General features: G+C 50.7%; 7 protein-coding genes across 9 annotated transcripts in view; 3 read left to right on the top strand and 4 right to left on the bottom strand.

Moving 5' to 3' along the window:
- Positions 1 to 1,865: 1,865 nt before the first annotated feature.
- SLC35D1 (solute carrier family 35 member D1) lies at positions 1,866 to 7,667 on the bottom strand (the record flags this gene model as incomplete). Its single annotated transcript, XM_079535357.1, has 12 exons — positions 1,866 to 1,974; positions 2,433 to 2,515; positions 3,016 to 3,094; positions 3,353 to 3,420; positions 5,264 to 5,356; positions 5,731 to 5,833; positions 6,260 to 6,328; positions 6,802 to 6,873; positions 6,985 to 7,052; positions 7,155 to 7,241; positions 7,319 to 7,352; positions 7,465 to 7,667. The coding sequence occupies 12 exons, from the start codon at positions 7,665 to 7,667 to the stop codon at positions 1,866 to 1,868; spliced, it is 1,068 nt and encodes a 355-aa protein (XP_079391483.1).
- Positions 7,668 to 10,622: 2,955 nt separating this feature from the next.
- On the top strand, positions 10,623 to 21,899 carry IL23R (interleukin 23 receptor; the record flags this gene model as incomplete). The annotated part of the gene is made up of 15 exons (XM_079536397.1): positions 10,623 to 10,676; positions 11,242 to 11,377; positions 11,708 to 12,001; positions 12,081 to 12,204; positions 12,852 to 13,006; positions 13,122 to 13,267; positions 13,972 to 14,119; positions 14,841 to 14,923; positions 15,128 to 15,326; positions 16,116 to 16,313; positions 16,955 to 17,038; positions 18,645 to 18,695; positions 19,673 to 19,769; positions 20,729 to 20,819; positions 21,273 to 21,899. The coding sequence occupies 15 exons, from the start codon at positions 10,623 to 10,625 to the stop codon at positions 21,897 to 21,899; spliced, it is 2,487 nt and encodes an 828-aa protein (XP_079392523.1).
- Positions 21,900 to 32,259: 10,360 nt separating this feature from the next.
- IL12RB2 (interleukin 12 receptor subunit beta 2) lies at positions 32,260 to 45,710 on the top strand (the record flags this gene model as incomplete). Its single annotated transcript, XM_079535272.1, has 15 exons — positions 32,260 to 32,317; positions 32,789 to 33,115; positions 33,480 to 33,594; positions 34,196 to 34,374; positions 34,606 to 34,742; positions 35,283 to 35,427; positions 38,091 to 38,170; positions 40,538 to 40,757; positions 41,249 to 41,449; positions 42,254 to 42,355; positions 42,442 to 42,597; positions 43,408 to 43,545; positions 43,900 to 43,984; positions 44,799 to 44,898; positions 45,201 to 45,710. 15 exons carry the CDS (start codon positions 32,260 to 32,262, stop codon positions 45,708 to 45,710), a joined length of 2,553 nt encoding a protein of 850 aa, XP_079391398.1.
- A 6,481-nt stretch (positions 45,711 to 52,191) lies between these two features.
- On the bottom strand, positions 52,192 to 68,352 carry SERBP1 (SERPINE1 mRNA binding protein 1; the record flags this gene model as incomplete). Of its 2 annotated transcripts, none has more annotated exons than XM_079535623.1 (9): positions 52,192 to 52,580; positions 53,724 to 53,762; positions 54,971 to 55,144; positions 60,516 to 60,693; positions 63,031 to 63,105; positions 63,676 to 63,771; positions 63,888 to 64,025; positions 65,046 to 65,202; positions 67,971 to 68,352. In XM_079535623.1, the coding sequence occupies 9 exons, from the start codon at positions 68,350 to 68,352 to the stop codon at positions 52,524 to 52,526; spliced, it is 1,296 nt and encodes a 431-aa protein (XP_079391749.1). In that variant the 3' UTR covers positions 52,192 to 52,523. The 2 variants fall into 2 exon arrangements, with proteins under 2 accessions (XP_079391749.1, XP_079391750.1); XM_079535624.1 differs by having other exon boundaries at positions 63,676 to 63,747.
- A 5,332-nt stretch (positions 68,353 to 73,684) lies between these two features.
- Positions 73,685 to 74,503, top strand: GADD45A (growth arrest and DNA damage inducible alpha; the record flags this gene model as incomplete). Its single annotated transcript, XM_079536033.1, has 4 exons — positions 73,685 to 73,728; positions 73,823 to 73,924; positions 74,022 to 74,235; positions 74,390 to 74,503. The coding sequence occupies 4 exons, from the start codon at positions 73,685 to 73,687 to the stop codon at positions 74,501 to 74,503; spliced, it is 474 nt and encodes a 157-aa protein (XP_079392159.1).
- Positions 74,504 to 78,919: 4,416 nt separating this feature from the next.
- On the bottom strand, positions 78,920 to 79,791 carry GNG12 (G protein subunit gamma 12; the record flags this gene model as incomplete). Its single annotated transcript, XM_079535752.1, has 2 exons — positions 78,920 to 79,045; positions 79,696 to 79,791. 2 exons carry the CDS (start codon positions 79,789 to 79,791, stop codon positions 78,920 to 78,922), a joined length of 222 nt encoding a protein of 73 aa, XP_079391878.1.
- Positions 79,792 to 107,663: 27,872 nt separating this feature from the next.
- Positions 107,664 to 121,896, bottom strand: part of WLS (Wnt ligand secretion mediator) — a gene marked incomplete at both ends in the record, with an annotated part of 22,601 nt that continues 8,368 nt past the window's right edge. The window contains 11 exons of one of the 2 annotated variants that reach the window (XM_079535323.1): positions 107,664 to 107,773; positions 108,377 to 108,530; positions 110,031 to 110,114; positions 111,713 to 111,856; positions 112,235 to 112,298; positions 112,649 to 112,746; positions 112,910 to 113,078; positions 113,433 to 113,569; positions 114,007 to 114,168; positions 115,280 to 115,404; positions 121,550 to 121,822. In XM_079535323.1, the coding sequence (XP_079391449.1) occupies positions 107,664 to 107,773; positions 108,377 to 108,530; positions 110,031 to 110,114; positions 111,713 to 111,856; positions 112,235 to 112,298; positions 112,649 to 112,746; positions 112,910 to 113,078; positions 113,433 to 113,569; positions 114,007 to 114,168; positions 115,280 to 115,404; positions 121,550 to 121,822 (1,520 nt within the window). The remainder of the gene's footprint in view (positions 107,774 to 108,376; positions 108,531 to 110,030; positions 110,115 to 111,712; positions 111,857 to 112,234; positions 112,299 to 112,648; positions 112,747 to 112,909; positions 113,079 to 113,432; positions 113,570 to 114,006; positions 114,169 to 115,279; positions 115,405 to 121,549; positions 121,823 to 121,896) is intronic. The other variant, XM_079535324.1, reaches the window with a different exon arrangement.

Raw genomic sequence — 121,896 nt, 5'->3', positions numbered from 1 at the left:
CATCCCCAATTCCTGCGCGGTGCCATCAGAGCTGGGGCCCAGTGATGGGCAGAGCCTTCCTGCAGCACGTGGGACATGACCTAGCACAGAACCACAGCATGGCCTGGGTTGCAAAGGAGCACAACGCTCATCAGTTCCAACCCCCTGCTGTGTGCAGGTCGCCAACCAGCAGCCCAGGCTGCCCAGAGCCACATCCAGCCTGGCCTTGAATGCCTGCAGGGATGGGGCATCCACAGCCTCCTTGGGCAGCCTGTGCCAGTGCCTCACCATCCTCTGGCTGAAAAACTTCCTCCTCATATCCAACCTAAACCTCCCTTGTCTCAGTTTAAACCATTCCCCCTTGTCCCATCACCATCCACCCTCACAAACAGCCGTTCCCCCTCCTGTTTATCCGCTCCCTTCAAGCACTGCAAGGCCACAACGAGGTCCCCACCTTCCCTTCCCTCAACTAAACAAGCCCAGTTCCCTCAACCTCTCTCCACAGAGGTGCTCCAGCTCTCTCCAGCTCTCCTGCTGGGTGGAAGCCTGCACAGCCCCAAAGCACACACGAGGCAGGAGGACGTTCATTGCTTTATTGGAAGCCAGTACAAAAATACTGAGGCACATTAAATCCTTTTATTTCTCCCCCTATTACTGACCTAGGCAGCCCGCCGTACATTCAAATAAGGTCATCTTTTAATCACTAAATTGCTCATTTTGTAAATAGATTCTGTATACAAAAACATTTTAGTAGATTAATAGCATAGAAAATACTGTGGTAGGAACTCTGCTTTCCCAGTGTATGCAATTCCATCCGGACCTGGCACCCAAGTGTGCACATTTACAAACAAAATAAGCTTTTAAAAAATATTTCAACTGTTTGGACAAGAAATCTAACCAGTAGATTCGACAATAAACAAGAAAAGCTCTCACCACAATAGACATCCTGACTGCAAATGCCTCAGCACAGCAACGTTACAAACGCAGGTGGAGGACGGTGACTTGCAGGGACTGAGGATCCGTCCCAGCGCTCAGATCTGCCCAGAGCTGCGTCCTCATCACCCTCCTGAGAGCAAAGCCCCGCTGTGCTGCAAAGCCTGAGCCTTCAGCCACAGCAGGGCTCTGCTCCGGAGCTGCTGTTATCCTGTCCCAGCCAGGGGACAGCAGGGCAGCACACGTGCCAGCAGCACGGCCAGGTTTTGTGCAGCTGCACGCAGCCCCAGAGAGGAGGTGCTGTGAAGCACACGGCTGCTTTAACGCCGCTCACGTCTCTTCCAGAAACAAAGCAAGGTGTACAAAAAACCTCACGTGGCTCTACTAAATTCTTCTCTTCCAAAAATTGTAAAGAAGTTTCGTTTAAAAAACAAAAACAAAAACAACAAAAGACAGTTAAAGGAGAGACCTAGAAAGAAGTGCTATGTAAGACAACTTGAGAAGTCAGCCCCCGCTGTTCAGTGCATTAAAACCCTGTTCTGTTAAAGCAAAGACAACAGCCTGCAGCAGCACGTGGTGACAGCCAGCACTGGGGACACCAACCTCTGCCCCAGGAGCACAGCCAGCCTGCAGGACTGGCACAGCCACCACCTCTGTGCTGTACAACTCCCAGGTGCCCCGGAGTTCCCTGCAGTTCAATCCCTTGCACCACCGACACGAGCCAAGCCTCGGTGTCATTTAACAGCCAGGAATCCCTCACAGTCAATCAGACTTAATCAGATTAATGCTTACGTGTGCAGTCATTCACCTTTCCCATAATTTTTTGAAGGCAGCAATCTGGATTGTGCAAATCAAAGGCCATCACCATCACTAGGCAGCAGACACTCCAACTCCTCTCTGCTCTGCCAGCGCTGGGCTCAGCAGAGCGCGCGTTCAGCAGCTCAAATCCGTGCTCACACGGAGCTTTTGCCCTTTATATCCATCTTGCTGCCCACCTCAGCCTGCTTGCTGAGCTGCTCCTCTGTGAAGGTGATGTAGGAATACACCAGGCTTCCTGCAATACTGCAAAACAGCCACAACATGTGTCGGGGGTGGGGATTTGTTTAACTCAACCCCAAGTGCACTCCTGAGCTGCTGCAGGGCATGCTTCCTCACCCTGCTGCAGGAAAGGAGGCACAGGGGATGTTCCCCAGCACAGAAACACCCCAGGGCAGAAAGACTTCTCCAAAAGCTGCACCCAGCTGTTCCTCCTGCCCAGCACAGCCCAAGAAGACACAAGAATCATGAAATAGTTTGGGTTGGAAGGGACCTTTGAGATCATTTAGTTCCAACCCCTGCTATAGGCTCTAGACCAGACTGCTCACAGCCCCAACCAGCCTGGCCTTTAACACCTCCAGGGATGGGGCATCCACAGCCTCCCTGAGCAGCCTGTTCCATCTCGCCACCCCACAGAAAAGAATTTCTTCCTAATATCCAGTCTACACCGACCCTTTTCCAGTTTAAAATCTCCATGTCCTTACCTGATATTTAGACCAATGAAGTTCATCCATGTAAAAATATAGTCTCCTCCAAAAAACATCCCAATATAGGTTATTAAAATATTCTGCAAAGAAACAAGAATGTGAGTTTTCACACGGCGACCACGCACTGCAGTTCTTAAAGCAGCGCAGGGAAGTCTGAAATACGCAAATGCTGGTAACCCTGGATTACAGGAGGCCAATTGAGAGCCTCTGGGAGACACAGCTTCATGGGGGCCTGGATTCTGAGCAGCCCCAGGTGCTCATAGGGGTGGCAGGGCTGCAGACCCCTGCTTGCAGGGCCAGCCCTGCGGCTGGGCAGCTCACACAGGGCAGAAAACCCAGAATAACACACAGGAGCAGCACAGAGCAGGGAATCCCACGGGATGATACTGGAGGAAGCTCAGCCTCCCAGCCAAACGCTCTCAGGGCAGCAGCCACGTGGCGTTGGAAAGCACAGCGCCGCTGGGCACAGCCCCAGCACTCTGCCAGCCCACGCACCAGCGGCTGCTTAATGCGTGCGACGAGCAATAATTGCTGCACTAATTACTGCAACGCTCGCCCCGAGAGCGGAACCGCCGCTTACCTTAATGCAGCCAACTATTGTAGTTGTAAGAGCAGAATTATACTGAGTGCAAAGAACTGTAGAGTACATCAAAATAAACCTGCGGGAAGAATGTCTGCGGTCAGACCCCGGGATGCACTGCACTCAGCTCCCAGCCCTCACCCCAACCCACACCCAATCACTCCCATCCACCACAGGAACAACGTTCATCTACCATAGGACCGGTGCTGCTGAAAGACAGCGGGATTAGAGAGTCCTCTTCCCAACCCAGAACGACCCAGACCCCCAGAAGGCAGTATTGGAGGGATGGAGGTGCCCCCCCTACAGCCCCATCGTTCTTCCAGCCCCACAGCCTTACCCCATCACGCAGGATAGGGTGAACTGCACAATGAACAGCATGTCTGCCCAGCCCTGGTACTCCATTGCCTGCAAGAAATAGAGGCTCAGAACACAGCAGCAAGACAAGAGCCAAACCTGACACGGGCTTACAGAGCACAGCAGCCCTCATCCCGCTGGATGTGAGCTCATGCAGAGTTAACACAAGTGTAGTGGGATGCTCAGTAATGCATCATCTCCCTCCTTCACCCCAGCCGACCCACCCAGCTCTCCCTGCAGCACTCCAAAAGCTACAAGGAACAGCTCACAGAGGGGTCTGCAATGTGCACAGCCCCCACTGCTGGGCCAGAGCCTGCAGCAAGGCCCAGCACCACTTGGCACAGATGGGTGCCCTCCATCACTTGCTGGACGCTGGGGCCAGGGGAGAGCAAGCCAGCTACAGCAGCAGAGGGATTGCAGCAGCAGTGGGGAGGTGTGGGCGTGCTGGGCGGGCTGGCAGGAGCCTGGTGCTGTTCAAGAAGTACAGAGCCCTCACCCAGGGAAGAGCAGCCTCAGCACCGGGGTGCGGTGGGGGCACAGGGATCTGAGGCTGTAGGGTCACCTCCTTAGGGATCCCCTACCTGACCTGGGTAAGAGACTGGGCACAGCTCTGGGGGCCCAGCTTGGAGACAGAGATGCCTCCAGGCTCAGCCACGCCAAGATTTGGAGATGAAGGCAGAAGCCTTCCCTTCACAGCAGGGCTGAAAGCAGCCCCTACAAAGGGATGGAGTGATCATGTCCCCTAAGCAATGCAGTGCCCTGTGACAGCATGCAGTGCCTTGTCCCCAGCTTGGCCCTGCTGCACTCTACCTCCTCCCATGCTCCACAGGGGCTTTGCCCACTTCAGGGGCTGCCTCCGCCCTGCAGGCTTTGTTTTTAATCCTTGTGGCTGCTGAGATTTCTTAATTACCACCCGCAGCACAGCATAAAGCTGCTCACAGCTGTCAGCACGCACATTTCTCCTCTCCTCAGGGCAGAAAGCCCTAACGCTGCTCCTGCTGAAGGCCTGCAGCCCATCTCCACATGCAGCAGGAAGCTGTACAGGCACCCAGCAGCCCCGAGCACCTCCACAGCCCAGCTGCAGCGTGCATGGCTGCACGGTCCCCAACAGCGTGGCTTTGTGAGCCCGGCGCCAGGAGCACAGCCGGGGAAAAGAAGTTTATTCAGGGAGGGGAAAAAAAAGCAGTAAGAGGAGATTCTGTGCAGCTGAACAGAGGCTGCACAGTGCCTCTGTCCATAAAGAAGTGCTTTATCCCGAGCCACAGCCCCACTCAGCGCTCCACGCTAACTGTTAGCTTAGTGGCTGGCACTGAGGCTCAGCCCCGTGGCAATGAGCTCCTGATGAGGAGCCATTAAGCCCCCCCCAAGTGGAACCAGACAATAATTAGGGCAGGAGTAACACAACAGCATGGGCATGCAGGGCTGCAGCAGAGCAAACCACGCAGGGGCAACAGCACTGCCCCAAAGCAACCCAAGGTGTGCTCTGCTGCAGCGACCGATGTTTGCAGAAACCCATTTAGACTAGTAACACTCAACTTCTTTGTTTTAAGTAATACTTGGTTTCACTTATTGCTCTCACACTTCCCCATTCCTCCAGCATTACAAAAATGCCCAAAATGCAGCACATCTGTGCATTTCAAGCCAAGCATTGCAGTTACTTTCTACTGGGCAGTTTCCCCTCTCTACCCCAAAGCGTGGCCCCAAAGCCCTCCGTGCTGCCACGTGGCACTGTGTGCAGGTTGGGGAGAGGGAGCTACTCCACGGTTTCACATTTGGAGCACTTGCTGCTCTATGCAAGAAGGCTGAGCTGCAGAGAAGTGCATTAGAGCAGTAACATGCTCCTCCAGATAATGCTTCGTCACTACCGAGTGTGCTTTTGGGGCAGGGCTCCTACCTTCTGCGCATCTCCAGTGAAGTAGGCAATGACCAGGGTGGGAAGGATCATGAACAGTGCATTGTAGTAAAGCAGGCCGTATTTCCCCAGCTCCTGGAAATAGGAAACAGCTGTGTGTAAGCAGGCTCCAGGCAGGAACAAACCCTCATTCATGTCACCGCTGAGGGCTGGGAGCTGAATGGGGCTCCAGGAGACCAAGAATCAGAGCCAGACACCATTCTGTGATCTGCCAGGTCTGCCTGAGGGGTTCTGTGCGAGGCAGCGTGCTGCCCATGAGCCCCTCATTCTCCCTCCCAAAAGCAGAGCATCACAGTGAGGCTTCAAGGACCAACACGGCAGTCAGGGACCGGGGGAGAGCCAACAGCATCTGAATGAGGGACAGGGTGGCACTGGGTGGGAGTGTGGGCACAGCAGAGGTGACAAGGCCACGGGCTGCCACTGAGCAGCACAAAGAGGGGCAGATTTACCTTGGAATCCAGCTTCTGCTTCACGTAGGCACCGTTTGCAGCTGTTAAGGCATCATTAATGAGGATAAAAATATATCCTTCCAGGTCGAACGCCAAGTCAGTGCTGGGGAGGGAAAACACAGTGAGAGCTCCCAGCCACGCCGAGCGCAGCGCTTAGGAGATTTATTCCAGCTCCTGTTTGTCGGTGAGCTGTCAGGAAAATTTAATCATGCAAAGAGGGACTGGAGTCTGGAAAACATTCCTTCCTCCTGCAGAGCATGTCTGGAGGGGAAAAGGTCCCCGCTCACCCTCTGTGCCGGGACACATGGATGTGTGCGCCAGGAGAAGCTTGGCAGCTCCTTGCAAGGAGAAAAGAGCCCCAGCTGTCTCCTTCGTGCCGTGAATGGCTCAGAGTGCACAGATAGGACTTCACACTGCAAGACCTCCAAATGCTGCACTTTACTGAGCGTGTGGCAGCTCTGCTGGCTGCACCGGGGCTCCGACAGGCACTGAGCAAAGTCACGACTTGTGAGGGAATGGGGAGGCTCACCTGGCAGCCACGAAGGCGCCGATGATCATCGCAAACACTGTCATCTGCACGCCCCAGGAGAACTTCTTCCTAAAAGGAGAGGAACAAGGGCACCTCGTCAGCTACAGGCACGCAGAGCCCCCATAGCAGGAAGGAAAGCAGCGGGGAGCAGCGGGGATGCAATGCATGCATTTAGGGAGCTCCGCAACCCTGCCCACAGCAGCAAGTGGTTCACAGCGGGCGCTGCTCTGGGTCTCTCCAGCCTCAGCACCTTTGGGGATGCAGCAGCAGGATGGGCATCGTGCCTCCCACCCCCCAGACTGCGCACAGCCCATGTGAAAGCTGCAAGCAGGGGCAGAGTGCAGGACCCCAACATGTGCCAGCCCTGTAGGCACGCTGGGAACAGGCAGCAGAACTGGAAACGTGTTGCTGCCCTGCATTGCTGCAGCCGTGCCAGGCTCCTGCTCTCACCCACACTCTCCTCCAGCCCAGCTCGGAGCCACGACCCCCAGCCCAGAAAACAGATCCCAACCCTCGAGCCCCAGAGCCCCAAGGAAACTCACTTGAGCAGAAGTCCTTCGGCAAACATGGTGAAGAGGATGGAGAACCTCCGCAGCACGGTGAACATGGGCAGGCTGTGGGGAAGGCTCAGCAGGGTGAGGCGCCCAGAACTCCCCTCCATCCCCCCCCACCCCCATCACCCCACGGGGGCACCCAGCCGCACCCCCAGCGCCCCACGTCCTTACTTCAGCTTCTTGGTGCTGAAGAGCCCCGTGATTTGGTTCCCGAAGTACAGGAGAGGTAGAGGAAAGGTCTGGAAAAGGAACGAACAGAGCGAGCCGAGAGTCAGAGCGCTGCACCCACGTTTCCTATCGAGATACGACCCGCGACAGCACGCGGCCAGCGGTCAGCTCACCCGACGCGGGACGTGCCGGTCGAGGTCGGGGAACTTGAGGAGCCGCAGCGCTTTGCCCGCACGCAGCACCGCCACCGTGGCCAGCATCTGCGAGAGAGCGGGGGGCGGTGAGGGGGGGTGGGGGGGCAGCGGGCGGGGGGGCGGCGAGGGGGCGCCACACTCACCTGGCCCAGCCCCACGCACAGCGAGGACGGGAACCTGCGGGCACAGAGCGGCGGTCAGCGCGGAGCCGCGAGCGCGCGGAGCCCCGCGGGGTCCCGAGCGCCGTCCCCCCCCCCCCATCCTAACTCCGCGGTCCCGCAGGCCGTACCCGTAGGTGGTGAGCACGCTCTTGTTGACGACGACGATGAGGAAGGAGCTGAGGCCGTAGAAGGCCGCGGCCAGAAGCTTGAGGCACAGCGACAGGCCCGGCGCCGCCATGCCCTGCTCCGCATCGCCGCGCGCGGGGGCTCCCGCGGGGGCTCCCCCCTCGGCCCCGACCGCCGGGCGTCTGCGCGCCAACTGCGACGACATGGCTGCGGGGGCGTGGCTACTGCCGGTGGGCGGGGCTACGGGAAGAGGCGTGGCTACTGCCGGTGTGGCGGGGCTTGGGGAAGGGGCGTGGCCACTGTCGGTGGGCGGGGCTAGCGGCAATGGACGGGGCCTGCGGGCAGCGTGGGAGCCGGAAGGGCGGGAATTGGGGCGGCGGTGCGCGCATTGCCGGGGGGGGCACTGGGATTGGAGGTGCGAGGGGCACTGCAAGAGGGTACGGGGTGCTGCATTGCACGGGGGGCCGAGGGGGCCTGGAAGCACGGTGGCGTTGCTGGGGGGAGTGGGTGTCTGCGCTTTGCAGTGCGGGATATGGGGGGCGTCGCGTGGTGGTGGCACCGCAAGTTGGCACGCATGGAAGTGCTCCCTGTGCTGCTCCTCCCTGCTGAAATAAAGGGAGCCCCGCTCTAGGGGTTTCCCCGGGGCTCAGGGCCCACTCGATGCCTGCCGGTGAGACTCGAGGGGGGAGGGGAGGGGGAAACCGCAGTGAAGCGGCTTGGAAGGGAAATTAAAATAAAAGTAGGTTACGGCAGAGCAGCGAAGCACGCGGGCCGGTGTTTCGTGCAAAGACAAAACAGCGAACGTGCCCGGCCCATGGCAGTACCTGCACCTCCCCCTCCGAACCCCCCGGCTGCTTCGTTCGGGGAAATCCCGCCCCAAAAGCGGCTGTTTGCCGGTACCTCCTTCCCGATGTCTGCACCCGGCCCCACCGCCAATTTTAGGTCAGTGGCACAGGGATAAGGGCCGGCTATGGCTCTCGGGGCTGCCGGCTGCGGTCAGAGCCAGCGGGACCAGCGGGACCAGCTGTCCGTGTCACCGCGTTGCCGCTCGCACAGCCACGTGCACCGCACCCACGTGTCACCACGTCAACCAGCTCCGCGGGGCTCTCAGCTCTGAGTTCACCAAAAGTAACAAAATCCGCCGATTTCACCCCAATAGGGCAGGCGAGGAAGTGGCTGTGAGATGCCATCGCCCATGTGTGGCGAGGGGATGGCAGCGAGGACCCTCCGTATTTCCCCTCCTGGGCAAATCTGGGGGCTCTGCCTGGGTGATGCCCAGCACTCAGACTGGAATATCTGGCGCTGGAGGGAGGGAATGAAGCTGGAGCAAAGGCATCAGAATGGGGTGCAGGGATGGGAAGAGGATGGGGAGAAATGTGCAGCAAGGTGGAAAAGCGTGCAGTGGCATGCTGTGCCATGCCGTGCCATGCTGTGCCATACAGTGCCATGCTGTGCCATACAGTGCCATGCAGTGCTGTGCTGTGCTGCACCATACTGTGGCATTCCTAGCGTTGAATGGGGAGGCTGGTGACCCTGCATGTGGCTGGGGGATTGGAGATTCATGATCCTTGAGGTCACTTCCAACCCTGGCCATTCTGTGATTCCATGCTGTGCCACGCCGTGCTGTGCTGTGCCATCAGGACTCCCTCTGCAGCAGCAGCAGCAGGGCTATTTCCACCTCTAGAACTCAGGCCACAGGGCACATAAAGCAGGAGATGAAAAGCCCCAGAGGGAAGGGCAGAGGGGTGGGAGAACACAGAGCTGCAGCTGCTCTGAGGGGAGGACGGAGTGTTGGGTTTGTCAGTGCGGAGAAGGGAAAGAAGTGAGATTTTATTCCAAAGGAAGGCAAGAGCCCCTGAAAATGTCACTGGATGATACAAGTACTTTTTCCTTCCATATTGCATGAAACACATCAGTAACAAGCCCAGATTCCCTCTGCAGCCCCGTGAGCTCGCTCCATGTCCAAAGGCATTGCAGCCTCTTGTTTGGCACTGCAGCAGGGCAGAGCTTTGCCCACCACTGCCCTTCACCTCCCAGCACCATGGCACAGATCCACCAGAGCCCCGATGAGAGGGCTGCCCTGCCTGGTAAACGATCTTCCATGACCTTTACTTGTGCTGCAGGGTGAGCCGAGCTGTGCGGTATTTCCTGTGGTTGCAGCATCTAAAGAGGTTAACACTGTCACTGAGGTTAACCCTTCCGCTGACGGGGTGGGGGTGGAGGGGATAAACTGGGGCAAACAGGGAGGGCGGCACCAGCAGCCCTTGCTCTGCTTCCCCTGGGTTTTCCAGCCCTGTGCACTGGGAAACAGCAGCAGAGGAATGGGCACGCACAGCCCCGCTCCTATGGGCTGTGTCACCGGAGGCTTTGGGGTTTAGTCACAGGACATAAAAGAGTTCCTTGGTGAAATCTGGGGTTCGGCAGCCCCCGCAGTGGTGGGGATGGCAGCGTGAGGTGTCTGTTGCAGAGCACAAAGTGAGACGAGCGTAACGAAATCATGGAGTTTGCCAGGAAAACATCATCCTGCAAGAGGGCAAGAAGCACACACGTGAGCCTGTTGCTTTAAGGGATGCTGGGTTTTCCCATGGACTGACTCAAAGTGGAAACTGTGCTTTCTCAGCACGCAATGTAGGTCAGTGCTGCTGGCAGTCGCTGCTGCTGCTCGCTGTGACCAGCAGTGAGGCTGCAATGGGTCCCCATCCCATCGCCGTGGGGCAGCAGCCCCACTCCTGTTGTCACCGCTCGGCTCCCGCGTGCTCCTGACCCCGGTAACCATCTGCAGGCTTGAGGGCTGAGATGGCTTCTTTCTGCTTTGCTCTTTGCTTTTCATCTATTCGGCAACAGGGTGCTGGGGGATTTGTAACAGAGATGGGATCAGAGAGACGTATCTGGAGACGAGACTGCTCTCGTGCCTTCTGGCTTTGGAGTTTGCCAGTGCTGTAAATTGGAATGAAAACGTGTGCATAAGAAATGCCCTGAGGAGCAGAGCTGTGACTTCACGCTGCAACTGGCTGCCGTGAGCATTTATTATTTGCTCAGAGTTCTTCCTAGACCACGAGTGTTGTTTCTTTTAATTTGCTCCAACTTGCAGGAGGTGTGCGGGCAGCTGGGAGGCCTTCAGAGCCCCTCCCTGGGTCAGTTTGGCGCCTGGCTGCTCCTTATGAATGCTTTCACTGTGCTTGAAGAAAATGAGGTCAGCGCACACATCCCAAAGGTAACAGGGGGAGAAATGCAAAGGCGTGAGCTGCATTTGGGAGGTTGTTTCGGGATGGACTGTGCTGCTTTGAAGCTTTTCGAAGCTCGGGGTGGATAATGCTGTTTTGAAGCTTTTACAGTGGATTCTGTGCCCCGTTCCCAAAAAGGAGCCCTTCATCACTGCCCCCAGGGCCAGCGGGTACAGTGGGATGGGAGAAGTGAGCCAGGTGGGAAGGAGGGTGAAGGGAGTGCAGGGAACTTCAGGGGAGCCTGGAGCCATGAGCTTGTGTCCTTGGAGAAGTAGGAAAGCCCCTGCTGGGTCTGAGGTTGGGGACATCAGGAGAGTTTGGTGTTCCCATCCCATGGCACCACAGCCATGTGGGTTTGGCTGTTTCCAGGGATGGAGGCTCCACAGCAGCCCACTCACAAGCCCCGGCACCTTTATGGCAAAATTATTTTTCCTTGAGTTTCAGTGGAATGTTGATCTCCATCCCAGCTGTGCAGCCATTGCTCCATCAGATCTCTTGCCACACTGGGCATGGGGGCTGGCTTCCCAGTGTCCCCGACTGCCCTCAGCACCCCAGGCTGGGTGCCTGGCAGCACTGATGCCTTTCCTCATCCCCAGGCAATGCCCCGCACAGGCAGCAGCCGCAGCCCAGGCCATGGCGGGAGGCGGAGAGGCTTTCGTGCTCCATATTCTGCTCTGCATCCTGGGCAGAGGTAAGTGGCCATCCAGCACGGCATGGCACAGCACGGCATGGCATAGCTGTGCCTTTTCCAGGAAAGCCAAATCGAGCTGATGTCATTTGAGCATGAGCTTTATCAGTGCTGCTGCAGAGCCCCAATCTGATAGCACGAGTCAGGGCGCTGCTGTAATCTCAGGGATCAGAGCTTTCAGTCTATGCGTTATTTCCCTGCAGTCATTCAAGCATTAGAGCAAAAGGTAAAACTGGTGAGGCTGTTTCCGAGCTGAGCAATGAGTCACCAGCTGCTTGCACGGGCTTTACCCTGCACTTGGGGGGCTGCACTGAAGCTGTGAGCGTTGCGCAGGTGCTGCCCAAATCAGGTGCCTGGGGCACGTGAGGATCGAGCCAGGCTCAGTGGTGCCAATGGGTTCCAACGTCTCCATCACCTGTGTCTCGGCGCTGGACTGCCCGTGGGCGAGCCTCTCCATCCTGCTCAACCTCACAGCCCCCGAGGGTCCCCCACGCCTTCTCAACAGCAGTGCGGCCCAGCTGCAGCTGCGTGGTTTCCGCCTGCCCTTCAGCATCATCACCTGCCTCGCCCGCTGCCCCAACAGCTACTGGAACGAGGTGATCTGCGGGACGGAGCTCTGGGCCGGCTGTGAGTACCGCTGTGGGGTTAGGGGTGATGGGGGAGCGGTGGGGCTGAAGGTGGGGATGCTGATGCTGCCTCTCTGCAGACCCCCCAGACCCCCCCGCCAACCTGAGCTGTGCCATCCCTGAGCGCTCGGGGAGCCTGGCATGCACATGGGACGCCGGGCAGCCGACACTGCTGCACACCAACTACAGCCTCCACCTGCGCAGGTAGGGGCACACAGGCACTGGGGAACCAGATCGTAGAATCACAGAACGGCCTGGGTTGAAAAGGACCCCAATGCTCATCAGTTCCAACCCCCTGCTGTGTGCAGGTCACCAACCAGCAGCCCAGGCTGCCCAAAGCCACATCCAGCCTGGCTTTGAAAGCCTGCAGGAATGGGGCATCCACAGCCTCCTTGGGCATCCAGCACTCAGGGCACAGCAACCCCATTCCCAGCATGAACCTAGGGGTGCCCAAGCACCTAAACAAAAATGCCATGAGGAAATAAGGACTGGTACACCAGTGGCCTTCCTGCCCTAGCCCTACACATGCTGTGCCACATGCAAGGCCAAGCCCCCACGGTGTGAGGCGACTGGGCTTTCATTGTCAACCCACTCTGCTATTCAATTACGTGCAGTCTGTGTGGGTTTTCTGATGAACCACCAAAGGAGCCCCTGGGGTGCAAACTCTGAACCCTGCAGCCTGAGCGAGCTGTGGGAACTCCCTTCCTGCAGCAGAAACATGAATGCCATGCAGCAGTGCCAGGAACCAAAGAAAATGATTTGCTAGCTCACTTGAAGAGTGAAAAACTGCAGCTCTGGAGATGACTGTTCCCCATGCAGGGCTCTGAGCGTGGCTGCTTTCTGCCCCACAGCACGCAGACGGCGCAGGAGGATGTGTTCCCCACGGATGCACCGGTGCCCTTGAGTGCACTGAATGGCAGCAGTCACTACCTGGTGTGGGTGCAGGCCAGCAATGCACTGGGCACGGCACGCTCAGCTCCTCAGCACCTCGACCTGCAGCAGCTCGGTACGCCACGGCACACACCGTGCCCTGCGCTGGGGCTGCAACCACGGGCATCTCCAGCATGCTGTGCCCACACGGTGCTGTGATACCCGTCTGATGGCTGCTGCTCTCCCTGCAGTGGTGCCCGCCGTGCCCCTGGCTGAGAGTGCAGAGACGACGGCGGGGTCACCTCCCACCACCACCATCCACTGGCGACAGCAGACGGAGCTGCAGGACGTGCGCTGCGAGGAGCGGCACAAGGCAGTGGGTGCTGCGGAGTGGCAGGTGAGATGGCACTGAGCCCCAAAGGCCCTGTTGTAGAGCCACGGGTTGGGGTCCCTGGGGAGCAGAGTGGGTAGAACATCCCTTCCATTAGCATTAACTCTGCTTCTTTAAGCAAAAAGCAGACATTGTCATATTTGTAAATCTTATCTAACTCTGCAAGGGCAAGGTGCAAAAAGGCCACTGGTGGTGCTCAGCAAACACCCTCTTAATCAATTCCCTCCTCATCAACACACACACAACTACACTTGGGCAAACTGCACCAAGATCCTTTTTGGAACCCTCCCTGGGGCTGGCAGATGGCTGACCCTCAGTCCCAGCACTCAGCAGAGCTGCCAAAATGGGGGACTGGCCCGGTGCCAGTGGGACAGAGCTCTGCGGTGTCCTGGGTTAAATGGGTTCAGTTGTCTTTCCCCTGACCTTAATGCATATGAATCAAAGAATCACAGAGTCATTAAGGCTGGAAAAGACCTCCAAGATCATTCCCACCATGAGCTCCAAAGTGGCGCAGGGAAACCTGAAAAAGCCCAACCGTTGTGCCAAGCATGGGCACGTGCTCACGCTCTCCGGCTGTGCTCACCCACTGCTTTCTCCTCAGCAGCAGACCCCCAGGCTGGGCTGCACTGTGGGTTTAGCAGCACCACGTGCTCAGTGGGCTGAGCGTCCCCAGGTGAGCGTGGTGGCCCTATTGCCTGTTTGCCCTGCAGGTGACAGCATGGGACAGTGCAGTGCAGCGTGGACACCAGCTTCAGAGTGCCACCAGCTACGTGTTCCAGGCACGGTGCCGGCTCAGCGCTGTGGGCAGCCCCTGGAGTGCTTGGGGTCTGCCCTTCATCTACAGCACACCTGAGGCTGGTAAGTGGTGGTAGGGCGTTGCAGGGCCACGCTGTGCTGTGTGCAGTGGTGGCTTGTCTGGCTCTTGAGGTCACTGCAGAAGTGCTGAGCTGTGCAGACTCCAAAAAAAGGGGGGATTTGGTGTATTTTTCCATCTTCGGCAGCTTGCTTTCCTCCAGTAAATTGGGAAGAAGGGGGCAGACTCTTCAGTAGGATGTGTCCTTGATAGGATAAGAGGAGATGGCTTCAAACTAAAAGAGAGGAGATTTAGATGGGATGTAAGGAGAATGTTCTTTACACTAAGGGAGGTGAGGCGGTGGCACAGGGTGCCCATAGAGGCAGGGTGCCCCAGCCCTGCAGACACCCAAGGTCAGGGATGGGGCTCTGAGCACCTATGGAGCTGTGGGTGTCCCTGCTCATTGCAGGGAGTGGGACCAAGTGGTTTTTAAAAGCCAACTCAGACGATTCTACAATGCTATGATTGGTCCCCCAGCCCCTTCAGGGCAGCCTTTCCCCTTTGAAGCTGGGCTATCAGCACCAGGATGGGACTGGGTGAAGCCAGCTGAGATATTCTGGCCGGCAGCAACAGGGCGAGGAGCCCAGGGCAGCTCTTATCCTTTCCCACACACCGTCACCACGGTGTGACACAGTCCGGCCCGGGGACTCAGGGCAGCCAGAAATGGGCACGCAGGCGATGCTCCGACGTGGGCATCTCAGGGCACGTCCCGGCTGTGTCCCGCAGCCCCCGCGGCAGCACCCGACGTGTGGCGGCGGCTGGGCCGGCAGTTCCCCAACGGCAGCCACGAGGTGACAGTCTTGATCAAGGTAAGGCCCTTTCGGGGCGGCTCTTGTTCTCTTTTAGCACGTTAGCTCCAAACACTATGGGGCAGTAGCAAGCAACGCTTCGCTCGCCGCAGCGACCGAATGACGGTGACGACGGCATCAGAGGGCGGGGACCCATCCCAATCCCATCCCCATCCCCACCACGATCCCCACTCCATCCCCCTCCCCACCTCTCGCCCCCCGCAGCCGCCCCGCGATGCTCGCACACCCATCCTGGGTTACGTCGTGTGGGCCGGAGCCTCGCGTCCCCTCTGCAACACGTCGAGCGCAGCCTGCAGCCTCCTCCTGCCTCCAGCACTGCTCGACCTCCGCGTCACCGCCTACAACGCCCGGGGGGCTTCGAGCCCCGCCCGTGTGCCGCTCCGCCGGGACCCCAGCCCGGAAGGTGGGACTTGGAGCTCGCCTGCTTCGGCCTTTTATCTGAATGGCGAGGGGAGAAACGTTATCGTGCACGCACGTGGGTTTAAAGCGAGAGCGGAGCCCGTCTGCCAAGGGAACGCAGTGTCCTCCAGACAAGGCCACAGTCCTTGGAGATGCCCCAGCAGCACAGCTCAGCGCTTCGCCTCCGAAAGCTGCAGCAATGAGTTTAAAAATAAGCTTGTCCTGCTGGCAGGGCACCATCCGTGCTCGCAGCTCCCAAAATAGCCAGAGTGTCCAGGCTGGGAGCAGGAGCTGCCAGGCATGAAGGGAGGAAAGGCTTCTGGGTGCCTCAGGCTCCCTGTGCCACACGTTGTGGTTTTCCCCATAGCCACGCTTTCCTATTTTTGAAAATGTCTCTTTTTGTGAGCAATGGGAGGGGAAAGTCCCATTCAAATGAAGGACAAACAGTGAGTGTGACTAAATAGATGCTTTGCTGTATAAACAAGGTGGAAAAAATTCTCTAATCTCCTCCTGATCAGAATCACACGGGTTTCCTGTAAATCTGTCAGGTAAAGCATTTCAGACGGAGGAGACATGACAAAACTGAACACATGCTTTTGTGTGGCATGCGTGTGTGTGTATATCTCAATATCAAATATAGAGACAGACAGACAGACGTAGATGGAGATATTAAATCACTGCTTCCAAGAACATCTCCCCCCCCTGCCCCCCAGCTCTTACCCCCTCCGGCACAGCAGCCCTCCAATCTCACTGCTCTCACTACAGGTCCCCATGCCACCTCCTCTCTTTGCAGCCTTCCCACCACCACTGGCTGTGGATGTGCAGCACAAGAACCAGAGCACCATATTGGTGGCCTGGCAGCCCCCCCGGCACAGCAGGACCCCCCCACTCTGGTTCATAGTGGAGTGGCTTTGTACAGCTCCATACAGCCACGAGGAAGAGTTCTTTTGGAAGAAAGTCCCAGGCCAGGACACCCACACCTACATCCAAGGTAAGATATCCAAGAGTCCTTTTTGCTGTTGGGTGCAGATTGTCAAGGTGTTGTAAAATCAATACTTCATTTGGAACTGAGCCCCTGCCCACTTGATTTTGGAGCATGGGAGCATTCAAGAGTGAAGTGATAGAAGACTTGAGGGCACCCAGTGGCATTTGGTCCCACAGGTGAAGGCCAGGAGGAAAAATAGAGGCAGAGAAAGAGAAGGAAGAGATGAGCGAGGTGGCAGGGAGTGAAAGTAGGGTAATCCCTGGAGCTTGTGAAAGCACAGAAATACAGATGTGCATTTATACAGAGAGAGAGAGGGCAAAACACTTGATGTAATGAGGCTGCAACTTCAGCTCATCTCCTCACCCTGTAATGGCCAGGGCTCATGGCCCTGCAATGGCCAACCTGCGAGCCCAGCAGCAGCGAGATCTCAGACCTGTCCCACCTGTCTCCTGGTTCCCACCTTCATTCTGGTGTTCGTTGGCTTCAGGGCACTTCCTAAACAGTTATCTGGCCAAGCCTTTGCTCTTTCATCTGTAAACCCCACACCTCCTCTCCTTTCACTGCTCTATCGGAAGCTCTTGAGCAAATCCACAGCTTTAAAAGCAGCTAATAGATACTACTTAAAGGCAACTATTGCTTCTTTCCAGAGGATGCAGCAGCAGGAAGCCACATCAGCGTGTCAGTGTATGCAGCCTACCCAGACGGAGTGAGCAAACCAAGCTCTGGCCAAGGTGAGCTCCGTGTGTAGAAGTTGCTGCCTGCTGTGGTGGAGCTGCAGAGCTCAGCTCGGTGGTATCCTCACAGTCTGCCACTTTTGTAGTTTTAGAAACAAGAGGTAAAAGCCTGCCGTGGACCAGAGAGAAAAGCAAGGTCTAGAAGGAAATCTTATGGCTGCAGAACACACTGCAGACTTTAACACACCTCTATGAAAGCCTTTTCTAGCTGATACTCCTTGCTATCATGCACAGATCTCTAACAGTGCACCTGAGAATTGCATCTTACTCTACAAAATACATCACTGGAGTCATTCTCCCTTTCTGGGACAGAGCAGATGAGGTTGCTGCTTTCCCTGTTTGGCAGTTGTTAAAGTAAAGACAAAACAAACCCAACTTTGACAGAGAACCGGCCAAGCTGCAGCCAGTCTTATCTCACCTGGAGCTGGATGTAGGCAGGCTTCAGTTCTGGAAAGTATTTAATATTAAATAGAGCATGGGCCAATTAAAAGAGACAGTAAGAACAATCTATTTCTCATCTCCAGCAATGTGTGTAGGCTGTGACTGTCCTCAGGAGCTGGACATCCTGATGGCCCTTTCCTAAGCCAGGACAAGCCATGCACAGCCCAAAAGCTGAGTGCAGAAGACACCTCCCAGCAGCCCCAGAGCTGTTTAAAAGCTGAATATGCGAGTGTGACACCGTCCTCCACAAGTGCTTCATTCCAGTGCTGCTGAGTTGTTGGCTCAGGCACTTTCCTTCCACAATTCCATATAACCAAGGGCTGCTTTGTAATGCGGAGCTGAGTGTGCTCTCCCTCTAAGCTGCTCTGGGTGAGGGAATTGAAGTACTTGCTAGGAAAAGCATTTGTCTCAAATCTACAAAATTAAAGACCTTTTCCATGATTTCTTGCCCCTGATTTTTGCTAGTGAATTGCGTTACAGCTTTGCTGAAACAGCTGCAACATTAGCCGGGTCAGCTCAGGTCAAAGCCCAGTGCCAACTTGGTGACATGAAATACAGTTGGACACCAGGGCTGACATTGCTGCATGCCTCTCTGGTACAGTACCATGTAGGCAGAGTTTGGAAGGGAGAACTGCACACAGATAGCTTTACAAAGCAGTGAAGGCTTTCCCTGTGGGTTTGTGCTGGTCTTTATGGAGCTGGTGCAAAGCAGAATTCAGATGGGTGTTTCTCCTCTGTGCCTGCATGGCTTTGCCAGGCCTGGACAAGCTCAGTGCATTGACCACCAGTCGTTGGTTCATTAAATCACTGTGAATTCCAAATGGTTTTCACTCCTTATCATCCAAATCAGTCCAAACTCACAGATCAGTGACTCTTGTAGAAGTTACCAGGTGGGTTCAAGCAGCCTATGAGCTCAGGACTTGGTGCTGGGTGTTCTGAATTGTCTCTGTCAGCTCCAAGACTGCAGATGAGGATGTTAGCTGGGTCCTTATCAAAGCCAGTCAGCCTAAGGACGATCAGCCTGTGGTTCTTGCAGAGGGGCATGATGTTTCTGGAAGCCATTTTTTCTAAATAATATGAATAAAATAAACAATAACTTCTACTTCATCCACTTTACTTCTGTAAATGAAGTGATGGGCATTTTTTCCTCTCTCTGCTGCAGTTTCTTCGGAGGACAGGATGTTGGACATCATTTACCAGGAGACTTCGCATGGTAAGAGCAGAGTATTTCAGCCTTGGTAAGCGAGAGTTTCTGCTTGAGCAGAAAAATTTTGGCCAGAGCAGCAAGTGTGGCATCTGGAGATTTAGGAAAGGAGAAAACTCCACATATTTTGGAGAGGTCAGAGCCAGAAAAGAGATTTTCACTTGACAGGAAAGTAAGCCACATAGTGAGAAAGCAGTGAGCAGAGTGAGCAGAACACGCATCATCCTGCAATTTAAGCTTTGTTTTCTTATGAGACATGTAATAAAATGTACATTCTGGAAAATTGGAGGTAAGAAAATAAGGAAAATAAAAGATCATAGAATCACAGAATGGCCTGGGTTGAAAAGGACCACAGTGCTCATCTAGTTTTAACCCCCTGTTATGTGCAGGGTCACCAACCAGCAGCCCAGGCTGCCCAGAGCCACATCCAGCCTATGAGAAGGAATGTTAGCAGACGCAGTAGCCTGACAGTGCCTGACTTGTGCCCTTACAATCTGAGCCAAAGACTTATTTAAACTTTTCCCATCTATTTTTCTAACTGCAGTTGTATTCTGCATGCGTTCTGGTAAAGGTTATGCTATGATCCGTTTCAATATTTAAAACAAAACAAAACCGACGTGAACTGAAAAATTCACTTGAGCATTTCTGGAAGGTACCTCTGCGTGGGAAATGGTTAAACACAATGACCACACTTCTTAGAATTACTTGCCTACAGCTCCCATCTGCACAGGAAAGGGCCCTCAGTGCTCAGCCTGGTGCTTCACTGCCTCCAGCTTTAAATGCAGGCGTTCTTCCTGCAGGCATCAGAACTGAGGGTAAACCTGTAGGGACAGCAACAGGAATGCGAGGAGTTGAGATCAGCGTGACTGATTGTGGATGCACAATTATTCACAAGGGAGGAATCAGACCACAAACGCCATCTTTAAGCTGCCTGATTAATTTTTTCCCTCTTTATCCTTTTTTTTTTTTTTTTTTTTTTTTTTCAGATGATGACATCAGGTTCTTCCTGGGAATGGGTGTCAGTGTGATCATATTATCTGTGGTTCTTGTCATTCTGATGTTGAAAAAATCAGCTAGGAAAAGGTATCACTTTTGTCACATTTTTTTCCTTATTTCCAACTCATGCTTTTCTTCCAGAATACTTTAAAGTTAACTACAGATCCTTTTCTCTGTGCTCTGCTCTCCCTGAGGGCAGCTGCACCCATTGATCACATTGCTGCAGAAAAGGATACCTGTGAATTCCACAGCATGGGAGAAAACAACTGAAAGAGCAAAAATGATTCCCCCATTGAAGCTAGGCTTAGGGACACATGATATATTGTTATTATACAGTGCATACAGAGGGAGTGAAAGAAGAGAGAGGAAAAACACAGCTCTCTTTATGTAAGTTTTGTACTAGAATTTGGTTCTGCTACTTTCAAATGAGCAGAGAATGCTGTCCCTTGCAGGGTCTGTTGGCTGCCCCTCACATCTGCACCCTGGTACTGGCAGAGACTGGGGAGTGTCACACAGTGTGACATTACCATAGAACCACAGCATGGCCTGGGTTGCAAAGGAGCACAACGCTCATCAGTTCCAACCCCCTGCTGTGTGCAGGTCGCCAACCAGCAGCCCAGGCTGCCCAGAGCCACATCCAGCCTGGCCTTGAATGCCTGCAGGGATGGGGCATCCACAGCCTCCTTGGGCAGCCTGTGAACAGTGCCTCACCACCCTCTGGCTGAAAAACTTCCTCCTCATATCCAACCTAAACCTCCCCTGTCTCAGTTTAAAGCCATTCCCCCTTGTCCTATCACTGTTATGCTGAGCACCCTCCGCCACTGCCACAAATGGAACCCAGAGCAGCAGGATGGAGAACTCAAATAGGAAAACATACCTGAACGAGGGTCTGTAAACCCAATGCTTCTGAGCCTTCCACAAAGGCCATGAGTGATCAACATGCTTGGAGTTCCCCCACCGCCCTGGGGACGATTTCATCCAGAATGGACAAGTGAGTGACAACAAAATAGACTAAGTCTTGTTTTCTCTCTCTTTTTTTGATGAAGAACTAAGGCAGCAGTGGCACTGGTCTTGCCAAAATGGCTGCTTGAAGATTTCCCCCACGTGGAAAACAGCAGGGTGATAAAGTCCTTCCAGGTAATTGCGCCACTGCATCCCAGCTTTTTTTCACTTACAAATACCCAGATGGAAAATCACTCTGTAAGTGTGAGAAATATGGACAAGAAAAGAGTTCAGCCCTAGGGGATGTAGAACTCAGAGAATCCTTTTCCTCCCATTTGCACGGGGCACCGGAGCCCAGCTTAGCTTGAACTTTAGACCTTGTCTCGATATAAATTTCATGCAGTAGAACCGAATCAAGCTGACCTCGAGGTGTCCATGTAAACACAGAGATGTGCAGCTCTTCTGTCTGTTCTCCACATCTCACTGTAATCTGCTTTGTGGTGGTGATTGGAGGAGAGAGGAGGAGAGGATGCTGAGATGAAGACCAAGAAGTCATTGTCCCATTTCCCCCTTGTGGTCCTCCCATGATATCACTCCTACTGGTAACATTTGCCTGTTTGTTAGTGCAGTCATCCTTTTCTTTTCTAGGAAAAGAGTGAATTCACAAGCAGCATTTTCAGTGGGCTGGTCCAGGATAACAGTGACCCCACAATTACAGAAATACAGGAGCTGTCAGGGCACAAGAGATACAAGAAGGTGGACATCAAAAAGGAACCCAGCAGCGTGGTCCCTGAGAACGTGGAGCACCCACAGAGCTCAGCACCCCCCCACAGCACGGCCACGGAGCAGGTCGGTGACTACAAACCCCAGATCTCTGATGCAAACACACTGGGATATGTAGCTGCCAACATCGGCCTAATACAGCCCTACACGCCGGCTCCAGAACCAGAGACAAGCATTTTCTTCAGAGACTACAGCAGCCCCTTCAGCTACCTGTGGGATGCTCAAGGAGCTGAAGGGCCCCAGATCTGCCTGCTGGATAAGATCAACCTGGTTTTAAACAACGACAGAAGCGGGCAAAACCACGCGTTCAGCTCTGCCCAGGAGGAACAAAATACACTTTTGGAAAACCAGTGGGAAAAAACACTGTACAGTGAAGGAGCTCAGGAACAAACCTTGGTTCCAGATGAGCTGGTTTCTTGCTTAAGGGCAACGAATGGAGGATCTGTGGATATACAGACCTGCTTTCCGCAGAGCATCGGGAGATTGTTTTGAGAGAAGCTGTGATTAAAAGCCCACAGACTTGTGACAATCCCATCGTGACACATATCTGCCTTTGGGATTTCAAACATCAGAGCCGAAACAAAACTCCAGATCTGAAACTCTCCCCCTTAACTGACCACAAATAGCTTTTGGATGCCTTGGCCAGTAAAACATCATTTTAATTTTACCTCATGTTTTTACAAACACAAGAATGTGAGCTTGGATTCAGTAGGAACTGAAATACAGAGCAGGTGATTCTTACAGGATTCATTCTGCTTCATTTATTAGCCTAAGGCACTCTCTTGTTAAATATACAGAACATGAAATACCTGGAGCTGATTGCCTTCAAGATGGATAAAACCATCCCTGAGGTATTCTGGCTGAAGTGTGTAAAATAGCTTGGGATCACCCCCAATGAAGAGACACTACAATGAGGACAATTTACACATCATGCAGCAGCCATGGATACCATACGAAATCTTTTCTGTTTGACAGAATAGCCCAATTTCATTTTCCTTTCCATTCAGTAAGAAAAAAATCCATCAGGTAAGAACAAACCTTCATCGTCTTGGCCTGCCAGCCCCGCTGAAAATCTCTGTCTCCATTTGTCACTGGGCAGATTCTTCATTTTGGATGAAGGATTCATCACCTCATGTCAGTTTGTCTGCGGTTTGGCTTTGCTGCACTGTACGAAGCAGAACATGGCAGAGAGAAATGGCATTTATTCAGTGCATATGAGGAAATTTGGATCTTCTGAGATGCAGAAAACAAAATATCAGAGTCTTCTTCCTGCTGAGTGGTCTTGCAAGCAGTTAAAAGTTTGCCCAGGATGTCAGAGGTAGCCTTGCAAGATGGCAAGCAGAAACACCCTGGGAATGTGAGAGGTTGGATTATTATCACTTCTTTGACTGATCACCCCAACCTTTTAAGGAAACACTTGAAATGCTCTGAAGGAATACGAGCATAGAAGGAGTTTACTATACCCTGTAAAGTGGCTGAGCATTCCATGAGCAATGCTCTCCCTATGGTTTGTTCTACTGGTCCTTCCCTCCTACCTCTTATCACAGCAAAGACTGTTTTTATGCCAGAGCTGTGTGCTCGGGGTGGGCAGGAGTTAGTGCCATGCAGGCAGCACTGTATGGGGCTCAGGGTGCAGCGAGGGGAGGGCATTGGTCCTGAAGCCTCCTCCATGCTGCTCAGAGCAGGACCTTGGGCACTGCAGCACTGCTAACAACAGGTAGCACAAAGGAGCCTCTGAACTGCGTGTCAATATGTGTGATTTCACTCACTGAGGAGTCTGTGCATCTCACCCAGCTCAGGGTGACGGAGCTGGCTGCGCACGTTGCAGGGAACACACGCAGGGGATGTATTTTGTAAGGCTGACATGAACAAAACGGTAAAAAAATAAAAGAAAAAAGGAAACAAGATCACCTGACTGCATTACCAAGCCAAAGGCTGTAAAACAGTCATAGCAAGACTCAGAATGTTTTTATAAGAATTACAAAGCTAATATAAATGCTACCCTACATGTAATTAGTTGTCTAGTATTACCCACTTGATGACTGTTGGCATCAAAACCTAGAGATTATAATTTTCCTTTTGAATGTTGCTAGGCAATGTGTGCTTTTCTCTAACAGCTATTGCACAAATCGATCAGTTTTGTCATTTAGTCCTGGACACCTTCAAGCCAAAATAGTTGTGTGCTATGGTTGCTTCCTCTTTGCAATCAAGAGCTCTGCCATCTGTCACTTACATTCACAGAGCAGCACGTCACCTAGAAAGATGGGATAGGTTTGTTCTTAAGAAGCAAGTAGCAAAACCGTTTCCAAGCCTGAAATGCTACTCTCACATGTAAGCCAGTCTAAAATTAGTGATTGCTGCCTGTGCAGGAAGGAAATTGTAAGAGAACAGCCACATACAATCAGCAGCCAGAATGTGAGGTGTGGAAGGTATTTTTTTCAATGTCCACATCCTGAGAGTTGAGCTGCTTGCGTTACCTGAGCTGCCACAACACGTGGGGTGTTTACTGCTGCGTGGAAATGCTCATCCTTCCATATACCAGCACTGAAAGCGTGGTCTTACCTTGCAGCTTGCTGGCTGAAGGCTGTCACGCTAGGAGAGATACCTGAGAGCATTTCAGTGCTCAAGGAGGAGGTCGGCTCCTTCCCTGCTGAACCCATCGCACGCGGTGGTTTGGGGCTGAAACCTTCACCCCTGTCTCACTGCACGCACATTAACAGCAGAGCTGCCTTCAGTTTCACCGGGACGGAAGGATTTGTCTCTTTGCACGGGTGAATGCTGCAGCCAAAAAATACGGGCAGCTTACCAGGAGAAAATGGAAGAAGGACAAAAAAATACACAGTACGGCTCCCCCTCTCCCTTGTAACCCATGTAGGTGGTGGTAACGGATTAGGTCTGGAGATGCCTGTGTTGCTCGCCTCTGGCAGCAAGAGCTTTGGGGCGTGAGGGCAGCTCTCATTTTGTCAGCAGCCCAGTGCCACGTCACGACCTCAGCTTCATGATCGACTTGTTAGATTTGCTCTTCTGTCTGCTTTTTATCTCTGCCTGCTTTGACCTTGCAAAGGCCTTTTCATCAGGCCTGGGCCTTCTTTCCACTAAGTGCAGAACTGAGTGGTAAAACCCAGCATCCTGAGTGCCAGGAACTGAAGTAGCTGTCGTGCAAGCACAACACCAAGATCCTCGTCACGGGAACCTTGAATACATGGATGGCTCAGCAGTCGTAATCAAATCGCAGTGACATTCTTAACACACTTATTTTAGCATCTCCAGATTCACCTCTTCCCCAAATATGACATGCTCTCTGGTTCTTGGTGTTTATGTTTTCAAAACCTTTTTCTAAGCTTGCTTACGTTGTTGGCAGCTGTATTGCGTGCCAGTGAGTTCCACAGGTTATTTACCAGTCTGACATTGAGTTGCATGGGTTCTTCACCATGACTGTAACATGGGCTCTGAGTACTTCGGAGGCACACAGAGGATCCATATGCCAACTAGTGTCCCCACACATGGACCATACACACCAACAAGCACCGATATATAACTGTCTCATATAACTATCACTGGTCCACGTGAGACTGCAGAGTCATCTAAACATAGCCTGGGTTGCAAAGGAACACAGCGCTCATCAGTTCCAACCCCCTGCTGTGTGCAGGTCACCAACCAGCAGCCCAGGCTGCCCAGAGCCACATCCAGCCTGGCCTTGAATGCCTGCAGGGATGGGGCATCCACAGCCTCCTTGGGCAGCCTGTGCCAGTGCCTCACCACCGTCTGAAAGAGCTCAGTGATGAGAATGTTACTTGTGCAATCCACATCAGTTGCCACTCACTTAAATGTAAAGTAATTAAATTTCAAGGCACTATAGTTCATGGCACACAGATGTACCACGGTGCTGTTTCTCACTGCTGCTCAAACTAACCTCAGTGAAAAGGATCTTTTCATATGGCAAAAGAGAATAAACGAAAAAAGGAATACGAAAATGAAAAGCAATCTTTTCAAAGCTTGAACAGGCTCTGACCACAGCAAAGCCATTCATTGCTAGCTCTTATCTCCAGCCCATCGTGTCAGCATAGAGTGTATCAAGTGTGAACTTCTACCAGCGTACACTGAGATGGAAGAGGTACTGACACTGCCCCTCTGGGCCTTGTTGCACACTGTTACCCCTCAGAAGGTGTGCTTGAAACAAAACGTACGGCAAGTTATGCATTAAATATGCAGAACTAGCTACAGTTTTGAATCATGTACGCTGCTGCACAGCCACCATACCACGCATTCTCCTGGAGAACACAGCATGCTGTCTGCAACTGAAGCACAAAGGAGATGACTGCTGCTCTCAGCTCAGCCACTGGCTGTGTGACTTTCAGCAAGTTAGATTGCCTCAGCTGCTCACTCACAAAATCTGGACAGCAATGATTACTATTTCTAATAAGACCTCTGGAGTCTAAACACGCCATGTGGCATCCAGTAGTTGGAACAGTACAAGAATACAAAGATAATGGAAATGTTCAGTGAGTAATCTTGTGCTGCTCATTGCATTCTGCACGTGCATTTGCTTGTCTACTCCATGCTGAAAGGTTTACAAACGTTTGTCTGTCTGTAAATTGTGAGAGATTTAGCTACAAATGTGCCGCAGGGACTAAAATTAGACTGTAAACTGGAGGTAAAGGTTCACATAGCTAAATAACAGCTGCAAACTGGGGATTTCTGGATGCAAAGACAGAAGACCAAAGCCCAGGTTGCAATCAGGACCTGCAAACAGCGCTATGAACAAATGCCCCAATCAGCAAAATCATTCTGAAAACAAGGCAGCTGAAAAAAGCCAGCAGGTAAAATAGTCATGCAATGACCGTATGAAGGTTCAATTAAAAATACTCTGTTTGAAGCGTCTCATCACTGCTATTCTTCAGGAGGATCCACTCCCTAAGAGGGAAGAGTAGTTTTTCAAAGGGTCGGAGGACTGAGCACAGCAGCAGAGACTGAAACTAAATGTGAATTTTGTAGAAGAGGATGTGAGAAGCGAGGCTGTGGTTTCACGTCTTCAATGGCTTCAGTGAATGTTAGCATCACAAAGTCAAATCCTTTAGAAATAATACTTGTAAAACAACGGGAGCAGCACTGTGATAAAAGATCAAAGCAAGCATTAAATACAGTGGATATAACACAAATTGTAGAAGCGATCTATCAAAGGAGATTTCAAGACTGATATTTACCAAAAAAGCCAAGTCCTTCCTTAAGAGAAGGGAATTAATCTTGCCACAAGAATATTGGAAACAGCAGCAACAAAACCCCATCATTCTTAACTTCATAGAAGATGCAGTATGACACTGCATCCCCCGTAGGATTCCCTAGAATTGCCCTGTTGGACTCATATCTCAGAGTGAATTCAGCCACACTTTGCTTGGTTTCAAGGAGGCAGAGCAGCTGTGCTTGCAGAACTAAGTAACCAATTTCATTCTGCTAGGCAAAGGCAAATGCAGGCTCACTGGTGTGAACAACAGCTGTAAACCCAGCACTTGGACTACCTGGAACACTGAAGAAACAGACACACAAGTCATCGTTACCCCACGGACTGCTGTAGCAGCTGCTTCAATATTACCCTGCACCGTGGGCAGCTGAAGCTCACTGAAGGTATGGTGGGCAGAAAGGCAGATGGGATGAAGGGAGCAAGCACAGGGCAGCTTCAGCCATGGTTTGACACGGCTCTCCTCAACCACAGTTAGGGTTTCCTCTTCTACTACGACGTGAGTCGTGGTCTTGCACAGTAAGTTGGATTGCTTTCCAGCCAGGCGTTTTCCTGCTTTGAATCACCAGCTCATACCAGCACAGGGGCCTCCATCACCAGGGTGGGAGCTGCACAAACTGCAGTGTTGCCAGAAAAGAGATCGCTGAATGGGGCCCTGAAGGAAACTTTTAGAAACGACTGCCTGGAGAAAAGCATTCAAACGAAAGGGCAAGGAAACCTATTGCTAACGTGGGAACCGGGAGGCCAGTGAGCAAAGCTGACCAAGAGGGTTAAAGAGAAAAGGAAAGGAAGGAGGCTGTGATGTGCACACAACTCGCTGAAATGTGGAGCCTGAAGGAGAGTGCTGCTTCTGATCTGTAGTCAGCTCAAACCATTACACTGACCATAATTACAATACCAATACTTGTGCTTCTCAAGCATTACCACTGCCTTGGTGTTGCCTCATGCACCATTGGATGTGCAGAAGCACACACAAAAAAAGCAGCCCTTACATGAAACCAACGCATGAGAAAAAGCAACCATTTACCTTTCATGACCCATCACTGATGGCAGTCACAGCAGATTCTGGGGGTCGGCTCCCATTGTCTCTCATGGTTTTTCAAGCATTCAGTAATTAACTCGCAGCCAGCCGTCCCTCCTCACTTATCATTTTGTTGCTGATGACTCAGTACCTTTCCTTCACAATTGCTCTTTCTCAAGGTTATTTCCAGATCTACAGCTCGACATAACCAGAGTGTGATGTCTGCATCTGCTGATTTCACTTTTGAGTTTGAATGCTGTGTTCTCTAGCAATAACTTTAACACAAGCCGGTGTCTGTTCTCTGACCCAGCTCCAGTCTTCTTCCCTCATCAGCTCTAACTTTCTCCAATTCTCATTAAAATATTTGGGAAAGAGGAGGCTTTTCAATATCTGGAACTTATTGCATTTTTAGATAGCTTTTTTTACCTTACAAACCCAGTGTAGGCACTGGCCAACTAAGCCCTTCTCAGCTCTCTGTTTTGCATTGCTTTGCTTTGCTTTGCTTTGCTTTGCGAGTCTCCTTTTACACATAACTTGATCCCAGGTAAATTATTTCATCTTTCATTTCCAGCAGTTGAGCAGAAATTGCCAATTGCATAAATTCACATTCCATTGTATCATTTATATCCGATTCCCTTCCCCCCAGCCTCCCCCAGCCACTGCTATATTCAGGAAAATCCATATTCTTTGCTCACACTTTTTCTCTAATCCCAGCGTTCATTGGATCATAAAAGTGAGTTGAAGCATGCAGCACCTTGACCTCAACACATTATTCACAACTTATGGTGACTCCTTTCAGATTTATACCTCTGGAAGCTTGGCAGCACCAGGCCTGTGACTCATATCCCACCTGTGAGAGAAGCCCTCCCTTCCCCTGTTTCTGTAATCACCACAATTTGTTTTAGGCAGTAAATATCTGATACAACAGTTTGTAATTCTCCCCCTGCCAGTAAGCTTGCACCCACCAGGTTGCCATATGTGTTGCACGTACAGCTCTGCTTTGGCACATTCTCATTTTGATCCTACAAACTTCTCCCTTGAGAACTGACTCAGTGGAAGAACAGCTCTGCTGCTCACCCCTGGCAGCTGTGGATCTCAGAAGGCAAAGAGCCTGGGCTCTAGGAGCTGACACTGCAACCATCAACAGTACTGTGTTAGAACCTTTTCCTTTGGCCTCTTCTGCCGTGGCCCTCTCTGCTTTCTACAAATACTCCACAGCCCGTGCTCACCATCACTGCCAAACATCACCTTATGTCAGACACTGATGGTGCTTTCCCAAGCTGCATTTTAGAACTGCAGACACCACCTCAGCTCAGAGAACTGATGACTCTGAACTTCCCTTGACATCACCTTCTGCCCCAAGAAGCCCTGGCAGTGCAGGGAGGTTGGTACAGAGCTCAGCACACGATATCTCCACTTGCAGCAGGGGCCGTGCCCTTTCAATCTTATTTTTGCAGTCAAGCACAAGGTTAAGCTTTTGGTGGTGCTTGCTCTTGCAGCACTGTGTCTTAATTCAGACTTGAGAGAGATGACACAGAGTTACTTTAGGCTCAGCTTTGTTCTCTTGCTTTGGAGGAATGCTCTGCACATGAAGACCTTCACAAGCAACAGCAAAGCAAATCAGATTGCGGAATTCAGTAACAGTTAAAATAATACTTGGCAAATCCTTAATGATTCTGTTAATTCTATGAAATACTCCATATAAAAGCCTCATAGAAAAGCAGAGGGTTTATGCAACACCTGGCATATCAACAACTGCTCCATGACAGCTCTTGGAAACACACACTCTGTTTCAACACAACTCAGCGAGAAAGAACTGTACGGAAAAGCAGATTTTGCTGCTGAACCTCAAGCAGAAACAAAAAAAGCAACTGCATTTCGTGGTGGGCAGTGGATTGGTGTTTCTCAGTTCAGTTCCTGCCATTGTGACACAGGGTTCTGATGGCTTGGGCCACCTGGGGGGCACCTTCCCTTCAGTGCATCACCCACCAGTTAAGACACAGCCCAAGCCTTGCTGGTGCCAGCCGAGCACAGTGTGTGGCTGCTGCTGCCAAACCTTCTGGAAATGGAAGCTAAAGGCACCCGGCGGGGCAAAGCAATGAATGAGGCCTTGATGAGAGATGTGATGCCATATAAACTTCTATTGGAGTCTTATTTTAAAATACACCGACCCTGGCTTTACAATGTGTGATTGGAAGGTATAAACGCAGCATGAGCCAAAAGAAGGTAGAGGGGAAATTAGACAGACATATAAAAGGAAACTGGTGATATTTGGAGCCTCGCAGGGCACAGACACATGCAGTGCACGGGATGGTGAGCTTTGTCAGCATTTCCTTCTGCCTATAAAAAAAGGGTGAATATTACGGTGTGATTCAGGAGCGGGGCACTGCGGCTCACACACGCGGCCGCGGCTCTGCAGAATATCTCCCTCTGCTCAACATTCAGCGCAGCAAAAGTCTGTCCTTAACCAAACGGCGGTCACCCACATCCAGCCGAGAGCAAAACGAGCAACAAGGAGCCTCCTTCATCAGGAATTCTCTCAGATACGGCGGCGGCCGTTAGCGGCGTGAGGAACAAGACTCCAGCCCCGCGTTCCCGTACACCGGCCGCTCCGGGCAGGGCTGCGCGATTCGGGCTCCCAGCACCGCGCCTGCGGGCTTCTGCGCTGCTGCTGCGCGGTTCCTTCTCGGGGGGAGCGGCGCGGCCGCTGGGGCCGCATGCACGTGTGGGACGCGCGGAGCTGAGCCCAGCGCCCCGGGGCGGGCAGCGATGCTCCGAGAGCCAAACCCCCGCGGGCGGGGCTCCTTTAACGGCCGCTTACCTCAGCCGGGCGGGACGACCCTCGGCCGGGCGCCGTTGCGCTGCCGGCGGCCCCGGTAAACGCGGCTCCCGATCTCGGTGCTCCCGACGGCCTCCGATAAACCCGTTTTTACTTGGGGGTGTAACGCGACGGCGCTGCGCGCTCCTCGTGGTGCCGGTAAGGCGGGCGCTTCCATAGCGATCCGCTGCTGTATGAGGGCTGCGTGAGGAGCTGCTGGGTTTCACTCAGGCGTCTGGGGCACGGCTTTGCTGGCAGCGAAGGAGAAGGATGTTTACCCAGTCAAAGTGGCAATTTCAGTTTATTGGAAAGCAGAGCGTTTATCTGAAGAAGCGCGGGGCTGCGATTGCTCATCCCGGCACTTACGACTCACCTACAGACTTGGCTGCTGTCAGCGTGTCGATGTGGAGCCGAGGCGCTGCAGCAAAACGTTTCCATCCGAAGAACTCGAGGATTTAAATGAAACGTTTGTATGAATCTGTAGGAAGTCCCTGCTCAGGTCAGTGGAAGAGAACCCGCGTCCTCAACAGCGGGAGCGCTGCGTCCTCCCATCTGCGCTGCGGACATCGGATCTGGCTCTGGATTCTCAGCAGGGTTTCCCTACGCTGCAGACCTGCTCCTTCTCTCCTCGCCGTTCATTGGTGTGTCCTTAACTCCATCTCCTTGGTGCTCTCCCAGCTGTTGGCTGCCCCATCCGAATGTGTGCCACAGCAGTCTGCCACGGGAGAGGGGAGAGAAATCCACCTGCAAAAGGTGAGGAAAGTGTCAGTGTTGGGCTCTAGGAAGCCTCAGACGTTTCCATCCTGTCTCTTACCCCTCCCTTCTTCTTCATTTCTTTCTTCATCTCTGCTCCCCAAAGAAACAGATCTTGTTCTGCGTTTGTTCTGTTTGCTTAGAGGTGACAGAGCTAAAAGGCAGATGGGACGAAGGGTGGTTAACAGGCTGGGGTGACACCCATGTGAGGTGGCTGGTTGGTTTCAGCAGCGTCAGAAACCCCGGGTAGGCAGCAGCAGTGGGCAGACAGCAGGCTGGGCATGCAGGCAGCCTGAGCTGTGTGCCCTGGGCTACACCAGCACCTCTGCAGGCTGCCTGGCTGGCAGGAGCACATTGGGGAGCTCATGCTGCAAAAGAGGTGCAGGACTTCAGGGCTGTTACAGCTGCTGGAATGCAGCAAGTGAAAAAGGCATCTTGGGGAGAAATAGCATGTGTTCTCCCTTGAGAAGAAAATGAAGAGGCTTGAGAATTGCTGCTTCTGTATACTGATTGTTCAAACGTCCTTGGTACGGCGTGTCCTTTCTGCTTCAGCTTCTGCTAAATTTTAGCTGTCACAAGGAGTTGAAGAAGTTTACTTTAAAATTGCAAGTGTGCAGTGCAGGAGGTCCAAAAGCAGAAATGAATGAGAAAAACCTTTGTCCTTTGCATGGGGGGGTAGTGAGGGTCTATTCTGGTTCTCTTTTGCAGCAAGGTTTTTGGTTCTGGGCTTGCAGAGCATCTTTGAGAGGGAAAGGAGGAAGTATGCCTCTCCTTGCAGCACCATGTCCAAGTGTCTGTGACTCTAAGCTGTGTGCCAGTCGGCAGGGAGAGCCAGTGTAACATCCAGCTGCTGCTTAGGATTGCATCTGGTGCCACAGCTCAGCAGTGTTAGCAAGGAGAGTTAATTAATCAATCAGAAAGGACTGATGAAGGAAGGATTTTGAATTTTCTGAAGTTCTGAAATGATTTCTTTCCCACTTTTTAGGAACTGGTAAATGGTGATCGTTTCTGTGTTGGGAGCAAAATGCAATTTGCATGGATTGTACCTGCCACAATTTGTTTGTTGATGTCCATCACAGCAGGTAAGATTTCGTTTTTATGTATAAAGCAATTAGCACTTAAAAGAAGCACTGGGTAATTAGTGTTTTCATTCAGACACACCAGTAAACATCTTTCTTATTAGAGAGAGCAAAATCTGAAGCTCAGTTAGGTTTACTTTCCTTAAGAGCCCGTTGGTGCACTGCTACCATTGAGTGTCTTCCCATTCTTCATGGCAACATTCATTAAAGAGCAGTGAAAAAAGCAGTTTAGATGAGTAGATTTTGCCCTGGGGGCTTTTTGGTGTGATCACTGGGAGTTAGGCTTTGGTTTCTGATCTCCATTTAAACCAATCAGTGAAGACTGGACAGCAATACATTGTGAGTTACAACTCAGAGACAAGAATCCTTATCCTTACGTGATAAACTTGGCACGACTGTCTTCCCAGAGGTAGCATGTTTTATGAGATAAGCAATATATCCATTTGAAAGGTTTGCTTTCCCGTTCTGTTGCAGAAGCATGCAGTAAAGGAAATGCGTCTGCCAGCAAACTTCCCCACGGTGTTGCAGAAATATGTGAAAAAGGAAACATGATCGCTAACACTGCTGCTCACGTCCAGCCTGGAACCAACATTACCCTCTCATGCCAGCTAAAGCAACTGAAATACAGCGAGCAGTGCAAGATTGCTCTTTTCTTTAACAGTTCTGAACTGACTAGCAATTATGGCACTTCAGTAAGCAACACATTTCCAGTCAATACGTATGGCAAACACATGTTTACCTGCAAAATAGATTGTGAATACAAGAAAAAACTCATTTGTGGAATTGATATAGAGTCTGGAAGTAAGGAGAGTTTCACTGTTCCTTGTTCTTTCGGGTGTTCTGGGGTGCCTCTGAAGCAGAGGTTAGGAGCTCAGAGGGGTGGCCTCTCCTAGAGAAGGTGCTGTGTTGTATTGCTTTGGTATCTGAAATGCTGCTGGCTGGAACCATGCAACACAACAGAGCCTTTCTCACCCTGAGTCCCAGCCCCCCATGGGGATGTGGGCATCTGGAGGGCTCTGTGTGATGTCTGTCTCGCTGCACTCGCTGTCTCTCACCTCTGACAAACCTCCCCTGCTGCTTTATATGTAGTGGCAACACTTGCATGTCAGCAGCTTGCTGCTCTCAACGTTTTAAAGGAAGAGACTGATCAGAATATCTGCTTAAGATCCTCCAGATCAGCCAAGAAATGTGTCGTGTATCCAGGATGGGACGGATGGCAACCTTACCTGCACCTGGGACAAAGGAAGGTTTACACACATGAACACTACGTACGTGATACAGTAAGTAACACGGGAAGTGGGTTCTTTAAAGCCTGTAATCACATCTTAGAGGGTCTTTATGTTAGTTTTAGGTTGTTTGTTACAGGTTTACCCTTTATCAACTCACACAAGAGCTGCTTTCTGAATACAAGGCTGCCATGATCACCAAAGACCTTTTCTGGTTACAGCTGTACGCTGCACAGCAGTAGTTTAGTTACTTCTGGGTTAAGCACACTAAGAGAATACGCCAATTCATGGCTCCTTCATTGTAAAAGGAAGTTTAATAGTAGAAGTAGCCTTAAATTGGCTGCTGTTTGCCCATCGTGGATCTTCTCTACATAGAGATGTTGTGATTAGCAATGCCAGCACCAGGAAACCTCAGTCCTGAGCCTCTCACTGTGTCTCACAGTTCAGCTAAGGAGATGGAGAGAGAACTTTCCCAAACTGTGTTATTTTTGCTTCCTCTTAAGGAACCAACAGTGCTGTAGCTCTCTCTGGTTTTGCTGAGCTTTCCCTGAAATAGACTGCAGGCCTCTGCAGCAAGCCTTGAGCAAGGAACAGACGGATTTATCTGCCACAGCGTACGAAAGGGTATTAACCAAGGGCTTTCCTTCTGTTCTAGGCTATCAGATGGGACTGACACCTCGTGCTTTTCAGAAGAAAGTCTGAGTAACAAGTTTGGCTGGCTGGTTCTGAGTACAAAGTTGAATTTTGAATCTACTTACAGACTTGTGGTTGTCGCCTCCAACAAGCTAGGAAGTGCTTTTTCTCAGCCACTTAAGTTCATGCTAATAGATGTAGGTAAGTGCCTTGCTTACCTTCTTTCAGTCAGCACTGGCTGTTTAGAGAAAGTGCAAACCGAGCACTCTGTCTTTGCTGTTCAAACCTGTCAGAGGAGGTATCCATCCATCCATCCACCCACCCACCCACCCACCCATCCATCTCAATCACCCGTTCTATTTACCTAGCCCTCCTTTACTTGCTGTGATGCACATCTGAGTGCTGCTTCTTTGTTTCTGTTTTTGCTGCCAGTGAAACCACATCCTCCAAACTTTTTAGTGGAATTTGAAAATTCTGCAACAAATTGCACCTTGTTCTGGCACAGTGAAGTCCGAGGGCAGCACTGCAGAGTGAGATACCGTCCAGTTAGCAGTTCCACCTGGAACATGGTAATCCTCTTCTGAAGAATAAATTGAACTATGATCCTTGGATGCTCCTTTAATATTGTTATTTCTCTCTCAGGTCTGCTCTGTAGCATCTTAATTAAGAAAAACTATTGCCCGCTCCTCTAAGCCTCTATTGCTGGTCTGATACTGCAGGTATCAGATAAGATACCTGATAAGATAACTGATAATGAAGGTGCAACACTTAGCATGAAAAAAAGAAGCACAAAACAACCTGCCATATATCAAGTATAAAGCACAACAAATCAGAGCTTATTTTGGCACACCACTACTAAAACGTGGTCATTTCTGCTCATTGTAGCTCAAGGCTTTGGGTGCACATTTTCCAAATGCTTGTGTCTTCTTTAATGCTGGTTGGAATCCTTAGTTTGTATTTTAAGAGCTAAAATGAAGGAACTGCTTGAAGTTGAGTAAAATGCATGAACATAGAACTCCTTATTAACTCCTATAATAACATATAGGAGTTAATATAAACTCCTGTTTCCCTGTGAGCTTAATGTTACATGTCCTTTATCTTCACTGAAGGTTGAAAATTCGGAGAGTGAAAAATGCAGCCTTCACGGTCTGGAGCCTCATACAGAGTATGAATTTCAAGTGAGCTGTAAAATTCATCCTGAGAGGGGACTGTGGAGTAACTGGAGTGCATTCCAATCCCAGACTCCAGAAGCAGGTAATATGATTTGTTATACCAAGCCTATGTAGCTAATGAATCCTAGAATGGCCTGGGTTGCAAAGGAGCACAACGCTCATCAGTTCCAAGCCCTGCTGTGTGCAGGTCACCAACCAGCAGCCCAGGCTGCCCAGAGCCACATCCAGCCTGGCCTTGGATGCCTGCAGGGATGGGGCATCCACAGCCTCCTTGGGCAGCCTGTGAACAGTGCCTCACCACCCTCTGGGGGAACTCAGAACACTGTTTGCTTTTGGCTCCTGGCTAGAATCTGTAAATCGAGAAACAAAGCCAGCAGGGAAGTAAACTTCTATAACAGAACAGGTCTTTTTCGTGAACAGAAAACAATCAGTTCACGTTTCTGATGAAGCAGGAATTTCAGGAGGTCATTGAGAAGTTCTGAAGGATGTATTCTTTCCACCTGATTGAAGGTTGGAGGAATTTTCTGTGCCTTGCACAGGGGGTTTGCAGCCTGTCACTCTACTGCACATCTGGAAAAGCCAGAGAAATCTGTGCTGCTTAACTGGGAAAAGGAAAACGTTTCGTATTGGTTTCTATCAAAGCATTTGCAGAATTACTGCAGCAATCCCACACAAAAGGCAGCACGGCTGGCAGGGACACTCAGTCACTGAGGAACATCACGTTTGGGACACACACCGGGTTCTTGAGCCTGCTGGACACTTTGCTGAGGAGCTGGGCCCAGAAAACTGCTTCTTCTGGTTCAGTTCAGTTACAGGTTGTGACAAAATGGTTTAAATCTGCTGATTCATCTTTTCCTGAGTAAAGAAAATGTTTTGTTTAGAGAATTGCCAGCTAGCTCTCTCCTCTAAACAGTGCAGTCACTGGAGATCTCTGCAGCCTTAATGGGTGAGGAGTTGGCATTTCACAGTGCTACCCCATCACAAATGAGAACATGAGAGCACAGCATTTCTGCTTGGTGGGACTGCACAGCAGAGTCCAGGGGATGCAGCACAGACACGAGCTCAGTTCTCCTCTTTTACACCAATTCTAACACCAGAAGCCTTCGGTCAGATGCAGGTCCTCATCTGCACACCCAACTCCTGCATGTTCTTATGGAAGAAGAAAGCTTCTCAAGAATCTCAGCACAGATGCGTTGCCTTCTTTGGCATCCCCTCCTTTCATCTCGTGGTTGGCTTTCATTGCTCTTTTCTTGTGAATTACTACAAGCTCTCCAGGCTCCTCCATCTATTACTCATGCTGTTTACCACTTCTGCCAGCAACAGTTTCTGTAAGAAGCATTGATTGATGCAAAAGGTGCGAACTTCTTCCCTCCCCCACCTTCCTCTCAACAGTTTTCTTAACCTTTTCAATGCACTCAGCGTTGCTATGGTGTCTGTGGTCATCACCCCTCTTTCCCCAGCCAGTGCTGCAGAATAAGACTCTCCTCAACGGCTCAGGGAATGTTTCTGATGAGGGAGGTGAGGCTGCAGATGATGAGCAAAACGTACATAATTCTTTCTCTTCTTCAAAATAGCTGAAGTTTTCACACTCCTTTGGCCTTCAGCGAATTCAAGACTGCACCTTTTACACTTAGAAGCTGGTTTTTTTCCCCATGTTTTCCAGGCCATAAAACTTGCTTTCTGCAAACACTTCAGTGACGTGAGCTTTTCTTTTCCACCTGATTTCTGTGGTTCATGTGTGAAAAGAGCCTTAAAATCTGGGCTGCTGTTCAACGGATACAATCTGTTTGTTTTCTTCCCTCCTGCTTTGAACTTGCCCCCTGCTCACACTGAGTGCATTCTGCTTGCATTTCTTCTGTGCATCCCATGGTTTCATAGAATCATAGAATCGAGGCTGGAAACGACCTGCGAGATCAAGGTTTGTTTTCTGTTGTTTTCTTTCTTTTTTTCTATTTCCACTCACTATTATAAGCAGGGCAAATAGTTCTTAACATTGCTGGCACTGAGGATTTTTTCTGTCTTTAAGAAATAGCAGACAGCCTCAGCCCCAGTCTAAATAGGGCTGTGCATCAGTTGCCTGCTGTTAGGTTATTAGAAACACTTCTTTGATTTTGATGAGTTGATTGTGCTCAAGGACCTCGAGGAGCCAAGCTTTGTCACACTGCCTTTCTTCGTATCTCTTTATCCAACTCTGAATTGTTGGAGCACGTTGTTTATTAGCTTTTGCAGTCAAAAACAGTAGGGTTCAGTGAGTATCATTTTAAACATCGAGGGATTTCAGGAAGCATCTTCCTTGCACCTTCATTCACCTCAACTTTTGTGCAAAGATGAGAGCTAATACTGTCCCTTTGATTTATAGGCTTTCTTGGAAGTCAGTGGTTCCTGAGTGCAGAATAAAGGCTCAGGCAGACCAGAACCCCTCTTACTGAGATGGTTTCTTCTTTGTGACTACGGCCATTGGGCAGTCAGCACTGCAGCTGAACTCCAGCTGTAATAGCAAATATAAGCTCAAAATACAAAACGATGCTTTTAGGACTACAGCACTTGCATGATTTCTGAGGTTCCAAATCACAGCATCACAGAATTGTAGGGGTTGGAAAGGACCTCCAGAGATCATTGAGTCCAACCCCCTGCCAAAGCAGTTCCCTACACCAGGTTGCACAGGTCGGCATTTTGTGGACTATTTGATGTCTTGTTTGCTTTGAAACACCGTCATTAATTCTGTTTCTTTTCTTTCCCAACCAGTGCCTACTGGGCTCTTAGATGTCTGGTACAAAAAGCAGGATATAGACTCTCAAATGCAGAACATTTCTCTTTTTTGGAAGGTAAGTTAAGGGAAACTTGGCATATGCAGAAATAATGAGCAGCTTTGGAGGGGGAACCATATGTAATGTGTTTGCAGGAAAGGACTTGAACCAGGGCACAGCAGTGCTTTGTCCAGAGCTATGTAATTACTCAGAATAACTCTACTACCCAAGACCTTCCTCATTTTCTACCTTATTGTACACAGTCAGAACACAAATCATTGGAGGAAAGGGGGATGCTGTGCCCCATGTGATCAGTAGGCAGCTTCACATGCGTGCCTTCGACTATGAACTCCTTTTAGAGGAGCTTCTGCTCTGAGATGAAGAGCAGGGTGATGAAGAACGGGGGAGATAGAGGAGCTGAGTCATTCTAACTGGCTCTCCCTTAAGGTAACCAAATTCTGTACAGCTTTTAAAAGGCTGGATATAGCCTGGGTAATTTCAGCTGCTCTGTCCACATTGGTGCTTTGCCCACGGTCAGCTGAATCCCTTGTTATACTGCAGAAGCAGACAGAAAACATGTCTCTGTACAGGTGTGAAGCAGGAGATGGGCACACACAGAATAGTTGGCCAATGATACAGCTGTAGATCTGAAACTGGACAAGCTCAGAGCAAGTGTTTCCATACAGAAAGGGCAGAGCTTTCAGAAAGCTGGTGAATGAGGCCCTATAAGAAAGTGACTTTTTCCTTATCATAAAACCATAGAATGGATTGGGTTGGAAGGGACCCCAAGGATCATCAAGTTCCAGCCCCCGCCCCCATGCAGGGCCACCAACCTCCACATTTCACAGCAGCCCAGGCTGCCCAGGGCCCCATCCAACCTGGCCTTGAACACCTCCAGGGATGGACGGGGCATCACAGCCTCTCTGGGCAGCTGTTCCAGCACCTCACCGCTCTCATAGCAAACAACTTCCTGACATCCAACCTACATCTTCCCTCCTACAACTTCAAACCATTTCCCCATATCCAACCTAAATCTCCCCTCTTTAAGTTTGGAACCATTTCCCCTTGTCCTATCAGCACTGACCCTGCTGCAGTGAAAATAAGTTCGTTTTTAGGCAGCAAGGAGCTGAAAAGCTTCACTAGACTGGAATTACACAGGAAAAATCAGAAATAAGAAATAGATACGCAACCTCTAGAAGGAATCTCAGCTAAAATGTATGGTCTTGTCACTACCATTAGGGAATTAATTCACTTCAGTTACAATTTTGCTTTAAAACAAACAAAACCAGCAATCAAATATGAAGACATCTGACACTACATAGAAGAAGGTAATAGATTTAATGAGGGAGAGACTGCAAGGGTCCTTCTTTCTGAGAGCTGCAGCTGGTAGCAGGGAACTCCATTTAGCAGCTGAACACTACAAAATGGGAAACATCTTTGTGCAAGCACCAAGGTGTTGGAAAGCCATGTTTCTTTCCACTTTTAAGAGAGGAGAAAGTAAAAACCAATTGTTTGTTACCAAAGAACATTAGCTGGTATTTGCTATTGTCCAGCAAGTGATGCTGTCGCTGTAAGGAATTTCTTTACTATGATGGGAACAAAAAGGGATGAATAAAATACCTTCAAGTGAAAGCTCCTCTCTTAAGGTGGGTAGCTTGAGCATTCGAACTAGGGAGGATCTTTGAAGCCACCATCTGCCACGAGCCTGTATATTAAAGGGCTGATAGGGGCAGACTGATGGTAGCACAGAGCTGGTAGCAAGTCTGGTGATCTTTCTGACTTTTTAATGATGATCACCAGCTCCTAGGAGGCACTGAAACCTTACTTTGGACTTAATCTTTCCTGGAAAGGAAAAAAAAGCATGTTGATTCATTCATGCCAGGAAATAACAAGTGTCCCAACCGCCTTCACGGCAGGTTCTGAAATGAGGCTTTGCCTCGTTCATCGCCTCACGTGGAAAAGGCTCTGCAGTTGTTGCTCGTTGGGAATCTCACAATGAATGGGCAGAAAAAAAACCATCCGCAGGCAGATGTGTGTGTGCTCCTCCTTGCTCAGGAGGGTCTGTAAGTGTAACAGAAATCTCTCTTCTGAGAGAAGGTCTGGTTCTAAGCAGATGGAGGATTTGCTTCCCGGTGGCCAAATCAGCTGAACGATCCACTCACTGTCAGTGGCTGAAGAGAAGCCTTTTGTTTTCCTGCACTTAATCCCCCCATGTGGAATGCTGATATTGCAGCTATGTGACACATGTTCGTCCTGCAGAGAGGCAGCAAACCTGGAACAGCTGGCTGGCTGAGCACAGGAAGCCAAACCAGAGCCTCCTTCCCTGAGCAGGTTTAAAACATCAGTCTGGTACCATCAGAATTTTCTGCAGGACAATCCATGTAATCCATACAATTCCAGGCTTTTCCTTTGACTAAAAATGTACCAAGCACATCTTCTTTGCAGGCTTTGCAGAAGTCGGAGGCTAGAGGAAAAATCCTGCGTTACACAGTGACCTTTGAAGCACTAAGCCATGGGGAGCCCAAAGCAACAGAAACAAATGTGACCACACAAACCAGTTACACCAAAGCTGCTCCAAAGATGGACTACAAGATAACAGTCACTGCTGATAACTCGAGGGGAAGCTCACCTCCTGCATCCATCCTGACCAACCTGAGCATCCAAGGTAAAGCCTTCCACTGTTCTCAGCCACTGGAAATCACCTCAGCTCTGCTTTGCACTGCTCACAGCTACGTGCCACAGAAGCATTCAGATTCTGCCACTTGGTGCTCCTTCGTGTTGATCTGCACACATCTCCAGGGATCCGCAGTGACCGCAGTTCAGATCCACTCACAAATGTGGTCAAGGACTGCAGTGTGGTTTCCTGATGAGCCAAGTTGCCCTGGATCAGCACTGCCATAACTTTAACCCCTCCTGCTGTCAGTGCAAGCCACCCAGGCACCTCACACAGCAGACATCTAACTATGAAAAAAAAAGAAGAGTAATGGCTTCTTTTCATTTGTTTTGTGTGAGGGGAGGCAGAACTGAAGGGAGCGTGATGGCAAGGGGTGAAATGTGGTAAAAACCAGGTATCAAACTTACCACGTCACCTTAAGGCTGAGGCAAATCTGTGCTGACGGTGTGGTTTCTGTTTGGCTGTTCTCTCTCCCATGACAGATTTACCCTCCCCTCGGAACGTCTCTGCTGTGGCGATGGGAAATAACAGCATCTTGGTCAGCTGGAAACCTCCCATTAAATCCACTGCATCCGTCAATGGGTATGTTGTGGAATGGATAAACACCCACAGGAAGAGCAGCCTGGAGCCTCATCCAAGCTGGATAAGACTTGTTGCATCCAACCTGTCTATAGTGATACCAGGTGAGCAGCACAGAGAAGCAGGATATTGTTGATGTACTATTTTAACTGTGAAAGCCTTTTAAGGAACAAGTCAGACTCTAATTGTTACTAATTCAGCATAAGAGACTGTCATGTTTAAAGCCTTTTACATGGGAGGAAAAAAACGAGTGGTTTGGCAGTCCCTCAAATGAGATCTGCCTGGTAAGTGGAATGCCTCAGAAAAAAATAAATAAAACCAGTCCTTCTGAAATGCAGTAAGACAAAGATCAGAGATTTAAGAAGAGAATCATAGAACGGCTTGGGTTGGAAGGGACCTCAAGGATCAAGAGCATTCCCATCTCCTAGTTTTTCATAGAATCCTAGAATGGCCTGGGTTGCAAAGGAGCACAACGCTCATCGGTTCCAACCCCCTGCTGTGTGCAAGTTGCCAACCAGCAGCCCAGGCTGCCCAGAGCCACATCCAGCCTGGCCTTGGATGCCTCCCATTGTTGGTCACTGACCCAAACGGAACTACAGCAGCAATATTCTTTATCCTAGATGGCTTCAAAGTTACAATTAGAGTGCTGCTGCTATTCCAGTTAGTCCTTCCTATGTTGTGTTGGTGCTGTGCCTCCCAGGATTTTAAATCCCTGCTCTCAAGCAAGCAGGAAAAAAATAACACATTCATGCCATTACTTTGTACCCTGCTTTAAGAAAGGGAAACATTAATTACTGTCGCTCTTCCATAACCCTCGTTAAGGCCTGGGGATAGATCTGAGCAGGTGAATATTTTAGCCCTAACTGTGAATATTTTAATGGGATAATTATTTCTGTTTCTCCATGTAGAGCACATAGAAGATAACGTGTGCTATCACATTAGTGTGTTTGCGCTGTATCAGGACAGAGCTGGGCAAGCCAAATCAGCGAGGGGATACTCGAGAGAAAAAGGTAATGCAGTAATTCTCTTTCACATCGTTTAAAGCCAGCTTAAACTGCTCAGCATTAAAAGTTGCACGTTATGTTATGTTTTGTAGCACCATCAGCTGGGCCACAAGTGTCCACAAAGCCACAGATAAACGGCGTCTTGGTTTGGTGGGAAGAAATCCCTTCCCACCAGCAGATGGGCTGCATCACACAGTACAATATATACCTGCAAAAAAAGAACAGTAACGTGGATCCTTACGTCTACGGTAGGAACCTGGTGAAAACAACGTGACGTGCAAGTGCTGTTTATTGAGGGGAGAGGGGTGGTGAAGAAAGAGGCTGCAGGAAGGAGCCCCAGGCAGCTCACCTGGCAGCAAGATCCAGTTCTCTGCTACAGCTGCTCACGAACAAGGCTGCATTTTCATACTCATACATTAAGGTAGACAATTCTCAGCTATTCTGAATGAAAAAAAATTCTCCCCCACTTTTTTTTTCTTTTTGTTATTTTCATAAGTCAGAGCGCTGTAATTATCAGCAGGGTGCGAATAACAGACTTGCTAAGAGCTGTATTCAACAAACATCAGCACGGTGAGACACACAGCAGGTAACAGGCACTGCCTTCCTGCACTTGGATGCCCTCCCTGTGCACAGCCTTTTTCTCCACGTGTGTAACTCCCATGCTTCCCTCCAGGACAAGGAATGCTTTTTCTTCTCTTATTCAGGAGTTGCACAGCAGCTTTTAATGGATGTTTTGTAGTTCCACCATGCAAACCTCATTTTAGATTTAGACACTGATTTACCAAACTACAATAGTCCAAGGACAGGGCAGCCAGTGCTGTGCAGCATCTGTTCTACTGTGTGCAGTGGGACAGGTCTCAGAACAGCCCCAATGGCCTGAGCTCTCCTACAGCCCCTCCTATAGCCCTTCCAAGGACTCAGTGACATAGACAAGGAGGTTACTTACAGCAATAGAGAACTTCTGCACGTTCCGCCTTCTGGAAACACAATTCTTAGAGCTAAATGCAGTAAGAATACATGCTAGGATTTTTATTTGCTTTTCCCTTTTTCTCTTTCAGCCATTTGTAACACGACATCCCAGCATTCGTTTTACATCACAGACCTACAGCGTGGGGAGTGTTATGTCCTGTGGATGACAGCACTGACAGATGCTGGAGAAAGCCCCTGGGGAAACAGCGAGCTGGTCTGCTTGGAAAGTAAGGAGCCTGCTGGGGGAGAGGGACCAACAGAGTCCTGCGTGTGGTCCCTGCTTCTGCACTGCCCAGGGGCTGCAAAAACAAATCTGTGCCCTGTGTCAGTGGGAGGTTCAGTTCTAGAAGGTCAGCAATCACGTATTTTGGATTAGGCACTGCCTACCTCAACAGTTGTAGACATTCTAACGTTATAAAGTACTGTTGTGCTCAAATGTCAGCGCTTCATTCAGTTCCCTGATTTAAAACCTCAAACTTCTGCTATTCTTTACAAGCTCAAGCTATGAGTGCTGTCCAGATTGAACTAGAATAAACTTTTCCTCATTAAAACAAGGTTAAAATGTCCGTTCCTTGTTCCAGGTGCGGTGGACTGGATTATTGTGCTCACCTGCAGCTTCTTCATACTCTCAGCCTGCATTTGCTCCCTGCGCCCTGCAAGAAAACTGTGAGTGGATCGATGCATTGCATTCCAGTAACATGTGGGAGTTTTGCTAGAGGGCATATTAACGAGCTCTTGGGACATCTTGGGGAACAGAGAGGATTGTTTTGAACAAAGGTTTTGGATAATGAGAGTGGTAACAACACCACACTGTGTGAGATAGCTATAGATAGCTATAGTTCACATCATGAGCTTGTAACAGAAATCTTAAGGCCAGCTTCCACTGAACCCAAGCTGGTACAAACCTTGGTCACTTCCTGAGAAGGAAGTCAGAGCCTGTGACAAAAAGCCCTTTTTTCTTTAAAGCAACATAAACACGTCCTCAACCCGATTTTCCAGGGCTGAGTTCATGGCCGTGCTGAGCACGCTCTGCTGTTAGTCATGCGCACCTAATGAGGGCTGGCTGCAGGACGATGCTGTGCTGCACTGGTTTTTGCTAAGTCAGTACTTGCTCAGTGTTACCTCACTGCTGGCTTTGCACCTGGAAATATTAGCATCTGGAACAGCCAAAACCAAACACGCTGGAGACTACAGACCAGTGGGCAACAATATGTGCTCGTAAGTGGAGTCCTGGCCAGAAGCATTTGAAAAAGTGGAAACTCGACGCTGCGCAGTCTCCAATCAGCCAAAATTGCTGCGTCCTCAGAAACTTGGGCAGGCTCTGCCAGTCCCACCCAGCCCGAGTTTCTGCTATTCTGTAGTAACGCAGACTCATTACGCAGAATCTTCAGTAATTGTGCTCACAAACAGCACATTCCAGCTCAGCAGAACTCGCAGGTATTGGCATTTGTGCTTTTAACTTCACTTGTTCCACCCGCAGATTACTCTTGCTCTTTTCTGCCGCTGTTCCTCAGTGGTACAACAAAGCCATTCCAGATCCAGCTAACGCTACATGGGCTAAGAACGACAAGTCTAGGAAGGTAAATCAGACCTTTTTTTTTTTTTTTCCTTCTAACCCCATCATCTTCAGCAGAAAAAGCAGTCAGAGCTATGCAAATCAGTCGCCTCTTAACAGAGCAAGTCCTGCACTTTCTGGCACGGAAGCAGCTCCGTTCTGTATTGTGTTACACGTACTGTGCATCACACACAGACTGCAGAACTGTGCAGGGCTATTTGCTGCTTAGCAGTGGTGGAGATGCCTGCATTTCGGGGCTGGGTGGGAGGGCACAAGGCACCGAGTGCAGGATTAATGAGCGCTGCCGTACGCGTGTCCCCCCAGCAGGGTGAGCTGAGCGTGCCTTCCAGTCTGCTCTTATACAACACCAGCAGCTTTGAAGAGCCTGAAACAACAGAAGTAGAGGAAAGCTTTGTGCAGACAGACTGCCAGGTTTTCCAGGACAGGCTCATCTTCAGCAGCAGCAGCAATCATGACTGGCAACTGAAAAGCAGCTTTGAGAAGCAGGAGTCGGAGTACAGGCCTCTACCCAGCACCACAGATGGAGACGGTTACGAGCATCAGCTTCCCAACTTGTACAAGAAGATGGTGCTGGAATTGACAGAGCAAACACAACCCGTTTCTGAGTACATTGCTACTACAGTTACTGACAGAGCTACAGCCTACCTGCCCTCAGCCATCTCACCACTGGTCACAGACACTACTGAAGAAGACCCTGAACTTGAATATAATCCCATCTCTATCTTCCCAACAACTTTTTTGCCACCAGAATTTTCCTACGGAGGGAAACTGAATTTGGATACGGTGAGACTGAACTGCAGCTCTTTCACAAGGTAGGCTGTCAGGGTGGCACATCAGCCTGGCCCGGATGTTTGCACTTTAGCCAAGTACTGCAGTGTGTTTCGTTGCAGCTAGGACAGCAACTTGCACGTCACACCTTCAGGTAACACAACCCAACTCACAAACCTTTCCAGGTTCTAAGTCATGCCTTACTTTACAGTGCAGCAGCTCTTCACCCAGAGCACGCTCAAGGTAGAATTAAAGACAAAAATCTAAATTGCTGGGGCTGTCAGCAGGCTTCTCAAGATTAATTGCTCAGGCTGCCTGCAGAGAGCCAGAGCTGCCACAGGTTCCTGCCCCCCTGCCTGAACACAAGGCTGGTTTGAACTCCACCAGACAAGCTAAAAATCATCCAAAATATTGCTCGTCCAGGAACAGCAAGGATGTATTTCAGTAAGGTCAGACCTCAGCAGCTGACCAGGTCATGGTTGCGCTGCGCTCCAGCTGCACACAGCAGGTCAGAAATGCGACATCTGAGCATCTTTTGCCAAGCCGACATGCTCAGTACCCAGCAGACAGCATTCCTCACTACTGCCTTCCTACAGACACACCTTTCAGCTCCACTGACAATGGTGCTACAGCCCCACAGGGGCACTGAAGGATCCCTAACGCGATTGAACTTTTCAGCCCTGCTGCAAAACCAGTCAGAGCAAACCTGCCTTCAGGGCTCAGCGCAGAAGGGATCCTCACCAGAAATAAAGAAGCAGGCACCATGTGCACACAGTAAGTCTGATGGGCTGCTGAGAATTTTAATGATTTATTGAAGTATTCTAATTACAGGCTTGAAGTATGTGTTACACATTTAATGACTTTGTTTACTACGTGCGTATATTATTTATAAATAGAATGTTGGAAACCTGAAATTTGGTGGTTGTTGTTTTCTATGGTCAAGCTCAAGTGCTAGGCTGCAGGCAGACACAGAATAAAGCACCTTTAATGACAAAGCTGGAGGTTTGTGGCTGGAGAAGGTCGTCCAGATTTGAGCTCATCTGGAGCAGAACGCTTTGCCTCCTCCCATAAGGATCCAGGTGGCTGCTCCCACCCACAGCTGGCTGGCTGAACAAGCTGTTAAGCAGTGGCATAGACTCAGGACAAAAGCCTTGCATGACACTCGGTGCACCTGTACTAACAGAGCCATGAGGAGATGACCCTTAGCTGCAAGCATCACCTTCCTAAACTGCAACACAAACATACCTCCATCTCGAGGCTGCTGCTTCGAGACCACATCCTTTCCCACTGCATTTCACTTGAAATAAAAAAGTAAACCGAAGCATTAGGGAGAGCTCTACTTGCTGTTTTCTACAAGGAGTCCACAAACTCCTGTGATCCAAATCCAAACATTCGGCACGACACCACTGTGATTTTTTAACACCTGAACGCACTGCCTTCTAACTTGGTGCCAAAACACAAAGGCTTATTAACACCACTACGTTATGGCGTTCTCTGCCTGTGTACTGCAGCAGTAGCTCTGCAGCAGGGCATCCACAAAGAGGCAGTGCATGTGCCCAGCACCTGCATCGTGCCAGAGAACAAGCACTGCATCACAGTGCTGCCCTGGAAAGTGGCTTGATGGTAAGAAACTGAGGAGTAAGGAAACGCTGAACAAAATTCCTGCTCAGAGCTTCCCAAAGCAAAGTGCTTGGGAGAGCCCAAGAAGTAACACCGCAGGTACTAGCAACAGGACAAGCTGCACCAGCACGCTGCCCTCCAGCACCTTGTGCTGCTTCAGGGCTCCTCTATAGCACTGAGACCGGTTTTGAAGTGCTCCTGGCAGTGTTCGCCTGGTCTGCCTGTGCTCAGTGTGTGCTGCTGCTTGCTGCTGCCTCTCAGCACCGCTCCGGCACCCAGCACTGTGCTCACCTGCAGCAGGATGCCTTTGCAGACACGGCAAGGGATTGCTCTCACTATGGGCCATTCTTCCCATCAATGACCTCAGCAGTCCTCTGTGGATGGGAATACTTACCTTTGCTGTCCAACCATGTGACACGGGCTCACCACGCTCATGGCAGGCGCTGTGCATTGAAAAAGTGATTTCCAGAGGTAGCAACAGATGCTCACAGCCAGGCCTCTTGTCCAGGAGCAGCACGCACACATCTCTGTCAGGACAGCCCCCCAAGTCTGCCCCACCGCAGCACCAACACAAGGCGCTCCCACAATTTCCATAGGGGTGCCAGAACAGGATTTGTTGATGTGCAGATTTGCAAATCAGATACAAGGAAGCTTCACAGCAGCTCCTGCAGTGCAGCCCATGTCACAGAATTACCAGAGGGTCAGCTCTGAGCTGTATTTCAGAATGGTGTTTCCTCTTTGGTACTTGCTCATAGCTCACTGCCGCCTCCCTGCTGGCCAGGAGCTCTGGGCTCAGCTGCTCACGGCCACTCACACAGCACAGCAGAGGGAAGATGCATTTCCATAGGAAAAATGGCTTTCAGCAGCGGCCCAGAAGCAATCTGCAGATCAGCTGCCTCCACTTGGCATCTTCATCCCAAACCAGCAAACGTACACTGCCATCCATCACTAAACAAAACGGCTGCACGCAGGCAGCAATGGCCACCCCATCCAGCCCTGCACTGCTGCCACCCCCCAGCAGGCTGCAGCCCGTGTCACACACCCTCATCACCGAGCCGGACCTTCAGCCGCTGCTTTTTCAGAGAATAGAAGCAATGCTTCTACTTGCTCTCCAAGCAAGGCAGCAGGAATCTATTTCCTCACCTCTAACTCAGTGCTGTGGCTCAGAGCCAAGACCAAGCAGCCTGCTCAGCAGGATCTACAGATCCCTTCTCACACTGTTATGCTGAACTCCTGCCCACAGAACGGAGCAGCCTCATCTCACGCGTATCTGTCCACAGCTGAGCACCAGCACTGCCCAGCTCCACTCCTGCAGCGTGCCCAGCATCACCAGCTCACAGGGCCACAGCCCAACAGCCACCAGAGCAGACATCGCAGGTACCAGCCGTACCACCACCCAGCAGGAGGCAGCTTTATCAGCAAAAGCTTAGCAGAAAGGGAGAACAGCTTTGGTGCTCCACATCCTCCTCGTTCTTCGCTATCAGGTATTTCACCTGTGAAGATAACAAGCAAGGTGGGCAAGGAAACCACACACAGAAAGGCCTCCACCAAGGCAACAAAGCACAGCTGCCCAGCTCTGCACAATGCTGCTCACCTGGGAAGCACGCAGAGTTTTATCTTTTTGTTTGCACGTTACCAACTCCACAATCACGCTTCTGGGGTCCAGCAGCTCGTTCCAAGTCCTGATCCCCAGCCTGGTGCCCACATATCTCCCACCTGGGAAGGCTGCCTGTGTGCCAACCAGGAGCACGCTGCTAGTCCTTGGGTCACACCTCCTCAGCACCAGAGCAGCACTGCCACACTTTCCATATTCCATCGGCAGCAACCCTTGCAAACACACTCGGGTGCCCATCACAGCAGACTGCTATCTCCAGACAGTTGCACAAAAGCACAACAGATAACCAGAACCAAAAGAAGCTGTTTTTAAAAGCCACTATTTTATCACTCACCTCTTCTGCACCCTCAGACACAGCCAGCTGATTCTCATTTATCAATCACAAATTGAACACCAGGATTCATTTTCTTCCTTCTTAAAGTAGATAACTCGACATGGGGCTCCCTGGGAAGACCTGGTCCAGTTGGAGACAAGCATTTACCAGCAGCAGGGACTGAGCCTGAGCTGCCCCCCCTGCAGCCTCCTCAGGTGAGGCCACACACCATCAGCTTTCCCCATCAGCTTCAAGCTCCCCAGCAAAGCAGCACGATGGGCTTTTGCAGCCCCAAACGCGATACGCCGAATGTCCTAGGGCACTCAGCCCCAGCTTGAGTGTATGGAAGGCCTAGCAGAGCAGAGCACGGGCTCACGAAACAAAGGCAACAAGGTCCTCACGAGGACAGTAGAAAAGAAGCAGGTTAGCAAATGCTGCAAGTGTCAGCTTCAGGCATACGTCCTGCATTTATTAAAACAAGAGGTGAAGCTACGCAAACCAATCTCAACGGGCAAAACCGTTACAGTTAAAGAGTGGTCTCAGCTCTTCCCACTGCAGACACCACCGTATATTCGCACATTCTGATGTTTCATTTTCCTCCAAAATTGCCCGTTCCCACACAGCTAGCACTTGCATTTATTGATCAGTCTCCCTTCCTCCCAGCATCGATCCATAAGATGAACTTTCATGCTCAAACCTCGCCATCGTTACATTCACAAGCCAATTTGCACCACGTGCTTTTCTCCCTCTCCAGCTTTTTCTGCTGGCCACCTGTTGAGAAACTGCTCAGATTTCAACAGGTGTAGTCCTCTGGATTTGGTGTGACAGCAAAAGTGGCAAGCAAGAGGATAGAAGTCAGATATTAGCCACTACAGAGCAAGCTCACTCATCAGAAATGAGCTGCTCAACTCAGAGGGAGATGTTTTCCCAAAGCAAAGTCTGATCCCAGCAATGGAAGTGGCACCATCACCATAGGAAGATCTGGACCACCTGGGGCAGAACCTAGATGAGACACTAATCTCAGTGGTTTCATCTCCACGGGTTCTCATGACATTTTTAAAAGAGCATGAAAATAAACCTTTATTTCAGTTAACACCCACCAATATTAAAGATATATGTTCACAGTTTTAGTTCTTGACACGAATGGACTGAAAGAGGCAAATTTACATCTATCAGAACAGCAGACAGACCAATGTTAAGTACAAGCTGTCTCGAGCACCGCACGTGACGTGCTGTTCCAGGAGCTGCTCTATTCTCTAAAGCAGAAGGGAAAGCTTCCGGCCAGCCTGGCCCCAAATGACCAACTGGGCAGCCCAGAAGGCATCTGGAAAAAAGCAGAGTGACAACTGAAACAGCAGATACACAGTCTGGAGATGGGGAAGGCTTATGTTACAGAGAAAGCTTTTCTGTAAGCGTTTCTGCACGTCAAGGCAATTAGTTGTATTACTCAAGGCGTCCCAAAACTGAAACTGCAGCACATTCTACCAACTCACAGCGGGAGACGGAAGAGAAACACTCAGTGCTGGAAGGATTGCAGCCCCTGCACCGAGCACCTGCCTGCCTGCTCAGTCGGGGGAAACGAACCAAGAGCCATCGCCATCCACCAGCTGAAAACTCGCCTCCTCCTCCCAGCCTGGTGCTTCCAAGTGGCAGGTGAGAACACTAGCAAGTCTGATCTGATGGTATTAACAGTGGTTTACAACAAACACATCTGTAGAAAATAGTTCAGGGGAATCAAGCCAGCCAACGCCACAGTTAAGGAGTTCGGGGTTACATAGTCAAAGGTCTCCCATTCTTTTTGCCTGTCCTGTACAGCTTTTAAAAAAATAGGGCATTACCATTTGTTTTCTATCTACCTAGTTAAGAAACTACAAATGTTTTAAGCTGTCCAAAGTGTAAAACATTAAATAAAATGAGAATCCTGCTTCTAGTCTCCTACTAAATGCTGCAGATAAAAACCCTACGAAACCCTCCTTATTCGTCATTCTCTGAACTGCTTTTGGGTACTGAACTGGTGAGGTCCCCTTCGGCAGGGGTTAAATTAAACCTACAAGTGACTACAGGGGAACGAAGGATTTCTTACAATCGCTCTCTGGAAAACATTCATTTGTCAACCAGCAGTCCAACCTCAAGCAGCACGCAGATGCAGAACAAGGTTTAGACTAAAGGTGAAGCGCTGGGGTTCTGCTCTGCACCTTTCTGCATCACACGCAGACTGCAGTGCCCCGCTCCTCCTGCCAGGGCTGCCTCTTCAGCAGGGCTGTGGTGCGTGCTGTGAGCACGTGGCATCCCGCTGTCCTGGGGCACTGTGCCACAGCCCTGGAGGAGCAGCAGAGCTGCAGCTGCCACCTCCCCCCCAGCTCTGCACAGGAGGAGAGGTGGCACAGCTACAGGGCACCCTCCCACGGGAGAAACAGAGGTGATTTAAAAGCTTTTTTTTTTTTTTCCTTTCTTCCTTTTTGCCAACAAAGCTTCTTGTTCTGTTGAAGGAGGGAATAAAAAGGTAAGAAGGGTGAATGAAAAGTGTCACACTAATTTTAAAACCTGTTTAGACCAAAGATCCACGTATCGCTGCTGGATACACGGCTACGGAACCAGAACCCAATGTGCTTTGAGTATTTTTCAAGTATCTGGTAACAATCCTGTATAAAGCTTTTGTGTAAACGAACTACCAAGCAGATGAAAAATGACTGTTTTTCCATGTTTGAAATTAAGCATTAAAACCAAAGTAACTCCAGGAGTTGGTATTTCAGACAGCGCTCAGTCTGCCAAATTAAAATGCCACATATCCCAGAAGAGCACGGGCCGATAAAAACCTGCTAAGCAGGAGCTAAGGGAACACAAGTAGTGTGCAAGGATTCAAATCCAGCTCGCAGTTAGGGGAAAATCTCTAAAATCCTGAATTAAAAAAAAAAAAAAAAAAAAACACAAATGAAGTGAAAGCTTTTAACTGGTACACACTGTTCACACCTATATTTCAAGTTTGGAAACGCATATTTTCAAGCAGCAATACAAAAAAGTATCCATGAAGAATGCATAATCTCTGAAAAAATTATGAAAACATCCCTGCTACCATTACATCTCTAAATACAAAACTGACTACCATATTGTTGCTTCTGTGTAGCGAGAGAAGTTCATTTTCGAAACAGATAAAATTCAGTCTTTAGGTGTGAATGGTATGAATGACAGTCTCCTCTTTTTTTTTTTTTTTTTTTTTTCTTTTTTTAAATTTCTTAGTTGTTTAGGATCCTTAAGCATGCAAGCCTCGGAGAGGAAGGCCCGACGAGGGCAGGGTTGGCTTATGACATCCAGTTTAGGACAGAGCTGGGAAAGCCTCTGGGTCATCTACATCAGGAGCAGAAGCACTTGACTGAAAGAGAAACATCAGAGAGTTATCACCTCCAGCAGCACCCAGCCCCCCCGTTCCCATCCCTCCCATTCCCACCCCATCCATCATCAGGCACATGACACAACCGTGCCGTGGCACCACGGGCAAGGCCAAGCCCTTCCCTGCAAAGGGAACCTGGGTGCCACCCCAGCAGCAGGGCACAGTGGGACTCCCACCTTCTTTCTTTCTATAAGCTGTGCTGAACCCTGCTTGGTACGTTCTACCCCACAGAGCTCTGAGTTTCAAAGAGGCAAGAAGCTCAGCAGTCTTCAGCAGTTCAGTACTGGAAGCAGTATTACTACAAAAGCAACTGCTCATCTTCCCCCATGACGGGCAGTAAGTTTTGGTTGGTCCCCCTTGCCCCGGGGTCCAGGCAGCTTCCTCAATGACTTCTTACAGTAACACTACCTTTGGAGGCACCAGAGGCATTAAGCACACCAGAGCTGCACACGCCTAGAGCAGTGGCTTACAGCTTCTTTCCATTCTTAATCAGAGTGCACTCCACGTGGCTGCTGCTGTTGCAGCAACACACAGCCACCAGCTCTCCACAAAGGAATGACCGAAGCACTACAGAACGCTGTTAATGGTTCAGAGCACAGCTCAACCTTCCTTTAACCTCCCCTGTTCACAAATTGTTAATAAAAAATAAAGACAAGACATCGTGCCGATCTATGCCTAAGTCAGACACATCAGCAAAAAGCCTCTTCAGTCCTCACAGAGTATTTTTTCCCCCAAAAGCTCTCCACTGTGCCTAAAAAAGCACTGCAGTGAAATCCAAAAAGAAGGGACTTTGGAGTAGCCTTCACTTTCTGCATGAGAAATGTGGTGGGGAAAAAGAGTAGAAAGCATCTCCAGACAGGAACTGTGGAAGTTCCTGCAAGCATCTACATGTATCAAGGAGGAAGTGAAACGTAAAACCATTCCAATAAGAGCTGCAGCAACATCTACAGGTCAGACAGACACTGCAGAATTGCCCGTGCCACAAACTAGAGTTAAGAAATAATAACAGGGCCTTCTGCATTCAGCCAACACATCTGCAGGTACTGAAGCACAAAGCAGGAGGGCAGGCAGGATGGAGGGGAGCTGCCCACTCTGGGGAAGGCAGAGGCTGCAAAGATCACCCACCTGGTTGGGCGTGTGGATCACATCAAACTCCTTAACCAACTGGAAGGAAACAGAAAGTCAGCATCAAACAAGCTGCAGATCTCAAAGTAGTTCCCCACCTCTTGGCAGCATTCTTCTAGACATCCTATTAGCGAAGCGACTCAGAGCAAAAGCCACCATAATTTTTATATCAATTCCTTATCATTTTTCTTACATTGCTGCCAGGAAAGAATTTTCCAACTAACAAACCTAAGCATTTAAAAAGATGCAGTGAAAAGAGAAAGTCGGCATCCCACAAAGGGAAGAACGAGCCAGACCAGTTTACACGACAAGAAGTCACACCACAGCCCAAACTCATCTGCTAGCAATCTGGGTACATTTATGGCAAAAAAGTGATCTGTATTAAGTCAAACTTTGCTATGGCTACACAACTGTGTGTCAGCTTCACACCTCTGCCCCAGGCAGTGCTTTTGCCAATTATTTCCTTAGGGCTTCAGTGCTACTGGTGGGAAAATAATTCCTGCACACTAAGAAAAAATCATGTTTTATTTCCATATGAATCCCCCCAAATCCCTCAAACTGAAGAGGCACCAGGCAGCCACAAACTCGTTTTCATTCCCTCCCAGAGTTAACAGTGCAGATATTCTGTCCTTGGAGACTGACAGTACATTCGGATTTGTCCAAGGAGTCATTTTTCAGGCTTAGGTACAGCTGAAAAGAACTGTTTTTTGTTGTTTTGGTTTTTTGTTCCAATAGTAACCTACTCCTCACCTCTGCTACTGGTGGGAAAATAATTCCTGCACACTAAGAAAAAATCATGTTTTATTTCCATATGAATCCCCCCAAATCCCTCAAACTGAAGAGGCACCAGGCAGCCACAAACTCGTTTTCATTCCCTCCCAGAGTTAACAGTGCAGATATTCTGTCCTTGGAGACTGACAGTACATTCGGATTTGTCCAAGGAGTCATTTTTCAGGCTTAGGTACAGCTGAAAAGAACTGTTTTTTGTTGTTTTGGTTTTTTGTTCCAATAGTAACCTACTCCTCACCTCTGCTTTAGTGCCTAGTTAGAACGCTGCTGAACACTCAATCCCTTTGTCCTAACAATACCCTAATTCTAAAGCAAACCTGCAAGAACAGACCTTCCACTTGGCTTTAAATGAACAACTTCCCCCAGAACGAGTGTACGGAAGGGAAAGTTGGAGAGCCACAAGCCCAGCTGCCTCACAGCCGAGAGCTCCGGCTGCTCACCCTGTCAGACCCACTCACCTTGTCAGTCCTGCCCCCACGGCTGGCCCTGCCTCCACGTCCTCGGCCACCCCGGCCCCCTCGACCACCGCGTCCGGGGCGGCCGAGGTCTCCAAAGTTGATCTCCAGCTGGGATGTGATGTCGTTGGCAGGCTTACGGAAGTGATGATCCATTACCGAGTCCTCAGCGTGGGCCTGAAACAAACCATTTTTTCCTGAGTAATCAGATGAGCACGGAAGTGTTCCCATCTGCAGTTGCACTCTTAGTAACACAGCTCCTGAGCTCACCTCCAAACGCACACCTGAGCGTGAGATACAGCAGGAACCGCAGTGAATCAACTGCACCACTTCTGCAGACACTACGCAGAGAGCAAACACTGACTGCTGGCATCTTAACTTCGTTCAGGCGCTGGAACTTATTGCGTATCCCCCAGACAATTCTGAGAAGCTCTGGCATTCTGTCCCATGAACAAGTCTAAGCTTACCTGAGCCCCAACCATTCCAATACAGAACTTCGCTTTCCAGCGTTTCACTTCCTCTCGTTTCATACCTGAGGAACCTTAAAGTTCTATTCATTCATTCATTCAAGTCTTGTGCAAAATGCACTCAAGAAGTCATCTTTATTTTGCTCCATGAGTGCTTTGCATGTCCTCGTTTGCTTCATTTCGTGTTAAGCACTTCAAACACTGGAAACCAAAAGAATCCCACCTTGGTATTCAGCCATAGCAAACAGTGGAAGAGGCACAAGCACAGTTCAGTCAGAATGTAACTAAGGTAACTAACACAGTTCAGGCTAAAAGAGAACCCACCTCACAAACTCCACTGAGGAACGACTCCTACCAGCACTGCCATGACAAAACAATCTCTCACAGCTTGCTGGTGCATTCAGTGAGAAATCAAGACTTAACGCCCTGCATCCTACTGTGCAGAACAGACCAAATATTTCAAGTCATTATACACCAAACATAACAAGCAACAGATGTTTTTGTTTCCCCTACTCAGCATAATTAATTTTCTACTTAAGCAACCCATTTTAGGCACCTACGATGATGTGCAGAATGTAGAATTGACCACAGTGGATCAGACCAGTGCTGTCTCTTAAAAAGCCCAACCATGATACTTTGGAAACATGACCATCCACGACTCTCTAACACCCCAATTCTGGCTGAGCAACTGTTTGCTTTCCTCCCTACGTGTAGGTGCCACATGCAAGCTTAGGCATTCTGACCGTAAGTTACTTTTCTTGTGGTGCAGTTGCACAATATACTGACTTTCTGACTTTCAAAGGCACCATACTGTGCAATTAAGTGCAACACCTCCTAATTATCTGTTGTGCATCCTTCACAGAGCAGCCAATGGATACATAGAGGGCTGAAGTCAAAGGGCAGAAAGATGCTTCTGGGGATGCCTCGAGTCAATCACAAGCACCAGAATGCACAGAGCCACCAAGAGTGCTCCCCCCACCCTAATGACCCCTCCCAGGCCCAGCTGGACATGTGGCCTCCACAGCACCCACAGCTTAATTAGGCACACTGAGAAGTATTGCCCCATGCTGGTTTACTCCAAACGTGCTTCACTGGGATGTGTTCTGTGCAGCAGCTGCTCCCTAGGAGACTTCTGGTTTACTGATCTGAACTGAAGCTCTCTCGTCCCTCAGATCTCTTCTCTGTGCTCCTGAAGGTGGCTTCAGCAGATATTTTTGGACAAGAGTCATTCCAGGTCTCTACCTGACAGCACAAGCAGAACGACAATACTAAAGCAGAAGTATACCAGTGATTCCAATAGGAAGCAGTGCCTCCCATTGTGGTGTAGATTCCTTTCCTACTGATGGTGTTTCACCTACTGTTTCAATCATTGCAGGGTACGGAGGTGTTGTTTCCAACTTTCTGGCAGCCAAGAGACTCTCTTCCAAGAGGCAGAAGCAGCTCTGTGCATCTGCTTCCCTGCGCTGCTACTGCTTAAAAAAGAAACTCTACAGTCTACCAAAATACTGCATTTTTCCCAACTGAACCACTAAAGCCAGCAAGTAGCAAGTTCTGCGTATAACCTGAGGATTTCTTTACCCAAAATAACTCTAGCTAATTTAAAACACCAATAAAAGACTTGGCACATTCTTCTCCTGTGGTAGAAGACATACCACACAGATTGTCTGCTCCGAATCATCTTTGGAAGCACTTCATTTGTATGTACTGGCAACTCTTGAGAGCGCTCTGATCTAAGATAGCTGCTTGAAGGCACTGCTACACTTGTGGATCTTGGGAAAGGCTGTCCAAAGCTTTAAGAACAAGTCACTAACGGGAAGTGAGCCAAAGCAGACAGCAAGATGCAGAAAAACAGCAACAGAAAATAAGAGACTCATGATGGAAGTGTTTATGGGATGATCAAGAAGGAGAAAAGGCACTAATTATGGAGGGCCCTACACTGTGCAGTGAGACAACAGGCACGGACAGAAAAGCTCCGTATTCTCTGCGTTTGTTGTTCCTTTATGTCAAAGCCCTTCATTTCAGAAGGGGCTCAGGTCAAAAACATGTATCACCAGTTAGATAGAAAGGATCAGTACCTCATTTGACTCCAGCAGACTCCCCTGCATTTCTGTCATCGCCTTTGTCTGAAGAAAGTTGCGTGTCCACACCAAAGTGACAAAGGGAACAAAGGGAGAAAACAAAAGGAAGAAATGAGACTCAACTACATATAGAAACAACACGTAATAAGGTCACATGAACTTGCTGGATACAGATGGCACTGAGCACACGAAGCAGCAAAAGGATGGGAGCAGAAGTCGTGCAAGCATCCAGAAGGAGCAGAGGATGGATTTATGCCAGGAGGCAAAGAGAAAGGATTGGAAGAAAGAAGTTGTTTAATATGAGCTGTTGGGAACTCCACATGCAGACTGATCTGCATCTCACTGTACTGAGCACACAGACCTGTACAGATAGATGACAAAGCTTGAGGGTGGTTTCAAGTAATTATTCTCAATGAAAAAAAGAGTTTCTGCACAGTCTGGATTCGAGTGATTCCTACACACTTTGTAAAGATGATTGACTGTGTTCCAATACTTGCTTCTCAGTCTTCCATTGTGATCTCCTCTCTAAGAAAGTGATGAGAGTACAAGAAAAGTTTAAAGGCACAAGGAAGAGGCACAGCACAACAGATATGATGAGCAGGAACTCATTCACTGGTGGATGAAACTCTCCCGGAGCTGCTCTGAACAACTGGAACAAGTCTTAAGATTTCTTCACAACTCAACTTCCCATTATGTGCTCAGCAGGACTTGAAGTACCCAATCACAAAGTCAGTTGCAGGGAAGGAAAAGGATCTCTTTTGGCATAACCCAGCCTTCTGGAAAGATTCCCATCAGACGAGGGCTGCCAATACATGTGGATTTCATATTAAACCAGCAAGAATCCGAGACAGTACGAAGAGTTCGTTGTACAGCACATGGGACAGATGGGAAAGACCTGAGATACAGCCAAGCACTTCAGTCTTCTGTGAAGAGCACGAGGAGGAGGAGAGCCTTGTGAAGGAGATAGGGCAGATGAGCAGCACTGGGTCCTCACACTCCTCCTTTACCAAAGGTTCCTAGGACACCCCCAGGAGTTCTGAGAAGGTGGCCCTTGTGACACTTTAACTTCTCAGAAAAATCTGCACGTGCACATTGTCATTATTCAGCCCTAAGGGTGAGGAAGATGTGGGTCTGAAACCCAGAATTTACCTATAACCAAGTCACTTCCACACACCACCACTCTCATTACCCAGCACAGAAACCTTCCACCAGCCTCGTGACTCAGAAGAACGTCCAAGACAACAGAGAGCAAGAACAGCAGGCAGTGAGCAGCTCTGCTCACAACTCCTAGTTATTCTACCTTCTCTACCTGTTCACAAAGGAACTGCAGAGAAAGCTTGCCCAACACCTGTGTTTTAGGAACAGTTCTGCTGTAAAACTTAGGAAAAGAAAAACACTTGCTCAAGAGACCAGCCAACAATGAAAAAACAAACGAGACATTTGCTGGACAAGTTTAGAAGAGTCTGTTAACAGCAGTTTTGTTCATATCTCCCTTCTGTGCTCATACAGCAGGGAATGGTTACCTCAGAAGTATCTGATTTGTTTACTTCAAGAGCAATCAGCTAAACACAGCTCAGAAAGAGCAATCCGCTCACGTCAGCATTTCCATGAGAGAATTCTGATGTAAGAAAGAAGGTTAGAAAGTAGAATAAACTACTGCTTCACTTTTCAGAAGGAAAATAAGAGCAAAGAGCTTTCCAGCTTCTTAATTACTCAGGAACACAACCATCTCATCACACTACCATACGTTCAGATATGTCTGGGGAAGAAATATTCCATCTGCCACTGACACCCAGTCACGTATCTTTGCTCCGTGGAGGTTGGAGTGGGGAGGAAGATGCCCAGACACGCCCCATGACTACAGGTGTGTTACATCTACATATCTTGCTTGGTACATCTCTTCAACATTACTCCTCTAAGCAATTCTAACTTCAGTTCTGTTTCCTACGCAAGCCAGGGAAAGTAGCAGAGTAGGAAAATTTCAAACACTGAGCAGCTTAAGGAAAATAAAAAGCACAAATCCACTTCACACAGCAGAAAAATAAACGGCATGATTGCGTCTTAAACTCATTCCAAGCTCAGTGGATTAGAAATGGAGTTCTCATGGTAAGGGATGAACAGTGTTCCCCAGCTGTACGGCACCTCCCATCTCACAAGAGATAAAAGGACAAGGTGTGAAAAGCAGGAACACACATCAGAGATCAAACAGCACATTGCACACTACTGCATCACTTCAAAAGGAGTCGGAACCATCTGCTGCACAGGGCTGAAGGCCTCTGATTAACAGTGTCAAAACCAAAGATTTAATGGTCCTGTCAGTTTCTGAAACTGAATCCAGCTGCTAGAACCCAGCCTTAGGAAACAAAGCTCTCTGCACTGTTCTCCTCCCTAAAGTGGGACAATTTGTTTCTCGCTGCCACACTCACCTCTTTAAAAGAAGTTGGTTGTTATTACAAAGTATTTGAGAAATTACAATTTTCAAGTGATTCTAGGGAACTGTGTGGACACATACAAGCTCAATTCACCTGGTTTCTGAAAAACATCAGAGTCATTGGCTGGGTAACTCTACAGAATTACAAGTTATCAGGTTACAACTTCCGACCAGGTGCAGGCATAACCCACCTTTTTTCAGTTCTACACAGAATTTAGCAAGACAGCACAGTGATACAATAACTCCTACTTTATAAAAATGGAAAAAACATTCAGGTTCCCACCAAGAGACAATCCTTACAAAGCTCCCTGCCAGCTGCAGTATTCCAGTCTTCTCTCTCCATGGTCAGGTTACAACACAGCATATGTCAGCGTAAGAAAACTAACCGCAGGAAGAACAGCAACTGACACTACTGTACAGCTGCAGTTTTCTGTAAGAGAAGTTGTTCTGGCTTTATGAACTTGGACAGAAAGGTCAGCTTGCCAAAGAACAGAGCTCACACTCCAAGAAGTGCATATCATTAGAAAAACCTATACAATCTGGACACTAGCAAATATCAAAAATCACTTTACCTCCTCGCTCTTTGACTTGTGAAGAACAAATCCTTTTTTCCATTGCCCATCAGCACCCTCATTTGGTTTACGGATGTTGAACTCAACCTTTGCACGATCCTTACTTTGAATAGCTTTCCATTCGTCCAGGGTCATTTCCTTAGGACCTTCCTCCTTAACTTCTTCAACCTCATTTTCCCTGTAGTAAATTCATGGATATTACTTACGATCATGGCTTAGAACCCGTTCCCTATACACAGTGAATTCAAAAACAGCTCTAATCAGCACCAGATTATAATAAACATTATATATATATATATACACACACACACACTGCAATGCTATTATTTTGTTTCAGATTTATGTATTAAAAACTCAATTCCAACACTCAACAAGCACACACAAAAATTTATCTCCTTTAGCTAAATGAAAACTGCTAAAAATCACACAGCCAGACACCTTTTAAAACATAAATGGTGACCACAGCAACGTTTTAAAATTAACACTGATCCTTGCTGTCTGTTCTCACTAGTAATGGCAATTGTCCTTGCAAATAAAAGCCTACTCTTCCATGAGACTTGTTTGGAGCTGTTCTCCCCTCCTCCAAGAGACCTGCCTCCCTGTGTGCCCAGCTGGGCAGTGAGATGGCACTCACCCTTACCTCAAGATTCTGTTGTTGATTTGCACAGCCTGCTTCTTTTACTTGATTAAAAGCAGCTATTAGCATACCAGGTAACCAAACAATTTCTACTTCTGGCCAACTTGAAAAAACAACTGCATAAAAACGTAGTTCCTTGTTAGATGCATCACCTATTGTAAAGTCCTGGCACCCCAGCTTCTGCCAAAGAGCTATTTTTAAGTAAAATGCACAACCACTATGTTCAGTAACAGATCATGTTCCAGCTACTCAGGCAGTCAATCCTCCAGCCATTCTTTGGTGTGTTTATGCAACTCTATTTGATTCATGAGCTACTCTGACATTATAAAAAAGCAGTGCCACGTATGTGCAGCAAAAACATCGTGAATGCATCAACTCAAAAGAAAAGGTCTTTCCTGCAGACACCAGTTGATGTAATAATGCAGAAGGTTTATGTCAAAATCAGTGTATTTCATTTTACTCAACGTAGGAGAAAATGACTTTGTGATAGCTGCAGAGCCATGCTTACTGCTCACTGCAAAGCCACTGCCCCCTGGCATTCTCCTTATTCTGTAAAGCATCCTACAGCTCCAATGAAACATTTGGAGATCCAAAACAGCCAACTTGGAAGCAAAGACATGTAAGGATGCTTCCTTGGAAAGATGACTGATGGTCTGCAACAAGAGTTGTATATTCAAAGCAGAATACATCTTCTGAAGACTTCCAGAAGAAAACCACCCACACAGACAGCCTGCAGAATGCTGCAGATACTGACCCACCCTTGTGCAGATCAGTGACCTGGTCAAGCAGCAGGCACCACTTCTAATAAAGAGCCAGGAAATACTGCACACCACAAAATCTCATAGTCATACAATGGCATGGGTTGAAACAGACTCTGAAGAAGACCCAGTTCCAACACCCCTGATGTGGGCACAGAGATCTGCACTACTCTTTTTTCCCTCCAACAGGAGCTACATGCATTTTCTGACCACTGCTACAGCTCTAATTCCTTAAAACTGCTCTGGCTCTTTCTATTCAAAAGGCAACCTTAACCACAGGCATCTACAACCTTGCAGGAGTGATGGCACTTAGCAAGCAATTAAAGCACATCCCTGCCTTACTCTCCACTCAGTCACTGTTTCACCTGTAACCAAAGCTACTAGTGAGAAAATGGAGCCACAGAGGATTCCACATTAGAAATCTTTGGCAAACGAGCATTTTAAAGAGATGCTCTCTATTGTTTGCCATTTTCTTTTGAATCCATCAGAGAACATGCACTCATTAAGATACCACATTTTCATAAAAACCTGTATCCCTCCAAATCAACTCCAAATAATGGCTGTGGAATTATTCCATTCACTGACTAGTTGCTTTACTTCCCCTTAACAGCGTCCCAGAGAAAACAGAAGCAATGAGAAACAGAAGCAATGGAGCTAACTTCTTTGAGAACTGCACACATGCACAAAAGATGGAAAGAGTGAGAGACAACCTTTCTTCTGCAGGCCAGCCACACAGCCTCAGCAGTTCTGAGAAACTAAGTGCCTCCCATTGGCAGAACATTCCGTCCCCTGGTTGTTCTGGGTAGTTATGAGCGTGGTTGCTTTGGGATTTGGTACTTACAGTTGTAATCCTGAGATTACACACACTACACCAGGTTATTAATAAATAAACGTGAAAGCGACCTAAGAGCTTGCAATACACTAACTAATAGCTTACAACTTGACATCTAGAAGTTATCTTTAAAGATTTCTTCAGCAGCATCGTCACTGATTTGGTATCCACTGAAGGACATACAAAGTGAATGTGGCAAAACAGGAGTAGAAAAACTGTCAGGGAGTAAAAGCAAAGCAGTGATACCTTTGAGGCAACCAGAGAACTCGACAGAAGGGACACACTCACTTGTTTTCAGAATCAGCAGGCGGATGTTCCTCTCCCTCTGGCGTTTCCTCAGTTACAGCAGACTGATCCAATTCGCTGTAATTACAGTTGGGTTTTGTTTGTTTTGCTGTTCAAGTTCATGCCTATTTAAAACTATGCAAGATGAATGCCTAAGTTCTATAGCACGTTTACACAGCTTACTGTTCTTTAAAAAGAACTGCTTCACTAAGAATTGGTGCTCCCCCTGCCTTTTAAAACTGAGCTTTCCTTCTTCCCAACACTGAGTCATACCCATTCTGAATGTCTCCCGGCAAAGCTTGAGACAAAACACATCTGGATATTAAAAACGCTGCATTCAATGTGATATTTGGGAAAAAGCCTGCTTAGTTTGATCAATGTTAAACCTGTTTAATTTTTAGTAAAATAAGGATTGTTCAAAGAACAGCAGAAAACAGTTCCCCGTTTTAAACTTCCCCACAATTCTAGTTTTAGAAATGGAAGCCATCTCATCTATCTGTAATTCACTACGTTCTGAAGTCACTGGCTTCTTTCACAGCATACCACAAGTCCCCAAAATCTACAGGAGAAAAGGCCACCAAATCTCTACTCTGTGAGAGCTAGGATTTCAGATTCTGATAGATCTCTGAGCAATCAGTGATTACTAACGTGAGTTCGTCTTTGACGGTTCCCCAGTTGTGCGATCCACTGCCACCTCGCTTGTCCTCGTGCTTCAGACCGCTGAAATGCGAATGTGAAACAGAACTAACAAAACTGAGTTAACATTATAGTGTCCAGATACAGAAATTCAAAGACATTTTGAGCCATATATTAATAGTAAAGAATAGCTGAGGAAGCTCTAGGAAAAGCTAAAGACTTACGATCTATCGCTGCCACTATGTCTGTCAAATTCACGTTTGCCACGAGAGTCAAACCCATCTCCTCTGCCCATCCCACGGCCACGGCCACGGCCTCTTCCAAGTCCACCACGTCCACGCATCGGTCGGTCCAGGATGGGTCTACAAGAAAAGGTCACACTTCAGTATTCACGCCCCCAAGCTTTCAACACAGCTTTCAAGTTTTTCTTATCATGAGCGTGGCTCGCTTTTCCTTTCATTATCTTGACCACAAGGGAGGCCAAACACTGGCACAGGCTTCTGAGCAAGGTGCTTAGCACCCACTCCTCTCAGCACTCCACGAGCACCAGAACAACGCCCCAGTTAAAGTTCTGTTTTTGGCTAGCCCTGCAGCCACACACCTGGATTCCAGGATCTCTGCTGGTCTCTCCCTTCCAACTGAACTAATTCTGACTATTTGCAGTCTAATTTCAATGCTGAACTACAGGACTGGAGAAAAACCATACGTAATGCTGCTCTCCACATTTCAGGAACTGAACCAATGCTTTGTTTGCATCTCCTGCCCACCATTCCCAAATTTAGCCTTTCTGCTGCATTATGTCACTTGCTGATGCTACAATCTCACATTCAGCTGCCTTACTTTTACAAGCATTTCAACGCTGACCGTTAAAATGCTAACATTTGAAGATTGTTTTCAAAACTCTTGAATTCTGGACCCAATGTGACACTTGGTTCCCTTTAGCCACGAGCTGGCTTCATTACTTCCACATCTGAAGCCACTGGAGCCAAGGAAGCACGAACACCTCCATGGACAAACCCACACTGGCTTGAGGTTAACTGTACAAGTGAAGCAACAGCTGTAACAGCAAACGGATCTCATCCTGCAAGCAAGAGCTACACTTCAGTTCCTCTTCTGACCTCTGTGTTGTGGATGTTCAGAAATATACCCAGGATTTTCCTGATTTACACCACGCTTTTTGGTCAAACTAACGAACTGCTCACATTGTGTGATTCCTGGTAAAAACTTGAGCCACGTTTGTATAAACGAAATCACACAATGGGAAAGTACTCTATGCTGACACAGGTGAGTCTCTGCTTGGCTTTTAAGCTTAGGAGCAGAAGAAAGGACAGCTCCACTCCAGGGTGTCACCACATTCCGCATCACGCAAGGCACATTCTTACTTATCAACAGAGAATTCTCCTCCTTCGCCCTTCTCATCGGCAGGTTTATCAAATCGGCGCTCACGAGGAGGTCGTCTCTCAGGTCTCCTGTCAATGGGTTTGCCTTCGCCCTGCTGCTGCTGCTGCTGATCAGGCCTCCTGCCAATGCGCCTTATCCCTGCAACAGGAGCAAAACACACCAACGGAATGCAGAGCTGCTCCGGGACAGATACTGCAGGCAGCACTGTCAAACAAAGATGAACGTGAGCTGGAATTCAGGCTTTTCTTCTAACTTTGTGACCACACAATCTTAGAAACACTATCTTTATAAGAAGGTCACTGCAGACCATTTGATTCTAATTGACGTTTTTACGCAGCCTTTCAATCAAGCTGCATTTTGTCCAAGCACGTGCTCTTACACTGCTGTGGGAAACAAGACCTGTCAGAGCGCACAAACACCGCAGATCCATGTTCAAACGATCGGCTTTCAAAGAAGGATCAAGATAAGCAAGTTCTGTGTTCTTTCTCCAAAGGGCATTTTTCAGGTAAAACATGTGCTTTCTATTTGATGTGCACCGAAACAAGGCCAGCAGCTCCCCCAGAACCAAGCCCCCACGACAGCCACCCTGTTTCATCCTACCACGCTCTGCCTGGAAGCATTTAATCAGACTCAGCACCCAGGGTTGTGCTGTTCACAAAGCCCACCCCCAGTCCGATGGCACCCACACCCCACGAGCCAGGCAGCACAGCAGACACAGCTCAGTGCCTCGGGATGACTCGACGTGCTGCTGCTCACAGCCCCGCGTGCTGGCGGACAAAGGCTCAGCCAGCAGTGAGCTGCACACAGCCCGAGAGCTGCGCTGCTGCAACCGACGGCAATCCGGCCTCCATTTCCACACCTTCTGAAATCGCCCAGAATAAACCACTCCCCGTACTGTCTTCCCTACTATGACATCTGAAGGGTCTTAAGTACTTTTTCCCATTCATCTTTACTACTTCTTAGGAAGACCCGTGCAAACTCCTTCACGTGCAGTGACGCCACCATCTTCTCAAAACACACAGGGAACAAAACCCTCAGCAAACCACCATCCCCAGGGCTGCCTCCAAAACAAAGCTGCTACTTGAAAAAGCCAGCTTTTAATATTCCCAAAGACAGCAGTTCCTGCCAAACAAGCAGTGCTGCACCTGGGTGGGGCCCAGAAGTTACAGCTGTAATGATATCCACGCCAACACGCCCAGACTAACAATGCCTCCTTACCTGACACGCTGTGCTGAGCGCACACGCTCGCATGACAGACACTGCTTGCTCAGTAAGGCTCGCTCCCTGCAGAAACACAGCGGCCTCAACCCCTACTCGCCCCCAGGAGAGCCACTTGGTTGCAGCGGCACAGCAGACCCGGCCATGTCATGCTGAGGCACACTGCAGGGCTGCAACACACGATCCAATGTCAAGTGTAGCAACTTGTGCTCAGCATGGGGCTCCCAGGAGCCAAACTGGCAACGCACGGCATTATACTGCAGAACCCACAACCAGTAACACACCAAACAACTGCACCTTGCAGAGCACTGCTGCAACAACAGGCCGAGGTGTCTGTTTCATTGCTATAATAAGCCACAAAAGACTCCTTGTCACAACAAAGCACCACACATTCTTGAAAGTCAACGCGAGAACCGGGAGGGGACTGTTCCCAAGCTGTCCCCCACGGACCCAGGCCCTGTGTGCTGGCCAAGCACGCTGCCACATCTCATTGCATGGGCTCCCACTGCCAGCCCACAGCTGACCCACACCCATGGGGGATACGAGCTCCAGGAACCACCACTCAGGACAAGGTACCACACTCCGCTTCAGGAAAATAATCCCTGGCATCACACCGGGAAACACAAAACATCCACAGGCAAAAAGCGCTGCAATAGCTCCCAGGTGCTGCCCGGTGTTTTCTCGCTATTCGGCAGGAGCACCTTCTAGTATCATATATTAATTTCTTTCTTAAAGCCCAGTGTAACCCAAACCCCCACATGGGGTGCTGCATGGCCACCTGCGTGCACAAAGCTGCTGCTTGTCACATGGCTCTCTGTCACACCGACCCCTCTGTCACAGCTTATTTGTTCAGCCTGTGTGCACTTTCAACAGCCAGAACGCCCCGGTGAGTTGGCTCCGGGGTCGCACAGACATGACGGAAGATGCAAGTTATTAACCAAGCATGCGTTGTTCCTACCGACTCAGTTATCACTGCTGCACAAAAATGAGTGACTTCTGCTGAGAGCGTGACACACACCTGCACCCACTGACCGTCCGGAGCTCACGTGGAGGTTTTCCTAATTCCTGCTGCTTCCATCACAGAACCCCAGGATCCCAGCATGGCGGGGCTGGAAGGGCCCTCACCCCACGGCTGAGTGCCCCCAACAGCTCCGGCTGTCCAGGACCCATCGGTGGCTTCAGGCAACTCCAGGGTTGGGACAGCAGCTCTGGTCAGCGGTGCCAGGGCCTCACTGCCTTCAGAGAACGAACTTCCCCCTTATGTCTAGAACTAAATCTCCCCTCTTTTAGCTGAAAGCCATTCCCCCCCCCCCCCCCGCCCCATCGCCACCTGCCTGTGCAGAAGTCGCTCACGAGTTTACCAGCTCCCTGCAGTACCAAAGGACCCCCAACCCCTTCCCTCGCCTACGTCAAACCCACCCACGGGGACACCCGGGACACCCCACGCGCTCCTCCATTTTGGGGCCGCGGCCACGTGCGGTTCCGCGGGACTCTCCGTGGCCGCCCCCCCGCGCCACGCGGCCCCGCTCCCGCCACGTGCGCGACGCGGGCCGGGGGCCGCTCCCTCCTTCCCTCCCTTCCTCCCTCCCTTCTTCGCCGCCCGCTTCCCTCCCTCCCTCCCTCCCGGCCGGGCCCGTCGCTTCCCGCCGCCGCCTTTGTGCGTTCCCGCGGAACCCGCCGGCGCTCACCCTCCTTCCGCAGCGGCGCTCCGGGCTGCCCGCCGCCCTCCTCCCGGCGCTCTCCCCCGGCGGAGGCGGCGAAGGGCGGCAGCGGGTTCTTGCGCTCCTTCTGGGACTCCCTGCGCAGCTGCTTGGCCGCGCTGCCCGCTCCGCCGCCTGATCCCGCCTGGCCCGGCCCTCCGCCGCCGGCACCGCCCGAGGAGTTGCTCTGCGCCCCCGCCGGGCCTCCTCGGGCCCCGCCGCCCCCCTGGGCCCCGCCGCCGCCGCCGCTCTCTTTCCGCCGACTCTCGGCCGCCCGCAGCACCTCGAAGGGGTCGGACTCGTCATCAAAGAGCTGGTCGAAGCGGTTGGTGACGACGCAGCCGAAGCCCTCCTGCAGGTGTCCGGGCATGATGGGCCCCCGTCGGCGGGATCCTGCTCCGATGCTGCCGGGCCCCCCCGCGCCCTGCTCGCTGCCGCACAAGATGGCCGGCCGCGAAGAGACCCGCTTCTCTTCCGGCGCCGGGCACATCCGGGCACCTCACCCCGCGCGAGGCGCGCCGGGACTTGGAGGCGGCCCGCGCCCAACGCCGCGCGCGCGGGCGGCGACCTACAACTCCCGGCATGCTCCGCGCCGCCATTGTGTGGGGCCGCGGGCGGGCGAGCGGGGGCCGCCATGGCTGCGGCGTGGGCGGGCGGCGCGGCTCCGGGCTGGGCGGGAGCGCAGCGAGCAGTGCGCGCGAAAACAAACCCACCTCCACACGAGTAAACGCACAGGCGCTCTGAAACATTGTGCCCTTAAAACGCTCCAAGCCACAAACCCGAGTTAAGGAATCAATCGAGCTGGCTGCGACAGCTTGTGCTCGGCTACACGGCGCTTCAGAGCAGCGCGCCCAAGCGGAGCCGTGATCCCGCCACGATCCCCCTCAGCGCTGCCGTGCGGGGCTGAGATGTGCCGTGGAAGTCACCGTTACCTCGAGCTCTGAGGCGGAATACTTCCTAGCTGGAATACTTCCATTATGGCTCGTACTCAAATAATTACCACGTACACACCCTTAGAAGACGATATCGAGTGGGCCACAAATATTTGCAGTACTCATTAGCCCTGCTGATAGCCAGTGGAAATGATAAATGTGCTGAGAATTAAAACGTACTTCACTGGCGCGTATTTGACATTTCTCCCTGAAATATCACTAAATGCGCGTCAGACCCTGCTGGCACACGCTGCTGTAATTACAGCAGTAATTGTGAGGATATTTCTGATGTTCGCCCTAAGCCTGAGCGCTTAGACCACGATTCAACAATTGCTTCAGAAAATCATTTTAAGTCATTTATTTCCAGTTCCTGAGCATGCACGGCTCGTGGAACCCACACAGCATCGGGCTGCGTGCAGTGCTCCACAGCAGCGGTGCTTGGCAGAGGCCTCTGGGAAGCCTGCCTCGAAGCGATGGATCTCCCACATAGGAGCACACGTGTGCAGGACGGCTCTGCTCTGCAGCCCTTCCTCAGCTGTGCATCACCCCCAGCAGCTGGGAGCTTTTCGCTGTTGCTCCATGGGGCTGAAATGGCTGCTCTCTGCATGCCTGCAACACACAGCTCTGCGATTTCTGAGCGCTGCCAGCAGCTGTCAGCTTACTAAGCAAGAAGAGGAAACATAGCAGGCTTGAGGTGTTGGTTTAGGTCCTCACTCCGCTCCTCAGGTGTATTTTTCCTAATTTCTAACTAAAGAAGCACACGGTGCTGGTTCTCTCCCGATGTGTGTGCCACCTCGCTGCCAGAGCATGCAGCAGACCCACCGGGAGGCAGCTGCTCAGGTGCTCTTTGAGAGCACACTGACTTCTTGCACATGGAACGCGACATTTGCTTCTGAATGAAGTACAGCCATGGCTTTGGAGCAGCGAGAGAAGCTCCACCTTGTCATGGCACACTGCAAAGCAGCTTCAGCAACTTTCTGCTCAGCTTTCTGGCAGCTGTTCTCAGTGGATTCCCAATGTGCTGCCTGGAGATAGCACTCAGAGCATGGTGCTCAGGGCTGCAATTAGATGCTGGGAATGCAGCAGCAGCAGCAGCCAGAACACAGTGTGCTTTGTGCTGAGCTCTTTGCACTGAGCATTCCTGGTGCGTGGGCTCCTGAGGGGAAGCAGTTCTGGAGCCGAGCAGTGCTGGCAGTGGGGCAGCAGCAGTGGGCAGACGTCCTGCAGGACTCCTGCTTACCATGCTTGCTTCAGCGTGGGTTTTCCAGAGCGGGAAACCCTGCAGTGCCGTTAACAGGAGGGCTGTAAACACGTGAGCAACAGCACTGCTTCCTCAGAAGGTACGTGCATTGGAAAGCAAAAAAGCATAGCACTGCTCTGCACAAGGAGATGTGCAACAGAAAAGTGAAGCAAAGCGTGCAGCCACAGAACTTGAGTTAACTCAGGCTAATTGAGCCCTGCCTGTTTCTTCTTCCCCTGAATCCCAAGCAACTTGCAAGGTGAGTGCTGCTCCTTCCCAGCAGTGGGACAGCAGGTATTTCCAGCTGACAGAGGCAGCACCAGAGCCTCGGGAAGCAGACGGTCCTGAGCTCTGCCCTTACCAAACCCCTCTGCAGCATCCATCTGCTCTCAGTGGGCTCTGCTGGAAAGAGGAAAAGAGAAGAAATAAAGCATTTTCCCCCCAGAAGGACTGGGGGAGCGGGCACAACAGCGGCGCTGCGAAGGCTGGGATGAGTGAAGCGCATGCAGTGCTGCCAGCAGTGCTGCTCTGTGCCACCACACCCTGTGGAGATGTATCTGTGGCCCAGCTGGCTGCAAAAGAGCAAACACATCTCCTTTTAATTCATTCATTCATTTTTGTGGCCCATGCCATGGCTTTTCAGCTGGATCAGCTCTCTGGCTCGGTGTTGCTCCCTGAGACTTTTGGGGTGCTTTGCACATTTTCTGCACTGTCAGAGCCACGTTCCAAGGCTGACCCTGCAGCCAGGCTCCGTGCATTCATGGAGCAGCGTGGTGGTGCTGTGTCCCTGGATGATGCTGGGGCTGCAGAAGACCTCGGCGTGCTGAACGTGCTGGCAGCAGGCGTGCTCAGACCACGTGTGCTGGGGTGCGCAGGCAGCAGCAGCCGGCAGGGGAACGCGGGCAGGCGAGATCAAACGGCCTGAAAGCAGGTCACGGCATCACTCTGCTGCAGACAGCATGGCAACTGCTCATTAGGGTGATTACAGGCAGAGGAGCTGCCCCGGCTCTCTGCTAATGAGCAGCATGGGCTGCCTGACCGGTGCGGCACAAGCAAAGCCTGCGGCTCTTGGTGCACGTTCAGCTCCCGCGGTTTTCTTGTGCTGCTGTTCTCCCCTGTCCAAGTTCCTGTCTCATCCCCCGCTCCTGTTCTCCCCAGCCCTGTCCCAAGCAGTGCAGCACAGCCCCGGCCCATTGCTGGAATCTGACGTGACTGTGCAGAGCATCCCATGCCTTCCTCTGCCTTCCTCTGGCTGCTCTGAGAATCAGAAATAATGCATAGAATGAGAAGCTGGATTCGGTATGATCGATGTATTTACATTCTTTTGTATTCCCTCTTCTTCACAACATAATGTTATACACCGTATATAATTATTGGCAGTTGAAACTGGATTATCTTTAAGGTCCACTCCAACCCAAGCCACGCTATAATTCTATGACTGTGTAAATATTTGATGTATATATAATTTATATTATATATATAAAGGTATCTCTATAAACATCTCCACACGGGCAGCAGCTCCCAGGCGTACCGCTGTCCCATCACCCAGCTGGGACAGACCCAATGTGCAACTGGCACACTGAAAATCAGAGCCCACGGCCCGACCCGGGTGCTGCCTGGGCAAAGCATGGCAGCCTGAAAAGAAAGGAAAGAAGGTGACAAGGGATTCAGAGTGCAAGGATTCAGCCTGCGCAGCTCTGTGGATGCTCACACCCCCAGGATTCTCCGGGGGCCCCCCAGGACATTTTTGCCGGCTGAGGCAGGCAGGATGCACTGCTGCATTCTTCTGCTTGTTCTGTTCCCTCTCATTTCCCTTAGGACCGGGGCTGAGCCTGGGGCCATGCTGCCAGCACCGGGTCGGGGCGAGGGACGCTGGGAGCTGCATGCTCATCTTGGAGCAGGGGAGGCATAGGGGAATCCCTCTCATACTCGCTGATCCCTGCAGGGACCTGCAGCAGGAAAATGAAGGGGCTGCCTGCAGTGCGTGAGTTGCTGTTTGCTTTGCAGGGAGCAACCACTGCCTCTGCAGCCGGGCGGATGAGGAGGGCAGCGGGGCTCGCTGGGGACAGGGCTGCAGGGGGCACATGGGGTGTGGGACCCGGGCAGGAGGATGCTGGAACTGGAATGTGAATGCGGGGGTGAGCAATGAGGAACTGGCAGCAAACGAGCCTGATTTCCTCACCCTGGTATTTGGCATCATTGGGGCATCAGCCCCACAAACGTTGGCAGCAAGGACTGAAATGCAGCTCCGAGACATTAACAATGCATTCAAAAATAATTCAGCAATTAATATTTTCTGATTGAAAATGGCTTCGCCCCAACAGCCTCAGTGGGGCCAACACGGGCACATCGTGCACGTCCCACGCAGGAGCTCCCGGCTGCACCGTGTCCCAGCACAGCACCCAGTGCGGCTCTGCACGCAGACAGCACTCCGTCCTGCAGCTCTGCACAGCACCGCACGCCCTCGGCAGGCACTGCTGCTCTGTGTGAGGGCAAACTGCTCCTGGGTGGGAAATGGGGAAGAGCCCCGAAACCCCAACAAATAAAGCCCTAAAGCTGCCAGCGAGGAGCGAGAGGGGCTGCTACCAGGGCGCAGACAGTAAGGCAGCCCTGCTGCTCGCAGGCACGCCCAGATGATTGGAGCTCGGAGCGGCCCCGGCTCCAACTGTAATCCCATCCCTACACTGGGGCTGCGATTCCGGCTGCTAATGAGGCGAAGTTAATTGGGACCCGCGCACAATGCGCCCACCTGTTGTGCCGGGCCGCACCATCTGCCGCCCACCTGAGGCCTCGCCGATGCCCGGGGCTGGGCCGCGTCCCCTGCTCGGGGCTCCGGGAGCCGCCCACGAAGAGGCGCGCCCTTCGGCCGCTGTCCCCGCAATTCAGCCCCACGGAGCGCACCGGGACCCGTCCCCGAGGAAGCCCCCCGCTCGTGGCTTACCGCGAAGGAGCGCGTGGCCCCCACGCCCGTGGCCGCGAGCACTGCCCGGGGCCGCTCCCTCCCACCCGGGAGCGAAGTTCTCCCGTCCCCGCGCCGTGACTCAGCGCCCGCATCAATCATCGACCCCGCGCACGCTGCGCGGCCACGCGGGGCAGCACCGCGCGGGGAAAGGAGAGGCGGCCGGCCACGCCCCTTTCCGTCAGGCCACGCCCCTAAGGCGCAGACCACACCCCCTTCCTCGAGCCACGCCCTCTCGTTTCCCCCCGCAGCCAATCAGCGGCCGCCGCCCCGCCGGTTCCCGTGGCAGCGCTGCCCGGTGGCGGAGTTCGGCGCCGGGCGGCGAGAAGCCGAGAGCTTATTTGCATGAACCAATAGAACGCGCGTATGCAAATGTCGGCAGTGCGGGTTGGCTGGGAGCGGGCCGGATAACGACGGTGGGGGCGCCTTTGTCCCGCAGAGGCGGCGGCGAGAAGGGAGCGGAGCGGCGGCGGCGGCGGCCGGGAGCGGCTGGGAAGCGGAGCGGAGCGGAGCGGAGCGGAGCGGGGCCGGGCCGTGCGGTGGCAGCGCTCCTCTTCCGCGCGGCCGCACTATGACTTTGGAGGAGCTGCCTGGCGACCAGCGCACCGCCGGCAGGTAGGGAGCGGGGGGGGGGGGTTGCGAGCAACTTGGGTGGCGAGGGAGGGGACGGCCGAACGCCCGGGTGCTGATGAGCTGCGTGCGTGTGCAGGATGGAGCAGGCGGGGGACGCGCTGGAGGAGGTGCTGAGCAAGGCGCTGAGCCAGCGGAGCCTCACCCTGGGTGTCTACGAGGCGGCCAAGCTGCTCAACGTGTGAGTGAACCGCTCTCGGTGTCCCCCACCCCGATGCCCGGTCCCCCTCCGATCCCCCCTAGTGCTGACTCCGCTGCCTCCTTCCCCCCCCCCCCAGTGACCCCGACAACGTGGTTTTGTGCCTCTTGGCCGCCGACGAGGAAGAAGAAGGAGACGCGGCGCTGCAAATCCACTTCACCTTAATCCAAGCTTTCTGCTGCGAGAACGACATCAACATCCTGCGGGTCAGCAACCCGGCTCGCTTGGCCCAGTTGTTGCTTCCCGACGGCGGTCCTGAACCACCCACTGATCTCCATTGCGTCTTGGTCACGGTGAGTCCATCGGTGATGACTCAATGCCAATGTCCCAGGGAGGTTCCTGAGGCCGAGCCGTCGGCAAAAGCCTCGGCAATCTCCCCGGGACCAAATTTGCTGTTATTTAAGTGGATTTCTTGCTCAACCAGCATTTTTCCCACCTTTTATCCAGAATCCCCACGCCTCCCAATGGAAGGATCCAGCGCTGAGTCAGCTGATGTGCTTCTGCCGGGAGAGTCGCTACATGGATCAGTGGGTGCCGGTGATCAACCTCCCCGAGCGGTGACCGCGTCCCAAACATCACCAAATCATTTTTTCAACCCGTTGCTCAGGAATTGATCGACCTCCACCCCGATAAAAGGAAGACAGGAGGGAGGGGAGGGAAACAAAACAAACAAACAAAAAAAAAAACAACAAAAAAACAAAACAAACAAAAAAATTTGGGAAGGAAAAAAAAAAAAAAAAAACCACAAACAAAGGATTTAATAATAATTAAGCTGTTATCACGTTGACCGCCGAGGTGTTGGAGAGGAGCACGGAAGCAGAGCTGGAAGAGCCAACCCCCATCCCCGGAGTGGGGACACCGCGATGCCGACCGGCCCTTGGGCTGGTTTTTCTTTTTCAAGTGCAACTTCACAGTTTCTGGTTGAAATCTCTTTAAAAGGAGCTCCAAAAAAGGTTGAATCGGAACGCTTCGCAAACGATTTTATTGTATTTTTTGGGATGTTGATTCTCAAGTTTTTAATGCTAAGATATATAATAAGTTATTTTATGATATTGATGGAAAAAAAATTATTTATACTCTTGAGGTTTGAGAACCGGACTACCCTCGAGCAGTTGGTCCACAGCCGCACGTCTTTTAGCTGCTGCTGAAAGCAGCCACGGTGATGTAATTGTTGGAAATGGGACGGCGCTTTGTTTTTTTGGGGTTTGTTTTTTGAAATAAAGTTTTGACTCTGCTCCTCGCTGCTGGGTTTTGCTTTGCCGCGCGCAGTCCCCGGGCTCAGCTCCTGTTGCGCTGCTCCTGTAATGGCACCTGGGCTCCCTCCCAGCCCCTCCCAACCCAGCAAATGGAACAGCAGCTGCCGTGCTGCAGGAAATGTGATTTATTTTTCTTGAGCGCCGCCGCTTTGCAGAGTAGTTCAAACATGAGGAAGCGTTTCAGCTGCCCTAACAGCTCCCACGGAGCCTGGGGCTTGTTCCAAGTCGGGGAAACCCCACTGCTTTGTGCAGGAACCCCTTTCCCAACGCTCCCTTTGCAGCCCCGGTGCCTGAGCACTGCACCGCGCAGCCGTTTCCCCCCCCCCCCCCCCGGCTTTGCTCCCTGTGCCTCTCGGAGCCGGGCAGGGGGAGCAGCAGGGCCCACGAGCAGCTGCACGCGTTGTTGTTGCTGCACACAAAGCGGGCAGCGATCCCTCCCCTGCCCCCAAAGAGCAGCCCCCCCTTCCAGGCCCCGCTTCTGCTGGGGGGAGCTGTGAGCATCGCCCACTCCGTGCCCCCAATTTCTGCATCCCCGCTGCAGCCCAGCCCGGGGCTGCCCAACGCGGGAGCTTCCCAAACATGTTATTTTTAGCTCTGTGATTACAGCCTGTGGCCAGCGTCAGCATTTCTAAAGCGAACGCGGCCCCGGCGCTGATCCCGTGCCGCCTCCTCCCTTTGCATTCAAAATGCCTCATTCTGGCGCACGGTGCTTTGGGAGCGCAGATGTCACGGACCCAGCAAAGCCCGAGCGCAGCTGACCCCAAACACGTGCCAGCGCAGCTCGCTTCTTTCATCCCACACTGGGCCCCACAGGCTGCTGCTCACCCATGGGCTGCGGCACAGCGTGCTTTAGGCCTGGCTCCCACAAGCCCAGCGCGCGGCGAGGGCAGCCTGCAGCACCCCATCCATCTCCGTGTACGGATGGTACACACGGACGTGTGAAGCTAAAAGCCTTTCGCTTGGGAACAGCCTCCCTTCCCAGGCTGCGAACCAACACGGGACCTTTGACTCAAAACCAAAGTATGTCGAGATGAGAACAACGAGTCCGAGTACAGTCAATTTTGGCAAAGCAAACCAGCAAAATGGAAAGAGAGAAAAATCAAACACACTCCCCCTCCTCCCTCACAACAGAACCATGGCTTTACCAAGGGTCTGCAGAACACCCAAACTCTTTTTTTCCCCTTCGAATCAAGCAGCAGCAAAATCACGCTTGCAGAGAAGCAGAGCTGCACACCAAGCTGGCTCCTGGGACGGTGGGGAAGGGAGACCCAACGCACACGGCAGCAGTGCCAGCCATGAAGCAGGCTCAGGTGGGGGCACTGAAGCAGTTCCCACCCTGCCCCCAAGGATCCCATGGTTTCGCTTCTCCTTTTTCATTCTCCTGTAGAGACCACGTTCCTGTACCACTGAGAATACAGTTCCTGTGCTTTTGCTGCTGCATTTATAGTGAAAGAGCAAAGGTGCACACAGAAAAGTAGCTGCTGGAGCCCATACATGACCCTATACGCTGCATGCAGCAACACACAGCTGACCTGCAAAGCTGTGTGATGATGCCAGCATCTGCATCTCACTGTCACTCTCAGGTGCTCTGTCTGAGCTGAGAAACAAGGGAAGAGAACTGGCACGGTGTTTTCAATCACACAAAGGCACACTGTGCCCACACACAACCCTTTTGCTCTTTGAAGTACAAGCGGCAGTGAAGGAGATGCTGATGTGAATCTTTGCCCCGGTGCTTCGAGGATGTCAGCACTGTGTGAAAATGTGGGAAAACGCACTCAGTGTGCAGAGGATCAGACGCAGCAGTGAGAAGGTCTGAAGGAAAGGATTTCCCTTTACCCCGTGGCACACGCAGCCCCACTGCAGCGGGGGGAGCGCCCAGAAGTTCCACGCGAGCAGAAAGTGAGCAGCCAGGAGCTCCGTGCCAGGACTTCTTTATTAGAAAGTACAAAGGTAAGCATCCTGTGTGCTGGGGGGGATGGCAGTACGAGTGGGAAGGACGAGAGGCGGCAGAGCTCCAGCCTACAGGAGCAGCAGGACCTCGTGTCCGGGCTCACAAACAGCACAGGGACAAAGCTGGACCTGAGGCTGGCTCTGCACATACAACCCTGCATCACAGAACCATTCTGGTTGGAAAAGACCTCCATCAACCAGTGCAGCTGCCAAACCAGAACCTCAGGCTACCTCTGGTGGGGCGAGGAGCTCTAACCAGCACTGATGGCTCCTGGAAGGAGCAATATTTGGGCTACAGCACGAGCCCCTGCACCTCTGCATGCCCCTGCTGGCCTCCCCAGCTCAGCTACTGACAGTGTCTAACTAAATGTGTTATAAAATGGGACTCAAAGATAGTAAAAAAGAAAAAGTAAGCATGGATCTACGTTATTGTTTGGAAATCATCGCTAGAAAAATAGTCTAATTATAAAAATAATTTGAATGTAAGCACAGAGGAAGCAGTACAGTTTTCTTATTGCCAGCCTCGCGTTCAGATTTTTGAGCTGTTTGTTAAAGAGCCTCGTTAAACAAATATATAATTTCTCAATATATTATCAACAGTGCGTATATAATTTAATATAGAAATGACAAATAGGCAACGTAAGACAGTAAATTACAAGTGGTTAATAAGTCCTGTAAGCACCCTCGCAGGAACGCGCAGCGATGGCCGCTCACAACTCCAGCCCTGGACCACAGCTACAGAGAAAGGCAGAATCGTTACAAGTCCCCTGGAAGTTTGCTGTTAATACGCAATGTTTGTATAAATATCCTGTTAAAGTTTATATATTTATATATTTATATACACACACGCAAGGACTTTTTTATGATGTATATATATCAAATGACTTCCTTGATGGAAAGGCTCCCTGTTACACCTGCACAACCACAATCTGGATGCAGTTTGGCATTTTTTCCCCTTCAAGAGGGGGATTTAGGAAAGAGCCAAATTCTGAGTGCCTGCACAAATCACAAATGAGACCTCGAGTGGCAGAACCACACCTCTAACTCCACCACAAAGACAGCAACTATGAGCCTGTCGCCTCTGATTCTTTGGACAGCTTTTCTTTTTTGTAATACCAACGCAGATTTTTGATGAGAGCAATGAGAAAACCAGGATTAAAACTGAAAGCTGCTTTTTCAACTCCTCTTGAAGGCGAGGAAGTAAACCCTCGGCTACCTGACTCTCCACACATTAGGTTTGACATGACAAAAGCCCTGCCAAGAGGAATGAGCACACCGAGGGCCTCAGCAGGAGCCTGGAGCTCTCCAGCAGCCACTACCATCATTTCTCAAGGTAGCTGTTGCTCGATAATGCACTTCTAAGTGTGCACGTGCACAAATGCACATCTGAATGCTGCAGAGGGAGGCCCTGCTCTGCGTGCACTTGATTCAACAAGAGTGACACCGCCGATGTTTCATAATGGGGATTCCAACTCTTAGCCCGGCTGTGTTCTGCAGCAAAGCCGGGCAGCTTTGGTCTGTGTGTGTGAGGCCGCAGCAGGAGCGCAATCAGAGCCACGGCTCTGCAAAGGGACCCCGCTCCTCGGGCCAAGGGAAAAGTGATTGAGCGTGAAATCTCGCTTCCTACCGGAGACTGGGAGCAGAAGAAATGCTTCAGAAAGCCTAAGAGATCGTTTCTACACGTGAGAAGAGGACAGTGAATACCGGGTACCTTACAGGTTGTTTGCCTACACATCTGCCTGCAGGGAGCTGCGGAGGCACTGCTGTGCCCCTATAACAAAATGCACGTCTTCTTGTCCTTGAATGGGTTTTCAGAAGCAGGAATGCCCATCAGCAATGGATCTTTCTTGGCGTGTTCTTCGCAATAGAGCATTAGGTCTGCTGATGCCTTCGACACCTGCAGAAGACAGAAGATACCATGGCCACTATTTCCTCATAACCAGCAATAGGAGCGGATGTGACCCTGCGTGAAGGGAGGGATGCTGGGCCACCAGCACCTCATAGGCCCACACCCTGTTTCCTGCAAGAGACAGAGCCCTGTGCCTCGCCCTGGGGCCAGCCCTGTCCACACAGCGGAGCTCCTCCAGCTGCTCTGGCACTGGTTTGTGACACGAGGCAATAGGATGGCTCTGCTTATACGAGGCTTCTGCAGAAGACCAAAAACAAACAGGAAGGGCTCAAAATCGTGCAGCAGGTTTGTAATAAGGAACTTATTGTCTGTAATGCTGGGGACAATAAACAGAAGTGTCCTCAGATGACTTAACGCTTTCTAGAACACTAAATATGGTCTTTCCTTGCATAACCCTGCACCAAGAAAGAGTACCTTGCTGTGTGAGTTCCTGAGTTTGCACTGCTGGCACCTCCAGGGATGGGGCACCCTTCACAGGGTGTGCAATTAAGAACGACTTACTACCATGCAGGTTTTCCAGGTTGAAATGTAAACACCGAGTTCCAAGATGAGGGAAAATCCGCCCCGTGTCCCCTTTGCACATGTCCTGTCTGGGGAAACCAGGAGGAAAAAGGGGCTGGGGAAGGCCGTGCTCTCACCTTTATTCTCTCTATTGAGGCTTCTATTCTCAGCTGCTGGACAGTCCTGCGGGCCTGAGCTATGCTGTTGGTGGTGCTGGCTGTTTTACCCGACATTTTCAGCGAGCCGGCGATGCTCTGTTGGGAAAAACAACCGGTTATTTTTCCAAAGGAGGCACAGCACGTTGAGCTGCTTCTCTACAAAGACACAACAAGCTGCAAGAAGCGTTATTGTATTTTTCTTATTTTACACAACAGGACTGTGGGCTGAGCGGCACCAAACACCCTCAGAAAAACTGCACTGAGCTCCAGCGTACCGCGGCGCTTCTGCCGTCCCCCCACCCCAGCCGCCCCAGGTCTGTGGCAGCTTTACAACATCCCAGGGAAAAAAAAAACAACAGCCAAAGTTCACAGAAATACTCCCAGCTGCTGTCTGCTCCCATATGGCCATATATGGAGGCATAGCAGGAAAAAAAAAAAAAGCACAGCCCGGGGACTTGGCTGCTCTGGGTAAGGAGGCAAAGCAGGGACCCCGCTGCGGGAGGCGTTTGGCTGCTATCCAGCAGGGCAGGAGGATGCTGCTGCTGTCACTGCTCACAGCTGCCAGCCCTGCACAGCTTGAGCCCAGCCAGGCAGGGCCACGGAGTGCTGAGACTCTGCGACAGAGGAGCTCAATGGGGGTTGTGCAGCCATTCCTGCCCCCAGCGCTGCATCGAGGGACTGGGACAGCGTTTTGGGGAACGCTGGTAACCAGGTCCTGGCCAAAATGTGTCACAGAGCCCCCTATAAGTACAGCTGGGAGCAGGCAGCCAGCAGCTCAGAGCTGCTTTCAGGCAGCGCTGCCCTGTCAGACCCATCTGTGCAGCAGCACGCGAGCACTAGCAATGCACAGACTCCAGTGTTTGTTTTATACAGATCCTCCAGAATAATTGGCTCCGTGGTGCTGTGCTTAAATCATTTACAGCACTACAGGGGCTCGAGCCGAAGGCAGCTGGATGTGACCTTCCTGGGGCCGCACACAGCCTCTCCTCGCAGGCCTCTGTTACCCACACGCTGGCCAGGGCAGCAGTGCTGTTTTTCCTCCCGCTGCTCTGTGTGCTGAGAACAGCATTTCTGTGCACCGAGCCCCTGGTTTGGCACAGCCCACATTTCCAAACTTCCCGTCCCTCCTGCGGGGCCCTGCTGCGTTTAATGCCCAGCTTGCCCTTAACAGCAGCGCTTTCTGCCAACGAGGATGTGATGCCATCAGCACCCAGCACCCTCCACACCAACATCTTCCAGCATTTTCCCCTACCAACAACTCACTGCACCATGCAGCAATGCTCCTGTCTACCCTAATACGCCTGTGAGCTGCGTGCTGAGGACGTGGGGTTTGGTCCCACTCCTGCCTGCCTCAATCACAGCAAAAAGCCAAGAACTCCCACAGGAGGTGCTGCCTCAGTGAAGTTCAGTGAGCCCCTTCCTACCCAACTCAGGCACGTTCTGAAGCAGGAGGGGCTGCAACCTACATCAACAGTCCTGGCAGGCAGCACACTGCCCGGGGCATCACTTCTGTGCAAAAAATGAGTCCGTAGTGCAGCTGGGACAACATTGGCTGGCTTGGAGAAAATATAATTTCAACCCCATATCCATTAAAAACGTCTTTAAATTATTAACAAAGCTAAGGCGATTAACTTTTCCTTAAGCATCTTATGATCTACTGGTGAGAAACCCTGCGAGTGCTGTCCTAACAGGTATTTCGTGCTTGGCCACTTGCAGCTGACTCCTGCTGCTCCTCAAAACCCCCCGCGGTGACTCACAAGCAGAGAGAGCTGCTGTTCTCCCTGCTGAACCCCCGAAGCCCAGTGGCCACAGGCTGGGGCTGCATGCAGCATCCAGCAGCTGAGAAACTGCTTTGCTGGGTAGGGAGCAGGCAGCAGCAGGATGCAGGAGGCTGTCCCGTCCAGCAGCCTGTTACTGCAAATGGGCAAGCGATGCCTCCTGCTCACACGCAGGTAGGAGGGACCTAATAATTGGTACTGGGCAGCATTAGAAACTTACTTCCTGGAAGAGATATTGAAAACATAGTCACGAATCTCTCTGATGTGCACACAGCCACGTGGCCATGGAGCAGGCAGCTCCTGGGCTCCCCAGCCTGCTTTGCAGGTGTGTGGCTGGGAGGAGACAGGCATGAGACAGAACTGGTTCAAATGCTGCTTGTGCTCCAAGTGACCCAATCCAGGGTAAATGTGGAAGGTCTCTGAGTTCAGTCTTTAAACTCGTGCCAGTGCAAAGATCACAGCACCAAGCAGTGCTTGGCAGCATGCAGGGCTCTTGGTTGCTGCATTTGCAGCACAAACCACGCACACTCCTCTAAATACTTCCATCCCAGGTTCCTGTGTGCAGTTAGCTGGACGAAAGCTGGAACAAAGCTCCTGAAACTGGAGCACAGGACACCTTGGTGACTGCAGGGAGGGGAGGCAGCAGCTGAGCTGTGCAGCCCTACCTGTGCCTGTTGCCCACGCTGCCAGTCCCCAAGCAAAACTTCCAAAGGTGTGGGAACACAGCTCCTGGAGGAGGCTGCATCCCATGCAGCAGTGTTAAAGTTGCTCCTGGTGTCTGCAAAGTTGCAGTAATTGCATGAGGCTACAGATCACAACCAGCCCCTCCTCAGTGGTGCACGCAGGCTGAAAGCTGCTGGGGGAGGAGGGAAGGCAGGGTGCTCTGCACGACAGCAACTCGCCCTGCAGCACTGCAAGCCTGTTCCAGCCTGAACCCAAGGCATGCAGGGAGGCAGCAGGTGGCAGAGCTGGATGGTGAGTCAGCTTGGGCAGCAGGGCGGGCACGGAGCTCCGGGATCAGCTCTGCAGCTAAGTGTGTGTGCTGCAGCTGTGAGGAGGGATGCATGGGAGTCCAAAACGCTGCGCACGAACAGCACGACAAATCCAGTCACCGATTCAGATAGGCTCCATGTAACACCATACTGCAGACAAGTTGCTGTTAATCACAGAGATGCAGTACCCCACAGCGTCCTGCATCACTGATACTGGCGTCACTCAAATATTAAAGTGCATTTTGATGGCGTGGTTGGTGATTCAACCTGCAAATTACTCAAGAGAAATGGGAAAGCTGACGGACATAAGCACATTTGTCTGGAAATAGTCACCATCTGTTTGCAAAGGTTCACATTCAGATCATTTGCTGCATTGCTGGGAAAGAGACAGTACCACAAAGAAAAGGTAACAAATCTGAGACCATCTGCTGCTTTGGAACCTGCTCTGCAAAGAATACAGCATGAAATCAGAAGACCCTTCTCCTTCTGGAGGTGCCATTTCCATCAGGAGGGAAGCACAGTGCAGGAGCAGAGCACTGCCCCCACCCAGCTCTCCCTGCCTCCCGCAACACCAAACGTGTCAAAACAGCCCTTCAGGATCTGTCAGGGATGGCCCAGGAGGCCAGGATCACACAACAGGTTAAACCAGACCATGCACAGCTATCACTGTACCTCCACCAGGCAGACCCAAGAGCGAGCAACTGCTCCACTCGGTTCCAGTGCTGCCAGGTTGGGATGTGCAGCAGCAGCAGAACTCCATCGCACCCACACATGGCTTCTCTGGAAACATGTCAGCTCTCACTGGTTTTCTTTTCCTCTGCTCCAGAGCTGTTTTCTTTTACATCAGGTTAACTAAGTTGTGCAGCCTGCGGGCCAGTTAGTAGCCCAGCTTTTCTGCTACAGAATAGCCATGCAGGGGATGGCCGTGGCTCAGAGCTGCCCGCTGCCCAACACTCACATTTTAGAGAAAAAAAAGAAGCTTCCAGCAGGGCCTCTCATTCATGCTGCTGGATCTGATAAGCAGCACACCTGCTGCACTGATAACAAGCTCTGCTGGCACACTGCAAAGTCAACACAGAAACATCATCGTTTTGGAACAGAAAGGTGCTGCTTCGTATGGATACAGACACAGCACTGATCTACTACAACCTGAGCCCTATCTCAGACCACAGCCTCCACAGTTTTCCTTTCTTCTCCTGAAAAACCATGGAGTGGAAAGAAAAAGCAAACAAGCAAGCAAGCCCTTGATTTTCTCCCAAAGTAATGGTTGCATCCCTGAGAAGTACGATAGTTCAACATCTGCCAATTGCTCTGATTTCAGTATTTCCTTTTCTAAACACACACACACAAAATTAAAAAGCAGTCACTGTGGAATTAAAATAGAATATGTTCCCCCCTCATTTTGTTGCAGTGGGGGCAGGCTGGCTTTGCCCTGCCTTTGTCTCCCATGGCCATGACTCCTTTTGGCACTGGAGTGGGTGGAGCCTCCCCAGAACCCTGTCCTGTCCTCAAGCAGTGACCTCGTTAGGGAAGTTGCAGGGCTTATTTTCCCAATTGACTTGCTTTGGTAATAAATCAGATCCCTAAAAAACAAAAACATGACATTAGAAAATTAAATTGCCACCTTTCCTCATCTCCAAACAAACAGAAGCAGCATTACTTTAATGGTCCTCCTAAGATTACCAAATCCCTTCTGCACGGAGCTTCGTATACAAGTAGGTCATCTCCCAACACTGTTTTCCCTCTGAGTTCCTGGCAACTACCCTGATAAACGAGCTGCTGCAAACATCTCATCTGTCTGTATCCATGCTCAAACTGGGTGATCTCCTCTGGGGTGCATTTGCCTGAAGGTACGTGTAACAGATTGCAGGAAGGGCAGCACGGGCCGCCCTGCAACCACCCAAGCAAGGACACAAGGTGCTCGCGGTGGCATCTCTTGCAGCCTCGTGGCAGTGCCCAGACATGGCTGAGGACCCACTGTGCTTGCTGCTGCAAGGAGGATGTGGTCCCCAAAGTGCCCACGAGCGGCCATGCAGAACCAGGACCCAGCAGGACCAGGGTTAGGGATGAGGGAAACCTGCCGCACTGAAGCCACGGTGCAACTCCCCGCTGTCTGACTCACAAGCTAAAAAGAGACCAAATTATCAGTCCCATCAACAGCCTTTTCCCAGCAATGCTACCCAAGACCAAAGCATTTCCACAGAAGTGCTCTGAAAACATGCACAGCTATGTCTGAAAACAGATGGGGTTTATTTTTTCCAGCTATGGCTGCTCTAATAAAAGAAGTGAGCTCCCGTGCCCGTGCTCCACACCCGCTGGGGAAGGTTTGCCTGCAGCTCGCCCTCTGCACAGGGCTCACCACAGCACAGCATTTACTGTGCCATGGGGACGAGCTTCTCTTTGCTTCCAGCCTCCAGCACACCACACAGCTTTGATTTTCCCCTTCGTAATAAAAGGGCCTGCAGGAGCAGAAGGGTGCAGCAGCTTCCACTGCAGGAACCAGCAGGGCTCCCGGCCTCCGGCAGGCAGAGCCCACCTCCAAAGCAAGCACCATGGCATGCCCTGCCGTGCGCTCACGGTCACCTTGTGCCCCGTCCATCCACTGTCCCTACCCTTGCTCTGGGTTTTATCGCTTCTCCACTCCTCCATTGTGAAAGGGTGAAATCAGCTGCTGCAGGAAAACATTTTTCAGTACGTGCCTTGCTCCAGAGGGGCACGGCCAGGCACTCCGTGTACAGAAATGCTGAAAATTCTTCTCGGCACGCAGCAGTGGGAAGGATCAAGCAGGGACGTGGGGAAGCCCAGCACAGCAGGAGGGTTTCACCAGGCTCAGGCAGCAGCTCACAGCTTCCAACAGCACCCGCTGCTCCCCCTTTGTCACATAAACCCTTCCTTTCAGTAGTAAAAAAACATATTTTTGTTTGAAGGTTGTCAGCAGTGGAAAGAATTACTATGGGAAAGGTGCAAACGACAGCAGGCACGAGAAGGCTGCGTGCCCTCTCCAGACACTCGCAGCAGCACACGCAGGCCAAGACTTCTGCATTAGCAGCAGAGTCAACAAACGAGTGGAGCCAAACAGGCCAGTGGGAAGGCTGAGCTCATCTTTTGGGGAAAACACCTTTTTCCGTGGAAAACTGAGGACTTTGGTTTGTTTAAATAACGATCTTTTAAAAAAAAGAAAAAAGAAAAAGGATGCTCACCAGCCACTCTTGGCCATGGGAAGGTTTAGCTACAAAAACACACGAACCATCCAGAGCACATGTCACACAGAGCATATGCTCGTGTTTTTAACAAATAAGAACAGAAATAGCCACAGCCAGGCAAAGCTGACCCCATTCCCTACAAGAACCCTGTTTTTAAGACTTTGCCCTACTTCTTTCCACAGGCTGCAAGGAAGGAGGTTAAAATACAGCAGGCGCTCAGAACAACGGCCTCAGCAGGTACGTGGCAGGCACTGCAGCTGGGCTCCAGCTGGGATAATTAAAGACCAATCTATCTTCTTTACTCTTTTGGATCTAGGAGTGCTGGGCCACCTGCTGAGTGAGATGTAATTAAAGCAGCACTGCTGGAGCTCGGCCGGGCATGGCAGCTCTGTGCTGCACAGCTGCTCCGTTCTGCACAGCTCGGGCTTCATGCGTTATTCGAAGGCAGCTCTAGGCTACAGCAGCTGCAAAAGGGTTCAGCCTGACGCCCTGTTAGTATTTCTTTCAAAACAAGATACCTTTTAAGTTGAATATCTCAAAACTGTAGGTGAATAAAGCAGCCCAGAGCCGGGGTCAGCGTGAACCTGACATTAAAGCTGATCTGCACGTGCAAGCTTCCAGCATGTCTCCTTTTTACAGCGACAAAAGCCATGCGTGGGGCTGATAGAGGCCATGTGCTGGGAGCCGGAACACAGAAACATTTTCCTTTTATACTCACTGGGATGGAGGAACTATTAGACAGGTCTAGGAGCAGGTGTGGGTGCAGTTCTCTGGCGTGCCAATCACAAGTGCTTGGCCAAAGGCAGCACTTCTGCTCCAAGAATGATTGCGAAGTGGCACGGTGGGATCATTGTTTATGTTTTTGGTGATTCCACAGCAAAGACTACAGGCTTACAAGTGAAACTATGCCCTGTCCTGCAGTCTCCCCAGGCATTTCACAAAGCCTGAAGCTGTTTCCTTCTTGCACGTCACCACCGACCACAAAGGCTCCACCAGCCCAAGCAAACCACCCTAACCCTGCTCCTCCCCAGCTTTGCCCTCAAGACCTTTCTGCAGCGACCCTACCAGCAGCACCCTTTCACCCCACCAGGGTTTTTCTCCCACCTCTGAGGGCAGCGATTTTACTCCTCTGTGACACCTGAGATAGCTGCTGTGCAGCGCTGCATGCCCCGCTGCCTGCCTTGCAGTGCCAAGGATTCACCAGTTTCTGCAGGTTCCCTGAGTGCTGCGAGCGCTTCAGCACGTGTGGTTTGCCCAGGCACCTGCGTGGGAGCAAGGAAGCTGCAGGCTGGGCTGGGACTTGAATGCTGCAGTTGGTTTTCCTGTGGGAAGTCACGGCTGCTCCACGCTGGGTTTGTTCCGACTTGCAGAACCCAAAGCAACGTGAGTGCATGCCAAGAATTAAACACTGTGGCTGGGCACTGAAATAACCTTCAAAGCAAGCGCTGCAAAAGCTAACCGTGGCGATATTTCTACTATAGGGACCTCTCTGTCCTAAGGGTAACGTTAATCAGAAAGCACACGAATAAGGATACAACCAGCACACCCCCCTCCAGCCGGTTGCCCTGCTGGGCAGAAGCAGGCAGCACACACAGCCTGCAATGGCCCAGCTGCACGGATGGACAGACAGCGCTGCATGGGGCCGCAGTGACACCCAGTGGAAGGCAGGGTGAGATGCCTGGTGAGGGAACACGTGGCTGAGTGCCTCCCTTCTGCTAAACGCAGTGGGAAATGAGATCTGGCAAGCAGGGAAATGCCTGAATTCCACCCTACAGTCGCAGCGCAAGCGTTCGATATAGACTAGAAACAATTGGGTTTTGTTAAAAGAAAGGAAGACGGTTTGTACAAAGAAAAGGTAAGAAATTAATGACCTGCAGCACGCAGCACATAGTGCTCCCCATGAAGATGTCGATTCCTGGGGATTTACCCCACAAATTGCAATGCAGTGCCCCAGAAGACCCAACATCTTTTTTTTTCTTTTCCTTGCTGGGCACAGAAGGTTCTGTTCTGTGCAGGCTGTCTTTTTGTACAGTCTGCACAAGTGCCTATTGAAATGTAAGCCACAGAACACACACAGCAGAGAGGTCCCTAAAACAGGGAACACAGTGCTTTGGTGCTCGCTTCTTCACATGAGCTATACTTGAGATTGTTCTCAACTGAAAATTCTCAAAATGTTCTTTTCTTTATTTTTTTATAACTGCAAACAATACTGCCAGTCTCTTCATTAGCCCATCTTTCTGAAATGCATAAAAATCCCCAACAAAAATCCAATCTGTCCTTCTGGGTACCCTGGTAAGGATGTGCTCCTTTACCACCAGCTCTGTTTCACCAGGACAGCTCTGCTGGCTGAGCCTGCACTACAGCTATGTTTCATTTCAAAGCCAGCCTCCAAACACATGATTATGTCAAACCCAATTTACTTGCTGGGAAATGAATAGCGGAAAAACCTGCTTTCATTTTACTCTGTATTTTCACTGACTGGACTTTTTCTATCTTTAGTATAAATGAAAGCCAAAAGCTGACTTCTACATCAAGGTTACTTTGAAAAACATCTGAGCAGCGTTGTTTTAAAACCTTCAGGTTGGTATTGTCAATAAAGGCAATCTGCATGCCCTACCAACCTGGGGTACCTCTTCTCCCAGGAAGAGACCTGCTCTTCTACACAGCACTCCCCAGCTTGCTTAAAAGAGAAAAAGGCACAAACTACAGAAAGACTCGGGGTGTACCAAAATTTGTTGATCTTACTGCATGTAAAGCAGGAGCAGTCAGCAATCAAAGCACCAGACTGGGAGTCACAAGACGCTGCTCGGCCTCAGGTTCCGTGGCCTTCAGCGAATTCTTTTGTCTGAAAAAGATAAAATCGTGAGTGCTGGGAGGAAATCTCTGCTAAGAGCTCCCTGGCTCCTGGGTCAGAGCCACTACAGGGCTGCAAAGCTGAGGAGGCTCAGGCAGGACCTTATTGCTCTCTGCAACTCTCTGAAAGGAGGTTGTAGCGAGGTGGGGGTCAGTTTCAGCAATAGGATGAGAGGAAATGGCCTCACATTGTATCAGAGATGGATACGGGGAGAATCTTTTCTCCACAGAGCACTCAGCACTGCACAGCTGCCCAGGGGTCACCCCTGGGGGTGCTCCAGAGCCGTGGGGATGTGGCACTAAAGGACGTGGGCACGAAGTGGGCTTGAGGAGCTGAGAGAGCTTTTCCAACCTTAATGACTGTATGGCTCTATGACTATGCACGTGTGGCTACAAGAATTTATCAGATTATTTCAAGAAAAGGGAGAATATAGGAACAAGGATTTACACTCTGTCACAGTCAGACAATAATTACAAACATATCCCAGCAAATGCAGACATTTATGGAGGCTTCCATGGTACTGCTTGCTAACTGATGTAGCCAACGAGGAACAGCCTGACTTATGTGGGAGAGGCAACTCCCTTCCAACAGCATTTCTGCCCCCAGTGCTGGAAACTCACCTACATAGGGCAGTGCCGTAACTCGTCCGCCTTGCTTTGCTTTTATTTGTGCAGTGACCCTGAAACAAAGTCAGATAAAAACATTAAGTACTTCATAGTGCAAGAAAGTCAAAACAAAAAGGGGTGACCACTCGTGGTTTAATCCTGATCACAAAGACTATTTCAGTTTGAGTACAGCTTCACACAATGCTGCCTCAGGCTGCCCTCTGCCCAGCTCACTCCCCTCCCGAGGACACAGCCTTGGCTCTCTGGCTGCCCCCCCCCCCAACAGAAGCCTCCCCACACCCCATTCTCCCTTCCACTACGATTCAAGGAACCAACACACGGCTACCAGATTTTGATACGGGTTAACAGGAAGAAACAGAATGAGATCAACATACCACGAAGCTCGTTTGGCATTAGAGTCAAATAAATGCAAGAACCTCGGCTGGTCATTTTTTCCCACAGGGGGCCCTCTATGCAGCAGGCATGCACCCACCTGAGTCGGGCAGCCAGGGGTAGGAGAAGCCCCCCCCCAGCCTCCCAGTGCAGCACCCAGCCAGGGGCAGCTGCCTCTCACCTGTGTTGCAACTGCAGCTGCAGGCAAATCGTGTCCCTCCCTTTCTGGGAAGGAAACAGCAAAGTCCTGGGCACGCTGCAAAGCTATGCTCCTGGAGCCTCTACTGACATCCCAGCAGCCATGCTAAGCAGCAGGAGAAACAACCCTGAGAGCCCTGATTGGAGCCCAACCCCAGCTCACCACCGCCACATCCCTCAGTGCCACATCCCCACAGCTCTGGAGCATCCACCACTCCCAGGGCAGCCCGTGCCAGTGCCCAGCCACGCTTTGAAGACATTTCTCCTAATATCTGACCTACACGAAGCCTGTGGGTGTGCAGGCTGAGTGCAACACACCCAGAGGTACACTCTAGGAGGTACACTCTAGGGTGTGCAGTACATGCTATAAGTCGTAAAACCAGCAACTACTGATCTAATACTCATTAGTATTCGGTGTATTAACCTTTCCTGTCATTTACAGTGCAAAGTTCTACGACTGTATCTCTGCAGAGACATCACCTTGCAGGTACGCTGCAAACCGCTGACCACACGCAAGGGCATTACTAAGCTGAGGAAGCGGCTGGGACACCGATAACTCATTAACCAAGGCACGGCAGGATCCAGGATCACCGCTAACACTTTTTGGATGAGAAACCAGCACTGTCTGCCAGTGGCAGGGTGCCCTGGCCCAGAGCCCTGCATGGAGCAGTGGGTGGCTGGGTGCAGGGCAGGCACCCTTCAGTGCGCCGGCCTCAGCAGCAGCCGCTCTGCAAGCTGCAGAGAAAGGGGACACACAGGTGGGCTCTGCCAATGCCACATTGGAAACAGCACCCAGACCTCCATAGCTGCTGTTAGAACCCCTGTGCAGAGTGGAAGAACGAGTTACATTAAAGCAGACACAGCCCAGCTGCAGGCGGTCCCTGCTTATCCCTGCTCTGAACTCGTGCTTCTCACACACAGCAAGGAAATAAAACAAGCAGCATGCAACCCTCCTGCACATACCTGTGACGGCCGTACCGTGCAAAATGAGTTGCTAATGAAAACCAGCTTCTACTTGCTTACACAATGGCCAGCTCTGGTCCTACAGCCATTACAGAAAAGTAAGGAAAGTTGTAATCTACCCACCTCCACTTCCTGAGAGAGGACAAATCAAGGTCTAGAAGCACCCTGTAAGTAATTAGGACTCATAAATCACGGGCCACTTTCTGCTATGGAGCCACAAGGCGTCAGTTCTCAGGGCCACAAAAGCTCCTGTCGGGAGGAAGGGCAGCCAGCCCTGTGCTGGGAGCCCACACGGCCCTGGGCTCAGCAGCAGCCACAGGCTGGGATATAAAAAGTGAAGAGAGAGGAGGAGTCTTCTTTCCACTCCAAAAGCTGCTCTGAAAGGAGGAAGTTCTGGGAGTGCTCCCGCAGGAGCAGCACTGCTGGGGATGAAGCCCCTGGGTTTCGCAGCAGCACAAGGCAGGCTCAGCAGGACCACGCAGCCCACTGCCCACCCGCCTGCTCAGCCCAACCCCTGACTTCTTCTTGGCTCTGCAAACCTCCCTGCTGCACTCAGCAGCACCGAGAGGCACACACGTCTCCTGACAAACTGAACTGGAGATTCTTTGCTTTGCTACTTGGAAATGAGCATCTCCTGGACGCCTGCCCCACCACTGCACGGCTGCAGACCCAGCCCTCACGCTGCCCTGCACTCCCCAGGCCTTCCCGTGCAGCTCTGTTCGCAGGAACAGCGTCCTGCAGCTCAGGGGAGCAGGGAGAGAAACGCTGTGGTTTTTACGTGAACCGATGTGCTGCTGCCTGACATTTCAGGACGTGCATTTTTCTTCCTTCTAAGGTTTAATTCTCATGCTGCTAGATACCAGCGAGGATTTTACGAGCTCAGTAATAAACTGAATTTACACACAAACAAAATCTTTCCCACTCCTGCGATGCACCGGCCTGTCTAAACCACGCTGGTCTGAAGCTGATGCTCTGTTGTAAAGCAGAGGAGAAGCAGGTAGCTCTGCCCTGTCTGACTCCTCATTTCCTATCAAATAATAATTATTCACAAAGCAAGCATGTGAGTAGCAACAACAGCTCCGATCAGGCAAGGTTCCATACTCAAAGCAGTGGCTCTCTGTCCCTCCACAACCAGCAGAGGCAGACATGCCAGCAGCAGCCTTGGGCAGCACAGGGAGAGCTACACAGCACCTTTCTCCAGAGCTTCACTTTCCTAATGCAAACTAGAGCCAGCCACCCCAGGACAGAACTCCTCACACACCGCTGTAAGATGGCAGCGAGTGTAAATGCCTTCTGTATCTGCCTGCTTTCATTTTTGAAAACAGAAAGGAAATTTTCTTCTGGAAACACTTCTGGCCATTCCCTGCAATGATTAATGACATCGCAAAGACCCTTTTTCTCTTTTATTAACTTAAAAGGTATACACAGACACATCACATATCTTAGAACTGTAGGCTGCACCAACTGCTGAGAAAACATAGGCAGAAAGACCTAACAAAACAGGACAGAAATCCAAACATGTCCAATTAGGGACAGACAGCCCAGGAAAAGCCTTTCTGCAGACAGACTTCCTACGCTATAATTGCTTTTAAGTTGAAGCTCACATTGATAAACAATTAAAACATCTGTTTCTGCCAAATACACCCATGTTATACGTACACATATCTGTACATCAGCACGTGTGCGTCACACACAAGCGCGATGATGCTATGAAAGCTCTGCTGGGACACAGAGCACAGAAGTAGTGATGCTTTTGGGATGACTGTGGGCCAAAGGATTTCTTTTTTCACAGCCAGAGTCTGTACTCAATAATGCAGATACTACTGACGGAGGAACCAAGTGTGGCAGTGCTGCCCATCTCCAGCTGGCTGCTGGTGCCGTCCTGAGACACAGGAGGGAGAAAAGCCCAGGGAAGGCAGCACCAAAACATGCCAGAAGCACGGGAGATGCATGGCCCCAAAGCACATCACACAGATGGCCAATGCTGCATCCACTTCTACACCCTTCTGTCAGGGCAGAGCCATTGCTTGTGAGGCTCTCCCACCCACCCAGCAGTGCTGCCGCAGCTATTCCTGCTCTGCAAGCCAGGCTCGCAACAACAGGTTTCCCTGATCCTCAGCCCACATCTTCCCTCTCCAGTGATATCCACTGGTTCCTGATGAGAAGAACCCTCAGGCTGACGTGTGCCCACCCTGCTGAGCCCCTACTCAGGGCTGCACCCATGGCCAGGGTGAGCAGCAGCCTGGACCCTGCTGCAAAACCCCATCCCACGCTGCCCACCTCATTGCACCCTGTCCACCCCATCACATCCCACCCCACCCCACACCATCTCGCACCATCCCAGGAGATGTTTTGTTCTCCTCATCCTGAAGCAACCAAAACCCACTGATTTCTTCCCCATACTCAATTCTACATGGACACCTACTCTCCAAGCACCCCACTGATACCAAGACACTTAAAGCTCAGTTCCCACGCACGGGTAAAGCACCTTTGGAACTGTGACGGTGTAAATGGCTCAGTTCTCATCCCAGCGAGGAGAAAAGGCCGTTCCACCCACCAACACCCCAGCAGCCACAGGCACACAGCCTGCCCTCCATCATTCAGCACATCCAGGCGCTCCGATTCTTGCTCAAACTCCATCACATGCCAAGATGCTGACACGGACACAGGAAGCCGAACATAAACACGCCGCCTGCTTTACTGAACATTCAAAGAAACAAAGCTAAAAATATGGATTTGTTGGAGTCTCTGGACAGAGGGAAAATAGAGAGTTCTATCAGAGCTCTGAGGGTTTCTGCCATCACCTCTGCTCTTTGCAGTATTCTCAAACAACATACGGAGTGAAAACTTCTCCTTCATGACTTTCGGATTTTCTCTTCTCCCTCCCTTCCATAGTCCTCAACAGCTTATTGTGGAGAATAGAAATAAGGGGATTCCAGAGGGGACCGCAGTGCTGAGTGCAGTACAAGCACTCAGGTTTGGAAAAACTGGGTCTCATTGTGCAACATGACAAAATGCAGAAAACAGCTGCATGACTCCAGCAGTGATTAACTCGGAGCAAATCCCGAGAGCCATCAAACATCTGCAGCTTCAATTTCCCAAGAAATGGCCAGTCTGCAACTACTTTCCAGATCTGGGGGGAACTTGCTTTCTGCTTTCATTAAAGCCAATGAAAGCTTTACTACTGATCCTATCTCAGCAAGATAAGGGCTTTTCTACGCAAGGCCACGACAGCCAAGAGCCCCACTCATTTTTGCATTGTTGGTAAGCACAGATGACCATTTAATTTGCAGAAACACAATCCTTCTAAGAATGCAGCTAAATCATTTGGCCAATATTATCACAGCAAGCTGATTACACACAGTTTAGCAAGTACCTCTTTTTTCTGCCCCAAGAAGATGCTCGTGCCATAACCTTTGCTCCAGCGCAGGGATGAATTGAGAAGGCAGGCAGTGATGATTTCTGGGGCCGCACCAAGTGCTTCCAGAGCAATCAGAGCTTGCTTTTGTAACGGAGCCTAATCAGAAGATGCTGCATCAGGACCAGGGCAGGAAGCTCATTCCCACTTGGAAGAGCTACGGCGTGGGGCAGCTCCCTGGTGGGCTCAGTGCTTCCAGAGCTATTGTGGGCCTGCATTTCCCACAGCTCCATTCTACAGAGCAGCTTCTCATGACCTGGGCTGAAATATTCCGAGCATTGTGAGGAACACAGACTGAGCAATGCACCTTCAGTGCTCATGAAAGTAAAGCTGCTACATAGCCACAGAGGCACGTATTTGAAACAAAGTACCTGAAACACAACACAACTCCGTGCTCGCTTTTACATACAGGTGGAGAGATGGTTCCTCTCTTAACCCACGGCTTTGTTAGCAGGTAAATCATAGAATCATCGAATGGCCTGGGTTGAAAAAGACACAATGATCATCTCGTTCCAACCCCCTGCTGTGTGCAGGGTCACCAACCACACATAAAGGCTGTTGCTGTGCCACGACACGAGCCGGCTCCACGGCACAACTCCAGCCTCACCAGCTGCTGTCCATTGGAATTCATTCGCCACTTTGGCACTGGATTAAAGATCCCCTAAATTACCGCCATACATCCAACGCAAGGCTGAAATACGGGATCGGGAAGTCATTAACTGCATCCTAATCCTTTAATCGCGCGCGGGGCTACCGGAGCAGCACAGCATCCTACCGCCGTCCCATTACTTACTCGCCTCATTTTACTCCTGAACGAATTCTCCACCCAGACAGAAGCCAACAAGCAACTTACGACCACCCGGCAGCCCTCAACCGGCGGAGATGCCGGCTGCGAAGCTCCTTGCGCTCAGCGCCGGCCGGAGAGGCGCCCAGCCCGCCTCGTGCCGCCGTCCCGGCGCAGGATCCTCCGCGGCCTCGCGCAGCCGCCGCGCCGCGCTCCCCCCGCCCCGCGTCGCGCTCCGGGCACCGCACGGCGCCGGGCCGAGGCCGCGTCCCGCAGCGCCACGTGCCGGGCCGCCCCGCACCACCCGCGCAGGCCGCGAGGCGCCGCCCGCAGGGAGCGGCTCTGTTTCTCCTCCGCCGGGAGCGGGCAGCCGCGGCTCGGCGGAGTTTAGAAGCCGAAGAAACGATCCGGCTGCCGGGGAGGCCCCGCCGCCCCTCGGCCCGTCCCGCCCCGATGCGCCCCGCGGCTCCGCCGCGCGGAACGGCGCTCCGGAGGAAAGGGAGGAAAAATAACAATAGAAAAAAAACCACCCCGACCCAACGACGGCCAAACGACTCCAAACTCGGCCCCGAGCGCTGCGACCACCGCCGCGGCCCGACCCACCCGCGGCCCCCAGCCCGCGCTCACCGCCGCCGTCCTCCGCCCGCTGCCGTCTCCAGGGGCGACCGCCCCGCGCTCCGCCCTCCTCCGCCCGCGCTCGCCCCGCCCGGCCCCGACCCGGCCCGGCCCTGCGCTGCCCCGCGGCCCCCGCGGAGCGCGGCGCGGAGCTGCGGGCTGCAGCCGGTCCCTCGTGGGAAGGAGAGCTTTCGTGTTCGAAAACAACCCTTCTCACCCCCCCCCCCCCCCCCCCCCGCCTTTTTTTTTTTTCCCCGTCGCGTTGCTGTCGGGAGGAAGGTCGATGTTCCTGGGGACAGAAATGCGGCTGTATCAGAGGGCGGGCAGGTTGGGTATGAGGAGAAATGGCTTCTCCTGTAGAGCGCCCAGCGCTGTACAGCCGCACGGGGGTGGGGGTCACAGCCGTGCGGGTGTTCGGAGCCGTGGGATGTGGCACTGAGGGATGTGGGCACGGGGGAGCGGGCTGGGGGTGGACTGGGGAGCTCAGGGGGCTTTTCCAACCGGAATGGTTATGCTGTGGTGCAGCTCAAACTTCAGGAACTGATACTTGAGTTTTGTAAGAGAGAGAAGGAGATAATCCTGGTTAGAGAAGCACTGAGCAAGACGAATGCTTAATGTTATAAACTTACTCGGGGGTTTTAAACTTCAGGAGGGGAGTCAACTCTGAAACGGCAGATAACAGCAGCACAAGGGGAAATGGTTTGAAGTTGAGGGAGGGAAGGTTGAGGTTGGATGTCAGGAAGTTGTTTGCTATGAGAGCGGTGAGGTGCTGGAACAGCTGCCCAGAGAGGCTGTGATGCCCCGTCCATCCTTGGAGGTGTTCAAGGCCGGGTTGGATGGGGCCCTGGGCAGCCTGGGCTGCTGTGAAATGTGGAGGTTGGTGGCCCTGCATGTGGAGGGGGGGCTGGAGACTCACCATCCTTGAGGTCCCTTCCAACCCGGGCCATGCTGTGATTACTCAGTGCCCACAGTCAATGAGAGCAGAATGGGAAGAAACGTTTGGACTCCAGTGGAAGCTCATCAGCAGACAGCCACGCCTGGCTCCTCCATGGCTCCTCCATGATGCCATCGCCAGCCCAGCTCCACAGCACTCCTCCATTCCACAGTTGCACCACCAGATCCGGTGTCTCCGGCTCACCCGGTGTCCCAGGGCAGCACAGTGCTTTGCATGGGATTTGCATGAGCATGGCAGGGTGCAGCAGGCCTGGTGGCTGTCAGGGCTTGCCCAGCATCCCAGCAGCCCGGCCTGCAGCTTGCAGGGTGTGGTGCTGCGGGCCCTGAGCTGCCTGCAATCTGAATGCAGCCCAGAAGCCTGCAGTGAGATCTGGCTACGGTTTGGTTCTATGCCAGGCCAATTTTTGTGATGTTTCAGGAGGACACAAACAGCTGAGGTTCATACATGCCCCGTGTTCCCCTTCTGTCCATTCCTAGCAGCGTTTCTCATTATCACCGCAGTTTTTCAGACTTCCGACAATGGCAAGAAACCCGGTTTTTCAAGTTTTTCTCCCAAAGTAGTGTAAAAGAGCCTGCTTTTGTTCAACGTGAGCCATTTTTTCAGGATTGCTGTTTGAATTTTGATGTAAAAAAGCCAGAGGGGGGAAAACGACACAGGAGATCTAAGGAACGGAACTTAGCGAATGTCTATTTAGAAAGGAGGGGTTTTGCTCAGCCTCCACCGCTGGCTCCCAGGAAGCAATGCCCTCTTGTGGGCTAACTCCGCAGCTCTCCTGGAATTCATTGATAGTCATCAGCTTCATTAAGCACTGCTGCCACGCTTCCTGGCCCCGTCCCACCCGGGCTGGCTCAGCAAGAGAAGAGGAGGAATAAACAGTGCCCACTTTACACCGTCAGGCAAATGGAAAGACCTCCTTGGAGCAGCTGTTCCCTGGGCTTTGAGAAACACCAAATATGCTGCGCTGGGGCTGCACAACTGATGGAGGTTTTAGCAGCAAAACGATGGTTTTGGTCTGGCTGAGCAATTCCTCTGACAAACAATAGGATTTGCTGTTCCAGCCGTTCTCGCAATGATGAATGAGATTCATTTCCTTTTATTCACTTATTCATTTTTTTTTTTTTTAAGGTATTTTTATGCTATTTGCAACCTGTGCAATGCCTGACAAATGGTGACTGTATGTCTGAAAAATGACGGTGCCAGCATGGGGCCAGTGGGAACTCATAACCTGGGTGCAGAAATGTGAGCATCCCAACCTCCTGATTCTCACCAGAGCAGCTTTGGGGTGCTCCCCTCCCTCATAGGCACTGGTTGGGATCTCTGGGATGAGGAGGTCCTGGTGGTGGGCAGCAGCTGGATGGAGCGAGGCCACACAGCAAAGCACACAGCAGACCTGAGCCGTGCACCTTCTGTTAAGCTCAAGTGTTGCTTTTCAGCCAGAAGGGAAAGGTGGCACGAGGAGACACTCCTGTGCCAGAGCCACCCTAACACTGCTCCCCCGTGTCAGTCTGAGTGCACTGGGCTGAGTTCTTCAGAATGGCACAAGCACAGTTATTCCTTTCTCCTCCAAATACTGATCTATTAAACTGTTTATTCTTGTTAGCGTGGACCAGAAGCCTAAATCAAAGACTGCACAATGTCAAATACCCTCAGTCCCCGTTTGAAGAACATGCCTGTGTTCTGCATTTAATCCCATCAGGACGACTGGGGGAGGCAGGGTAAGGATGAAGTTCCTTCCTCAGGGCCTCATTAGCTCAGCAATGGGCTGAGTGGCAGCTGTGCAGCACAGCACACTGCTGCACTGAGGTTGGTGGAGCAGCAGCCTCGACCCCCTCGTCCTTCTGTCCCTGTGTTGCTTCCACACGTACCCGTAGCTGCTTCCTTCCAGCACAAATGCACACGAGGAAAATCCTACAAAGTGTCAGTTTGCTGTTGCAGCTTGCTTGCTCCATATGACACCTGTGTTTCAGTCTTGGCTATTGCAAAGACTTCTTTTTCATTTGATTCTTTTGTTTTGCTGCCCTTAAACCATAGCAAAGTGCATAAACACCACCTCGAATGTGAGGTTTTGCAGCAGCCCATGCCTGTGGGATTTGCTGCAGCACCCAGGGCGGAATCCTGTCCACCACATTTATCTCCACTGAGCTCTTATTATTCTGTGTGTAACAACGTTCAGAGTTCAGCCAAGGGACACACTGCAATAACAAACCTGGAGAACAGAAGATCTGCTCTCAGCGCACGCTTCGGCCACGCTGATGCAAAGCAAGATTTCTTCCGTGCATCCTGTACAGCAGCTCCTCCTGCTGTGTCAGCCACACTTTCGCCAGTTCCAGCAGTGAATGAAGAGATGCTCCAGCTCTGTTGTAGCACATGGCCGGAGCAAACCCCCAGCCATGGGGCAGGGGGACCCAGCAAAGCCCATGCCTTGGGAAGGGCTGCAAACTGGTGCCACAGTGCCACAGGTGAGGAGCACAAAGGGTGCTCCCAGCACCCCAGGGCACTTTTCTTGCAAAATAATCACACACTCAGTATGAAGAACACTCAGTGCACAATGAGCTGAACAAGAGAAACAGCAGCGGCTGCATCAATCGCTCCCTGAAAGCAATCAGCAGGGCTGCTGTTGGCAGGAGGATGCGTGGGGAGCAGTGAGTGCACATCTGAACAATTCAGCTCCTGGCAGGGAGGGGGACACGATGCTGCCCTTCCCCTGGCAGGAGCTGAGACAGGGCAGGAGGCAGCAAGCTCACACTTCCTAGGTTTTCTTCTTCCCAGGAAATCTCCAACATTTTCCCCCGTGCAAAAAAATCTTCAAAATTTCCCCCCCCCCTATTTTATTTCCCTGCAAAACAGAGATTTTGACTTGACAACTTCACTCAACTCAAGCTTAACTGTAAGTACACAGAAAACAATCTGCAAACAGCCAGGAGCAGGCTGGGGCTTTCCCCCAGCCAGAACACAGAGGTGTGTGCCTGTGATTGCTGTTGGGAAGGCGTAGTCTCAGACGCCTGGGTTTGGTTCACTGAGCAGTCTGGAGTAATATTGACAGAAAGGTAGTTTAGAAATAACAGAGAATGATGCCCACAGCCACAGCAGAGCGAGGTTTACCCTCAAGCAGAGCAGCAACCAAGTTCTGACAGGCATCTGTGGAGGGAGAAGTGGAGGTGCAGGAGACGGTCTGCTACAGTTTGTAGGTCAGACATCACTCATCACTGCATTGTGCTGGAGATCCCCACCATAAGTGTGCATGCATGCATCCACGCACCCAAATTATGCTGGCAGCAGCCAGACAGCTCATCGCTGCTGTGATGTGGGCTGAGCACGTTCTCAGGGGTTCCCCCCAGCTCAGGGCAGAGCAGCTAGGGTACAGACCCTCCCAGGCAGGATGCTGCCAAAATTGGGCCTCGCTCCCTGTCCGCCCCCAGCTCTGAGTCACGCTGGCTGTGGCATTGCTGCTGGCAGAGCCCATGACGGCGGTTGCTGCTGTTCCAGCGGTCCCAACGTGTCCCCTCACCCAGCACCCCATCCCAACTGAGCAGCAGCCTTCCTCCCCCATGCTCTACCCCAGGGCCTTGGCACGGAGCTCCGTGCATTTGCACAACCTGAATTAATGAGCCAAAATCTTGGCTGTGCTGGCGGATGCTGAATGCACTACTGAAGGAGACAGACCCGAAGGAAAGAAGGGTGATCGGGGAGCACAGAAGGAACGTCTCCTAATACCCCAATCCAAACCTCCTCTGCTGCAGCTTAAATCCATTACCTCTCATCCCTTATGAAGCATGTACATGGGAGCAGTTAAAGGTAAGGTGATGCCAAATTGCTCAGTTGAGCCTTCAGTTACTGAGCACACACTAACACAGTTTTAGTGCAGGACAGCCCTGCAGTGCGTGGTGGGCACTACAGCAGGGGCTGCCTGAGAACACGCACACCCTCTGCAGGAGCATCGCCTCCTGACCCCAGGCTAATGGCAGGAGCAGGCCACCATGCAACAAAGGGGAGAGTTTTTTTCCTCCTCAAAGCTGCAATCATTGGGCAGACTTAAAAAATGCATCTAGACAGATTTTTAAATGCTGCTTTTGGCATTATTTTCAATTTTCTGACCAGTTCCCCTCTTTCCTACAGCACACTTGGGTGGGGATTCAAGAAAAGAAAGTTGTTTTTCCCTCCCCTCTCCCATAAAGCTGAAGGCAGGGAATGAGGAACATGGCTGGACTGTAAATCAGTGCAACGCGGGCAGCATGTTAACACCATGCCTGGGGCTCCCGAGCACTGCCTCTACTCACAGATTTCTGGTGCTGCATTTCCTGATGGTGTTGGGGGGAAGCCTCGCACCCGCCAGGTACAGACGTGCCCCAGCAATGAGGTTAGCCCTGCCTACAACTGCTCTTGGAGGATGAGCATTCCCTCCTGATTTTTCTGGAGCAAAACCTGCTGTTCCAAAAGCAAAGCAGCTCACAGAAAAGCTACAGATTTGCCTGGCCTGAAGGAGCAGCCCGGAACAACAGGATGAATTCTTTCTGTGTTACAGCTGGCACGAGGTCGTGCCAGTTACTGCTGCTCAGGTCTGCTCTCCAGGGCCTGCTACAGCCAAGGTGCTCAGCAAAGGATGGGGTAATGGGGGTAATGGGGTAACAGAATCATAGAATTGCCCAGGTTGGAGGGGACCTCACAGATGAATCTCCAACCCCTCCCCACATGCAGGGCCACCAACCTCCACATTTCACAGCAGCCCAGGCTGCCCAGGGCCCCATCCAACCTGGCCTTGAACACCTCCAGGGATGGACGGGGCATCACAGCCTCTCTGGGCAGCTGTTCCAGCACCTCAACACTCTCATAGCAAAGAACTTCCTCCTGATATCCAACCTCAATCTAGCAGGTGGCTCAGGACAAAGCAGACTGAGAGCAGTGGCCGTAGCAGTGCAGCACTGATGCCTGTAGCTTTGCCCTCCTTTCCTCATTCCTCCTGCTCTTCATTATGAGACGCAACCTCAGAAGTAAAAACATCAGAAGGTGGGGTGCAGCAGTGCTAGTCCAGTGCCCAGCAATACCCATTAAGCAGGAGGTTGCTATGCTGCCACTCATTTCCATCTGTCTTCAGCATTTTCATTAGCTCCTCGCTGCTTCAGGCATGCTTTGTTGACTCGCACTACAAAGCACAGACAATGGCAGAAGGCAGAGATGTGCTTTTACTCTCGGGGAGCGCTCTGAGCACCGTGCAGCGACAGCCCACACGTGTACAGCGACACTGCTTATTATCCAGAGCTGTTTGTTACATTAATCGGGCTCCTGCTTGGCTCTGGGAAGAGGAAATAGGATGCCTCGCTAAGCGGGCTGCTTGTTGCTGCCATACACGTGCAGGTAGGCACTCCTGTGCTCCCCACCTTTTCCTCTTGCAGAAGGGCTGTCCAATTCTCTGCCCCACGTGTACTGCTGGCATCGATTCACGGGCCGGGTCCAGATGCAGGAAGGAGGCAGCCCCAAGCCAGCAACAAATGCTGCGTGGAAATAATAAGCATCACTGATTGAGCAGCACTCGGGCTTCTGGGTGGCAGGGAGGAAGCCATGCAGCAGCTCTAAGAGGAATGCTGTCATAATCGTTTTTCCTCTAACAAAGCAGCAGGGGAAGTCTGCAGGGCTTCTTTCTGTCCATTAAACGCTTCTGATTCGACACCTCCTAATCTGAGTGTTGTTTAACAGGTCCTCAGCAATTAACCACAGTGCTGCTGTCAGCATTTCTGAGAATTAAAAGAACTCTAGAATACAAAAAGGAAAGAAAAAAGACAAAAACCACAGAGATTAAGAATAAGATTTGAGGTATGCTTTAAACAAGCTCGAGATGCTGAGCTGCTGCTCTAAGGAAAGCCCACATTAATGCTCCATTGCCCCGTGTCACCTCCAGCTCCCAGCAGGCACAGCCCAGGGCTTGGGCATCACATCACACCAGTTGTTTTCCAGCATCCCTGCTGCCAGCCTGGTTTTAAAGGCAAAACCCAGAGCAGTCCACTTGCTCTGGATGGAAAGGCACCTGCTGGCTCTGCACTGCTCCTGTGGGGAGGCAGCAGCTACCAGTGCTGCCCAGCTCCACACCACCAGTTGCAGTGATCTGAAACATCCTGATATGAAGGGTGTCCCCAGGTTGCAGAAGTTGTAGGTGTGTGCTACATCAAGAACTGTACCATTGCTCCCCAGAACGATGGCTCTCAGCCATCCAGCTCACAGCAGCCAACCCCCCCCAGCCCAGCTGAGGCTGCAGGCTTCCATGCACAAAGCAGCAGATCTGTAGCATGCAATGAAAAAAGAAATGAAGAAAGTAAGTATTCAATTACTTCACAAATAAGTGAAGCTTATCACGTGTCTCTTGATACCAGGAGCCCACACAACACAAGATATAAGAGTTAAGTCCACTTCTGTCCTTGCATCTGTTGGAAGTGTCTGCCAGAAGTGGTGGCAGAGGAGTTTGCTTTAAACTTCTGTGCAGCTTCCAAGCCCAGATGTTTCCTCCCAGAGCAGTGTTACCTAAACCAGCCATTTCAAGCAACACCCGGGTAACTTGGATGAAATAAAGAGGGGGAAAAAGTACTCAAGGGAACTGTAGGACAGCTGCCTAAGTAGCTCCAGTCTTATGCAAAGCCAGCTGACAGTAAAGAAAAGAAAGGTTCACTCTGTACTTGCTGCTCTCCAGAAGTACAAAGACAGAACTTGCTCATCTTCAGACCTCTCACAAGTGCAGCTTAAGAGAGCTTTAGAAGCGTCTGGCATTATTGCAGTTCTTCAGGCTCACGTGTGAAAGGAGAAATGAATTGCCTCTTCCCACCTGCTGGCCAGGCCACGAGCAGAGCTGAGCTCCTCAGGCTGCACGTCTGCTCTCCTCCCACTCAGACCTGGAGGTGCTGTAGGTGATCAGTGCTGGACTGAGGGACAGAGCGTGAGCAAGGCAAAAGCAAAACTGGTATCACAGTGTGCATGAAGATGTGGTAGCAAGGGGCAGAAAAAGCCTGATAACACACAGGCATGGCTCTAATCACTGCAGAAGTCTCATGAGCTGCAGGGCACGGGGGAAAACTTCACCTTCTACAGTGAAAAACAATGAGTGTGGGAGGCAAGCAGCCATGCAGCCAGAAAGGTAAGCACCTGGACACAGACATGGGCAGTGCTGCTCCCTCGCTTCGGAGGGATTCGCTCTGCTCAGACTCCTGAATACAATTTTTGAGGCACACGCTCCAACGGTAATGTGTGATTTCTTTCAAGCACGGCCTGGAAAAGCTTAAAAAGCAGTACATGCCCACAGAAACAGAGATACAGCTTTTAAAATGACATTTACAGGTCTGTCAGTTGCTGTCAGTCCAGCTCTGGTTTCCTAAGCTCTCCCCCAGACGTGTCTGCATCATGGCCACTCAGCAGACGGAGGACTTCTAACTGCTCTGGCTCTCATTAGGTGTGATGCTGGCTGCAGGTACCTGAGCATCATCTCACAGCCCTCACAAATCCTCTTTGCCCAAATCCCATCATTAACGGGGCTTCCAGAGATGATTTCTCAACCACCATTCCTGGTGTTTACGAGGTATTTATTAGCATCAAGGACACACTAACTAGCAATTCCTAGCTTATCCATTCCTTCAGCTGTAGGCACTGCTGCTCAGAGGCAGACAACCCCTTTTCAAACAGCCCTTTCTCAGGGCAGTGTGATCTGGGGTGGCTGCTCCTCATCTGATCCCAATCAGCCGGCCCTGCCTGGGCTCCCCAGCTCTGACAGTTCTGACAGCAACCACATTTTCCATTCCAAATGGAAACCAGCTGTTTGCCAGAGTTCCTCCTGCAAGCAGGGCACGGGGAGAGGCACCAAGCAGCGCTGCACCAGGAAACCTTCAGGAGGATCCCAGCCCTTTTTTGCAGCAGAAAGCATTCCAGAGCCTCGTCTGTTCTGGAGCCCCAACGCCCACCCTTGCGTGAGCCCGGGCTGTGCATGGAGCAAAGCCCTTCTCCAAGGATGGAGAGAGCAGAGGAGAATGCTGATGCCTGTTCATGGAGTTTCCTTGACTTGAGATCACAAACTGGCTGTGGAGAAGATGGTATTTAAACTCCTGGTGTGGGGGCTCAGGAAGGCTTGCCCTGAGCAATCTTCACAGTTGGCACAGATGGGAGGCAGGAGGAGTCTGCAACTGCAGCCAAGACAGAATCTTCATTTAAAACTACTTCATTTAAAACTCTGGATCTGAAGCCTGAAGTTCCTGTTGGTTTCCTACAGCAGTTAGTCTCTGAAACGTGAACACTCAAGAAGATACCTCCTCCTGCAGAGTAACATCAGGTGCTGAGTAGGAAAGCAGCCTCTCACACACGAGAGCAAAATCCTTCCAGAAGTAAATCTGTTGGCAGCGGGCAGAGAAAGCAAAGTGCCCACATTCAGTCCTCAGGGGGTTGGCAAAGGCTGAGCACAAAGAACTGCTCCGGTGGCCCAGAGCTGGAGGAAATTCAATACAAACCAACCTTCAGCCCGAGGCCACGTGTTGGCTTTGCAAGACTTGCAGCCCCCAGCTCGCACAAAGCTCTTGCAGATTGGCTCCTTCCACTAGCAGCATGGCTGCTCACAAACACCCCAGATGCTCTCCCTGTGCCTCCCCAGTGCTTGTGCCCCTGCCCAACAGCACAGGACGAGGATCTGGGGATACCTCTGAACCCAAGCAGCACTTGCAGGTAAAAAGAACTTCTACAAATACACAAATTTCCCACATTTTTAGGGCTTTTTTTTCCCTGTCATTAAACCCAATAAACACAACGCTGTCAGCAGAGGGCAGCAAAGGACCCAGGCTGGAGCCCGATGCCAAGCGCCAGGAGGGAGCCGCGGTGTGGGAGGCTGCTGGAGGCTTCACGGTTATTTAAAATTCATGAATTTGCTCTTTTGCAATCCAGCAGGGCCTGGAAGCACTGCCTTCCCTTCAGCTCCTCCCTGAGCCTCGGAGCAGTGCTCAGCAGGGAGCTCCCCTGCAAGGCGCTGTGTTATCGGGGCAGCTCCTGCTGCAGTGGTTCCGATTTAGAACTCAATCTGCTCTCACCAAGTTTTCCGTTGTTTCCCAAGCAGAACCACTGGGAACCACTTTTATTTCCCCATCTTGAAGGCAGCAGTCATGTAATTTAGTGAACGCAGCATCCTTCAGCTGCTCCATGGCTGTCCTGAGAGCAGTTTGCCTCCTGTGGGAAGGCTGTGCTGCTCGTACCAACCACACACCTGCTGGAGGCACCCGGAGCAAGCCAAAAGGCACCGCTTTGAGCATCCACACTCAGTTGTTGCCAGAAGGGCTGGAATTTTACCCCATGCTCAGAGCCTTCCTGGGGTGCAGGGAACAGCCCTGAGCAGCGGGCACTTGGAACATGGAACAGAGCAGCAATGGAGGCGGGCACGTAGACCTTGAGGCTGTGGTGGAGCCTGAAGGAAAACCAAACAGTGGTGCAGACGTGCTCCCATCCCATGCTGTACATCCCCAGGGCTGTATCCACTGCAGCTGGAACTCGGCAGGCCCTACAGAAACCAGGGAGAATCAGCACTGCCAATGACTGCTCCTAAAGCAGAAAGCTGCAGGACAAAAAGCCATTGGCATTGCAGCCCAAAGCGTCTGAAAAATGATGCAAGAGAATCATTCAAGTGAGTCATGGAATCACAGAATGGTTTGGTTGGAAGGGCCAAACGTTTTCCCAGCACCACGCTGCACAGCTGCTGCCTGCAGTGAGAGCCAAATGCAAGGAGCAACCCTAGTGGGAAGGCTGTAGCTCTGCAGCCATTGACCAGGCCTGCAAAAACCACAATATTGTATATTTTATTTAAATTAACAAATCTACATGTTTTCCAGGTTGCTTAAAAGCATTCTGTAAAAAGTGAACTCAACCTAAACAAAAAAAGGATATACTTTAATAAGATCCAGGAACTATTTCTGAGACATATGAGTAGGGCTTAGGAAGTAAGAAATAAAAAAGGAGACGCACACACACACACACACACACACACAAAAAGCTCACACATACACACGCCCCGTAAACAAGTTGTTAGTGTTTGACACAAAATTTGGTTTGAAAGCTGCAATGCCCCATCTGTAAAGAGCCTTTACAAAAATGCAATGCTATACTACGCTGTAAAAGAAACCATGGACACATCTATGGGAACAACATAAATATCACATAAGAACCCAGCCTAAGAAGAACATTAAAGTTGCAAAGTCGAGCGCTCAGCCGAGGGAAATGCAGGAGCTGGGGCTGCGTGCGTACATTTAACTCACTTTGTGTGACAGATCTGCTGCCATACGTCCTGCTGCTCTGCCTAGCACTTGTTTCCTCCAGCACGTGGCTCATGAGCTTCACTCTGCCACCTGAGCTGAAGGCCCCAGCACTTGCACTAGCAGTACAGGAGCACCAGCATCCCACCTCACAAAAACACAAACTTACCAAAAACGCTCAGTGTTCCAGTTCAAGTATCCAAACCCATCCAAAGGGACTTCTGGAAGTAGCATTCAGCACGTCTGTGCTACAGTGATTTCAGTCATTCAGACACAGCAGCAGATGAGTGCCTTCACCTGCAGCGGGGCACCCAACACCGCCCACAGCTCGGGTCAATGAGGACTGGGGCAGGAGCACACGCTGCTCCTGCAATCTGGTTTTCACATTCCCCTGTATTCAACAAACAGGTGTGAAGCCCACTGATGGAGCACGGGGGTTCTTCTTCTAGGACTTAAACAGGCAGCCTCTTTATTTTTAATGTTTTACTGGGCACGGTGGGGATGGGTCAATGGTTGGACCTGATGAGTTTTTCCAACCTTAATGATTCTGTGAAAAATGAGGCCATCCCGAGCCCTTGTTTGAAGTCACACACAAGGAGAAGAGCAGAAGTGCTCATCCACTCGCCATCAGCACCAGCTTTGTGCTGCCCAACAAAAACTTGAGGTCAGGTCTGCCACCTCCTAACATCTGAATGTGCGACTTTGCGACATTAATGCTTTTCTAGCAGATATTTATGTGCTTGAGAGTAACACAATATACACAGCCCTCCCCCAGAAATAACTACACCATATTAAAGTTTACAAATGTTCTGCTCGGTGTCACTGCTCTGTGAAAATACACAAGCTGTGGTGCTTAAAAGGCAAGGTACATCAGACACGGCCCCTGCAGGAGAGCACTGCGTCGTCCTGTGCCTGCCACTGCACCCCTCGGTGTCACTCCTGAGCCTCCTTGCGAGCCAGCTTATAAACCTCTGTGGGGCCATCCACGTGGGTGATGGTGGTGGTGAGCTGGAGCTCCTCCCCGCTGCTCACCCCCAGGTCACCTGCAAAACACAGCGATGCCATCAGATGGTCCTCACAATGCACCGTTGCACGGTTCCAAGGCAAAAGATCTGTTTTACTCGCTCCGGGCTCTCAGGAATTAGCTGAGCCACGGGCTATTCTACAAACGTTGTGTCAGGGGATTGGAACTAGGTGATTTTTGAGGGCCCTTCCAACCCATTCTGTCCTTGTGTGAATACTTTTATCTGAGGCCATTACAGTGCCAGCGTGTGGGCAGAGGAAGATCTCAGTGCTACTGTAGGTCACTGAAAGGCAAACAAGAGCACTGCCACTCTCCACTTGCCCAAGTTTCTGTTCCCTTCGTTTTGGAGCTATGCGGTTACAACTGGGCAACACCAAAAAGTACAAAAAACCAAGCCACGAGATTTTAAGACAGCTATGGCTAATACTTAAACCTGTCTAACCTAGTCAATAATTAGATGTCTGCTAAGACAACAGTGCTCTGAAGAACGAGCCGTCATTTGCACAACATTTCAGTGTGCTGGATGTGCAACTTTGCCAATAAGGATGCACAAAAAGCATCACCCACTTTACATCTTTCTTCCAATGTAACGTTTGCAAACAGAGCACTCGGGGCCACTTACCATTCGACTGATCCTCCCCGTAGTTCTTGTGCGACGGCGCATACAGGAACATGAGTGCAAAGACATAGAGGTTCCACATCCCGTAGATGCCGGTGAAGAAGGCACTGTTCACCTGTATCGTGATGTCCCCCCACTTCCAGTGGCCTTCTGTCACCTGCCCATCAGAAAGCAGTCAGTTAGCTGAGTTAGCTGAGCTATGAATTCAGCCTGCTAGAATGCAGATGTGATGCTACAGCTCCAACTTGGAGAAATGAGAGAAGTGTCAGTTCCGTGAGACCAGGGCTCTAGGTACAAAGCAGTGCAGCTAGGCTGGAATTCTCTGCTTCAGTCCCAGTCTGCAAGGAAAAAACACTGCTTACAATGGGACTGCATCAGGCTTTCTTTAGTTTATCATTCTTACACGAGATCAAATCCCTCGCGTTCTGCAATACGTGGCTGCCACAGCTGATGTGTTCAGCGAAGGCCGCCACAGAAAGGGCAGTACCTCAGAGACAGCCACTTACATCTGAGAACATGAGACTTCTATAAATAGACCTTCTATACAAGGGGAAGTGGCACGAATAATGCCAAGAGTGATGTGCTGGGTGCCTTCCTGCTGCCTCTCTCTTATAAGGCCCAGGCTGCCTGCAGCAGCCCTCAACACACAGGGATTTGTCAAGATTTACCCAACCAATGCTAATATTACATGGACCATTCGCACTGAAATGCTGTCTTTCCATTAATGAAAATGACACGTGACAGTAGCATGCCTTCTCCTGATATGAAAATGACAGGACATTCTGCTCCAAAGAGAAGCCACAGCAGCACAACCTCGCCTTCAGGGGAAGACAAAAGCTCACCTTGAAAAGAGCTGCTGGACAAGAGCCTTTGTGTTATACCTAAAGTCACCGATACTCAGTGATGAACCAAATCACCAACTGGCATTGCTAAGGACTGCTTCAGCCTAGCAGGCTTTTAAGAACAAAATCCTTTGCTACTGTGTTTGCCACTGGGACCCACCATGTACCCCACAGCATAAGCAGGGCAGCGAAAGAGAACCTACTCCTCCAGGGATAATTCCATTGGATTGGATTTGCAAGGCTGTACACCACTGTTCTCCTGAAGCTGCAAGCTGCTTATGCTTAGGAACAGCCATAAATGGCAGCTTTGAAACAGATGCAATCTTAACTACAAACTGTTACTTGAAGTAAACCATCAAAGTATATTTAAACAGCTATATAAGCTCATGCATGATGCAGAGAGACTGCATCATAGCTCAGAATAAGTAGGTATATATCCTGCTAGAAACAACAGGGTTGTAAAGTCAGAGCCCGGAAAGACCGAATTCTGGCATTTCTTTGTGGGTACAGAAAGCCACCAGATTCTTTTAATGTGAACAGAACGATTTTGCTCTTGCTGAGTTCTCAGAAATGGGTGATATTTCAAAAAACAACAGAGCCTGCGAGCCAAAGGCCTCGGGGGAACTTTCAGCTGAAGCAATTTCATGGCAGTGTTTCAAATACACGAAAACAATTTCTTGAAAAGCGACTGATTACCAAACGTGCCTACAAGATGCACACCTGGTCTCTCTGAGCCCCAAGTGACTCCACCTCATCAGCCACTGGAGAAACTGGGGGTGAGATTCCCCAGCACAGCTGGGTTTTGTCACACTCACCTGGCTCACGATGAAGAAAATGACTGTCATAGCTGCACAGGCCAGGGTGATGAGCATCAGGAACTTGAACCGAAAGATCAGCCCCTGTTTGGAGAGAAATGTCACCGGTCACATTAACAGAATCCACAAAAACACGTTCTTGTTTTTAGCATGTAAAGGACGCAAGGATAAAAAAAAAAAAAAAGGAAGAAAGAAAGAAAGAAGAAAAAAAGGGTCCAACCCACGAAACCCCAAACCAAAACAACCTCCACCCACTCCTCTGCGCTGCATTCATGACAGCCAATATTCTCCGCTCCCCACACGTCTGCATTCCTCCCCAATGCTCCGAGCGGGCCGTGCGTGTCCTGACAGCTCTTGCTTTCCATTACAGCTGCTTTTGGGACTGATTGACGAAGAGTTAACGTGGGAGAGGAGGCAGGGCAGGCTGAGCTACGGGTTCCATCCACGGGACAGCCTACCTGAGGGCTCCCAGTCTCTGTTAAGCAAACACTGCGCAGTATTCAGGTTTTAGCAAGACAACAGGACACTGAGCTGTGATGGCAGGGGTCTGCTGGGCCAATTCCCACCCCAGAGCCTGCAGGAAGCTGCAGCAGTGCTGAACGCTCACCAGAATTACAATTTACATTCTTCTGCAATGCAAAAAGCAAGACGAACTATTTAAGGCTCTCAGCTGGGAATCCTACCGTATTCTGCATTTGCTTTTGCCAGTTAAGTTTTTGCTTTAAAAATATTCGTATATTTTAAACTTCTGGAATTCTGATGGTAACATCTGTGCGTACACAATTACTGGGCTACAGAGTAACAATAAATGACCATTAGTTTTACTTTCCCAGACCAGGCTCGTGCTTGCCAGATGGCTCTACGGCCACAACAGCTCTATAACAAAAGCTAACATCCTCTGCCTCTTGCTAAAGGGAAAGATGGAAAAAATGCTAAATGTCTGGTGCAAATTCTATCAAGTGCCATTTTCTAGTGTTCACGTGCATTCCTGAGGAGTGATAACCAACCTGCTGAAAGCTGACCATACTATACAGAAAGATGCTGGTCACAGATGTTTACAGAGCCATGAAAACAACAGGCTCTCTCAGCTCAAGTACCTGAAGTGAGCTGCTCATGCTGCACAGCAGGTAAAGAGCTAGGACAGAAACAAGACTCAGGGGCTACAGAGGGGGGAAAATAAGCTGAATGCATCTGATTTTGACCCTAGTGTGACAGTTTCCCTCCTGCTCTTTGGTTAGGAAAAGACAACCCCATAAATCTGAATTCATGTCATTAAAAAAAGAGGGTGGTGTTGGTAATATTTACCATTAAACATAATAATTAATGTTAGATAAGGAGAAACCAGGGAGCACTTTCATCACTTTAAATGGGGGTATGGGCAATTTTAATCTATCCCCCAACAGAGTTCAGCAAGCTGGGAGACAACCACCACTGAAAAACCAAGAGCTGGTTTACATACCCTGAGAGATTAAAACGATCACAGCCAGAGACCCCCAGAAAGAAAGAGATGCCATGGCAGTCAAAGGGAACAAAAAGGCAGCTGGGAGATTTGAGCAGATAAGAAAACCAACGAGGATCAAACCTCCCAGCTCAGGCCTGCAGTAACAGTGAAGGTTTCAGTAGAGCCCTCAGGTGAAAAGCCATTTTAAAAACAAAGGCTCCATGCAGCAAGGAGTGACTACCTCGTAATGCAGGCGGCGGGCCTTGCTCATTGCTGGCAGGCTGGACTGCTTTCCACTGATGTTTCTGAACACTTGGAAGACCATAAAACACAGGAAGAGAAAATAGAGGCACAAGCAGATTCCTGCGACTATAATAAAGGCCATCTGAGTGGCAGAGTCAAAAGAAAATGGCATGAAATAACAGAAAAGATTATTTGGGTGATTCACTTCTTCCAACATGATCCCAAGAGTCATTGTTAACCTCCTGGTGGGAAGTCTGTGTCAACAGCAGGACCTGGACCCCCTGTGCTGCCTCACAGATTTCGATGTCTCCAAGCACAGCACCAGTCCCAGCATCTGGCACCAAACCTCCCACTACGGCTTCATTGTCCACCGTGGGACCCTGCAGTGCCCGGCTCTGACCAGCCAGGAGGAAAAAGGCCTCCTATGGCTGCAGCTATCAGGCAGCAGCACCCACAGGGCAAGCCCACCTCCCTCAGCCACCAACAATGTGTGCTGGGCCTGGATTGGGTAGAAGGATACAGCCAGCTCTGTGCCAACCTCAGTGGTCCAGATGCTGTAGAAGGGATTTTTCAGCTGCACTCCCCTGCAAAAAGAAGACACAGAGCTGTCATAGAAGCCAAGAGGCTTACAGAGAACTCCACATCTGCTCTGCAGTCTGCAGAGAGCTGCCCCTGCTGCTTGTCCCTGTGGGGGAGGACACAGAGATGGGAGGCATGTCCTACAGGACAAGATGCACAGATGTGAGGAGCCCAAAAGCCTCAGCATCTTCACTAGGAGTCTACTCCCTCCTCATGAGACAGGGCTGCACATCCACCCACAAGCTCCTTGCTCCCAAGGCACCGTAAACCTATGTGCTTGAAGTCAGACACCAACATCTGCCCACTGCTCAGGGAAGGCTCCTGGGGCATGCGGCTGGAGGGCAGTGACACCTACCTCTCACACATGTCAAAGATGAAGAGGCAGAAGGAGCCAACAGCTATGGGTCCAACCTGCTTCCAGTACCCCGAGAGGCGGTTCCGCTCATTCTGGTCCTAATGGAAGGATGGGGAGGAGAAAAGACGTGAGAAAGAACAAGTTAGCCTGCAGTCCTCTCCCCTGGAACAAGTCCCCAGAGCACCGTTTGCAATGCCCACCGAGGGATTCTGGTATTGCTACAAGGGGGCACGGAAACGCCTTCTGTCCTGTCATACCCACCATCATGTGCTCTCCACAGAAGATGATCCAAAACGACAGCAGCATGGCATAGAAAATGCCTTGTCGAATGTCTCCAAAGAGCAACATCCAAGTCCAGTCAAATCCGATGGAAAACCACTCCACTGGGATGTTAATGAATGTCATGGAAATTCCCAGAGCAAAGATGACCCTGCAGAGACAGAAACACCATCTCTGTCCAGTTTGCAAGGAGGGGACCTGGAGCCAGAGTCAGAGCTGCTCCCAGCAAGGGACAAGAAAACCCCACACTGGGCAGCGGCAGCAGATTTTCAAGGAGGGACTCAGCTCCTCTGGGGTAAATGCAGCTATTCCTTTTCTGGGGGGTTTGTGTAACAGAAGAGAGATGCTATGGACATCTACTGGAGTGGACAGGAGGGAGAAGAGACAGTTCCCGATCCTCAGCTGTTTGCCCTGCCTGGCACACTGACTGGCACGGTCAGGAGCTGCTCAGCATGGATCTCCTTTGCCTCAGGGCCACCTTTCCCAGCGCAGTGCCCTCACTCACTTCTCCAGCAGAACAGGAGCGCGCGTCATCAGCGTGATCCGCCTCCAGTACCAGACCATGATGATCAAAATGCTGGGGGTGAGGAAGGTCTTCATGGCAAACCACACTTTTGTAAAGCCGCCGTTTTGGTGGATACCCTGAGGAGAAACAAGGTGCAGTGTGACATCTGTATGACTTTTGGTATCATGACTGTTCATGCTTACGGGAGCTGGCAGGAGAGGCATGCATTTACTGCGCAAGCACACGTAGATGCAAGCACCCTTTGAAAGTCGTGGTCTGGCCAAGACAGGAAGGGAGCAGCTGCCTGCTTAGCACCCAGACCATCTGAGGAGGCCTCAGAAGTCCCGGAAACAAAAGCCAAAACCCACAGCTTCCATCATGAGGCAGAAAGCGGTCAGAGAGGCACTTCTGACACAGCGTGGAAAAAAACGGACAGAACTGCTCTCAGACAAGTAACAAGATACTCATGCAGCTAAGTCACCACGGGTGGGAAAAGCAGAGGCCAAATTAATGCAGCTCTCCAGACACAAGTCCTCCCACCGCCGTCTGCAGCCACCAGCAGCGGCCGGCTCACCACCAGGCGGATGTCCTTGATTTCCCCGATGCCCACATTAATGCCCTTCCTCTCGTTCACGGGCAGGCGGATGTTGATGAGGTAGTACTTGTGAGCCACGCTGCCGATCTCCATGAAGGGAAGGAAGTCGCAGTCGTAGTGACGGCCCTCAGACTCCAGGGTCTAAAGAAAGGGAGGTGGCAGCACAGTCAGCTGCGCCCCGCACAGCGCACGGCCACGCGAGCCCCAGCAGCGAACCGAGCATCACTGGTGCTGAGATCACCTGCTCATTCCCATCCTATCCTAAGGCCTGGGGAGAGCCTCGGGTCACAGCCTTTTGAGGACGCAGGGATCTTTTTCCTTTGATTTTCTGTTGCTTTGGGTCATTGAGTCGATAGCATTCAAACTCAAACAGGTTCACATGTCAGGCTCCTAAGCCCAACTTCAAGTAAGTGCAGCCTTTCAAGATGGAAGATTACTTTGGGACCCAAAGTACCTCCACCAGCAAATATAGCTTGAGCCAAATCTGCAACCTCTCCCACATGATTGAATTTGGAGTGTCTGCAGTCCTGTTTTACCAGCAGCACTCCCCTCCACACCTTATACATATTTACTGTGCACGTATGGCTCTATGGAAGAGCAAAGGGGTACTGGAGGTAGAGGTGAACTTCTGAGAGAGACTATGAGACAGGAGAACAAGGCATAGGGCTGAAAAGCATGCCGAAGACACCAGATTGATTTCAGCACAGGAATTACAGTCTGCAGCATGAAAAGAAATACATATTCAAACAAGATGCTCTGTTCTCACTGCTCGTTGTGCTCGTTACTTATAAGCTTTGTAGCTTTTATGCATAAGCTTTGTAGCTTGAGGCATTATTAGTTATTTTAAGAAACTCCCACCCTGCCACATTCTGTGAGCGCTGCAGTATGCTTCTTTGCCACTCCTGAATAACAAGCTTTTGTGCATCACAGAAGCAGGAGACAGAAAGGTCTAACTGCTTTAGAGCAGTGTGGGGTACACAGATCCTAAAGCCTCAGACTCTGCCTGCAGCTGGATCTATGCACTGACCTCACACCTCTCTTACCTACTGTCTGACCTCATCTCTTACATCACCAAACAGAACCAGATTGCATGTGGAGCTCATTCGATTTTTAAAGCTTTGGAGCCAAGAATGGCAACAAGCTGGAAAGCTACAGGTGAACAATTCTAAGAAACACCAGAAAGAAAAGCAAGAGAACAATTCCCACTGCTCTCCCACACCTCCCCACCTCCAGCACCACCAGAACACCTTACTTTTGGGGAGCCAAAGGTGCATTTCAGCTTCCTGATCTCTATTGCATGTGCTATTTCTTCCCAATCATTAAACATGTCATCTCGATACGCTAAGGACACATCCAGGGTAATTTCTGCATTTTCTTCTGTAAGAGAGAGGAAACATGGAGATTCTTAGGAGTGGTACAGACCACCACAAAGGTAGGACAGCCCCAGCATGCTGAAAGGACCTATGAGAGGCACATAGTTACAAAGGATGGAAATTTTTGCATTCCAAATGTCACAGTTCAAATGATCTTTACCAAAACATTTATCTCCTCTATGGTAGAGAAGAAAGAACCTGAAGCTCTGGCATCTTGCTGACATACCATGACATAGCTGTGCTATGGGTGTGGGTGAAGAGCATTACTTATTCATGCAGCATTAGGAGCAATAATCTGGAATCCAGACAGTTGCAGAGAGGGAGGCAGGCAGGCAGCCAGCCATCAGCAGCCCTCACTGCGGGCTGGCAGGGGGACAGAAGGACAGGCTGGCACACACTGCTGCTGCAGGCAGCACAGGGGTACACAACAGCCCCTTCCACATCAGGACATGGCAGACTGCATCACAGCATTTGCTTCCAGTTGACACTGAAGCAGCATTTGCTTACAGAAAGCCACAAAATAAGATGAACCACACAACTGCACGTGCTGTACACAGTTAGATGAACCGTGTAAAGGAGAAACTATGCAACTAGTGGTACCCCTTGTTCATTTGGACTGATAGCACTAGTCATCCATCAACGTAATGCTGGGTTTCTGCTGGATGTAGATCACCTACCATAAATATTAAGGCCCAACACCTAAAATAAAAAGGCCTGGAATACGCTCCTTAACACAGCAGTTTTCTGCCAGAGATCTTAAATGGAAGAATAAAAGGGTTGCACTGATCCTCGGGTGGGGAAGGGGTCATGGAGACACTGCTGGAGAGTCACAATGCACTGCAAGCACAAATCACTTAAAACTGCCCACAACTGCTCTCAGAAGGTAAATCACGGTTCTCGGAGTGATGTGAAAGCATTACCCCAAGTACCTTAAAAAAAAGGAATAAGGAAAAAAGAGAAAAATTGCAACATAGCTATGTTGTGCTTGCTGGAAAAAGGAAAGGCTGCAACCTCAGAAATGACTCCTACACATACCATGTAAGTGAAGCCTTTCTACATCAGGATTTTGAGGTCCCCCCCAACCCAGCACTGACTGCTTTCTTCCTGCACAGAGGCACCAGCTTGCACATCAAACACGCAGAGCTGATGCATCCAGCTACAGAACCACACAGCATGTTCATACTCTCCCTTACCTGGAGGGAAAACTAGAGGGGCAAATAATGAATCAGGAGGGGAGGGTTCCTGGGCTTCGTGTCTCCCCTGGACCTCTTCCTAGGAAGAATATTGGGAATATGGCCTTTAAAAATGCTCTTGCTAGGATCTTGCTGTAAGGAAGAAATGAGGCTAGAACACTTACTGAGGGACTCTAAGCGAGTCAGCTCATGAAACTGAAAGAGTTACAGCTGAAGTCTGCCAAGCAGCAACACAAACAGCTTAAAAACCCAAGGCAAGCCTGTACCAGCTCCACCAGATGTAAAATCCTCCTCTTTACCAGGCACAGCTCCAAGGGAAGGCTCTGAAAGAGGCACGTGTTCTGCAGCATGTGCGTGCTACAACCTAGCTGCTTCCATCCATCAGCAGCCCCTCAGAGAGCTGCTGGAGCTTCACGTGCCCTGCTGCTCGCTGTGCCAGGGCCCAAACGCTGCTCCTGCTGCAAGCTGCTCACACTTTCACTGCTGCTAATCGCTCACGCTCGCAGGACCCTGGAAACATGCAGCAGCGTGCCTGTGGCTCCAGGCCAGCAGCCTGTGGGTGAGCTCACACACACACACGCGTCCCACTGCCCTGTGCAGGGGGATGAGGAAGGTGTGCAAAGCTGTGGGCACCAACCAGAGCTTCCTGAGTAAGGGCTGTGTGCAGGAACGGGCTGCAACGAAACACGAGCGCTTGGTGAGCTTTGAAGTGCAGCACAGAACGCTCTGCTGCTCCAAAAGAATCTGGCCTTCATAATGCTGCAGGGGAACCTTGCACATCCACAAAGAACTGTGTGTATGGGATATGCACATCCCATATATTCGTCAACTTCTTCAGCCATTTGTGTGGGGACCACGTGGTGGCATGCCCATCCAAAATGATGGGAAGGGCCGTGGATGGGATCGGCGGTTTCAGCTTGCTATTTGTGTAGCGTTTGGAGGTGGTTCTGTTAGGTCTTAATGTGGATGCAACTCGATTCTTCTGTGCATTTTTTTTGCACACATGTGATCTATACCATCTTGACTGATATCGAGCTCCTTCCCACAGGCACTGATTAGGTTTCCATGAAACAAGCAGTTGCCATCTCAGATCCGCTATTTAGAAGACCAGTGCAAACAGATAAATGGGAACATAAGGTTGAACTTGGCCCAATTAGAAAGAACTGCAAACTCCATTTCAGAAGCCATAAAACCAACTGGAATGCTTGGGACTAAATCCAACAAAACCAGCTTTCGTTATTTCATCTCTGTAATCCAAGTGTTGCTGCTGCCACTGAGGATGAAAACCAGACAGCAGAAAATATATACCAGCGTATGTTTGTGAAATGATAGATTACCATCCATGCCTGAATTTCCATCTTTCTCTATATCAGGGTAACATCTCCCCTTAGATTAGAGTTTGGTGTGAATACCCTCCCTGGGGATCAATGCATACATCTCTGTAGGGGAACAACCAAGGACCACGACTTGCTGTTCGGCTGAAACTGAGTGAGGAAGAGTTCCTATTGCTGTACTCCACTGTTCCATGGAGGCGTCCACCTCCAGGCACCTCTGGCATCTTCAACCCCATCACACAAACCCATATGGGACAGTTCTGGGACCAGAAAGCGTGAGAGCAGACACATCCCAAGAGATCTCTGGCCAGTGGTACAGGGTGAGTATTGCCACCTTGCCGACAGATAAGCAAACAATTTGTTATTTTGCTTTAAAAAAAAAAAAAAAAAAAAAAAAAAGGAAAGAAAAAAAAGTGAATTCAGGCTGAGAACAGACTCAGAAAAGCAGGGACAGAGCGCAGTGTTTTAATTATTCAAGGCTGAGGCACAGCAGGAGGGGGAGAACCGCGGAAGGAAGGAGGAGGACAAGCTGGCAGGCACCTACACTCCGCCTTTCAGATGCTAAGGCATTCAAGGAAAGTCATTGCTTGGTTCCTCCATGCATGCCAAACAAGATCCTCCAGAAATTCCCAAAACAAAAGGTATGAATATGCAGACAGAGATCTGCTTATCCAGCACCAGAAGCCAGAGCTGTGCACTGCAAAGCCTCAGCAATCCTGGCCAGCACAGAGCATGGAGATAGTGCCTGGGTCATCCACAGCCTGGCAAACCAGCTCTGGGGTCGGAAGCAGAGTGACACCCTCACCAGCATCATGGGTTTAACTGAAAACACTTCCAAGCTTGCCTGTGTTCATTTTGTGATGTGTTTGGTTGGTCTCGCTATCTGTGTGTTCCAGGGATGGCCAACCATGAGAAGATGCCATCCTGCTGGGGCTCCCAGCCTGGAGATCTGATACCCCCGTCACAGGACTGTTAGGAAACAGCTCTTCTCCAATGAATGCTCAGCACTGCACAACTACCCAGCTGTGAGGGGAATCACTGTCCCTGGGGGTGCTGCAGAGCTGTGGGGATGTGGCACTGAGGGACGTAGGGGGGGTGGACTGGGCATCTTTGAGGTGTGCCTGGTTCTGTACGCAGGCATGGGGCTGCTTTGTGCCTCTCGTGCTCTCAGCACTGCCAGAGTTTTGGTGCATTTTACTGCTGACTGTGCAGTACCCAAAACTCCCCCAGGATTCACTCTAGCACAGTACTCAGGGCATCTTCCCTCCTATTACAATAGTCTAAAAAGACAGAATTTGTTTGGGAGACAGCTGTGTGCCAGCTGCATGCTAATCCAGCTATCTGGGAAGAAGCTCATGTAAGCAAACAGAAGAAACTTCACTATCATTTGCATTATGCTTCCACACTTCACTAACTCAAAAACTACAAAACCTACCACAGACCCAAAACACACAGATTTGAACAGGAACATGCAGCTAGCTGTGCACAATTTCTTTCTAAAGCAAAGCAGCCAGAAGTCTCTCACTTATTAATATTTTAAATTCACTGGATATAAAAAGAGAGGTAAACACTCTTCTGGAGACAGAAAACTTGATACATACCATACTGTTCTGCCCTCTGACAAATACAGGTGCCTGTAGCTGACACCCAGCTCTGAGCAGGGCTGGTGCACCCCATTAAGTGCAAACAGCCCAAACCTGTGGCAGTGCAGGTCAGAAAGTGAGTCGAAAACAAATCTCCCATGTGCACAGGGGCATCATTCTGTGTCACTGGGAAAGAGGAGGTTAGGTGATCCCTCCTGCTCTGCAGAGCCAGTTCCTATTGTACATTAAGTGAAGCTCTCGAAGCTAAGTTAGCAGCAAGATTCAGACACACGTAATTATTTTAGGTTAAGAAGTTCCTTGCTTTTTTCTTTTTTTAAAGCAAGCAAGAAGCGTTATTCGTTATTCGCTTGTTTTGTAGACTTCACACTTCATTTGCATCTAACTTCAGCTTGACAAAAAGGGGAGGAAAGCAGCATTTCTAAGCTTTCTTCAGCCAATGAAAGGAAACCTTCAGGATGTGCCAGTAAGCTCACACAATGCACAGTATTGGCATGCCTCTCTCCAAACACTTCTCACAATCTGGGAGCACCAGCAGCCCCAACTGAGCCCCCAACGCTGGGGACTGGGACAGCCCACCCCCAAAACAAGATCAGACCACCTGCTCTGCTTTCAACCTTTCAGTTCCAGCCTTGAAGGAGTCGGTCACCGAGCTGCTTAAGTAAGAAGAGGAAGGAAAGGCTCTGCAATTGCAGGAGAAATGACTGTCAAAAAGCTCGTTTAGCATTTTAAGAGCCTGCCCCAGGTGCTGGCCAGGTGCTTATTCCAGCTCAGTGCTTCCAGCCTGAGAACAGTGATGGCTCTGTGCAGCGGCCCGGTGAAGCCTGGGAAGTAAGGAAGGCACAAAGCTTCTCTATATGTTAGAGATGATTATAGGGTTAAGAGCATCTGCAAGCTTTAGAAAGCCCAGTTTTTAACTTCTCTTGGTGACCATGAGCTACATGGCTGCTCCAGCAAAACAGCTGCCCACGCCCCAGTTCAGCCCAGTTTGAGAGGCAAATTGTTTGACTGCTGTCGGGCTGTAATTGTTAAGAGAGGGATTTTCCACAACTTCAGAACACACAGACACACCTACAGCTGTCTTTTGGTAAGGGGCAGAGCAGACTGTGTGTGTGTGTGTGTGTGTGTGTGTGTGTGTGTGTGTGTGTTACACTTCACCTTCTCCCAGGCACAGGGTAAATCCCAGTAAGTCAGCTTCTTCCATGGTTCCCATACTGGTGTGGTTTGGCCATTTCATTTTGACCACTGCAACTTCAAGGTGAACTACTTTGCATCCACATTTCTCAAATCCAACCCAAGCACAAATGCATCTCAGCACCTGACAGAACCTGTCTTGCGTTCATGAAACACTCAGAAGTTGTACAAAGGGCCATGGCTCAGTGGGAAATACTGGTGGGAGGTGGATGGTTGGAGTGGATGATCTCAGAGGTCTTTTCCAACCTCAGTGATTCTATCACTATATGACTGGAGGCAAAAATTGCCCTCACAGGGACTTGATCTACTGCAAGCTGGGCACTCCACAACATGAACTACCTGGGAAAACTGAAAAAATAAAATAAAATAAAAATAAAAAAATATAAAAAAAATAATAAATATATATATATACACACAAGAGTGCACACTATGAAAGCAAATTGCTGAATTTAAACCAGGGGAGGTCTTAACTTTACACAGTCTGAGAGCAATAACGTAAGGGGGAATGGTTTTAAACTAAAAGAAGGGGGTTGTGTTAGATATTACTGGAAAGTTCTTCCCTCAGAAGGCGGGGAGGCCCCAGTACTGCTGCCCAGAGCTGTGGGTGCCCCATCCCTGGAGGTGCCCAAGCCATGGATGGGGCCCTGAGCACCTGGGTTATGGAAGGGCCCACACTGTACCATCTCATTGCTAACATCCACCTTTCTGCATTGTCCCCCTGCGTTTGGGCACTCAGCAATTAGCATATGGTACTGCATAAAGGCAACATGAAACTGATGCTGCAAAGCCTATGTACAGTAAGTAATAAAGGGCAGGGTGCAACTTACTCAGGTCATTGTCCATCTTGAAGGCGATGTCCAGCTGCATGATGAAGAGCATGAACTGGAACCAGGGGCTCATCTCCTTGTTGGGGAGAGGGATGTGCACAGCAAACACGATGTCATTGGCCTCGATCTGCCTGCTGACCGCCTCATCAAAGTCCTTGAGCTTCTCACAGGGGTTGGATCCCCAGGGCATCAGCCACTTGGTCTTGTGGTGGTTTTTTCTTACATCAATGCACTTCACTGACATGTAAGGAACAGCTGTAGTGGGGCTGGGAGCTGCAAGTGAAAGAATCGTGCTTTTAGAATCAGCATCTTGTGCAGTGGTTTCCCCACCGAAACACGCAGCTCCC

This window comes from Tetrao urogallus, assembly GCF_951394365.1.
Source record: "Tetrao urogallus genome assembly, chromosome: 5".
In the NCBI taxonomy this organism is placed as follows: Eukaryota; Metazoa; Chordata; class Aves; order Galliformes; family Phasianidae; genus Tetrao; species Tetrao urogallus.
The sequence above is the reverse complement of the archived record's forward strand: the minus strand, read 5'-3'. Positions and strand labels throughout refer to the sequence as shown.